Here is a 144,179-nt window from a genome sequence, read left to right as displayed (position 1 = left end):
ATAAATGAAAGAAAACCGAAAAACAGAAGAACGGTTAAACTCTGGGCTTGTTCCAGCAGCTGTTAAGGTTGGCATGAGGTGATTACAGCTGCAGGTCAAAGGTCATTCAGACTGGATGGCACCAGATATTTACATTCCTCTGGATACATAACTTTTGTTTCTGTGTCTCCATTGACCATGAAATTGCAGAATTTGACATTTTGAAAATAAATTTGCTTAATGGAAACAAGGCAACTTGGAAACGTTTTGTCCTCCAGGATGAGTTTTTTTTTTTTTTTTTGGCTGTATCAAAACTGGTTTATTTTTGCAAAACTGTAATGTAAATCTTTTTTTTCCGCATCACACAAGTCAACCGGAAGTTTCCACTGGCGTAAACCAGGAAGTAGTTGGAGGCTGATGCCTCAGCGTGTTTTTTAATCACTTATCACGTTAACAAACTCATTGATGAGTGATTTTAATTTAATTTCTTACTTAATATAAATGCAGCAATTGCAACATTTTGTTTCTTTTTAGTTGGAAAGTTTTGAACATATTTGTAATGGAAACGCAGCTGCTGTCTAAACCTTTCCATTTTTGTGTTGTTCAGCAATAAACTTGCATTATTTGTTAAAAGCCAGAATAAAAATATTTTATTTTTTGTATAATTTGGGTGAAACAATAATTTGCTTCCAGACACCCACAAACATCTGAGTTCAGTGTTGTGGTGCGAATGTACATGTGAACACTAGCCAGTCTACTCTGAAAGCAGGAAGTGGACTACAGAGCAGGGCATTCTGGGTAAATACAACCAAAACAAACGTGTTAGCCTAGCGCTAGCAGGAGAAATGACTTGTGATCATTAGGCAAAGACAAAAGAGAAATCTAGCGTCACTCCATTTTTGTTTACATTTTATGAAGAAGAAAGTTGCGCTCAGTGTCTTCAGAGGTTTTTGAGTTGTTTACGTCAGTGGTTCTCAGTGCAGCGCCCCCACAGGCGAGGAGGGGAACAGGTTGCTCAAAGGTTTGTGAAAGATGTAACAAATTTTGCAGGTTTGGTCCCAAATCAAATCGAGTCTACCGGACTTTCAGGAAAACGGCCTCAGACAGAAAACTTTTAAACCAGTTTAAATGATATGATTGGATTGAATTTTCTTTTTTATTTGAAGTGCCTTGAGACAAAATATGTTGTAAATTGGCGATATTTAAATAAACTGAATTGAATCAAAGGGATTTAAAATCAAATGGCTCTAAAACTGCAGAACCTCCCAGATGTTTACTGAAGTGCAGCTGACAGCTCTTTTTTATTTTACTCCTTTAATAAATGCTTTCTTTTCCATATAGTCCCATAATTACCAATAAGAGCCGTTGTGTTTAAATGAATGTCCCCAGTATGGAGAGGAGCAGAGCCGGGGCAGCGCTGGTCAATACGGACAGACGGATCAATGTGTGAATGTTCCTGTTATTATTCAAGTAATGCATGTTTGTTTAACGCGCCTGCCTCAAAGCAAAGCAGGAAAACCATGTCCATTTCATTAGCTGCGTATGTTTGCTTATTTATTAGCGCGGCTCTCATTATGCATGTGTTAAACATTAACCACAAACTCCAGACATCCAGTAAGAAGAACCTGCATGTGATGCCGTTCCCCAATGTAGATCCTATAATGATTTAAATCCTGCTGTATGTTTTTCCAGCTACATCAGAAAGCGTTAGCGCTCCCCTACACAGCTGGTGGAAAACGTGTTTACTTTCCCTGACCTTTGGCAATAAAACCATACTGTGCTTTAAGCTTGTTGATGTGTGAAAACTTTCAACAAAAAGCTTCATGAGACCTCTTTAGTTTGCATCGCATCTACCTTTGATGGGAACTATATAAATTATGCATGGGCTGAGCATTAGGGCTGAATTTAAACCCCAGTGTTGCACGCCAGCGCCTCCAGATATCTGAACACACAATCGATAATTCTCCATCAGGTTTCCAAGAGGCCCACACAGCCGTCTTTGAAGCTGCCTGACAAGCTAAAGCCGGCATAGTTTCTCCTCTGCTAATGGCCGGCCTCATAGGACAATATGGCGGATATTCCTGTATTATTTAAGGGATTTTAAAGGATCAGTTTTAAACTTCGTTTTAGTGGCAGAAAGTAACGGCCGGTGAGTGAGAGTCCTCGAAAAGCAGCGGCAGCCGAAGCGAGGACGTGAAATCCATTTCGGTTCTGGGCTTTAAACTGATTGCTGAAAGCGTAGGTAAAATTCACTTTAAATCCTTTAATGTTTCAATCATTTCTTCTTCTTTGCTGCTTTTCGCTGTTTCTCAGTTGGAGCTGTGCCCTTCAGTGATGTTCTCACAACACAGCCAAAGTTGGGAGATTTAGACAACGTGCTAATGAGGCAGGACTTCTGTTTTTAATTCCTACAACAAGCCATTGATCATCCTGCAACACGGCTGTGTTTGCATCCCTTTGTGTCTCATTTAGGCCCCGCTTTGATGGAAACACTGATTCTACCTCCAACAAAAGGCTCTTCCCACGAGAAGACGCTCCAACACTCGCATGAAAAGAACTTTGCTTCACTTTTTACAGCCTTTCTGTGTCAGGCTGTCTGTGTTTGTCTGATTTTCAGATGTAAAGTCGCCGTCACGTCTGCAGAGGGTTGCTTACATGCTGCAACTTGGAGGCAATCTACTGCACTGCAAAAACAAAACATTTTACCAAGTAATTTCTGTCTGGTTTTAATGCAAAGATCTCAGTGCACTGAAAATAAGACAAAAGTAACTCACAAGTAACTTTTCACCAGGAAATAGGAGCTTATTCTAAGTCAATAATTTATTAAAATTGATGAAAAAGCTCTAGTTCTGATGGCAGATTATTTCATTTATAACAAGGCATTTTTCCATGTTGTTAGTGAAATAACCTGAAGGTGGAACTAGAAAACAAACTCATATATACTGGTGAAAAGTTAATGTTAAACGTTTTAGGACTGATAAGATTAAAGTCACAACTTTCATGCAAATGTAAAAAAAAAACAAATCAGTTTTTGCAGAAATTCAAAGAAAGAAAAGTCTAAAAACTATTTTTGATAAGTGTCAATTTAAACTATTTATGTTTATCTTGTTTAAAGTCATAATTATCCAGTTTGTTAAATTTTTGATCTTGCGTCCAAATATTTGGCACCACTATAATATCTCGACTTTCATTCATAAACGTTGTTTGGAAACAAACTAATCCCTCGTTTATGGCTGTTTATGTACTTAAACTGTAAATAATCCATCCTGTTATCCAGACACAAAACATTTTCAGGCTACTTCAAGTTCATAAAGCAGATTTACTGTATGCAGTTCTGACTCAATCAGTGCCCATAAATGGAGCTTTGACAAGCAATGTGATAACATAAAGTTGTCTTGAAAACCAAGTCCTGATTTATTTCTCAACTAGAAAAGAAATTACTATATTAGACAGAGAAAGGATTTGATTTGAAACGTTTAGTTTCCTGACATTAGAAGCAGTTTAAACCAGATTAAAGTTTTAAGATCTCACCGGACCTGGATAATAAAACAGTCTTTACTCCCTCAGACTTGAAACATTTTTTTTGTTTATTTCAGTCTGATAACTCTGACACTGGATTTATGACTCATGCAAAGTGAAATCAGCCTTTAACTTCAAATTTTTTGGAATCAAAATCACTGATTTCGAGGTGTTAATTTAATCCATATATTGAAAACATTAATATTTCCATTAATGGATGATGGTAAATGTGACTTTTTGTTACTCGCCTCATCAATCATGGACAATAACCTGAATTCTGGTTAGTTGTGCTCTTATTAACCCCAAGAAAGGCTGAGGCAGAAGTGCATTATACTGCCACCTACAGGTGGGAGTTAGCATAACTTAAACCTGATGCTTTTGACATTTTTTGTTGAAAACTTGCAATAAACTCACGTCATTCATTTGATTTATACAATATTATTTAAGCTCACACTTGTTATCTTGAAGATTTAATTTATGTGTGTGAAGGGCCACGATACAAGCAGCGGCGGCCGGATTTGGCCCCTGGGCCTCAAGTTTGATGTTACATGAGTTTGATTTGAAATCTCAGTGCAGTCTGTAAGTTTGAGCTGTCGACTCTTTCTTTGTTTGTGTTTGTTTGGTGGGAGTTTAGCTGAATTTCGCTCTCTCTCCTCTGGATTCACATTTCATAGGAGAATTCCCCGCTGACAAGCATTTACAACCAGCAGCGGTCAGAAGGGAAGAGCTTGCAGTTGGATTTCCTCCCTAACCAAACATGGCCGCGGTGAGCATGAAGTGAAACAGCGAAGCGACTGTCAGGCGAGACAGCGGAGCGAGAAGAGAGGCAGCAGGAGGAGAAAGCAGAGATATAAACAGACTCCCTGTAACAAGTTTGTTTTTTCAAGGTGTCAGCTTCCACGGCCAAGTTTACACTTATCTGTGAGGTCTATCCTGTGTGCTTTGGCGAGCGGCCGCGCTGCTGCAATAAATTTCACTGAATGCAATGAACCGTTAATTAGGCTGGCAAATGGAGCTTGTAATTTGGCAGAAGCGAAAGCCGCAACACTTTGAATTGCAGATAGAGGCGCTGAGAAACTCTGCAACTGCTTTCACGAGAATCCTCCCTGAATTTCTGCGCTTGAGGTTTTTTTTTGTTTTGTGAAGTCCAGAATTTGTTGGAGTTTGTGCGTTTCTCTGTAGAAATACCAAATGTCTGGCATGGAGGCGACGTTCAGGCAGCTGTTTCTTTTTGCCGGTTTCTCTTGGCAGTTGTTTCTTTTGGGTTTTTGTCTCAGACTGGATGAAACTCTTTCCAATCGCTCAAATGGTAACAAAATGAATCGAGCCAAAGCAGTGAATCAGCGAAGAAGAGCTGGCTGGGCATTCATTTCCAAAAACTCAGGAGCTGTGTGATCAGCAGGAGGCCGATACAACAAGAGAGGATTTATTGGGATATTAAATACTCTTTGTAAAAGAATAAAATCAATACATGTAAGAGTTTAATAAATTAGAATACTATTGGCACGTCAACTCATTTCAGTAACTCCATCACCAAGTTAATCACATTATATAGACATGATGTTTTAACGCACTTATTTCTCTTAATTATGGTGGTTTTCTGCATTTAAGTTTAGAATATTACATCAAAAGTTGAAAATCTTCAACTTGAACTTCAGAAAATTAAAAAAGAAATCTTAAAAGGAAAAACGACTAGATTTTTGCCAAAAAAAACCAGGACATTTCTGAGCTGCAAAAGACAAGAAATTTTTTAGGAAAAATTGCTGATATTTTGAGATTAATATTAGAAATATGAACATTTCTGAATTTCAAAACTTAAAAATGTTCAATTTGAAATTCTGAAAATTTTCAAAGGTTTAAAATAAAATCTGAGTAAATTTCCGTAAAAAAAAAGAAAACAAAAAAATGTTAGATTAGTCCCAGAAACTTAACAGAAAATCATAGAAATTTATGAGATTAATCTCAAATTTTGAGTTTTGTGGGTGTCTGTCCATTTTTGTGTTAAGAAATATTTTAATTGGTCTGATTTAACATACAAATGTTCAAAGAAACTGAATTTTAGACTTTTCATTAACTAAATAAATCAAAAGTCTTGAAATATTTCTCTCTTTTTTTGCTGGAATTACTGAGATAAATCAACTTTTTAACAAATTTCCCATTTATTGAGATGCACCTAGTTTGTAATCTTCTTCCCTGAGTGTAATGCGTGTTCAGACTGCTATAGAAAGGTCAGTAAAATGAGGTCCTGCTGGCTGGATTCCAGGTAAAACATAGAAACCAGACACATGCAGAGACTCTGTGCCCTGGGAATCCACAGCAGTGCTGCAGGATCAATTACTGCTTTGGTTGCTGCTGGGGTCAACCTGCATCAGGTGTCAGGGGAGGGAGGCAGATCAATGCTGGGGGTGCAGAGAACCACTCCGAGGCTGGACTGGGTGGGAGTGAACTCCAGCACCCAGGGTTTCTGCAGATCATCACAGTGGGATGCTGCTTCAGTCGGACCGTTCTGAACAGAACCAGGCAGCAAACCTCAACCACCAGTTCAGAAAACGTTGGTCCAAATCCGCCATCTTTGAAGCTACTATCAAAATGTTTCGGTTCAAATCTGAGGTGCAAGTAAAATGTATTGATGTTTCAGATCATTAATGTTTTAAAATGACAACAGTGACAATTCTGAAATGAAACTAATATTGAGAAACAGAAGAACTACAACTTTTTTATACTTTAAAATTCCTTAAGCTCCTACTTTTCACTTGCAAAGAGTTTTTGCACAGATGTGATTTGCAGTGGATGCTGTAAGCAGCAACTGAAGGGGATTTGGTTAGCTGGCTAGTTGGTTGTTTGGGTTTATGGTCCATAAAGAATTCACATCAAGCTTAATATTTAACATTCTTTGTACATAATATTCTATTAAAATATGCATTTAATCCCACACTTGTTTACACCCCTTGGAGATTTAGATTAAACTAATCTTTTTTATTTAATTTTAATCTTTTTGAGCAATATGTTTCACCTGGAGGCAGAATTAGCATCCAGCCAGATATAAAGATTAGGGTGATGGTAAAGAGGTTCAGCTCATCACCAAACATGAATCATTAAGACAAAAAGGGAACAAAAAACTGCTAAATAAGGAGGAACCTCCAACTTATTTATTGCTGAATTTCTCATTTATTTGGCTCACACACTGAAAAAGAAAACCAGGTCACAAAAATTTTAAATTACTTCAGTCAACATGTTGAGGTAATTTTTTTAATTCCTCACATTTGGGCACAAAACAAAATGGCATTTGTGAAGAATAACGGGAAGAACAGCATGTAAGATCAATTTATTGTGTACAAAACTGTGTGTGACGTCCTGAGATGGAGTCGTTACAACAGCAACCCAATAAGTTAATCTGTCAAACTTGTAAATATTTTAAACATGAAGCCAAACCCCAACCTTAATCTTTTCCCAATCAACAACCCCTGCAGTTCAAGCGAAAACACTTTGAGGCTCTTTTTGACAGTTCAGACTCTGTTGTTTCAGAAGCACTAATGATGTTCTTTACATTAAACGAACATCAAGAAGCGGCGGCGGCGGCGGCGCTCCTCCCTGCTGTGTCTTCACATCACAGGGCAAAGAAAGCCTCCATAAGCCAGAACTTTACAAACCCAAACAGAATTAATCTATATATTATTAGTATGTTATTTATCACAACTTCTTCTTAACTTTATTGCGTAAAACAACATCCAGCTGAATCCAGAGTGAAAGTGGCCAGAAGATTTCACTCACGGCCTCCAGCAGATTAAAGTTTCTGAAATCTAATATTTGGAAGGTAAAAATCTGGAATATTCTTCATATTTGCTGGAGTGTTGATTCCCAAACCGTTCAGCTTCAGTGAAACAAGCTGAAGCTGTTTCACTGAATTAAAGTGTTTTTGTAGTCCTCAAATACACTGCAAAAACTAACCAAGGATTTGGTCTAGTTTCTTATTTAAATATCTTCGTCCACCTGAAATAAGACAATACTAACTTGAAAGTAACTTTTTATCTCAATAGGAGCTTAATTAAGTCAATGATCTACCAGTGGAACAAGAGATTTGTCCCATATTATAAATTAAACTTATTTTACTTAAAAACCAGCTTTAACTTTTTCATCAATATTAAGGAATTATTGACCTAAATTGTGCTGAAAAGTTCCCTGTAAGTTAGTTTTGTCTTATTTCAACTGTAATAAGATATTTGCATTACAAACTAGATAAAAAATGCTTGGTAAGATTTTGTGTTTTTGCAGTGCATTTGTACTGAGTCAGTTAAACAGGTATGGTGACATCTCAGCCGGTTTATTACTTTTATTTATCTGTGATGTTTTTTGTCTCTTCTGACACTGATAGCATAAATATGCTTTACCAGTTTATTCTTACTTTCAATGAAGATCATCTGGAAGTAAAAACATGGAAAAAATGTTTTGTAAAACACTCACAAATATAAATTCTCCATTAAATTATTTTTACTGCAACTCTATCACAAGATTAATTGAACTATTATGCTAAATGTTATTATTTGTGCTATAATTCTTCAAAATAAATAGTTTTGTTGCAGCCATTATGTCTGACTTACTACAGGTAAATGTTGCTGGGTGTCTTTGCCACCGGTTCTCAACATTCATAGAAAATAAAACACACATCTTTGTAATTCTTCATTTAAAACTTATTTTACTCTCAACAAAGACTTAAAAATGGCAATAAACTTTATGTTAATATATTTTTAAGTTTGGAAATATTGCTGTTTTCCCATTAAAAACAACAGAAACTACATTTTATTGAGGCATACACAACGTGTTTATTTGCAGAACATCTGTGCAAAACAATCTGCTTCTTTAAATGACTTTAATTACCATAATGCATCAGTCTGTGCATTTATCTAAAGTTCATCTGAAAGCTTCTGCTTCTCTATTAAGGTAACAATCACCATTAATTAACCAAAATGCTAGAAAATTTCAATATTTTCTCAGGATTATTAAAGAGAATTAGAAGAGAAACAAATCAGATGAAACTAACACATCATCTAAAGGTTATTAGGGAAAAAACAGTTACTATGAATCAATGATCAAAATCAAATCTGCTATGAATCAGCTGACATCTTCTCCCCATTGATTAGCTACGATAAGAGAAGCAGAATATAAATAAGGTTCAGACTATTTATCAACCCAAAGCTAATAAATCATTAAAATAACATTCAAGCTGCAGTAATTAAAGTGGATTAAGTTTAAAAGAAAACTGAAGAAGCTTGGATTCTAAACTTTACAAAGAAAACTGAGTTTCTTTAAATCAAGGCTTAAAATTCACCTGCTAAGAGCTGCTTTTGATTCATAATAACTGGAATATTGATCAATATATTTGATGTATATTTTCTGGCAATTTTACAAAATATGTTTATTTGTTTTATAATTGTTCATATAATTGTTTTGTTTTTGCGTCAGATTGGTTACCAAACTGACTGCTTTTAAACTCAAACATCAGATTTGACTTCAGTTTTTCAAATGTTAGTTTAAAATGGAATATTTGAATAAAAAGCAACACAGTTTGGAGAACAATGCAGTGCAATCAATAAGCTTTAATAACAGTGTTGTAACTATAAATGATCTTCAATAAGTAGTGGTGGGACTCGATTAAAAATCAATAATTAATCACGGTTAATCAATTGTTAATGGACAAAAAACTCTTTTTGCTGCTAAATTATTGAATAAATAGACATATGAGCTCAGCATCAAAGATGCTGATTGTAAAATGTTTTTTATAAAGTTTTGCTTTCAAGTGTTTCAGGGATTCCTGTAAATTATTAGAAAAGTTGCTAGAAATCTGCTAGAAATAGCTGGAGTTGCTATTTTAGCTTTGAATAGTTTTGCTACTAGGCTAACTCCTTTTAGCACAACTTGAACACAACAATAGTCTTTCCCAGGGTGCAGTCAGACGGGTTTTTGAAGCATAAATGAACCAAAGTGGGCCAAGAGAATCAACTTTGTTGTCCAAACGACTAGAGGATGACGTGCAAAAACAACGGTTCCAGTTTGGGACTTTCGTATGTTTAAAATGAGAAAAAAACAAGTAATTGTGCTAAAATCTTTAGAGAGTTAATCAAAATTAACCCTTTAAATATCTCTATTATATCTAGTAAAACTACTTCTGTATTACTGGCTCTGTAGCTTTTGAATTTCTGTAGATGGTGTTCAGTAATTTGTTACAAACTCTGCTGCTCCCTCCTTTTTACATGATTACCCAGCATCACCTTCTCTTCAGGATTTCCTTTTCGTTTCTCATCCTTCCCACTCCCCCTGTTTTAAATGGCCTTTCTCCATTCAGTTTAATTGGAGAGTGTGAAGTTTGTCACCATCTCATTAATGTCTAAGTCTCTGCACGCTCCAGCAGTTCTGCTCCAGTGGGCACATCTGCCCAGGCTCATCCAAGCAGCCGCAGAGGTGTCAGACGCAGAAAGAGCCACACGCATTTGCCCATATGCACCAGCTAGGTATTGTCACTTGGGCTATTAAAAGTAAAGCTGGACCGATTATGATCCCATTCAGAGAGAGAATAGCTCTTCTGACGTGAATGATGGCACATCATATGGCGCCGGGTGGAGAGGGAGTTTCACTGGTGATGGAGGGGAAAGAGAAATGACAAGAGAAGATGGAGGGAGATGTGCAGGTACAGAAAGTCGTGAATAGAAAAACTGAAAAGAGCGGGTAATGAATGATGATGGCTCCTATATGGCTGGACACTCTAATCATGCACCTGGAAATTAGGAAAAAATGCTTGAAAGGCAATGAATGCATGCACAGAATCACTATTAAAATGATAATTATAGAAGTAAAGTGAATGATTTAGGCGCCATCTTTCATGTGGAAATGGACTTTCTCTTTAGTTTTCTCTGTTCCTCGTCTCCAGTGTAAGTTTGTCCAAAGTGCCTGGAATTTGTATTTGTTAAAACTGAAGACATTTGCACGTTTCTGCTGGGTAAATTTTATATTTAGCATTTAGCATTTTTGCTAACTTTAAACCGTTAAAGTTAAATTTTCTGGATAAATTCTAAAACGCTAATTTACTTTGCTTTTTTCCAGTTGACTAAAGTTTGACATCTGTGTTGAAGTTTTGATTATAATTTGTCAGTTAGTCAGTCGTTTGTATTGATGCTCTTATTTTGAAATCTGTTTACGCATCAGTTCCATTTCCTCTCCTCAGGTTAATTCCGTACCCAGAATGCATTGCTCTAGCTCTAGGTAGGAAGGTGTTGAATAACAAATTTGAGGCCTGTTGACTTTAGCGTTAGCTTCTGCTAAATACCACATTAGCATAGCGCTTTAGCGTTAGCAGAACTAATGGTTATATTGAATGTTTTAGGATTAGAGCATCTAACGGTGCTCACAGCTGCTTTTTGGTATTCGCAGCCTGAGTTATTTTCATCTTACACTAATCTTTAAATTTAGCTTAACAAACATTAATAAATGATAAAATGAACATTTTGCGACCTTATTATTCAACAGATTAAACTCAAACTATAGAAAAAACCTTGTGTGAAAGGATATCCAGTCATTTTGATTTCCTATCGGATTTCATCCAGTTTAGTAGACTAACAGAATATTTCCCCCTCATGTCCGGTTGGAAACATCTGTCTCTTGCTTTCTGGACCTTGGTTTCTCTGCCAGCAGGCCAGATAAATGTCCAGCTCCTTATCTTTCTGCTTTAAAGAGGGAGAGGGACGAGGCAACAGGTGCTTGCTCAACAAACTTGGTTGTCTGGAGGGACAAGTCGTTGGATCCCATCCAGGAACAAGCAGAAGTACATAACGGATAAAAGAAAGGGGCTTAGCTCCAGGGTTTATCTATGGGAGATTAAAGAGTGGATGATAAGGGAACACAATCTCTGAGGAGACAATCCTGAGTCGTTCTCTCAGCCGACAGAAGAGGAACCTGGTGTTGTCTTCTGTGTCTGTTCTTCCTCAGTCTGACGGCCATTTTAAACTTCAGCAAGTCATAATCATGTCTCAATAAGCTTCTACTCAATTATCTCTGAAAAGGCAACTGAACAGGAAGAATGTTTTCCTATTTGATAGTTCTTTAGACTCGGTTCGATTGGTGACTAAAGTTGTGACATTTCTTCCATTTTCAGCTGCTGTGGTCAAACCAACCAAACCCTTTGAGCAACCTGTTCCCCTCCTCGCCCTAGACCTCCAGTATTTGGCCACAGCCGTCCACGAATTGCTAAAAGCCACGAAATAAATCTCAATATGCATTAACTCACTCACAGTGAAAGCCATCTTAGCATTAAGCAACAACAAATGAGAACCATTTGTTCTCATATTAATAAATCTTAATATGCATTAATAGATAATAAAACCCATCTCAGCATTAAGCAACAACAAATGAGAACCACTGGTCAAAACAATAAAACTAAACCAATATAAATTACACTTTAAGAAACAAACCATTTTCAAACTGAACAAAAAAACAAGTGAAAATAAGGTAAAGATCATATGTAAGTACAGTATGTATATTAGGTTGGGTATATATGGTGAGAAGCAGACTTTAACCAATAAAGAAGACCAAGAGAATCATTGTTTTATTGACACACTCTGTTCTCCTCCATAACTGTGGAGCTAAAACTGTAAAATAAGCTTTCCTCGTCTCAGCAGCAGTTACTTACCCCACAGTAACGCCAACCTGTATTGACGACTCCACAACAAGTGGCCCAGTGAAATGCATTTGTGCTCATTAATGTCAACATATTTCACTGTGCCTCATACTTGTTTCACAGTCTGCAGAGCAGAGGATTCACATATTAAAACCGCCCTTCAAGACTTTGGGACAGCTCTTGTAATAAAGGATTCAAATAAAGCATTCCTGGTGGAAATCACAAGCATACGGAGGAGGGCGGCCGCGATGTAGAAAGCCACAGTAAAACTATGAATATGTCAGCTGTTTTATTTTTTTGTCCTCGGTGGAAAGGTTTATTTAAGTGGTTTATTGGGTTCCTGCTTCTTTGGGGTGGGAGGGGTGAGGGACAAAGGAGAGGAGACAGAGGGCATTTATGAGATTAATACAAAGTAAACTTGTGGTTTAAATGGCCGCCTCTACAGAGGACCTCAGCCGTCAGCAAGACGCAGACAATGGGAGAAACAGGGCGGGGCGTTGGCTTCACAATCAGCTCAGCGATCAGATAGAAAAATGCTGTCAAGTAATCCAAGCAGGACATATTAAGTGGTTTTAGGAAAAATGAGGAGCAGGAGCGAGAGAGGGACAGAAAGTCTCATGTCTCCATTATCTTAAGTGCAGAGCGACTCTGGAGGCCGAGCGTCTGACATCCATGTCACATGTATGACTCCACGCATGACGCTGCCGCTTGATAATTTACTTTATGGTACAAGCGTAAGGTCATGGTCTTTCAAGGGTAGATGTGAAACAAAGCTAAAGGCACTGAGCTCCTGATCAGCCAGTAGCTGCGTTTCTGTTACACAAAACCTTGTTGATATTCTGCTCATGTCAAAAATCACAATTTTACAATTGCTGTTTCCATTCAATAAGAAATGCAATTAAAATCACATGTGAATAAGATTGTTCACGCAAAACACATGAAAAAAAAAACATGCAGTGCCATGATCCTCCAACTACTTCCTGTCATCTTCTTCTTCATGGTTTCCAAATCTTTGTGTCACAAAAAATGTGTTTCCGTTTATTTGTGAAATAAACCAATTTTGACGCAGCCAAAAAACAACTTTATCCTAGAGGCAAAACTTTTTTATCAAAAAAGGAGTCATTTTTCAAAATTGGCATTTTTACATTAAGCTCATTTATTTTCAAAATATCAAATTGTGCAGTTATATGTCAGTGGAAATACAGCTAATGTCCTTAATACTGTTGTCTTATTTTCTGTCTCTGTAGTAGTAGTTTATTTTTTTTAAAGAGAAAAATGTTATTTCTTAGTATTATTTTTGGCTTATATTTATTTTCTTTGATACTTTTTAATACGTGACAAATGTAAATGCAGAAAAACACCATAATTAATTTCTCTGTTGGAGTAAATTAATGGGAAGCAGATGTGCTGTGCTGATCCAGTGATCTGTGATCGCTTATTCTGGTCTTGGGAGTTAAAATCCACAGAATAATTCATTACATTGATAACACACATTTTCTTTAATGTTACCTCTCTATATAGTATTTATAGAGTGGTAGTTTTTATGTTTTGAGAGTTTATTTACCTATCGTGTCTCGATTGGTTTGGTCTGAACTGATGTAAGGGAAGTGACAGAAGAGGCCAAGCAGGTGTTACTTCTGTCCATCTGTAATCTGTTAAACTCTCAGAGAAATGTTCCCAGAGGTAAAATCCTGTCCTCTGGATTGTTCTTGGGAGGCAGGAGAAGACTCTATCTGAGAATCAAACATCCGACACGGTGATAAAGAATCAGGTGGGAAATGGCACTTCATCACTCAGAGGGAGGCAAACTTAATCTGCCACTTTAGATCAGGCGCTTTGTGAGAGAAGGGCTGCAGTAAACCCAGAGGGAGAGTTTCAGCCTCTTCATGTTAGCCATGCATAGAAACAGCTGGATATTAGGATCCATTTGTCCAGAGACAAAGATTTATTGAGCTATGAAGGATCTACCTGATATGAAGTATAAGGCAACATGCTTTTCCACTGGGATTTACTGGATATTCCTCAAGGTTTAATGTTTTAAATATAGTTTTCTGTAGTAGTTATGAAAAATTCACTTTTTGAACATTTTTGAAATTCCATTTGATTCTCAGCTGCATCTAAAAACAACCAAAGCTCTTAAATTCAGTCACATTGCCATCACTATCTACAATAAGTCTTTGAAGAATGTGAATTAATATGAGTTACAACAACATTCAGGCTGCGTTCACTCTGCAGCCTGAAGTGACCCAATTCGGACTTTTTGTCAAATCGGATTTTTTTGGCGGGTTCTGTTCATACTTCCAAATAAATGCGATCTGAATGTGTTCTGCAGTGTGAACGGGCAATCGACCTGAAAGTGTCCTGCATGCACAGTAGAGGGCGCAATAACGTCAGCGTTCTTTATGTTCTGCCAACCGCCATAAAACGAATAAGTGCTCAGTGTTTGCGGAAGTAAGCATGGATGCTAACGATGAAGCATATAGCTTACACATAGCAGCACATTAACAACTTAATCCTCATCATTGTCCGTCATGGTTGTTGTTTTTCTTCCCGCTTGTGCGTATCAGGACCAGAATAGTGACATTTGTCGAGTATCAGTGACGTTCAGGTCGGATGAATGCGACCTGGACGGTAGGTCGCATTTGAATTGGAAACGTATCGGATATGCTAGTGGCCCTGGTGGCGTTCGAAAAGAATCCGACCTGTGCTGTTCAGATCGTCATGAAAGGATTGGATTCAGGTTGCATCACGTCAAAAAAATGGGAAATGGGTCACTTTGGGCTGCAGTGTGAACGCAGCAGCCTTAGTTTCCCTTTGGGATCTATAAAGTATTTTTGAATTTTAATTCCACGGGGCGCTGCGCTGTTACCTAGCAACCCCACCGAGCCCAGCCCTGTTACCTAGCAACACAAGCAGAACTCCAGCACTTTGGTCAGCTGGATTTACCACTTTGTGGCCAAACAATGGCATTTTGGTATTTTAAAGGTCATTGTGGAAATAATTCATATAAATAGCATAACTACAAAACAAGGATAAACAAACATTTTGAAATAAATATCAATTTATTTCACTGTAAAACTCATGAAACTTTAACAAAAACTGCCTTTTTTTCTGATGAATTTTTGGTTAAAACAAACTTGTTTTTCATTCAGTGAAGTTATTTGATACTTTCTGACAAAATGACTCAAGTAAAAGTACAGCTTATTGAAAATTTTTTCCAGAAAGTAAATGTAACTAGTTGCAACCCAACTCTGCCTCCTGCTAAATACCAACAGATGCTATTAGCTTCACCAGCCAGCCAGTGGTCATAATGTTATGCCTGGTCTGTGTGGTACGCTGCTGTTTAAGCGTTTCTAACCTTCTGTCTGTAATTTTTCTGTCCGCTCTGCTCTGATTGGTCGACTTCTTGACCCAGATCAGCCATTATGCAGATGTGATTTGTAATGATGTCATCAGCTGAGAGGAGAAAAGCCTGAACTGCTTCAGGTCATCTCTGTTTTCTGGGAGGAAAGAGACAAATCTTTTTGCTTTGGACTCACTGAAGGTTACAGAAAAACAATGAATGACTTTAATGTGAATAAACTCTGGAAGAAGAGATGTTAACATTTGGCTTAGCTTCCATTCCTGCAGCGCCACCTATAGATAAAAACTGACTCAGACATGCAAACTGCTGACGTTCTGGTTTCACTCACAGCATTTCTAATCTGTTTTATCTCAGGTTCTGTCAATAGCAGCTCTAACTAATGAGACGATTATGGAGTGACGCATGGCTCTGCAGAGGACAGGCCCAACCTGGGCCAGGAAATGAGAATATCACCTCAGTTTCAGTTATGTATATTAGCATAACTGGTTTAATTTTATGTTTTTGTTAGTCAGCAACTTTACTTTCAGGGGGTTTATGTACACCGGGGCTCCCCATGCTAATTAAACACAAACCAATTACAAAAGCTAATCATCTAAATGATTTACAAAGTGTCCCTTCTGATGTTCACCGGAGACCAAGCAGCAACAGGCAGGAAGGTGTGAAACAATTATCTGCTCAAAATGCTGCAGAGAAACGACAATCTGCAAAATCCTCCTGAAAGGAGCCGAGGATCTTTATGTCCAGCTGGTTGATTGTATTTTCTGTTTTGCAATTTTTGAATTTTTTGTGTTAACTTTGGTTTTAAAAGATGTAGCATTTATGCTAAAGGATGTCAATGCTGGTCAGAGTTATATGCATCAGCAGGACAAGGTTTCTGGTTTGTGCAGCAACAGCTGTGACCAGTGAGTGACCATCAGTGATGGCTCAGTGTGCTTTGCTGCAGGCGAAGTCAGTGACCTTTAAAAAGCCGTGCTAGTTGTGCTAGCCGTGCTAAGACACCATGGATGTCACTCCGTCTCGTTTGATGCTGTTCCTCCAGGAAGCAGTTTGATATTTTCCAACCGTGTCATGCAGCAGGACAATAACCCCAAGCGCACCTATAGACTGAAAACTGCAGAGTGAAGAAGGAGAGAAATGTGACACAGCTGTTGTCATGGCAATCAGTCACCTGGTGATGCATCTTATTTTATGAGGGTACTATACTTTTTTATAAAATAAAAATCTTATTCTGGTGAGAAATTTCCAAATATGTATTCAAGAAAATAAATGTCTAAATGTGATATCACACACTTTGTTTTCCAGTAATAGACTGAGTGAACCAATCACAGCTTCACTCAGTCACTGGGTCAGCAGAACCTTCTATAGAAATACACACAAGGAGTTGATGGCAGCAATGATTCTATCCACAAGACACTCTTAGGCATTTCTTTCCAGTTTGTAGACCAATCTGTTTTCTCAGTCATGATTGCTTTAAAATTAACAATATTTTGAGTTTGTGTTTTAATTTTTGCATGTTTCACCAATGAAAACTTGTCTTTCTTTTAGTAATATTTGTCACTGGTTGGTTCTGATTGGGTGTTTTAAACTACACAGAACAAAGAACTGACTGCAAACAAAGCACTAAAAATACCCAACATAATTTATAGGCCAAACGAACGTATCAATTTTACAAGGTTTCAGTGTTTCATTGTGAAACTAATAGGTTTTGCAGCATTTCTGCATTTTGATGTGCGGCTGAGTTGCACTTGGCAGTTTGGTGTGGTTGCTGTGAAAAATCTCTTGATTATTTTTCCAGATGACTTGTAATAGCTGCGCCACATTCATTTCAGGCCACTTAAACATTAAAGGCTGTAAAATGCCGCACACATTTGGAACATCAATTGAAGAATTTGGAGCAGCAGAGAATTTAGTAATTGGCAAGATTAATAATATTTACAGCGGCGAGATGCAAATCTGCCTTCGCTGAGGCTCCATGAATAATTGAGTGCGAACAATCATTTTGAATTATTCATCCCTAAATATTCGTCAGTGTGTTTTTTATGACCGCGGGGCAAACGGAGTTTTGTGACAGCAGCAACGCGCGGCGGCGGCAGTAATTACGCCGGCCCTTCTTAATTGCGTTAAAAAAAAGTTCCTTTGTGCCAGCGGTCATCTTCAAAAACACGATAAGATTGGAGACGGAGAGTAAACAATGCTCCTCTCACTCTTCCCACTCATATTCCCATCACTGAGACTTCCTGTACCGCTTCTCCCCGTGTTCGCCACTCACGACTAGAATATTGATGCTAATGGTATTAATTACTTATACTGTTTTCATTTTCTTTTACTGTGTGCCTCCTAACGGCGCGGTCTGCAAAGGGAAGAGGGCAAACCGAGCAGACTTTGACTGAGGTGGGAAATTAAAAAAGGGAGCGATAAGTTGATGTGTGCAGCGAGGCCTCCAGACCTCCAGGACCTACGAGGAAAACGGCGCTCCTGATTAAAATCACAGCTATCATTAAAGCAGCGCCCGACTTGCTGCTTTTAATTGAGGGGTTTTAAACTGACTCTGTGACTCAACTGCAAAACAGAGCAAAGAACGAAGCTGAAGGCTTTTAATCTGAGCCTTTTCCAGCACAGGCCACTGCTGCTAATGATGGGCCGTCCTGCTGCTACAGATAACCCAATTCCTTTATTCACAAGAAATGCATCACAATTAGACCATGTATTAGAGGCAAAACAAGAAAAAAGGACGAGGGAATTTCTGCCAAGAAACTCAGACGTTTTTAGATTAATTTCTAGAAGAAAACTTGGAAATTTCTGAGTATGAAAAGTTGAAAATTTGCTAGAAAATTTTTTGAAATTTTTAGATTAATCTCAGAAATTTTCTTTGAAAGGAAAGAGGAAAATTTTGAAAGTTAGGAATTTGCTAGAGATACCTCAGAAAAATTCCAAATATCCTCAAAAATTTTCTAGAATTTTCTTAGTTTGAAAAGTTGAAAAACTGCAAGAAAAAAAACTCTAACATTTTCTTTAAAAACTGGAAATTTTGAAAACAAAACAGTGAAATTTTTAGATTAGACTGAAATCTTTTAGAAAAAAACTTGTTACAAGATAAATTGAAAATTTGCTGGAAAAAATCTGAAATTTAGAGATTAATTCCAGAAAATTTCTAGAAAAAAACAACACAAAAACCTCTTCTTCAAAGGTTCTCGTGTTGCTTTCTTTAGCGGTTCTTGCTGCAGCGCCTCCACAGGCGAGGAGGCGAACAGGTTTTGTAAAGGGTTTGGTTGGTTTGACTCAGAGCAGAGAAAAGAAGCACAGCAGCTGGAAATGTTGCAACATTGATCCCCAACTGAACCAAGTCTACCGGAGCTTTTCGGGATTTTTTGTTTTTTTTATTATTGCTTCATTGGTCTTGAACTGAATCAAAACGTCAAAACCGAAGATAAGAAAGTACTTAATAAAAAGTTATTGCTCCTCAGTAAAAGACATGCACCTGTTCTGGATCTGATCGTAAATCAGACATCCTGCTTCTTCATTTGTCTCTTGAGGCAGGAAATCCTGAAGTCCAAACTGTGAGATAATAAAGCCACAAAAGATTTTGCAGCAGTGGACACGATTCAGGTCCGTTTCCTCCATCGTCTCTTGTTAATTACATTCACCAGCAGCACATGAAGCTGTCCTGGCCTCTCTCATCTTTCTTCTCCTTTAAACGCCTCCTCCTCACTTCTGCAGAGTAACCAGAAACTGAACCGGAGGCCTTAGCTGCCCGCTATCGATCTGGGTGTCGTAATGACGCTTGAGAGATTGCCTGCACCGGGAGTGATCTGGGAGCTGGAGCAGGATTAAGGAAGCCATGGATTCTCATCGATTTCTATCTGATACAATCATTTCATTTGGGCTCTGCGATCTTTAAGACTTAATGCTACAGCACGCCGCTGCGCTAACAGGGTTAACACCTCCTGTTGTTCTTGAAATTCCTACAAAACTTTTTAATTGAGGCCAAACCAACGACTGAGGACCCGAGCGATCAGAAATAGATTGAGGTTTCAGCGAGGATCGCATCCTGACCAGCAGAGAGGTCTGACAGATAATGTAGCAACTAGCCGTTTATTTTATACATTTATTAATATGCTCCATTTCTCCCTTTAACCTGAATCTACTGACTTTTACTTCAAGCAGACTTTGGAACAACCATTCATAGAACTTGACTAAGCATTTTGTAAACGTTACTCACATCCAGATTAGCACATTTTTGCTAATAGCTAATTTATCACTTTAGAGTGTTTGCTAACTTTAGAATTGTTTAGCACACTTAGCTTCCCCTAAATTAGTTTTTCTGGATAAAATCCAAAGTGCTAATTTCAGTTCAGATTAATGCTATAGGGTTAGCGATGCTAACTCTTTAGCTGGTCAAATCCAATTCCTGAATGAACGAAAACATCTTTCTAGACACAGATAACAGAAAACATTATTCTAATCAGAGTAAAACATGACAGTTATGTTTTTATTTGGATTTACCCTTTAATTTGTTTCAATAATATAGTGCATTTTACACTGTAAAACCTTTGCGTCACATTGAGTTGTATCTACTAACTTCGTTGCAAGTTTTAGATTTTGAACTTAACTATGACTTTGTGTTAACTTTTTGCACGTTTTATCACATCTCCAAGGGTTGAGTAAACAGGATTTTTAAGTTAGCGCTTAAAAAAACTAAAAGAAGAAAAAGGCCAGAGTTGGGATTGTTTCCCAGAATGCTTTGCTGGCAGATTTTTGCACCTTGTCTTGCAGTGTGAGTAAAATGAAGTGAACTGTATCTTGTGTGTTTTTAAGGCAAATATTAATGTTAGTTTTTAATAGTTGAGGACAATGTCTACTCACAATGGTTGAGCTAATCAAAGTAAATATTTCTGTGCAGAATTCAGTATGATTTTAATAAAATGTTTTGTCATAGTTTGTTCTTTCAAGCCATATCAAGACTATAAATTCTTCTAACTTTAAATTATTTTAACCAAATTATGGGTGGAAATAATATAGAAATGTGTGTTTGTTCAACTAGATGATGATGTTTTTGTTTAGCTTAATGTGAAATAATTACAGGATTAAGTTAAATCAACTCACACTTTAATGAGCTGTCAAAACTTAAAAAATAATAACTTGTCTCCTGTTGTTAAATCAACTTGAGGAACTTTAATTTCTAAACTAAAACCAAAACAATTTTCTATTTGACTTTACTTGTATCTTCAAGTTGGCAGGTGAAACTTTATTTTCAAGTTAAAACATCTTTAAACGTTTTAAAGTGTAGTTTATAATTTTAAAAAAACATTTACAGGATATAATTATTTACATTTTAGGTTTTTTAAATCTGATTCTCTGGTTCACAAAAACAAAACTCTCAGTGAGACAATTTCAGCTTTCAAGAAAGATACGGCCAAATTTATGTGTTAGAATGGCCTAGTTAAAGTCACAGACGCTATCCTATTCGATCTGACTGAGCTTGAGTTTTTTTGTAAAGAAAATTTAACTTAAATTTCCGTCTTTAGATGAGCAGAAAACACTCTTTGATTTCTCTCACATAAAATCTCAATAAAACGCATAAAATTTTTATTGAGGATTGAATCACTGTCAGTAAATTTCAGCTGTCAGGGATTCTTCCACACCTTGAAAATAAAATATGATCTCATATTAAATGATCTAACATGTTTCTGATCTCCTGTTGCCTGATTTAATGTCCGCGTGTTTCTGAGGCGATGAATTTAGCATTTGAGCAGCGCGCTGACTCAGACATGCTTGTTTTCTAGCTTGCTCTTCAATTAGTCCAATTTATGTAGCGAGGCCTGGCTTCACCTTCAGCTCAGCCGAGCAAGCATTGATCCGCTCCTGCTTTTCCTCTCCTCCATTGATTAAATCTCTGTTTGCGATGCGGGCCAGGAGGGCGAGAGAAACCGACGCTACCTGTCAGTTTTCCGGCGTGAGGAGAAATCAGCCTCTGAAACGAGGAAACAAACATGGAGAACCCTCTCACTTCGTCCCCCTTTCCCCTGTTTTCAGCTTCAGGATGAGATTTGTTCCTTAATGAAAGTCTCACTGACGTACAGAGAGCGGTCACGGGGTTCAAAGTCACTAGATTACAGTGTCCTAATCAAAGTATTTGACCCCTCAGATTGATTTACTCTAGAGGAGGTCTGTGTTGTGGGGAAAGGCACCTTGGGACGGTGCAGATAATCAGGAGACTCAGTCAATCTAAAGGAAATGTGTCAAACTCGGGGTCTGTGGGCCAAATCTGGCCCGCCCTCTAGACCTCAGAGGACCACAGAAATAAATCTTCAAGAAAGCATTTCTGTATTTAAATACGCCTAAAATCTTTTCTGCTAGATTATTCTCTAAAACTGAAGCTTGAACCAAGATAAATATGAAGTAACATAAACTTACCTGAAGCAAATTATGGTGGGAAAATCTGATATATATATTTTTTAATTGTTTGTAGTACATGTTTAAAAACAATCACAGTCCAGGTTAAAGCTGAACTTTTATATATATATATATATATGCAAAATTGTTGAAACTGCCACCATGTTGACTCTTTGCTATGAGAAAAAAAATCAAGCTCTTCTGCCTTCTCCCAGTGCTCCCAATGCTGGCTGGAAACAACCAATCAGAGCCAGGAGGCGGGTCTTGACGCTGTCAATCACCCTCTGTGTGGTGTTGTGAATGCTAAGGCTAGTTAGCCTAGCCACCGATAACTGTGGATAAACAGTTTTTCTGTAACAGTAAGTTGTTTCTCCACCATTAGCACATGTAGCAGCGCATTCACAAGGTTGATTGACAGCAATAAAATCCGCCTCTTGTCTCTGAGTGGTTGATTTTGATCGGGAGCGTCACATTTCTTCAGAATGTTTTATGTCAAAAGCATATTTCTTTTATGATAGGTAAATAAATATTATCGGTCAGATTAAATCAGGTTTTTGTGTATTAATCTGAAAAGACGTTAAATATTTAATATTAAGAAGTACAAATCGAAAGCAAGGGAAGTTTAATAGACAGGTAGAGCGAGTCGCTATGTTAGGTCTCTTATTAGCTTTATGAGAAAACAATCTGCACAAACAAACTTTAGAAACACTTCCTGTTTCTAAACGTCTGCAGAACGAGTAGCTTGGAAAACCTCGGATTATTTTGTGTTTTATTAGAGAAACCTTTTGTGAAACCTCATCTGAAAAACCCTCCACTTTCTCCCTGCTTCTCACGTTCTCCAGGCATGACCGCACTGCTAGCTCTGTGTCAGGGTGCGTGGGGTGAGGTGGTGATAAAAAGGAGCTGAGCTCATAAAGCTGCATCTGCCTACACACCGAGTGGCCGGTGTGTGACGGCCTGCAGGAAGAAAACACACTCCCTCCACCGAAACGCCCCGCCAGCTTCACCAGTAACTTACAGAAACGCTAAATGGTCGACTCAAACCTTCACACGGATTAGTTTGATGCTCCACTGATTGTCCTGAATTAAAACAGATTGAACTTTGAACTTTGGGTTTTGTCTGACAGAACAACACAAAGTGTTGCCTGATTGTGAGGCGAAAGGAAAGTGTTTTGCAAGCAGAAGAAAAAAATCTCTGTTTTATCAATACTTCTTATTTATATTTGTCTGGTCCACTGTAATCCAACTCCAGTCCGTTTTCCCAGAAAGTCCGGTTCGGCTGGGGAGGTGAGAACGCTAACTGAACTCTGGTCCACCTACAAATTTCTAGTTTGGTTCAATTGAAGTGAACTCTGGTTTGGTTTGACTGCATGTGCGAACGACGCCGGACCGGAGACCGCTCCAAAAACAGGAAGTGGACTACAGTACAGGGAATTCTGGGTAAATAAGACCCAAACAAACACGTTAGCCTAGCGCTATCAGGAGAAATGGCTCGTACTTTTTAGCCAAAGGTAGAACTGCTAAAATCTGACGTCACTCCATTTCTGTTTCCATTTGGTGAAGAAGGAAGTTGCGCTCAGTGTCTTCAGAGGTTTTTGTGTTTCTTTCAGTGGTTCTCAGCGCAGCGCCCCCCCCAGGCCAGGAGGGGAACAGGTTGCTCAAAGGGTTTGGTTGTGAAAGAGAACTGCAGCAGCTGGAAATATAACAAATGTTGTAACTTTAGTGCTAATCTGACCGAGTCTACAAGAGAAAAGCTTTTTATCACTTTTATTCACCACTTAGTAATTATTACATTTATTCAGCATAAATTTATTACATTTATTCAGCATACTTTGTGCCTCATTTCCTCTTATTAGTTGGCCAGTTTTTCCAGCCACAGGAGAGCTTCTGAATTGTTGCTTCTGCCTTTTTCTCGTCAGACATTTTTCTGCAAAGTAGCAAAAAACATTTCAATAAGTTATTTTATAGGTTACATTTTTTATAATAGTTTTTAAAAACAGATTAGATTTGGAATCTTAAAAGATGGAAGGATTTTATTTGGGTATATTAGAGTATCAGAAAAAATCTTACCAAGTATTTTTGTCTAGTTTCTCATGCAAATATTTGAATACATTTGAAATATGACAAAATTTTCTCACAAGTAACTTTTCAGTAAGATATAGGAGCTTGTTTTAAGTCAATAATTCCTTAATATTTAATTTTAAAAACTCTTTACACTGGCAGATTATTTAACTTAAAACATAGGAAAGTATCTTCTTACAAATACTTTTTTATCAATAATAAGAAATTAATTACTTAAAACAAACTCTTATTGTGCTGAAAAGTTACTCATGAGTTAGTTTTATCTAATTTCATATAATAAGATTTCGTGTTTTTGCAGTGATTGAGACATTTTTCAGAATATTTTCCATCATTTAAAAAAACAGTTTATTCTTTTATTCTATTCTACAACACCTCTTTAAATCCACTGAAGTTTGTGCACAGTGCATGTCATATCTGAGCTTTACCTGTTTTATCGAAGTCAAACAAAACTTTGCTGCACAGATTCAGCCGTAGACTCGGTGAAGTTCACCTCCCCTGTGGAAGAGTTCAGTTCTTCTCTAAAGAGCACGGCGGCCGGTCCGACTGGCATATGGGCGCATGAGACGACGTGTCACTGCGAACATAAAGGGGCCAGGTTATGGAGCCGGAGCAGATGCAGTCCTCCAGGGGAGTAGCTGGCACCAGGCTGCTTTCCTTGGCCCCTGTCCATGTTCTCCAACTACGGCAGGACTATAGGAGATGCCTTTAATATGGCTTTAAGTCCCAGCGAACAGCAGGGAACCCAGGGATCCAATTTAATTCCAGCCAGCTGCCCAACTCGCCTGCTTGCAGTCTGCCATATGCAGTTCTTACTGTGAGCGAGCGAGTGGCGTGGCGGTGAGTTTCCATGTATTAATGATGCTTGCATGAGCAAAGAGCACAGAGTGTCTTTTCTGTTAGCTGGCTCTCTAAAAGTGAAGCTCAAAACGAAGCGGTGTGGAACTTTATCACAATAATTTATCTTACTATTGTGATAAAAATGGTGATAAATTAGTTAACAACACAAATATTGCTCTTAAAATTGGTTTCTTCAGGATGACAGTTTCTTAAAGGGCCAGTGTCGTGTAAAATCAACTTTTCATGTCATCAAAAACAACATGGAGTGTTGCCTTGATTCTTTCATGCATGTTTGAGAAATCCTTTAGTCTCCATGGAAACCATCCGGCCTCAAAATGCCTGGTTGGACCCAGCTCCGCCTTCTAGACGTAGCTCCTCCCCCCACTCAGCTCCTTCAGACTAGCCAGCAGAAATTAGCAAAAACCTGGTGGAACTGCGCATTATATAAGATACTTTTCAGTGTAACGCTGGTAAAAACAAGGACTGTATAAGTTTAAATAATTCCTAAATATTGATGAATTTACTTATTGGAAAAATGTCTTGCTATAAGTGAAATCAGTTTAACTTTTAAATGAATATTAGAGAATTAGTTAGTTTTTTATTTTCTTGCTGAAAAGTTATTTGTAATTTAGCTTATCGTATTTCAACTGCTTTAAGATATTTGCAGTAGAACGAGACCAAAAATACTTGGTAAGATTTGGTGTTTTTGCAGCGTAAATGGCTTCTCATCGTGTATCACTCTCTCCCTTCAATTTTATTCTGAGTTAGCAGTTAGAAGTAGTTTGGTTAGTCAGTATTTTTCATTAAACCTTTGCTTTTATTTTTATTTCCAAACACTACTATTCAAAATGTTGATAACTGAATTAATCTTTATCATGGTTTTCTACTCCTACTGTCCACTGAAGGCACGTTAGGCTGCAGGAGGAACATTTAGAAATATATAAACACTGAGAAGAAGACACTTTGCCCAAACTTGGACCTGATTTTCTCCCTGTGGTGGGTTAAAAACGTGGCATTAAAAGCGGAACAGCCTCCACAGTCCTCTCACCTCTCTGGGAAGCCAAACTTCCTCTCCAGCAGGCTGAGGTTTGATACGGGGCCCCTGGAGAGCCGCCACCCTAACCTCAGCAGTGACCCCCAAACCGCCGCAGGCCTCCTGAGATCAGCCAGAACAACTGGACCACATTTACTGAGCACAGGAGCTCACGGCTCCGTCCGCGCTCTCGTAAACTCTAAATGTGTGCAGACGAGTGTGAGAGTATCAGCTCACTGTCTTTTGCAAGTTTTAAACCAAACCAAACTGGTCTTGGAAAGTCAAAGTACGGATACAAATAATTAACCGTTAATTAATGGTTTATTAGGTAAAAATTTGTTCCAATAGGCTTAGCCCTTCTTTTCTGTTGTAGTTTGGCCTCCATCCAGCAGAGGGTGCCGCTGGTCATCCTTAAACTGAGCCAGTTGATACAGAAACAAAGATGGCTGCCATATACCAGAACAGGAAAAAGAAATGGTCCTAACAGAGTCCGGTTTGGGATGTAAAATGAACTTTACTGTTTAGAAATATAAACAGTTTCACCTTTAAAAAGCGGCGTCAAATTCTCATTCAAAAATTACCAAATCGCTATGAAAGTGAAGATGTGATGATGACCGAGAGGCAGATGGGATAACTCAGAAAAACTGCAGCATGATGGGAGAAAAACATGAAGCCTAAGAAGGAAGGTTGATTTTTGAGGGCTGGTTGTGTTTAATAATGTGAGAAAAACACAATTTCTTGCTTATTCTGTCAGTAATTTTACACACAATGTTAAAATTTTATGTTTGTTTTATTTTTTAATTCAGCATTTGAAAAATTTAGCCCTTCATGTCATGGAACGAGTCAGCCATTTTGGTACAAGTCAAAATGGCGGCTCATCAATTAATCGTATTTGGTGTTTGAACTTTTGAAATAAGAGTTTTATAAAAGGCGTCTCGGGTATTTAGACTTCCTGACACATCGGCCTGCCACCAAAACAAACTTCAATTGTCCCAGAATTTATTGCGATAAACTGATACTGTTGTTGTTTTGTGGCCATTTTCAAGTAATATAATGATAATAGTAAACAAAATAATGTCAGAGATGATTAAACTTTAAATTCTAATCAACATTTAACACTGGAACTCAAAAATAAATAAAACAAGAAATAAATTTAATTATGAAGTCTTTGTAAATTAATTATCATTCAGTTTTTGGTAGAAAGAAAAAAACGATAAAACATTCAAATGGAAATTATTGAGTTTGTTTTAATTTAACAAGCAATTAATTGATTTATTGCTTATTGCAACACACCTGCTAACACCCCTGTAAACATAAATGGAATGCGGCCAACATGCATGTCGCTCTCAGAGCCCATTAACTCTTCAGACTGGGCCAAGAGTCGCCGTATCAGGTGTCAAAATGGTTTCACTCCACTGTCTCTGTGGACGCATGTCTGCAGAGGATCAGTGAGGAACCAGAGTTTTTCTGTCATATTCAGTCTGATCCTCCTGTTAGTGAAAAATTCTTCTAAAAGAAGATTTTAGAAGAAAAATTGACTTTATGGGATTATTTTATTGAGTTGGTGCATGTATCATGCAAATATTGCAGCAAATATTGGTGATGCTGCGACTCAGGGCTATTGCTGAAATAGTAATAAGGAACCTGTGGGTGTGTGTGTGGGTGTGGTGTGTGTGTGGGTGTGTGTGTGCGTGTGTGTGTGCGTGTGCCGTTGCCAACAGGCATTTCCTAATTTACTGCCTGGCAGTCCCCTCCACAGAAGAAGCGCTCCATCCAGGGATGCATAAATCTCTGCAGCATACAGGTTATTGCTGTTTTTATGCTGAAATTCTGCTTGCCTTTCAATGTTACAAACAATGTTTCCTTTAACAGCACAAGCTGTTGTACACAACTGCTGCTTGTTTTATGGACTATATGCATTGCAGGGCTACACTCAACAGCTGACAAACACAGAGAGAGCTGGGCGTAATGAGCGATTTCCCCTCTGCAATCATCTAAAAACATCATATTAAAGAGGAGAAATGTGAATTATGAACAATGTGAGGTGGTGTTTCGCGTCCTGCTGGTAAATCACAGGAAAGAATCGTTACGCTTTCCTTCAACGTGTCGTCATTTCAACATCTGTGTTCCCGCAGAGCCTTGCAGAAGTGGTGAAGAATCGTAAAGTTTCCAAGACTTAGCAAAAGTAAAATCTGAAAAGTGTGGCTTGCATTTGCATTTTATTACCATAAAGTTCAAAAATAAAACCCAGTGGAAGCAAAATGGCACATTTGTTTTCGTTGTCTGGTGAATAAAAATCTGAAAAGTGTGGCGTACAACATATTTAGCACACCTGAGTCGATACTCTATGAAACTGCACCAGATTTGACATTTTGTGTCTCAGTCTGAAGCTATTCCTCTATTCAACCAAAAGAGGGCAGCACTGAGATGGATTTAGGCCAAATATGACAGAATTAAAACAAATTTACATGAAAATGTCACAATTTTCATGAAACATAAAATTTTTTCTGCCAGGATATTTTCTGGGATTTTTTTTTTGTTTGTTTGTTTTTTGGTTAATTTCATGAATATTTCCATCAAATTACTGGATCTTTGCTGTAATTCAGCAGTTTTTTATGTTAAATTTACTCACATTTCTGTTAATCAGAAGCTGAAATTTCCTGTATTTCTACAGCATACAGTATATCTCATACATTCACAAAGATTATTTAAAAACAAACATTTTGAGTATTTTTCCAAATATTTTTGTCATCCAAATCATTCAAGTCTGTATTATATATTAAATATATAGTAATCAGGGCGTGCCGTGGTGGCGTAGGGGTTAGCTCAACCCATGTTTGGAGGCCTTGAGTCCTCGACGCAGCCGTCACGGGTTCGACTCCCGGACCCGGCGATATTTGCCACATGTCTTGACCTCTCACCTTCCCCCTTTTCTATCAGCCTTCTTTCATTTAAGGGACAGTAGAGCCCACAAAAGATCCCTGGAGGGGCAAAAAAATATATTTATATATATATACTGTATATAGTAATTACACTGTAAAATATACTTTGGGATGCTTAAGGACTAATTTATGCAGCTTGTCTGCAAAAATAAAAGTTGATGAGGGGTTTATTTCCTCTGTAAGATTTTGGTGTATGATTCAAGACAAAAAAGTGAAAAAGAGAAGAAATCCTGAAGAAGGCAGGTGTTTTGTTAAAGCAACTTAGCCAAAAATTCAGTGTAAATTGTGTTTTTGGTCAGTTTGGTTCATCTCAAAGGTACAGTTTGTTCACATGTGTTGAAGTGAACCTCTGGATGCTTGGGTGTGTGTTTGGGTTGTAAAGCAGCAGAACAGGGGGATGAGGGGCTTTAAGGACAGAGGAAGGAGGGAGAGGTGGCGGCCGGTAATGGGGTCAGCCTCAAAGGCGAGGACTATAATCCATCAGCAACCTTTCCTCCCAGCCTGCCGCCGTGGGGGGGGTCCACCGCCGCACCGAGGGGCTCGCCTCAGCCCCATCCAGGCAAACGTCTGCTGTCTGATGAAAGCCAGAGCGCCCCACCAGATCGCACAAATCCCCCTTTAACTTTCCAACAACTTTAGCATTACAGGCCGATCTGTGTCTGTGTTGACAATATTTAATGCTTCGGGATTATCCGACAAAGATTTCAGACGGCCGCTGTCTCGCTGCGGGTTTGCACAAGCTTTTGATGGATATCCCTGATTCTGTGAAGCAGCTGTGTGCTGTAGGTGCAGCTCGACCCTTTGCGGCGCTGAATCGCCTTTTATTGCGCCGCAGTTTCATGTTAATTGTAGGCTCCGACTCGGTGCCAGCTGGAAAACAGAGGAATATCCCAAGCTGTCATCAGCAGCTTGTGCCCAAGCCACAAAAACCCAGAGTTTTCTCAGTCATCTGGCCTTTTCCTGCAAAGCTGAACATGATAAACTGTTTGCTGCTCTTTAAATTAGGGCTGCATCTAACAAGTATTTCAGTAATCGATTATTATATCGATTATTTGACGAGCCATCGCGTCACTGTGACAGATTTTTTATTTAACCACTTGAGCTTTTTTTACATAACATCTGAAATGCATTAATGCATGTAGAAATAAGCAAATAATTAACTTTTTTTAATAAGACAACAAAAAATATTCCCTAAAAGGCAGTAATATCATTCTCAAGTGGCGTATTAGTGACATTGTAGACAGAAAAAAAGAGTAAATTTCAGCCAAAACATATTCAGATTAATTTCACATATTTTCTAGAAAACAATTCAATGCAATGCAAAAAAAATTCAACTTTTGAAACTCTGAAATTTCAATGTTTTTTTTCTTGAACATTTCTGACATTAACCCCAAAAATTACAGATTACTTTTCTCACAAATTTAAAATTTCTTAATTCTCACAAAATTTCACATTTTTTTCTAGAAGATTTCTGAGATTAATTTTACAAATTCTGAATTTTTTCTCACAAAGTTTAAACTTTTCAAGCTCAAAAATGTTCAAGATTGACTAAAACATTTCTGAGATGAATCTCAACATTTATGAGGTTTTTTTTCATAAATTTGACTTTTTGTGCTGAGGAAATTTCCTTGATTTTCTTTAAAATTTCTGAAATTAATTGTCAAAATTTCAGAGATTTTTTTCTTGCAAATTTTCAATGGTTTATGCTCAGATAATTTCCTTGTTTCTTTCTACTACATTTTTTTAGATTAACCCTAAAATTTCAGAAATGTACTCTTTTTTTTTTCTTTTCTGGCCACAATAAGTCGTCAGAGCCTTCCTTTAATGAACCTTGGATCATTTGGAGCAAAGGTTGCATCTGCAGCTAAACAAATACCTAATACCTATTAATCTGTTGATAGAGTATGTGTACTCCAGTTAACGATTAATCAATTACCAAATTAGTTGACTATTACTTCAATAATCGATTTATCACGATTAATTTGATTAATCATAATTTTTTTGATTAATCGTTGCAGCTGAAATGTTCAGCAGCCACTGAGGAAACCAGAGACTAGAAAACCACAAGCTCACAGTTCAAATTAATTTTTTAGTGCAGAACTGAGCCGATCCGTTTTCCTTTTAGCTGTGAATTAAGGGGATTGCAGGATGATGTTGGAATAATTCATCTTTTTGTGTTTGCCACATTGCTTAAAGGGTGTACAGGCACTGAAAACTTGGCTGGCCTAACAAGTGAGAGGAATGAGAGCTTTAAACCTCCGGCCAGGTTTTTCTTGGAACAAGGCAATCTCCTTCGCTCACAGAGCCTGCATTTTTAATGAGAACATCTGCTCCGGTGGCCCTCTGGTGGAACCCAGGCTTGCTTAATCACACAGTCGAGCCCCCATCTCCCTCACAGTGGGATCTGCTCAGTCCAATGATCAGACAGGGCTCGCCACTTTGCACTGAACCAAAGTACTAGCTGCTAGAAAGAGCTCAGAGGAGATGGAAACTTTCCCATATCGAGAAGAACTTACTGTAAATGAGGTTCAAAATTCAGGATCCCAGTTAATGTTGCTGCCAGGCTTCACTTTCAAACACACTTTATCTCATTTGTCTCTTTATAATTCTTTTTACTTTTTATCTGGCTTTGAAAATAGTTCCTAAAATGCATTTTTAAGAGTTTGATGATTCGAAAATCTCAAAATGTTGCTTTGGATTGTAAACAAATATGGCACCTTAGTTTTTTCCATAAAATCACATAAAAATAAAATCTATAACTGGACATTTAATGGCAGATACTACACAAATTTGACTTTCTGGACGTTTTTATACTTCCATTTGGGTCTCTGCTGCTTCTAGAAGAAGCCCAAGCACTTAACAAACCCCAGCCCAATCAGTTCATGTTTTTTGGTGTCTGGAAAACGAGTCGCTAGAAAAACCTCCAGAGTGTTGAGTCACATTCCATGGGCACAAGTGCCGTTACCTACCAACTCCAGCCACATATATTTTTCCAACAAATATTACATTGTGAGGACCGACTGCTCCTTATGGGACCCAAATAGAAGAAGTGGCGCATTAGGGCCATAGTATGTAGCGAAAAAGGAGTCCATCTGCGAGAAGAAAACAAAAAGTTGGGAAATTGCAAGGAAGAAAAAAATCTGAAAAATTGGAGAGTTCATTTTAAACATTTTCCAGAAAAAATAAAGTAATTCTCTGAGCACAAAGTCGTGAAATTGCCCCCAAAAAAGTTTCAAATATTTGGAAATTTTCTGAGCTCGAAAAGTTGTGAATTTGTGAAAAATACATGTTTTGATTAATTTGAGACTAATTTCACACATTATTTTCCAGAAAGAACTTTAACATTTTCTGAGTTGAAATTTTTCAGAAAGTTTCTGAAAGTCAAAAATTTCCATCCTTTCAAGCTCAAAAGATTTCCATCTTTTTTCCTTAAAACATGTGAAATTAATCTCAAAATTTTATTTTTTTCTAAATTTTGTCGACTTTTCAAGCTCAGAAAATGTTCATGTTTTTCTCTCAAATGGACTATTTTTGTCTACTTACAATGGCTGTAACACTTTAAACAGCTCTGCTGATCTGAGCCTCATCAGGATCAGTAGATCCAAACAATTTTGCAGTTTTTTAATGCAAATTTACAACTTTAGCAGCTCTCAGAATTTCCTTGTTTTCTTGAATTTAATCTCAGAATTTTTGGTGGAAATTTACTCCTTCTTTTCTGCAATAACCCTGATGTGGCATCCTAGTTTTCGGGCTAGGTGTTATAAATGAATGATTGATTATGAATGTATTTGTGTGTCTTGTGTGTGTGTGGCCTGTTCATCATGCTGAATGCAGTGAAACACGAGCAGCTGGGACGCAGAGAGACTCCCATCCTCAGGTTGAACCTCCACCAAGTCCCGCCTCCTCATCCTCCTCCTCCAATTAGGAGCAGCCGTGATGCGACCTGAACGCTCGGTGAACATCCTCCCTGCCTGCGACGGCTTTGTGTTTTCAGCGTGTGGGAGTGAGCGTGTGATGAGGCGAGGCTCGGAGTGATGGATCCTCCCTGGAAGGCTCGGCGTTGTAGTTATTGCTCCTTCTTTCTGTCTCACTGCCTCTTTCTCTGCTGACTACATTATCTTATCTGATTACTCTCTCGGCCCAGATGCGCAGACATGCTGGAGACTGCAGTGTAATATAACATGCCTGTGTATGACTTGTGGTTGCTACATGAGATCTGGCAGCGCCCGAAGCGTCAGAGCTGTCTGCCTGGCTCTCATCGTTACGAACCAAAGCAGAAGAGCAGCATATCAATGCTGCAGCAAATCTCTGCAATTACACCAAGAACCAAAGCAATTTCCAGATAATCTGTGTGCGAACCAAAGGTTGTCTTGCTGCTTAACCTGAAATATTTAGTAGATCTTTGTACACAAAGTCTCGCAATGAAAATCTTCACATTGTGTCACATTAAAACTATATTCTTCAAATATATTCTATAAAGATTTTAATGGATAAACCAACATAAATTGTCTCATGACTATGATTTGGAAAAGGTAATATCATTTTTAAGAGTTTGACTTTGGGTCAAGACTCTTTATGCAGCAGTTGGGTTTCATTTGCTCTTTATTTATGTAATAAATGGTACAAAATAAAGTATAAAACAAACAAATTATGAGGCTAATCAAACGTGGGTGAATTTAGCGGTTTAGCTCTAACTTGTGCTAAATACAATGTTTGTATAGCACTTTAGCATCAGTGTCCACTAACTATCATGTTGGCGTAGTGCTTTAGCATTAGCTTTGGCTAAATATCATGTTGGCGTAGTGCTTTAGCATTAGCATTGGCTAAATATCATGTTGGTGTAGTGCTTTAGCATTAGCTTTGGCTAACTATCATGTTGGTGTAGCGCTTTAGCATTAGCTTTGGCTAACTATCATGTTGGTGTAGCGTTTTAGCATTAGCTTTGGCTAACTATCATGTTGGCGTAGTGCTTTAGCGTTAGCTTTGGCTAAATATCATGTTGGCGTAGTGCTTTAGCGTTAGCTTTGGCTAAATATCATGTTGGTGTAGCGCTTTAGCATTAGCTTTGGCTAACTATCATGTTGGCGTAGTGCTTTAGCATTAGCTTTGGCTAAATATCATGTTGGCGTAGTGCTTTAGCATTAGCTTTGGCTAAATATCATGTTGGCGTAGTGCTTTAGAGTTAGCTTTGGCTAAATATCATGTTGGTGTAGCGCTTTAGCATTAGCTTTGGCTAACTATCATGTTGGCGTAGCGCTTTAGCATTAGCTTTGGCTAAATATCATGTTGGTGTAGCGCTTTAACATTAGCTTTGGCTAAATATCATGTTGGCGTAGTGCTTTAGCGTTAGCTTTGGCTAAATATCATGTTGGCGTAGTGCTTTAGCATTAGCTTTGGCTAAATATCATGTTGGTGTAGCACTTTAGCATTAGCTTTGGCTAACTATCATGTTGATGTAGCTAACGTTTTAGTTAGCGTTGCCCAACATTGCAGCGTTCTTTTATTTTCTTGATTCTAGATATTTTCTAATGTTCTCAAACAAACCTTTGAAGTTTTCCCAGTGGAGTCTGAATACTAATAATGGGACCATTACTAGTTGGATTCTGATTTATTTAGAGGATAATAGTAAAACTTTTCACATTTTCCTCCTGAAAAACATTAGAAACCATAACTTTCTGTCGGTTTGTAACATAAAACCACAGCTTTCTGTAAGATTAGGAGCCATCTTCTCGTATTTTCTGGATTTTTCAGATGTAAAAAAACTTTGACAGCTTTAAACCGTAAAGTGGTAGTGAAACTGTAGCCTGCCACCTCTGTACAGCCCTGTGAAACATCACCTTTATGGTCTGGCTTTAAAGGTGGACTGGTATAAACACTGAAACCAGAACAAACCCTCCAGTTACCGTGACAACAGGTGCGACCACTGCCGTTCTGCGTTTCAACAACAAAACAGACAACAAGCTTAAAATTCAGCTACAGGCTGCAGCAACACGTTGCTCTGAATAAACCGACTCCTCTCTGCACCCTGTGGCTGCTAACATCAAGGCGTAGCATTTCATTGCATCAGGCGCGGCGTAAAGTGGAGGAGTTAACTTTAAATGGGCCATCGTGTTTCACCGATCCATCACTCTGAGAGCAGCCTGACGCGCTTGAGGTCGGAGGAAAGAGAAGATCAGGCGCTTAGAAGGGGGCAGAAAATTGAGGTCAGGGAGAGAGAGAGAGGATTGACAGGAGTAAAAGTGATGGAGACGCAGAGTCTGAATCTGACACGTTTTTCAAGAAATTCGTGAAATTCTCAACCCAAAGTGTTTAAAGAGGATCCGACTGTTGCTTCTAGGATGACACCAGATGTATTCAGCTCAGGGAAATCTAAACAAAAACACTCAAACATCCTGCTGAAGAGAAAAATGTTCAACTCTTTACTGAAATCATAACTAAATCAATCAGTTGATGATAAATATGAACTTCACCTCAATTCAACTCATATTTTAATATAAAGTTAGATCACAACACAGACAAAAGTAGCTACAATTCACATCCAATTATAGACTCTATAAATGTACATAAAACATGTATTTATGACTTAAAATATTAGACAGGGCTGCACAGTGGCGCAGTTGGTAGCACTGTTGCCTTGCAGCAAGAAGGTCAAGAAGGTCCTGGGTTCGATTCCCGGCAGGGGTCTTTCTGCACGGAGTTTGCATGTTCTCCCTGTGCATGGTGGGTTCTCTCCGGGTACTCCGGCTTCCTCCCACAGTCCAAAAACATGACTGTCAGGTTAATTGGTCTCTCTAAATTCTTCCTAGGTGTGTGTGTGGGTGGGTGTGTGTGTGTGTGGTTGTTTGTCTTGTCTGTCTCTGTGTTGCCCTGCGACAGACTGGCGACCTGTCCAGGTGACCCCGCCTCTCACCCGAGAGGCAGCAGCTCCTCCCGACCCCATTAGGGACAAGGGTGAACAGAAAATGGATGGATGGAAATATTAGACAAAAATACATAATTTCAAATTCCTCTACGTATTGGGAGATTTATCTGATACAAGTAACTCTTCAGCAGCATATAAACTCTATTTCTAAGTAAATAATTCCTTAATATTGATTTAAAATATTCCTTCCAGTTTTCTCTCTACCAATCAGCTGCAGGTGTGGGAGTGCTGATTTAAAAATAGGCGGGGCTTATTTCTGCGCCCTCCAGGAGGTTTAACTCGTTTCCTTCCTCAGGTTAAAGTTCACACACTCCGCTTCCCTCCTTGTTAATGGGCGGCCATGTTGGTTTTGGTGTGTTACTACAGATGCACCACACTACTAGTTACTACCCAGCTCTTCCCAGATAAACCAGTTCCTAACTTGCTTCCAGTCAGCAGGATTAATCATCTCCATGTTGGATCTGCAGTGAGCCGCTCCATCTGGGCCCGGAGGAGACATCAGACGTGCTCTCCGCGCCCGCCTGCCTACTGTTTCCCCCTGGAGAGACGGAGACGGGTTGGAGAGCGGAGGCTGGCCTCTGGTAGTGCAGCTCTCTGCGAACTCCATATTGATTACAGCCGCCACCAGCGGCGAGCTGCAGCGGCGCTCCGACAGCTGGCAGCGCCGCCTCAGATGGATAACTGCTCCCCCTCCAGCCAGACACATCATCACCTGGCTCTGTGTTAGCGCTAAAACGCTGCTTTTATCAGCATCAGGCAGAGTTTGGTCATCATTACTACATTTTACTTCAGTAAAATATTTTTTAAAATGCACTGTTAGGAGTATTTTTACTACGCCACTTAAGTAGTTTTATTATGAAGAACCACTACTTTTACTTGAGTAAAATTTCTGGATTCTCATTGAATGAAGTAATTTTGGTCTAATTTCTAGTGCAAATATCTTAGTACAATAGAAATAAGACAAAACTAACTTAGAAGTAATTTTTCAGCTTTAAGTTAAAAAAATCCTTAATATTGATAGAAACATACAAGCTTCACAGGCAGATTATTTCACTTATAACATGGGAAAAGTGTCAAGTTTTAAGTTAAATAATCTGAAAATGAAACTAGAACTTGTTTTCATCGATGTTAAGGATTTTTGATCAAACAACAGCAGCAGTTTAAAGTCTCTTCTCTCAGCGTAGAACTGGGTGATGTAGAACTGGGTGATGTAGAACTGGGCGATGTAGAACTGGGTGATGTAGAACTGGGCGATGTAGAACTGGATGATGCTCTATCTGCCTGGTTTTTGTCAGAACTCCAGCAGCAGCCTTCTGGATCTGTTGATTTTTTAGGCAGACCTGTGAAGACACTGTTGCAGTAATCAATGCAACTAGTGAATGAGTTTCTCTGGATCTTGCTTAGACATTCGTCCTTTAATCCTGGAAATGTTCTTCAACTGATAGAAGGCCGACTTTGTAACCGTCTTTATGTGGCTCTGAAGGTTCAGGTCAGAGGTCAGCCTGATCTCTGGTTTCCAGCTGTAAAAACTGAAGCTGACTAGATTGTTCCTCTTTAGGTCTAAAGATAATAACTTCAGTTTGTTTCTGTTCAGCTGGAGAAAGTTTTGGCATCCCTAAGCATTGATTTGTTGTTGGATGGGTTCAAAGGTCACCTGGTGGCATCGTAATGCAGAGTTGCGTATCATCTGTGTAGTTATGGTAGCTAATCTTATTTCCTGTGATAACCTGAACTAATGGAAGCATAATTAAAAAAGAGAGGTCCTAGGACTGAGCCGTGGGTTACCCCACATCCACTTAAAGGAGAAGTTTCCTTAATCTTTGGTACCAACAAAAAAGCTGCAGTCGTATTTCTAAAGCAGTTTGGACTTTCCTGCTTGAAAAGGTAGATTTTCATGTATTTATTGATGATACTTTAACTACTTATAGAGTTTTATGGTTGGAAACAGAAGGCTTGCTCTTTTAAATATGAAATCTACTTTCCCTTTAAGGAAATTTTCCACATCATATTTTACATTTTCTTTCACCCCAGATGGACGTCTTTGAAAATACTTGAAAGTAATCATATGATTTCATATATTTTTCTTTATTTCTTCAGAGATGCTGTTTACAAAGTGACTGACTCTCCTCTGAATCCTTTTCCCACAGTCCCTTCTGCAGGTCTGCTAAGTACATATAGCAGGGTTGATTATGGAGATGAACGGCTAAAAACTCGATATTTTCCAAGGTGCAGTGAGAAGCAGGCGAACCCTCGGAGAGGCGCAGTGAACAAACTAAAGGCTGTAAGGGGGATTCAGGTGGCTTAGATGTGGATGAGGCTCCGGCTTCTGCTGGGATCTGCTCCTGATTTCTGTCTCTGCTTCCTTCTCCTCTTCTCTTTCTAGACTGGCAGCAAACGCTTCATTTACTATCCTTTCCTTGAACCGTTCAGTTGGTGGCGACAGACAGACAGAATCTAATCTAATCTAATCTAATCCTGAAAATGTTCCTCAGGTGATAGGAGGCCGACTTTGTAACCGTCTTTATGTGTCTCTGAAGGTTCAGGTCAGAGGTCACCCTGCTCTCTAGTCTCCAGCTGTAAAAACTGAAGCTGTGTGTTGACTCTAGATCTATAACTCTAGATCTATAACTCCTTTAGGTCTAAAGATAATAACTTCAGTTTGTTTCTGTTCAGTTGGAAAGTATTGGCACCCCTATGCATTGATTTGTTGTTTGATGGGTTCAAAGGTCACCTGGTGACATCATAATGTAGCGCTGTGTGTCATCTACTAAACATATGTCTAGTTATATAGATGTGAAACAGAAGGAGTCCCAGGACGGAGCCTTGTGGTTCTCCACAGAGACTCTGACTCTAATAAAGTTGAATTTTGACCAGAGGTGAGCAGATCAACAAGTACTGAGTCACTTATCAGATGATCAATCGTTTAATAGAAGGGTGTCCAAACTGAGGCCCGGGGGCCATTTCTGGCCCGATTTTGATTGGCCCCATGACCACCAAGTCAAAAACAGTAAGAATTTGACCAACAAAGTAGAAAACAACTGATGACCCCCAAAATGTGAAAACTGTCTTTCTTATGTTTTGGATTTTAAAGGATTTATAGACTTTATAAAAACTGTTATATTTGAAGAAATATAAAAAATGTTAAAATCACAATGAACTCAATTTTACTTTTTTAATTTAGTGAATTTTGGGCCTACAAGTATTTTTTCTAGTTTTGTACATCAATGATTTAATATTTAAAAATTACATCATCAGATGGACCAAAGCATAAAGTTAAGTGGAAATTTTGGTATTTTAAGGATGGAAATGACAAAAATTTGCATAAGTAACAAAAAATAGCAATAACATTTTTCCAAATCAGTTTCTTTTAATAAAAAACTTCAGAAACTTTAACAAAAAGAGCAGATGTGTGTCTGTGTCTGGTGAACTTCTGGTTGAAACGTGTTTTTCATTCAGTGGGTAGAAAATCCAGAAATTAGTAGAAATACTTCATAATAAAATTACACAACTTACAGTGTAGTAAAAAGACTCCTAAAAGTGCATTTTATTTTTCAATAAAGTTGCTCAAGTAAACATAACTGGTCACTGGTTTGGGCCCTGCCGTTGCTTCAGGAGCCGACCTCCGAGTCCCTGAGGAGTCGGAACCAGAGACCGTGAGACGGAAGAAGAGTCGGTCGGTTTCGGTATTTTCAGAGTCACTCATCCACTTAGCTGCCAGGCACGCAGCCTCTCAACTGTCTGCTGATGCCTGATGAAGTGCCAGACATGCCTGAGCATTAATGGAAGTGAAACCAAAATAAACCTATTTTCAAGTTTAGACAGAAAGCGACGCACAGCTATGTGGGGCTTGCTTGTGTTGCCTTTGATTTATTCCTCTGGGGAGGAGAAGGACCGCATTTGTGCATTTTGAAGAGGGAGGAGAGAAAAACAACAAAAACAGAAGGAAGATTCCAAGTTTGCCACCGGAAATCAATTTATTAGAGAGGGCAGCCCTAAAAATAGGGAAGCCCCGAACAACAGCGCAGGAATTAATTGTTGTGAATCGGAGGGAAGGCGCGGAGACTCCAGAGATCCAGAGTTTCCTCTGTTGTCTTGTTTTCGTGGAGGAGATACGGCAGCATTAGTCTGGTCTAGCTGTCAGCCTCTTTTGTTTTCGGTACACTTCTGCTTGTCTGCTGCTGTCAAACAGAACTGAATCTCAATCACACGTCAACACCACCGCCAGCTGTCTCCTCTGACAGTATATGATGATTTATCACCACTTCTGCTCAGTAAATACACAATAAATGTTTTGTCACACTCCACTAAGTTATTTCTGGGTTTTTTGGGGTACTGAAGGGCCCCTTTTTTTCTGTTTTTAATGAGATCTCTCAGCAGTGTTTAAATATTTAACCGTTCTCGGTGAAGCCTCCCTAACAGCCGCCAGGCAAACCCGGTGAGGTTTCAACGCAATCATGGCAGACAATACAGGATCCAACCCCTGAAAACATCGCAAAAAATGCCAAACCTGAATGCATAATGGCGCTGCGAACACACAGCATGCTGAGCGTAATTCCTTCACCTATCGACAGGAATCCTGTCTCTGCACCCCGACACCGTGACAGAGGCTGAGCAGGAAGTTTAAAAAGCTCCTGAATTATACATCTGCGTTTTAATGGGATATTTTCTAAACTTTTCTCTCCCCCCATCGTTGCCTTTCTTCTGCTTTTTCTTCCTCATTTGGAGCTTTTGCTGTTCACTTTTGAGCAGCGTTTCACCAACGATCTGTTCGACTCCTGCAGCCTTCATGTTTTTCCATCCCACCACCCATCATTCACAGAGAGCGGAGCCGGGGTGTCTGCCACCACCTGCTGTGTTCACAGGGATGCTGCTGTGTGTGTGTGTGTGTGTGGGTGTGTGTGGGTGTGTGTGTGTGTGTGTGTGTGTGGGTGTGCGTGTGTGTGTGTGTGTGTGCTGCTTTTATGTGCTGAAGAGTGAAGCAAGACGAGAGCCCTTAACTCTGCTCTCTCTTCTTCATGGACTGACTGGATGGACAACCTGTGATGTGTAATTTTAGCCTCAGAGATCACAGTATGTTCAGTTTTTACACATTGATTTTAAGCAAAAAACAGTTTATTACACTGTAAAAACAAAAAAAGTCCCTAATTTATGGTAAAATACCTGCAGCTGTATTTGCCAGAAATTTTACAGAAACAATCCTGCCCTCTATCTGTGCCAAGAAACTTCAACCTTTCACCAGGCAGAAGCAATTAGACCATTTTGCTAGCGTATTGTTGCAAAACATTAGTTATAAACATTTTTCAAAACCTTTCCAAAGAGCACTGATGGCATCGTAACTTAAAAGTAAGAATAAAATAATTTCACGACTTTGTAGGATTTCTGACAGAAGAGAAACTTTTTCCCACTAAAACAATAACTTAAAGAAGAACATGAAAATTGTTTTTAAGTTAAGATCAGATGAAAGAAAATCATATTGGAATGTTTTTTATTAAAAGATTTTCATGCAATATAATATTTGTTGATATTTTTGAAATTCACTGCACAAGACTCCACTGGTGAAGAAAGAAAACAAATCAAAATCGGACAAACCACTAAAATACTGGGAGAATAAATTTCATTTGAATTTGATTACACTTACAATGCAAGGACATTACTGGATGATATTGCCACCAGAACAAGTGTAAACTAAGTGTTTACTGCTTTTATGTGGTACTGGACTGAAAAAAGAAAAACCTTTGAGGAAGAATATGAAGAATAAAAAATTGGGAAATGATCCCAAACATTTGGACCCCCTGCTGTTAGTTGGGAGTCCAAACACCTGCTAACTGCATGTTATTGTTTACATCCGGAAATTTCACGCATGTGCAAAACGCCTGAGAGCAAAAACACGATTCTTTTACATGCCATTCGTAGCGGAGCTGCCGACGTAGAACTGTGAACTGACTGAAACCTGGAGGTGTGGATGATATTAATTCAGTGCAGTGCGCCACAGCAAAGGGAAAAATAACAGAAAAACTATTAAAGAACAACTCAATACCACGTTTTTCTCTCTTTGTAGCGGCTACGCTACACGCAGACTCGTTGCCATAGCAACTGAAAATTTCCCACACCAAGAACAGAACATTAAGTCTATTACAGTTTAATGTTTTTAGGCTTGATGTTTATTTTGTAATCATTAATAAGTAATCAGTTGCTATTAGCTAAGCTAACTGCAGCAGCGGTGGATTAGCTCATTTAAACAGCTGCTCTACTGATGAGCTGTCAGAGTTGGTATTTAGGTCGAAACACAGAGTTCCACGTCACATCTACACGCTACAATTGTCATAGTCAAGCTAGCATAGCTGAACTACTTCCCTCTCCCTCACTATTATTTTTCTTAATTCAAACTTTTTCCTGACCTTGTTTCCTAGTTATCATAATATCAGTTAATTAGTAGCAAAGCACTGCTTCCCTTTTTATACATATATATTTCTATGAGGTGTACATTTAAGATTTAGCGAGCTATATTAACAGCTAAACTAATGCTAGCCATTGTCAGCTAGCAGGTTTTTGGGAAATGGGGGTGGGATCCTGCGAATGTGACGCCAAGCTGCAACACGTCCATAGAAACTGTCCAAACATTAGTTATAAATTTACCAATAAAAACTGCTTTTTTATGAAATTCTGGTTGAATTTCAATAAAAGCTGTTTATGCTATTACACCTACCTTATAATGTGGCTTACTTGTGTTGCTTTCTTTGTGTGAAACTTGGGTTGTCTTAGACATCTGGTGTGAATTTCTTGTCAGGGACCCCGTTAGAAACATATTTACAGAGGAAAGAAACCATTGATGGGTCCAATGTATATTTCCCCAGCTGTGCTTTTAATCCAGTTTTATTTATATCCGTCCCTTTCTGCGGCTGATGCTGATATTTGTGAATGTGAACAGACCAACTTGTGACGGCGGTTACAGGAGGCGGCAGATGGAGGACAGTCTGAGGAAACCTGACAGCCAGAGGAATCTAGAGGGACCCGGGTTTCCAGATGACAACATTTCCACACTTTCACCACCCCCACTCTCCCTTCCACTACTTCCCTCCTCTTCCCGTCCTCTGCTTCTCCTTCGTTAGCTCGTCTCTGGCTCTCCAAAGCCAGCTCTGATTGAAGGCAGCGTTATTAGCCCCTGCTAACCTGCCCTGTCACCAGTTTATTTGACGAGGGCTGTATACAGACGTAGCTGAAGGGTTTCAGACTCTCTGTGCCAAATCATATGCATGACTCCTCTCTGCTCCATGTGGCAGCCAAGTGAGGCTTTTACCAAGGGAATCGGACTACAATACGAACCCCCCACCATTAAAAAGACTGTGTTCTTCCAAACCTGAACCCGTCCTCTGCTCTCCCGCCCCCCACGCCTTGAGTCTCCATACCACAGTCATTATTAATGATCTGAGGGACAGCTTTCATTTGATCTATTAGTTAGGATGGGACAGCGGCTGCATCCCCGCTGGATCTTTAATTATTTCATGGAGGGCTTGCCTCCTCACCGCGGCTCCGTCTCTGTTGTGCAGATGAAATATTGAAGTAGAGGAGTGTAGTGCAAAGTGGCGTCATGCAGGGCGAGCTTTCTTTCGCCTGATTCACTACTGTATGCTGGATTTACAGCCTATGCAGCTGTAACTAGGATGTATTCCTCTTTTGTTATAATTACACTAAATTTATTTTTCTTTTGGTTATTTGGCTTGTTCCTTGCCTGAATGTAACACCTTTGAAAACTCAGTCATGTGACTTTAAGACCAGGAGCTCCTCCTCTTTATTTCTTCTTCTGTGGTATTGTTGCTAAATTGTTAGACCTCCCCTTGGTGTCATTACTTTTAAAATCTAAATACATCCATTTTATTTCTAGATTTATTAAGTTAGTTTTTGTTATCATCACCATTGTAATATTTTAATCTATTCCATAACTTTTGCTATACTTTTGTTTTGGAGTTTGTTGCTCTCGTCAGAATAAATCGAGAAACCACCATTTCCAAGACGAATCGAGTCACGGACTAATTATTTACTAAATTTACTACAGCCAGTACCTCGGCTCTCTAAATGCTGTTCAAATGCAAAGATACTGCAGCGTATCAAAAAGTCACCATTTTAGATCAATTCCAAAATGTTTACACTTTTTATGTAACTTATCCTGGAAAAATACAACCGAAAAACAATTTGCAGAAAAAGAAAACCTTCATTATCTTCTGGAGTTCACACTTCTAATTGGTATGTGAATCTGAGTGATTGGTAATTTAGTTAGCATATAGGGCTCACAGGGTAACAGGTAAAAAGTAACAGCCATAATTTCTATTTAGCTAGCTAACTAAATATTTAGTTTGAAGCCAAATATTGTAGTTTGTTAACTAAATATTTAGTTAGTATTTAATAAAAACTCAAAAGTTTTTATTTGCAGTTTTTATTTCTAAATCTGACTGAAGATCTATTTAGGTTCAAACTAAATTTTAAGTTAAATACTTTAGTTTGCTAATGAAGTGTTTAGCTAGTAAGCTAAATATTTAGTTTGTAGCTAAACATGTAGCTTGCTAACAAATATTGAGTTTGAAGCCAACTATTTTTGTTCACTAACAACATTTAAGTAGTAAGCTAAATACTTAGTTTGGAGCTATATAGTTGCTTACTAACTAAATACTTTGTAGGACAAGCTAAATGTTTAGTTTGGGGCTAAGTATTTAGCTTCAAGCTACATATTTAGTTTGAAAGCTTGTTAACTAAGTATTTAGTATGGAGCTAAATACTGAGCGTTGCTGAAATGTTTAATTTGAAACTAAATATATTTACATGCTAACTAAGTATTTAGCTATCTAAATATATAGTTAGCAAGCTAAATATTTAGTTTGTTGCTATATATTTTTACGTGCTAACTAAATATTTAATTATATGTGATGGGATAACTGCTCTTCAGCTGTAAATGTTGCTTTTTTGTCAAAAAATTGACTCTTTTGACCCAAAGCCTTTAGGTGTCAGCTGGGAAACTGAAATTAAACTTCAGTAATAATTTCTAAATGTGACTGAAGATCTGAGGAGGGAGATTCCCTCTCAGTCTGAAACGGTTTTGATAACTTTTGGAAGGTTGCGGTTGAGTACCAAATCAAGTTGCTGACATTAAATCTAAAGTAACTTCGATGAAGTATTAGTTTATGAACAGCAGATCAGCAGATTAGTTTGTTTTCCTGTTGAATTGTAAGCTACAAATATGGGTCAGTTCAGAATTACAGACTGGAAACAGATTAGTTATTTATTGACCTTTTCCCTTAAACCACATTAAAACATGCGACCTCTGTGTTTATGTTGACCTGAAAGACTACTAATAAACAAAACGATTATGAGAAATGTAAATAATTGTTTATGTGTGTGATTATGGGCCATCAGTGTTACATTTCTTGTTTTGAAGGGCAGGAATGGTGCGCTATCACCACTCATTGTTGCCAAGAAAATCAGCGTGAAACTCGCAAAGCAAACACAACTTTGCGGTAATGTCTGATCTCTGGCTCGAGGACTGGTGGCTTCGCTCACTCTTTGTGCTTGTGACGCATCTGCTGAGTCACCAGGCGACTAAAGCATTATGAATACAGTAAACTGTAAGCAGAGCGATCCTTATGAACTTACTTTACGTGGTGGTTCGATGTACGAGAAGCCGCGCTCATGTGCGAGACCGTAGCAGTGACAGTGATATACAGCGCTCCATTAATTGCCATATGAATGGGGTCTGCATTTGTTGGCGCGGCGCTGATGCATCACAGTAAAAGAGATGGGTCACTCTGTCTTCTGCAGCCCACAGCTTTGCCAAGCTCATAATTACTAAAACCCCCAATTAATCTTCCCATCACAAAGGCCAAATATACGCTTCCTGCTCATAGAAATGACTTACAGCATATACTCTTAGCAAATACGCATACTAGTGCGTGTATTTAGTATTTAGTGCCTCTGTTCATGGAGACATCAAGTATAAAAAGTATGAATTATCCTGTACTATATACCACAGATCAGGGTACCGGGTGCTACTTGGGCTGCCATTAGCGGCTCTCAGGGGAAAGAAATTAAAGTTTAAACTAAACTGATGTTGGAAACATTTTTCCTCTGAAGTCAAAATGTAAGTATGGGAATTACATTAAAACCAATTTTAACCATATTTCAGAAAACCACTGGGATATGCTAACCAGCTAAGCTAGTAGCAAGAAGTGCTACTAGCTAGTTTTGCTAAAAGTTTTCATCCAACCATTTTCTAACATTGTTGTCCCTGGTGGGGTCAGGAGGTGCTGCTGCCTCTCCAGCGAACGTTTCGGGCGAGAGGCGGGGTCACCTGGACAGGTCGCCAGTCTGTCACAGGTTGCTGATAGTTTGTTTCTAGCTAGCAAGACTAGCAAGTAGAAAGTAGCAATACATGTCTTTGCATTTTACAAATTAAAACATTAAAGTTTGAATTTAATGTTCAAACTTAAACATTAAGTTTAATACTCCTAATGGAGTATTAGGGCCACGCTAAGAAAATAAAAATATTTTTAAAACAGGAATGAAGTCATAAAGTTACAAAAATAAAGGCTTATATTTCAATAACAAAGTCGAAATAATATGAGAATAAAGTCCAAATATTACGAGAAGTCAAACCATATATCAACGTTTTTCTCGTAATATGATGTTATTCTCGTATTCGTTCTCGTTTTTAATACTGCAACTTTATTCTCATACAACTATTCTTGTAATATTATAAGTTTACTTGCATCAGTTTGTTTTCTTACTATTAAGCTATTACACCATCGTATTTAGTGCTACAATATATGAACATATATAACAAATACAGATTTAAAGAGAAGGAAGCTCTCTAAGCTGCAGTTTTAGTGCAGCAGCTGCTACCTTTAAAACATGTGGCAGCCATTAAAAATCCATTTTTAAATTTAAAGTTACGGCTTCAGAAAACATTCCTGTTTATTTTTCCAACTGGGAGCAAAGCTGGAAATATTTCAGTGACTCTGTGAATTTTGCAGTGAAAGTATTTAGTATCATGTAAAACTGGATATTAAATGAGGTTGAACTGCTTGTCACTTACAGTATTCACATGTTTTTCTAGCAACAAAACAAAAAGTTAATTCATATTCACAGTTTGTTCAAACTGTTGCTCTGAAGAAAATCATAAAGTTGAATTTTACAGATATGTTTGACCTTTTAAAATTTAATCCACTTTATTTCAAATTCCTCGAACAAAATGAATTAAATTAAATAATATTTTTTCTAAATACATGTCATTTCTCCATTGCAGCTCAGACCCTTTTGTTGTATTTCCTTTAAAAACAAATTATATTTTAACTTTATGTATTTCACTGACTGTGCACATTTACAATATACAAAATCATTTTATTTACACTTGTTGCATATTTAAATTTACAGCAGACCTCTGCTTTACATAAAGTAATTTTAGGTGCCTAAGTTAGCCAGAGTTAGCAACAGAAACTGTGAGTATTTTTTACTTTAATAAGATGTGTTCAAATTTAGAGTTTCTTTTTGAAAAATTAAAACAATTTAACCTATTAAGTTAGATAGCTGCAAGCATCATTTACAGTTTAGGTGTGATTCTCATCGCTGCACAACAACTTGTTAGAAGTGAAAAGACTTTTCATTTTTTTAGACGATCCTCCTGTGAGAGAATGTTTGTGTTCTCTATTAATATGTATTTTTTCTGCAGCATGCCGTTCTGGCTCCTGGCCACTCAACCTTTACTCATTGTGAGCAGAATCTCTTTTCCACACTCCAATCTGGCAACCTGCCCTCCCGCCGCCTCATTGGCGACACCTCACTGCCACCCAGTGGCGGCAGCCGGTACTGCAGCCGCCAGCTGCAGGGGGAGGCAGGGAGAACTGTTTACAAGTGGCATTTGGCCCTAATTAAAAGCAGCGCTTGTTGGAGCACCAGGTCTGCAGAGGGGCTCGCATCCAGGGCGATGCAGGCTGGGCCGACGATCCGTCGATAAGCTTCCTCTACTCTGCAGCAAAACACAAACACATCGACCAACAAGTGAGCAGTGTGAGGATATAAACAGGATGGTTTTGCTGCTTTTTATTTCAAGGAAAAGAAACAACCCAGGTGGCTGAGAGTGCAGCTTTTCTCTTCAGTCCAATAAAAAGCGTCTTCCTAACTCCGTCTGTTTTCTAATTCTGCTGGCCCAACATCTGGCCGTCCCATGTGGACACGCCATTACGTCAGCGCAGAAGATGAATGAAAGCAGCTATCGACCTGTCTGAGGAGCGACTAACTGGGCCGGCAGCGGCTGCGAGTTTGGACCGGCTTAATGGAGCACAGCAGCTCGGCAACTAATCACCTGCTTTTTCTCATCAGCCGCTTCCCCCGCGGGACGGTAACTGATTGTTAAGTGTTTGATGGATAAGACGAAGACTGAGGTGGCCTGACTGGGAAAGAGCTGCGCAGTTTGCAGCCATCTGTGACTTCAAACACAGACATCTACCTAAAATACAAAACGTTTGTTCACATGTGACAATCTGGCATCAAAAACTATTAATGGACTTAATATCACTGCAAAAACACAAAATCGTACCAAGTATTTTTTCCTCTATTCTCTTTGTACATTTAAAATAAGATAAAACTAACTGAAAAGTAACTTTTCAGCAAGATAATGAGCTACTTTTAAGTCAATAATTCTTTAATATTAATTTTAAAAAGTAGTAGTTCCACTGGCAGATTGTTTCATTTATATCATGTGCAAAATGTCTTTCTATAAGTGAAGTAAACTGCTATTAAGAACTAATTAAGAATGTGTGAGGCAGCATTTATGCTAAACAAATCTAATAATCTTTGAATTATTAGATTCAAAGATTCTAATAATCTGTGAAAATAAAATGACTCTAAGGGTATTTCCACATCTGATGGTCTGGTAGACTATCAGTTGCATCATCTGCTCCACCTCCAGCTGCTGTGGTTCTCTCTCTCTCTGCTGAGTCAAACCAACCTGTTCCCCTCCTGACCTGTGGGGGCGCTGCACCAAGAACCACTGATGGAAATGACACAAAAACCTCTGAAGAAGACACCGGACTTTCTAGGTAAACGAACTGGAGTTGGACCTTTGATCCGATTCTCAAACATATCTGTATCAAACATTCTTGTCTAACCTGATTCTGAAAAGTTTGTTGTGATCCAGCTCCTCCTCCTCGTCGGTCTTCATCAGACCTCTGCTCCTCAACCTCCTCTTCCTCTCCTCCGGGTCCAGGGTGAGTAAGATCACCAGGCTGGGCTGCAGGAGGTCACCGGGCCAACGGTACACCTCGGCGCCCTCGTGTGGAAGGTTACTCACTGGGCCGGTTACCGCGGTGGCGATGGCGTACGCTGCTGTGCTGTGCCAGAACCTGAGGACAGATCAAACATGGCTGACTGAAGGTGAGTGAAGACTTCCTGACAATAAGGCTGAAATATTAAAGGTGCTTCCTTGAACATGGCCTGCACAAAACGTTCATTATATTTTTTGCACAAAATCATTATTAGATAATGAAATATTACTCCGGTCATTTCTGCTTATTTTCAGCTGGTTTAGGGCGTCTTGTCACTTTAAATTCCAAATAATCTGCTGCTGGCCACACCCCCAGATCTACCTTTACATCCACACAGGAAAATGGCTGCAAACAGACGCACAATTATACAACCGTAGATCTTTGAAAAGCATAAGTGAAGCCTTCTGCACAGCCAATAAGAATGTATCAAGTAGTTTCTGGATGGTAAGTCAACAACAAAACACTTGTCTTTTCCATTAATAGAAAAGAACTTATATTAATAATTGCAATCGCAACTATTAATGCAAGTTCACTTATTATTCACAATTTTTGCGTGGACTTTTCATCAGTTAGCGCAACTTTTCCACAAATCTGACCAACATCCTCTTACATGTTCACGTTAAACGGGTTTTCCTGTTCGTCCGGCAAATTTCATTGATTGATGAAAATGTCAGGGTTTTGAATTGACTAGAGCAATGAAAATAACTGATATAAATTAAATTAAATTTTGTTTAATTGTTACAAGTAACCAAATTAAATTTTATCCAAGTAAATATTTTACGTTTATTAAGTTAAACAACCGTAAATAAAGCTCAACAAACACTTATTTTTTCCAGCAGCCATTGTACAGTGCATGCGGAGGCCTGTTGAAGTAAGCAATAAATCAGTTAATCAAATGATTAATTAAAATGAGTTCAATAATTTCCATTTGCATAATTTAGCGTTTTTCTCTTTTCTCTCTTTCTACCAAAAACTGGGTGCTAACAGTCTTCAGTCTGCTGCTTTGGTCTCAACTAGAACATTTTTTGAAGGACAAATTATTTAAAGAGACTTTATGATTCGTTTTATTTGTTGTTTCTGTTTTGTTTATTTTGGATATTGAAAATGTCTTCCAGTTCCAATGTTAAATGTTTATTGGCTTTTTGAGAATATGTTGTTGCATTATTATGCCATTACCATTATATCATTTTCAAGTAATATAGAAAAACAACATTATTGTTTATCTGAATAACTTCTGAGACAATTTATCATCCAAAGCATGCTGCGTTGAAACCAGCTGGGCAAATGTTCTGGAACTCCACTTGGGTTGCTAGGTAACGGGCCGAGTTCTGCTGGGGTTGCTAGGTAACGAGCTGGGGTAACTAGGTGAAAGGTCAGTGCCTGCTGATTTGCGATGTTACATTCGGTTTGTTTTTGAAACAAACACCAAAAAACATGGACTTATAGCCAATAAACAACTGGGTGGTTAAAGTGTTTTTGGAAGCAGTAGAAACCCAAATGGAAGAACAAAAACCATACAAAATGAGTAAATTTTGTGGCCTTTAAGAGTTCATCGCTGCTCTAACATGACAAACATCCAACATCTTGCCTGTCAACAATAACAGGAGACTTGCTGGCCTCTTGGTTTATCTGCTCAGCAGTGATGTAGTTGCCCACTGCATAGAAAGCCCTCCGGATGAGGGGCGGTTCTCGATCGAAGCGCCCTCTCCAGGCGGACAAGCACTGGGGAGGCGACCGCAGAAGCGTGGCCCCCAGAGAGTCCCGCAGAGACTCTGTCAACGTCGTCTTTCCTAAAAAATGAAAGTGAAAACATTTGTTACTCTCTCTTCATTAAAGAGAGTCTACCTGACACGGTGGAGTCTCTAAGAGCAACAGACGATTCAATAAACCATTTCCAGAGTGATGTAACTTTTCTGAGGTCATGATACGTGATATTCCATTAGGCAGAGCGCTCTGACAGGTAATGTTTTTAGCAGAGAACAGCCACCCATCAGGCTGATCCTGTGTTTATTTATGAGGTAATGGCATTAACCTGTGGCGTCCAGGCCCTCTATGACAATAACTGGGAAGTCTGGTTTTCTTCTGGCATCCAGGCTGCTGGGAAGCATCCCCAGTACAGATCGGGTCTCTGGGATGATGTCACCACACTGCAGAAAATGGGGGAAAAAATCAGTTCACTGCGGATCAGGAGGGAGTCAAAACGACTGCTGCATCTGCTCCTCTTTGAATGCTTGAAAAATCAAGTTTTTTATTGGTAATAATCTGAGACTTTAGTGAGTATTTGAACATGAAAAGACAAAATACCTCAACGCCAGTGAGACTGGATGGAGAACAGCTGTCAAATTTAAAGTCTTGCTACAGATTCTCAATTGGACTCTATCCTGGACTTTGACTAGGACATGTGTCAGCAACCTTTACAACCCTAAAACTCATTTTTGCCTTTGCACGATCTGAGCAAAGTTGCTATGACCCTTCAAAATAAAATGAATAAATCAATAAAAATAAACTTTCTTCTGAACCAGGGGTGCCCAAACCTTTTGAGACCAAGATCTACTTTTTCTCTCACCAGCCGGCTGAGATCATTTTAACAGAAAGTGACCCAAATGTTCTTCTTATAACTGAGAATAAATGTGCAAAATCCTTTTTACAATAAATTACATCCCTTTCCTACATTGTTTTCATAAAAGACTGTCAGGTAGACTCTCTTTAAAAGATTTTTTTTTACTTGACAAAAAATAAGGACTAAACGCTGAACTTAAATCTTCAGGATCTGGAGACCCTGCAGTACCATTCTCCGCCACATGAGTGCGCCAGTATGCAAAATGTTGCAACTAAACTTGATATTTTTGAGCTGTACCTGTTTCAGCACGTCGCAGGCCTCCTCCAGGCTGTAGAAAACATCAGAGTTGATCATGTTGAGAACTGATGGATGATGTTTTGGTGTTTCTGAAGGCACCACGCAGAACCTGACCGGGTTATCCTCCGACTGGTACCAGAGACGCTGAGTCCACTGCTGGCCGTCTTCACTTTGGGAGTATGAACACACCAACACGGGGTTTCTCTGCTCCAAATCCGTTAAAATGTCCTCAATCAGGGATGAATTCCCTGCCCGGCTTTGGAGGAAGTATCCTTTGAGCAGCGAGCCCTTCTGGTCCGGGATGAAGGAGGACATGGACCGGAGCCCGGAGCCCGGAGGCAGCTGCCTCTGCAGCCGGTCTCTCAGGTCCCAGTGAAACCTGTCTCCTGTGACCCGGTCCCCGCTGCAGACCAGCAGGGAGTAACACCTGTCCTGCTTCTGGACCTCACTGAACACATCAGGCGGGACCGGTTCCCCACGGAGCTGCTCTCTGATCCCAAAGTACCGCGGCGCTCCGTCCACTTCCACGGAGAAAACACGGGACGACCACCTCTGGACGAGAAGCTTCAGATGCCGGGCCATGATCCAGTTCTGGTATCGGCGGGTTTCAGTGCAGCTTCAGTCGGCTGTGGTCAGGAAAACGAAAGTTACCGAGATGGGGAAGGAAAAACGAAACTTACAGGCGACGCCTCTAGGGTGCAGCAAAGAAATGTTTCCCTTGAATCCAAAAGTTAAACTCAAGTTTGAAAAAAATGTTTTTAGACCTTTGGCTCTGCACGTGGACACTGATTAGTTAAAGTCAGCATAAAAGTTTGCATATCAGCCTGAAATAAATCATTTAGCCAAGTTTATTTGTATAGCGCATTTCAGCAATAAGGCAGTTCAAAGTGCTTTACATAAAAGATACAAAAATACAAAGTCATGAAAGAATTATATGCGTGACTAAATATGCATTAGATCATTTCAGTAAAAAAAAACATTGCAAATAGTTTAACATTTTCCTGTCTGTTCATATATTTAGGGTGTATATATCCTAGATTTTACCACTTTCTTCAACCAGATTCAAAATTTTACTTATTTCATGTTGGAAACTTTGAAAACTCTAAAGAAATATAAAAAAAATCAAAGCAACCAAAACCATGTCTGTAAGCTGCTGAAGAGTGATGATGTTCCCTCTAGAAAAGCAAACTCAAGATATAATAAAACAAAATTAGCTTTAGAGAAGAAAATCAGGCGAATATGTTTTCTGTTCAGGAGTTTGGATACGTAGCAAACTGGCACCCAACCCAGAGTTTTAAAAGCCCTCTTCACCACAATGATGAATTATTGTTTGTTACAAAGTTCAAGTTCAGGTTTATTTGTGTTCAGCAAAAGGCATGATGTAAAGATTTTAAAAAGTTGATTTTACATAATACTAACTCTTTAAAACTCACGTAAAAAGGTTTTTACAAACAAGAACTAGTGTGAGAGTCTTTCTGTTCATGAAACATGTTTTTAAGTGAAGCAAAATTAACTGACAATAATTTTAAAGTACCATAACTCGCCTAATTTTTCACTCTAGTATGTGATTATGGTGATTTGAGGGCGAGGTGAGTAACAGGGACAGGCATTAAAAAAGAAAACATATTAATATTAATACATATTTTCATACTTTTCTCTAAAATGCATTCATAAACATACTATAGCAGGTTGGGTCCGGGTGCCCGTATGCCCCCCCTACTGGCGCCACTGGTTATTATTAATAGAGCGACATTTGCCAACATTTCAGTTACATTTCTTGTTATCTAATTGTTATCAATTACCGTCTGAAGGCACTTTATGAAAAACCTCTTAATCATTTCTTTGCAGAAACCCAAACTAAACCTGCAGAGTCACATTTTTCCGTCATCAGCTCTTGGTCTGGTTTCGTTTTCGATGTTTGTAAACAGAAACTTATCGGCGCTCAGCTGACCGCCTCCAGGGCCAAGCCTCTATTTAAACAGCCGCCCTGCCGGATCACGCAGTCTGCAGCTTCGACAACCGGAGGTCAACTTCTGATTTCACGATGCCTGGAGTTTCTGTCGGCGCCCTGCTGGAGCTCTGCATCAGCACCATCCTCAGCATTTTTTCGGGCATCTTTTCCAAAGTTTTTCTCCTGGTCCAAAGGAGCCTGCGGGGCCACAAACTCCCTGCTTTCGGACGCGAACAGCCAGTCGGAGCAACGCAAAGACTTGGATGTGACGACCCCAACCAGCGTCAACTACCACTTTACCCGCAAATGCAACTATAAATGCGGGTTTTGTTTCACACCGCAAAAACTTCCTTCGTCCTTCCTTTGGAGGAGGCCAAGAAGGGGCTCAGACTTCTAAAAGAATCCGGTAAAACTTAAGGATTGAAAGCATAAAATTCCGTTTTATTGATCAAAACTAAATGAAAGTAACATTTGTGGTTTAAAGGGATGGAAAAGATCAATTTCTCCGGAGGGGAGCCGTTTCTGCATGAGAGGGGAGACTTCCTGGGGAAAATGGTTCAGTACTGCAAGACGGAGCTGCAGCTGCCCAGCGTCAGCATCGTCAGCAACGGCAGCATGATTAAAGAAAAATGGTTCCAGAAATATGGTGAGGTCCAGCTCAGGAAATCAGGACATGAATGAGAAGTTTCATTATTTAAGTAGTTTAAAAAGTGAAACTTTTATAAATATAAATTAAAAGCATTTAAGTATTTTCAGTGATGAAAACTCAGTGATACCGTTTCCATTGACCATATAATTGCGCAAATTGGTATTACGAAAATAAGTTTGCTTAAAAAGACCAATTTCTTAAAATCCTTTTGCTATAATAAGTTTTGATTAGGTCATTTTTTTGGACCTATCGGAAATGGATTTATCCCGCAAAATTCCAATTGAAACTTTATTTTAATCACACGATTAACAACAGATGTTACCACTGACGGAAAATACGAAGAAAAGGACAGGAAGTGGTTGGAGGATGATGGAGCTACATGTTTTTAATGACATTGTTTGAACAAACTTATTCACATTTAATTTTAATTGCATTTCTTATTTAATCGACACACCGCAATTATGAAATTGTTTGGGTTTTTTTGCATTAGCAGAATATTGGCAAAGTTTTGCGCACATTTGTAATGGAAACACAGCTGTTGATGGGAAGTTTAGTGGAAGGTAAAAATATGTTGGTCGACTGTGTTTTACACGTCCAAAATAAGCAAAGAAAGAACAGACACGACAAAGTTATGCTAGAAGTAGTTATACTAGCACAACTGCTAGTGTAACGTCTGTTGTGTGTTAGCATAACGTGCATTTTAGATTTTGTTGTTTTCTTGCATTTTGTTGATCCCTTCTGGGCCACCGTAAATGAACTCTCATCATTTGCTTCGTGCAGGAGACTTTTTGGACATCCTGGCAATCTCCTGTGACAGTTTTGATGAAGAAACCAACCAGATGATCGGCAGATCTCAAGGCAAGAAGAGTCACACCGAGAACCTCTTCAAGATCCGCAGCTGGTGTCAGCAATACAAAGTGGCGTTCAAGATCAACTCGGTTATCAACACCTTCAACGTTCACGAAGACATGACCGAACAGATCAACCAGCTCAATCCGGTCCGCTGGAAGGTAAAAACAGTTGATATGTTTTAAAATGTGTCACAGCTAGAAGAAACACTGATTGGTTTGCTGTTTTTTCCTGGTTTTTGCTCAGGTGTTCCAGTGTCTGCTGATCGATGGAGAGAACGCTGGAGAGGCGGCGCTGAGGGAGGCGGAGAGGTTCGTGATCACCGACCAGCAGTTCCAGGACTACCTGGACCGCCACAGCGCCGTTTCCTGTCTCGTTCCAGAGTCCAACGAGAAGGTAAGAGACTGAACCTCGTTACGCATCTGATCACTGACACGCTTTAGCTTTAGCTTTAGCTTTAGCTCACAAACCTCACTTAACAAGCAAACTCTGACTGCAACAGTTGTTTTTCACTCTCATAGGTAGTTCATAGAGCACGATATTTTACCGTACTGTTGTGATAACAATAAAAGTGATGATAAGAACTATTTATTTCTTCTTTTTTAGGTGTTTAACTCTGACATTAGCTGCATCTCCATTGCCCAGATAATTGTGCTGTTAAACATTTTGAAAATAAATTTGCTTAATGAGTCTGTAAACCTCTCATGGCTAAGCTATGCTAGGTTGGTGGAATCAACTAACTCACTCACTCTTTGGTTACCTAGCAACAACTTGTCGTTGCTAGGTAACAACAAGTTGTTACAAGTTGTTACCTAGGAACTTGTTGCACTTTTTTTCCCACCATGCCTCATAACTGCTTAGAAATAGAAAACATTTTATTCACATTACAATCAGTTTTTAAAACATACGTAACTTTCTGTTGTAGTTTTGATTCTTTTCACACCAGAATGTGAGATTAAAATCTGTTTGTTGCTTTAACAGATGAGGAACTCGTACCTGATCCTGGATGAATATGTAAGTAGTTTCTGTTGCTAACACTGTTAGCTCTGCAGCATTGCATGTGTTCAGGTTAAAATATTAAGAGTGTTGTTTAGTCTTACCATGGGTTCTTCTGTTCTTCTTTTGTTTGTTGATTTTGTCTTAAATGTGTTTTCTTTCGCTCCATGAAGTCAGACTCAAAGTTTCCCCTCCGTTGTGTTTTTGTTTTCTCCAGATGCGTTTCCTGGACTGTCGGGAGGGAAGGAAGGACCCGTCCAGATCCATCCTGGACGTCGGCGTGAAGGATGCCATCAGCTTCAGCGGCTTCGATGAGAAAATGTTTCTGAAGAGAGGCGGGAAATACGTTTGGAGCAAAGCTGACATGAAGCTGGACTGGTGAAACGCTGCATTTACAAACCGGAAACGTCTTGAGTTTTTGCACTTATTTCACTTTGCAGCTTGTTGTTTTAGAAGTGTTACAATGTTCAGGTGGGATTTTTGTAAATGTCTTTACATTAAGATAATCTTTGAGTGTGTTTAAATTTTTTTTGTATTGTTGATGTAAAGTTTAAATTAAAATAAGTTTTATTTTTGCTGACTGGATTTGTTTCAACTTTAACAATTTCATAAACTTCTTTATTTTATCTTTCTCTGTGTAAATTTTCCCCCTTCTGAACTCAATTTAATGCATGTTAGTTCCTGCATTTTCTTATTATCAATAATTACTTCATTTAATCTTTCCTTGTTTGTCTCTTGTGGTTTAATGTCTGTATTTCTGTTTTTAACCTCTGTAAATAACTTTGTGTTATACCTCATATTGATGGTTCATTTTTCAGTCATATTTTCACCATGATATTCATTCATTTATAAATGTCACAGTTTCAAACTAAATATTTAGTTTGCAAGCTAAAGTTTAGTTCCAAACTAAATATGTAGTTAGCAGGTTGAATATCTAGTTCCAAACTCCATTATGTTATAAAATCATGTGAGTTATTTTCACTTTTTTGGCTTATCAAGTAGAAGTAAAAAAATAATTTGGGTTCACCAAACATCAGCACCAAATGTGATGTATGTTTAATATTTTTTTAGAACTGCTAACTAAATATGCTATTACAAATATGCTAAATGTTGAAAATTGTGACAGTATATATACATGAAGATATTTTTAATAAATCTCAAGTAATTAAATGACAAATTGTTTACACCTCAAATTATTCAGGTGTTCATACGATACAGTTCAAATATAATTCTCTCCATGTTTAAATAATAAGAGATAATAATAATAATAACAGAAATAATTATAAGAGAGAGTTAGTTTCTTTTAGCTCACGAGGAGAACAGACAGATGTGCTTCAGTTACAATCTCTGCTTATTGTGAAAACATATTCTGCTGCAATTCTTTTTATTGAAAATCATCCCTAGTTACAGCTCACGTTTCAAGCTCTTATCAAAACATAAGATAAGAGCTGATATGTTGCAGCTGCAACGTGATTCACAGTTCCACAAGATAAACTAGACCATTTACTATGAACAGTATGACTATAAAGCTAATCAGCACCATTACGCTATAAACTATCTTATTATAAGCATGAAGAATAGAAGGACGTCCTTCTGCTGAGCAGCCGTGTGATTAGAACAAGCTGGCGCCGGCTGTCTCTGCATCCTTCAATATACTCAGAAACCTATATGTTATTTTAATTCTATCATTTTTTCTGTTTTATTTTATATATGTACCAATATAAATATAATTTGTTATCTATTATTATGTATACATATTTATATATATTTTTTGTATTTATATTGTCAGTTAGCTTGCATTGTGTTTTTTCTTCCTGTTGTTTTTATTTCTGTTGCTCTTTTGTTGGAAAATCAACTTAATTTTTTTTTAATGTCGGAATAATAAAGGATGATCTTATTTCATCTTCCAAAATATTATTTTTTTGTTCTTTTTTCTACAGTAAATACATCAATATGAAAACAAAAAATCTGATTTTACAGACATGACAGAAATATTCAGTGATTTATATGTGTTTACAGCTTTGTTGTTTGTAGTCTTGGAAATGGTGAATAAAAACAATTAAATTTCCAAAACTAAACTAAAAAAAAAAGAAAGGGTACCAAAATTAGTCTGAGCCTTAAACTGGTTTAAAAGTAATGGAGCCGTTCAGCCAGCAGAGGGAGCTGTCGGTAATGTAACGAGCTGCAGCTCCTGACTTCGCCTGTAGGCGGCAGTGTTGCGCAAGCCCACTGGAAGCCTTTCCTTGTAGACAAATGGCGTCTCTTCAGCGAGCAGCAGCTGATTCCCCACCGAGAACGGCAGCAGGAATTGAGGGGAGGTAAACACGCCGCCCCCGGATTTCCTTGCTGTAGGATTGTCCGTTGTTTTCTGACGGCTGGACGTCGCTTTCTTCCTCCCCGGAAATCGAGAGTTTGGAGCCTCCGCGGTGTGAAAACAACCCCCTTCCCCGCCGGAGAGGAGAGGGTCAGCTGCAGCCCGGACTCCCCTCCCCGCTGCTTCTGCTTGTTTTCGGAGGTTGTTGCTCCTCGTCAGGGCCCGGACTCAGATACGTGAAGATGGGCATCACCCCTCCGCGGCTGCTCTCCCCCTCCGCCTGACTGACTGACTGACGGCTCGGCGGCGTTAATCCAATTCAGGAGATCATCTTTTCAACCCTCCTGAGGTCAAACTATTGAGACCAGGTAAGGCTTTCCGCTCTCATCCACCGTAGCGCAGCAGGAGCTCTCCGAGCTGCTAATTTGGTTTTATTTATAGACCTCTGCGTTTTCTCCAGTCCTCCACTTTCCCTCCCTGAAATCTGCTGTTCTTCATAACGACCCCAGAAAGAATCATTCCGGAGGTTTTAGGAGCATCATGGGACACGGAATGGCTCTGAAAGGTCGTTCAGTTCCCTGACATTTCCATTCCAAAGAGCAGGCGACATCTACACGCTGTCATTACCAGCTGAACTGGTTCTCATTTGGTCGGTTTAGAGCTGCAGTCTTTAGCAAAATATGTGATTAAAAACCAACTAGGGGCGAAACGATTAATGGATTAATTTCCATACTAGCTTTTTTGGTGTATGATGATATGATCGTTTATCGCAACAACTTTTGCCACAATTTATTGTCCAGCCAATGTTTTTTTTTTTGTCTTGGCAGCCATAGTCACCAGCCTTTGCACAATCAAAAACATTTTTATTCCATTTAACATTTTCATGCAACCTTTCATTTTGATCTATGATATTAAAGTGAAGGAGCTTCTATGTTTACGTTTGTGTTGGTAGGACAGGAAAAAAAGGCTCTTTCCTGCTGACCTTTAGCTACATTTAGCAACTCTTCACACAAAAATATTGGGCATAATCAGTGTCGGCAGGTTGTAAGGGGTTGTATCAAGTAAAATAGATTTTTGTTTTTCTTTCCATCATAGTGCTTTTCCCTCATCAAACACAGACCTGCAGTTGTTGCTTTGATTCTTTAATGCCTGGCAACCATTCAGTTGTGCCTGGTTGGACCCAGCCTCGCCTTCGAGGCGCAGCTCCTCCCCCTCTCAGCTCCTTCAGACTAGCCAACAGCAACTAGCAAACACCTGGTAGGATCTACTGTCATCATAGGATCTACTTCTCAGAGCAACGCTGGAGAAAACGTTGTTAAGGGGTTAATAGAGGAGCCATGTTGTGATGACTTCCTGAAGGCAGAGATCCAGAAAGAGCAGGAGTTTCTTAAAGAGACAGAGGCCCAATTTCAAACTACAAAGTAAAATTTCTTTTGACTCATATTTGTAGCATATTTATAACAACTGAAGCTAAGATAATTGGTTGATTGTGCTATAAAATGGCACTATTTACCTGTAAAACACATAATACCGCCTCTATAAAGATCACTGATCGCCCTCAAAACTGCAATTGGTTCACCGCTAGAAATAAAATGCGTAGCGGCCACCTTCGCAGGTATTGATAATAAGTTTTGGCCTGGAGAGCGATCTCAGCGTTAAGCAGATTAGAAACCTGTTTGACCCACTGGGACCTAATTACTCCCAGTTCACGGCCAGTTGGGTGCAGAGGAGGGCAGAGTGCCCAACAATTACACCATCAGTAAGAGTAAAACTACTACAACATATTTTTACTCAAGTAAAAAGTATTTTGTTAAAAATCTACTCAATTACTGAGTAACTGATCAAATTATCAATCATTTACTATTTAACAATTACATCATCAGATGGACCAAAATGTAAAGTTAAGTGGAAATTTTGCTATTTTAAGGAGAAAATGACAGTAATTCACACAAGTAACAAAAAATAATAAAACTTTTCTAAATTCGTTTCTTTCAATAAAAACTTTTTAAACTTTAACAGGAACTGCTGGTGTGTGTCTGAGTTTCTGGTTAAAACATTTCTGTTTTCCATTCAGTGGGTAGAAAACACAGAAATTTTACTTAAATAAGATTAGAGATACTCCATAATAAAATTACTCAAATTACAGCGAAGTAAAAATATTCCTAAAAGTACATTTGTTCAAAAAAGTAACTCAGTAGATGTGGTTGAGTAAGTACCCAGCTCTGCATGTCTGATGTTACCTGGTTAGGTAACGAGGCTAACACCTCCTCTCTCACTCAATCATTCCTTTATTCTGCTGTGGATTCCACCCAAAAGGTTTGGATCGGACCGTTTGGGTGTAGTCTGTCTTCAGGGTCTGTCTGTCTGTCTGTCTGCTTGTGCAACGGCTTAAATGAGGTTCCGGTGTGTTGCTGTTGTTGGGGAGGTGGGGGTGATGCAGGGTGGCGCCGGGTTCCAGGTGAAGCACCATGGGTTGCATGCGTGCTTTTTGTCCGGCAGCGGCTCTCGCAGGTAAAACGAGACGGCCGTTATGCAACGCTCCTTGGAATCTGCTGACCGGCTGACACTTTCCAAGATTTAGCATTTCAGTAATGCTGCGTGGCTGGGAGCCTGCAGAGTTCAGTGAGTCACACAAACACAAGAAGAAGACACCTAATGGCTTCCTGAGAGCTCTGCAGGGCTAGCAGCATTAATCACGATTAATCGAATTAATCGTGATTAATCTATTGTTGAAGTAATGGTCAACTAATTTGGAAGTTGATCAAACAGAGAAGGCAGACTCAAGAAATGCAGCATCGAGCCAAAACTGCTTAAAATTTAGTTTTTTCAACTTAGAACCAAAAATAATTTTTTTCTGAATAATTTTTTATCTGCTCAGTAATAAATTAAACATGCAATAATTTAATGAAGCAACAAAGTGTTTTTTTTGTCTTAATAAAGACAGTTTACTAACTTTTTTGATGTTTTTTTTTTTTTAAAAACCCAAGAAAAACATTTAGTATATACATTAATCCCTTTAACTGCCCCATTTTATTTGTTTTGTGTTTAATTTATTTATTTTTTTATTCATTTTCTGTTACATTTGTTTGTTCTTTTCTATTTATTATTATTATTATTATTATTATTATTATTATTATTATTTTGACCGTTTATCCACCTACTCCAGTGAGGAAATATTTGATGTGTTTTTTGGGTGTTTTGTTTTATTTTTGAGTTTCGTTTTGACTTTTACTGGTTCATGTTTATTATTCAAGTTATTTAAAAAAAAAATTAATAAATCATAAATAAAAACACAACTGTTACCCAACTTTGATAGAAAAAATAATGTACTCTAATCATTTATTTAGTAATTCTTTTTAAAATAGGAATCATTTACTTTAAATTTAAAATTAAACAAAAAAGTACTCTGTGCTTAACAGTTTCAGTTGAAGAATTAAATTTGTCATTGAAATTCTTGTGCTAATACAATGACTAACTACCCACCATTGGGCCAAATCTGTGTCATTTTTGAAATGCAGACAAGCGGCCACAAAAAATTGGTTGCAAGGGCCACTTGGGGCCCCTTGACCACACTTTGGACACCCCTAATTTAAAGTATAATGGAAGAACAGAGGAGAAGGAGGAAAAAAGTTAAATATTGCAGCTAGATATGCATTGATATGAAAATTTGGGCCGATATCCGATAATTAATATCATAAATGTTTTTTGCGTCCCTACATACAAACATGGCAACCTGCTGGTCCAGGACTGGATTTCTCATCTGGGACAGATCACATGTTGGCCCAAAACATGAATAAATCATCGTGTTAATGGCCTCCAAAGATGCTACATTAGTCATGTGAACTGAAGCATCTTCACATTTAAATCATTCCCTCCCTAACAGTGTTCAGTTTTTATGAGACCATCCCATAATTTCAGCTTTGAAAATTAATTTTCTTAAAACATAAACTCAGATTATTCATTCAGGTTTTCAATCAGTGTTTTAAATTTACATGAATTAAAGTAGTTTTTTCAGTATTTTGGCATTTTGAAACTACTACAAATTTGTCACAATCACAAATTTCACTGGATGATAAATAGTCCTGGTAGTTATTGCGATAAATGATAATATTATTTTGAGAGGATATTCAAGTAATATATTGATAATTGCTAGATAACGCAGGTTTGCCCTCTCAACAGATCAATAAACTTTAATTTCTAAAGAACTATTAACTCTGGAACTGGAAGATGTTTTAAATATCCAAAATAAAACATCACGATACATGATAAATGATACCATGTATCGTGATTATGAATTAACATTTTGATTCAAAATCATAGCTACAAAAATCAGAACTAAGTGAATCGTGAGACAGTAAAATATTCTCATCCTGAATTATCATATAACAAATTTATCTGGACGATAAAATTGTCCCAGAAGTTATTGTGATACACGATAACATTGTTGTTTTGAGACAATTTTCAAGTAATTTAACGGTAATGTCATAATAACAACGCAAGAATACATTAAAATTCAAATGAACATTTAACACTGGAACTGGAATATATTTTAAATATCCAAAATAAACAAAACAACACAAACAAAATAAAATAAAATGAATTTTGAAGTTTCTGTAAACAAAATTGTTTTGATAGAGAGAAAATAATTGCAAATGAAAACTATTGAGCTAGTTTTAATTTATCGTTCGATTAGTTGATTTATTGCTTGTTATGACAATTATCCCCTGGTATCTTACTAAACTTTAAACAATATTCCAAATCTTTGGACATTTGAGTTCTTGGTTTTCCTGGAAACTGGATCAAACCTGGACGTTCCTGTTGTTTGTGTTCAGCTAAATGCTGCTGCGATTTGGAACAAAAAGGCCCCAAAAGGCGGCGCGACATCAATAAACTTTAATTTCTAAAGAACTATTAACTCTGAAACTGGAAGATGTTTTAAATATCCAAAATAAAACATCACATGGTATGTTTTATTTTATCATGATACATGGTATCATGTATCATGATAAATGATACATGTTACCATGTATCATGTATCATGGTATCATGTATACCATGATACATGATACATGTATCATGGTATACCGCACCGCAGCTCACACCGCAGCTCCCTGCTCTGATTCAAGGTTCTGGTGCCGTTTTCGGCTCTCCGTCGACCTTTGAAGGGGTTTCCTTCCGTCTCGTTTGATGGGGTCACTTCCTTTTTGTGTCTGCGGCGAACCCAACAGGAAGTCAAACCCTTTCCTACGTCAGGTCGAAGCTTCCTCCTCCCACGGTTTCCCTGAGACTCCTAAAACATGTCCTGATTTCTTCATTTTGATTTGTCATTGTCATACAAAATTTCAGTTATGGGTGTTAAATTTTAAAAAATAACAGCATGATTGGAAGTGTTTGATATTTTCTCCCATTTTGTTCAATGAGAACATCAATAAATATTTGTAAATCAGAAAATAAGATTTAAATGCTGTATGCAGCTTAGTTATATTAATCATCAGTAAATGTTAATATACTACCTTTTGTTTTTTTAAGCAGTGTCCTGAAGAAGCTTATTTCTATGATGGTGAGAGAGAAATACAAAAGAGTAAATAAACAAAAATATCTGAAATTTTAGATTAATCTGATAAACTTTCTAGAAGAAAATTTGGAAAAATTAAAAAATTTCTGAGTTTCAAAAGTCAAGAATTTTTGACTGTTGAAATCAGAAATTTCCAAATTTTTTCTAGAAAATGTCTGAGCTTTAGATAAAATTTTGAGTTTTTTCTAGCAATTTTTCAACTTTTCGAACTTAGTAATTTTAAAGATTTGTCTACAAATTTTTTGCAAATAAAGTCAAAACTTCAGATTTTTTTGAGCAAATTTTTAACTTTTTAAACTCCAACATTTCTTCATTTCCTCTAGAAATTTTCTCTAGAGATTAATTTCAAAAGTTTATTTTTTACAGCTTTATAACTTTAATGTTTTGAAGCATAAATTCAAAATTTATGCTTCAAAATCTCTGAGATTAATCAAAAAATTTCTCACTTTTTTCTAGCAAATTTTGACGTTTTCAAACTTTTCTAGATTTTCTAGAAAATTTCTGAGTTCTTTTCAGGTACACGTCCTTTGGAGGAAAAGATTCATTATTTTCTTTCTAGAAAATTTCAGAAATGTTTGATGGAAATTTACTCCTCCTTTTTTCTTTTCTGTTTATAACGTATTTGAAACATACATTTCAAATACTATATATTATTTCAATAACAATATTTGTGTGTATGGTGGTATAAATGCTGCCACTGTCCTGCAAAACTATTTATTACCTAAAAATAAGTAACAGATATCATTTTTTATCAAAATCTTTATCGTTATCACAATCGTTCCAGACGGTATCTCGTCCATCCGTAGTGAACACGTCGCCATGCTCTCTCTGAATGAGAATCTGGGCTGAAACTGACTGCAGACTCTTGTTTTGTCTGAAAATCCTGGATGCTGATTCCTGGGACAGTTCAGGCCGTGTGTGTGAGCGCCGGACGCTGCGCCAGAGATTAGCCTGTGAGTGGCTCTCTGTTGGAGTGGCGCTCTCCCCTCTGCTTACCATGAAGACTCTATTGTCCAGCAGAATGACGGCGCTCCGCGCTCTGCAGCACACGCTCTTATTTCAGTTTTTTATTAAAGTAAACACATTAATGACCTCTGGGTTTCCCTCTGAAAACTTGATGAGCCCGGTTGTTGAGGCAATAAGGGAGCCCACCAGCAGCTATCTGTGTTTGTGTGTTAAAAAATGTAAAACTTTGACAGAAAATTTGAAAATATGACTAAATAATTGGAAGACATTATTTTCAGTTCTTTACTTTTCAACCAATCTTTGACGTTCACCCTTTTTGCTCTTACTGGAAATGTTTCCAGACCTCTGGCTTTGCTCTCTGCTGGCTTAGTTTTGTAAATGTTTCTGTTTTTCGTTCCATTTTGTCGCTTGTTGTAACCGCAGGATGAGTCAAGAGGAAATCTGGGATTTGTGACTGATTGGAGCGGAGCCACATGCGTTTGTTATAGTCTGATTAACTTCTGCACCTGAGGGTAAATATCTCGTCTTCTGTTTAGACTAAATAAACTAACCCAACTTTATATTGCATTCATTTTCGGTTAGTTTTTTCTGTGCTGTATTCAGGCTTAATAAATGAAATTTTGGCCTGACCCAGTTTGAATTTTAGTTCTTTGGCTCTCAATATAAACACAAGCATGAATATGGCAAATTGTTTATTACACCAAAATCTAAAAAGAGATGGACCAAGAACTGTGCCTTGGGGTACACCTGTTTTTATTTTATACATGTCTGAATCTTATGTCATGTTTTAGTTTAAACTCTTAAACCCTGCACATAGTTTTTTTTTTACGTTTTGGTAGTTCTGGACTTATTTTTCCAGAAGGTTTAATACAGTTTCAGTATCAAACCTTTTGTACTTGAACGAGCTTCTTGTTGCATCTTTCTTCTGTTTCCTGGAGCAAGACGACCCGGCTCACTCCACTGATTAAAATCAGCCTTTACTGGATATTTCTGAGCAGATCTCATTTCCTTGTGCTCTGTGCAAATGATCCCATATTATGTCTCACAACAGGAACCAAATGTCAGAGTCTGGGAGAAATTCACAGTGTCACCGATACAGATTACAGTCACGCTTTTATGAAGATAAATTGATTAGTTTTTATTCCTTCATGAAACCAAACTGCTTATTTTTGTCTCCGGAGCTTCCTATGACATTGTGATTTCTATACTTATTGTATTGTTCATCATTTATCGTATAAATCTCTTATAATAAGAATTTTTTTTCTTTCTTTTGTCGATTAATCCTAATTGATGATGTCCTTATTGTCAGGATTTATAGTTTTACTACTTTCTTAACTGTTTGTTCAAAGAAAACATAAATAAATACCAATAAATTTGAACATAAATGTGCAGTTTAGTGATAGAAATCTCACGTCTTTATGTGACTGGTGTCTTAAGGAAACATTTTAAATATAGTATTTGTCTTTGTGGTGATACACAAACTGCGTTTCCATTACAAATATATGTCAAACCTTTTATCGAAATAAAAATGTTCCAATTGCTGTTTCCACAAAATAAGAAACGCGATTAAAATTGTGCATAAATAAGTTTGTTCGTGTGAGACGTAAATAATAAGGTCAATGAAAACGAATGCCAAAAAATTAGACATAAATTCACTGTTATCAGAATAGCACGATGAAATACAGTGATCAACGTTGGGTTCGCATCTCCCAGCTCTAATAGTCTGCAGAAGGTTTTGGTTTTGTTTGTGCCGATAGCTGAAGCTGCAGAGTGACACCAGGCTGGCAGCAGAGTCGACCCTTTGCCCAGGCTCTCTGCCTCCGTCAGTAGGAGCAAACCAAGCGTGGACTTCCCGTCGTCTTCACTTAGCCGAGGAGAACTACATGAGCAGAGACGCCTCTCCGAAGGAAGTGCGCTCGTTCTGGACTTCCTGCGTGGAGTTACTTAACACAAACGAGAGATGTGACGCACGTTTAGCAATGTTTAAGCTCTACCAATTCACGTTGTCTTAGTCATTCACTTTCAAAATTCAAGCTCCTTAGAGTCCTTCGAAACAGAGTGATGTTTTTCAAATAGTCCTGAAACGATTAATCGTGATTAATCGATTAGTGGAATAATCGTCAGCTAATTTAGTGATTGATTAATAGCTAACTGGAGAATGCAGACTCTAATATATGATGTTTTGATGTGAGAACAACGTCTTCAGAGCTTTAATTAGGCCAAAACTGTACAACAATATAAACATTTATGAGGGAAAAACCTTTTTTTTTGTCTGTAAATGTGTCCTACCCAGAAGCATAAAGGCAGTGTTACTTTCACCTGGTTCAAACTTTGTAAAAAAATAAAAATAATAAAATCTTCTGCTTTATTTCATTATAAGTTGGTTAATCTGAAAAATAATTGATGTAAAGTCTCCACTTTTTGTTCAACGAGAACATCAATAAATGTCGGCACCGACTATTAATTACCTAAAAAATAAATAATATATAGTTTTTTTTTATCAGAATCTTTATCACAAAATAAAGTGAAGGATGTCAAGTTTATTTTGCATAACATCAAGAACAACAGTTTGAGAAACTTTTTATTTTTTTAATTTGTTACATCATTTATCATGATAAATTTCTAATTATGATAAGAATTTTGATTTATTCTTGTCACAATAAATTCCAATTAATTATGGCCATATTGTCAGGATTCTTAGTTTTACTATTTTCTCCACTGTTCAATAAAAATATCATTAAATATCGACACATCTCAAAATATAACTAATGTAAAGTTAGTGTGTGCAGCTTAGTGATAAAAATAACATTTTTTAGGTGACCAGTAATTTTTAAAACGGATGTGAGGCATACATTCATTTATTCACTTTTATCATTGTTACAATTATACCACAAAAATTTGTCATAAAATCTTAAATCCATGTAAGTTTTTAGGAGAGGAAAGTCCATTTCTCGGCTTTCTGCAGAAAGCTGCTCCGCCGCTGTTGAGTCGTGTGAATCCTGTAATCCTGCTGCCTGCGTGGCCAAACTGGGCAAACAGCCATTAACATGATAATTAAACTGTTTGGTTGTTTTCTCTGTGGCAAACATAACTACAGCCCAGCTGATTTCACCGCTGGCTCTTCACATTTAATTGTTCACTTTCTTCCTGTAAAGTAAATTTTCTGAGTCAAACTGGTGGAAATATATTTATCTGCTTTGTCTCATTTCGACATTCTCTTCGTGTCATTTTATTAGGTTTTTAACAGGCTGTATCCAGTTATAATAAAGTTTCTGTAATACAAAATGTGCCACAACACAGTATATCGCCCTCTAAGGGTTATAATTTGGCTGATAAATTGTCGCAGAAGTTATTGCGATACACGATAGTATTGTTGTTTTGAGACCATTTTCAAGTAATATAATGCTAATGGCAAAATAATGCAATAAACTTTCATTTATTATGAACATTTAACCCTAGTAAATAACTGGAAGATATTTTAAATGTAGAACATAAATAAACAAAAAAACAATCAGAATGAATTTTGAAGTCTCTGTAAGCAAAATTGTTCTTCAAAAAAACGACAAAAACACCAGACAGAAGATTTTTATCATCCAATTTTGTAGAAAGAAAACAACGATAAATCATTCAAATGGAAATTATTGAGCTCATTTTAATTTGTCATGTAAACAATTGATTTATTGCGACAGGACTAATTAGACCTGAATCACTTCCTGTTTGCTTCAGGAAGTGATTCTTTGGAACAGAGATTTAACTCAGAGTGTCAGTTTCATAGTTTTGCTAACTGACGGCTGATTTTGCCAGAATAGATTTTAAACAGTTTACTGTTGAACGAAACTCAGCACATTCTGGATACATAATAAGTATCATTTGCTTTACAGGTTGAGATCTTGAAGGGAGGAAACAGAGCTGCTATGTAAAGAGACTTCAAAATAAGAGCATGAATAATAAACATCTAAACTGCTTAGAGTTTTTAACTGTCGATAAGCATAACTTCAAAACAGACGTCGAACTTTATTAAGCTTTTTTCTGTTGACCTTAGTAAAAAAGCACTAGTCATTTCTCTCTCTAGCTCTAAGCTAGCAAGCTTGTTTCGTTGCACTTACCCAGAATGCTGTGCGTTGTAGTCCATTTCCTGCTTTGATCTGCTTGGCGTTCACATATGAATTCAAACCAGAGTTCAGTTTAACTGAACTTGGACCGAGGTTTTATTTTTTTCTGGTTGGTTACGCGTTCACACCGCCCCGACCGAACCGGACTTTATTGAAAACGGACTGAACAGGACTGGTGCGAACACATCCTAACGCAGGGGTGTCCAAACTTTTGGCCAAAATCCCCAAGGTGAAAGTATTCAGGGGCAAACATCAAGAAAAAATCTTTGTGTTGTAATTAATATTTTCAGCTTTAGAAGTTAAAAATTTGCTATTATAAAAAAATTACAAAAAGTGTTTTAAAGGCCATGTTTGTGCCATTCTTGAATTGCAGTCAGCGGCCACACAAAATTCATCAAAGGGTCACAAATGGCCCCTGCGCCACACTTTGGACACCCCTGCATAAAAACATTGAATTTTTAAATTGAGCTTATAATAAATGGCCTCCTGGTGAGAAACAGTCTTAGAAATCTCGTCAGCAGGAGGAAACGACGCGGATGAAACGTAGCCTTCCACTTATTTGTTCCAAAGGGACAGAAAAGCAGGAAGGAAGTGATGAGGGAGGAGCTGCTTATTACAGAATAATGGCCTTCCTCACCGAGCGACCGGCCGATCTGGGTCTCATTTACGTTGAATGTGTCCTTTAGATAATTTAATCAACTTAAATAAATCAACTTTATTTCTCATTTTCATTCTGGTTAGAAATAAAGAAAGCTTGTTGTTTAACTTCTTATAGATTATTGTCAGGAATGTTTCCTCATTGTCTCGCGCTCCATGCCCTGTCCAACATGGCGGCAGCTGAGTTTGTGCAGGAGGGAAATGAACTGATCTCTTTTGCCCTCTCTCTGCAGTTTGCTTCCACATTCACTGGAGCTGAGGAACGTAAACAAAGTCTTACACAATACTGTGATGTCATGTTATATAATTTCACACTGGAAACCGTCAACTCAGCTGAAAATGTTCAATATTCTTATAATTTTTAAAGCAATGTTATTTTTAAAACGCAGTAAATTAGGAAAGTTTCTGGTTTGCAGGATGTAGAAATGAAATCTTTATGCACAATTAACATTCTGTCAACCTTTTGTTCCACCACAGCTTAATTAATATGAAACAGTAATTAGTCTGTTTACAAACTTTTGTTTGTTAAAAGTTATCAGGAAAGATGAGGAGATGAAAATCAGGAATACTTTTAGCTAAATCTGCAGTGAACTTGTGGTATTTTTAATCCTTTAGTTTCCTGTGAAACACTCTGAACAGTGTCTTCAGTCAGAGGCTTCTTCAAATTCACTGTAATACAGACTGCTACAAGAGATTTGTCCTGATAATAACCATCACTATCTACAATAACTCTTTGAAGAATTTGAATTAATATGAGTTACAGCAGCATTATTTTTTGTCCGTCTTGGTGCCCTCCAGGCCTCCATAACCCGACCCGCCGCATGTTTTAATGCATGTTTGTGGGTTTCTCTCTGGGCCATTAAGTCGTTAGGTCATAAATTATGCTGCAGCTTGTTAATATAAGAGCAGCCTTTCAGAGTGATGACCGACACATGGGGACAACCACTTAGGATTGCATTTGACTCCCAGCTCTTACCTTATTGATTATTTTTTATTACTTTTTACCCGACCTGCCCATTCATCCGACACAGAGACCCACAGGCTGCTCCCTGTTGAGGGAAACTACCTGTTTTCTAATGTATTCCAAACTTGTGGCATTGAACTTTCCTGTTTTATCGACAGTTTTCACTCAACGCCGTTGTTTTTTAACATTTTTTAAGCAGTTATAAGGCACCGTGGCTGCGCAAGTTACTACTCTACAAGTTGTTGCTAGGCAACCAAAGAATGAATGAGTTGCTAGGTAACCATAAAGTGAGCGAGTTAGATGTTGCCACCGACTTTGCTAAGCTAGCTGTGAGAGGTTGAGCAGCTAAAGTCTTTATTATATTATTATATTATAGTCTTTATTGTTATAGTTAATTAAAACTAACAAAATAGTAAAAACTGAAATCAAGAGAACATTTCTGTAAACTGAAATAAATAAAATCGGTAATTAACTGGAACTATATTGTGCGTTTATAAAACTAAAATATACTGAAATTATAGATATAATTCTTATGTTTTTGTGTTTATGATTCTATTTATTAGCCTTTCGAACTAGTGATATTTTTTTTTCACACAAGCAAGTTTACGTCAGCTGTCGGCCAGTTGCGTCACTCCATAATCGTCCTAGTAACCTTATGCTAGTCCCCAAAATGGCGACAGCAAAACTTGGGAGAAAAAAACCAGAGTCAGTTGGTTGTTCAACAATAATTAAATGTTATCTTCTGTTGAATATTCATTACCCAATCGATGTTTTTGAATTCTGCACCTAAAGATTAAGTATGAATAAACAACAACATTACTATAACTAATAAAAGCTAAATTAAAACTAAACAATATCTTATTAATAATAATTAATAAAAACTAGTAGATGCACTCTTAAAAACTAATTAAAACTAACTGAATTAGACAAACAAAAAATCATAAGGAAATAAAACTAACCTATAATGAAAAACTAATGAAAGGCCCAGATGAGACTTTTCCTCTGCCTACATCTCCCAGAATGCTGTGCAGTTCTGGATCAGAGTTCAGTGAATATTCTGTCAGATGTATTATTTATTGATATTGATCATGTGTTACCTTATAACATAAGTCAAACGGCATCTGACTTATGCTGTTTTTAAGCTTAGCTAAGTAAAATTTGACTCCGTTTCCCAGAATCCATCTGGATTGAAACGTTTTCAGTGTTGGTCTGAACAGGAAGTTGGGCCCCAAGTCACAAAGTCTAGTTCAGCCCTGTTGCTGTGTAAATAAAATGACTTGCTTACTTATTGTTTTGTTGCTAACCTCTGTTTTAAATAAATGATGTAATCTGATGTCATTTCCTTTCTAAACGACATTCTTCCCTCTTCGGTTCACTTCTGCGCCCTGATTGGTCGTTAAGTTTTTATGAACTCATAATGGAGCAACCCTGCTGCTGGTTGCTTCATGTTGATCAACACGAAGTCCTGGAAACGAACGAACGGATGAGGATCTGAATGAGTCAGAGCCGAGGTGTAGAGTTTTCTCCACAGTCCTCCCACAGACGACATGATGAAGAAATGTGAAGGAGGAAGAGTTCATTATTAAATGAGATATGTTGCAGAGTCAACCAGGAACTGACTCACTGCTTAGAGTGACAGGTGGAAAGTTAAGTTGCCCAACAGAGAAAAGTTGCTGCATCTCTACTGGGTTATACTGCACACCCAAGTAATCCACCAAAACATGGAGGTTTTGTTTAAAAACACAGAAATGGGTATTAGTCAGATTTGATCATGTCATCAAATTGCTTTAGAGAATTGAAAACAACAGGAAAAAAGTAGAACTGTGTTAGCATTGCCTATCAGTGCGAGTTCATAGTTGATTTAGTCCTAATAGACGGCCTATTAAAGGCCTCTTATGCTGCAAAACCTAGATTTACCTTTATAAACTGATCAGATTTCAGTAACTTCACAATACTCCACTGCTGAAGAAAAATGTACTGTAATTCATTAAGTTTCCTGCAGAGCATCTGAATAATCCAGATGAGGCCAAAATGACATCTTTTTAGACGTCAGTACGCAGAGAGCCAGATTTAGAGTACTTCTGTGTGTGCTTATTGCACAACACGCCACGAAGAAAAACGCATTGCAACTCATTAAAAGTTTTTAGTTTTATCCTGATAATCTTAAATCATCATAAGAAATATAAACTTAATTTATGAAGGTCTGAATAATCTCAAACTGAATTTAGGCTTGTACACTTAGCTTTTCTTTTTCTTCCATTTTTAATTGATAGAGATTAAAATTTGAACCTTTTGTGGTGACTGAAGTAGAGGATCGGTTCTGGACGACATCCGGCCCGTTTCCTCGTTTTCCTCCCGCCTTACCGGGTCGCACATGGACGCAGCACGAGTCCACAGATCGGTGCTGTGAACTCTTGAACCTCATTCTCTTCTCGTTCTTTGTCCTCTGCTGCCAACCAACAAACTGACGCAGACTGATCGGTGGTTTTTCCTCTTTCTTCGTTGCCTCCTCCATCTCTGAAATCGTCCTCTGGCTGGTTGCTAGGCAGCAAGGGGAGAGGTTGATAGTGCTGACGCTGAGCGCAGGACCACTTCCTGTAAACAGCAGAGTGGGAGCTGTTTGCGCTCAGCTGCAGGCTGAGACGAGACGGCCCAAAATAACCCGTTCCGGCTCTCAGAAAGAGGGGCAGCCATGTCACTTAACGCAAAGTGAATTTTCATTGTGGGCTTAGATGACTGTTGTAGATGACCACAGGATTTTCCAAAGCCTTTGAGCTGTTTTCTTCTTTAATGCCACAAAGTGTGTTATTTGACATGAAGCAGAACATGGCTGACGTTGGGTGTTTATGCAGGAAAACTTGTGTCACTCTACATATAAAAGGCCGGTTTGTGTGCGCGCTCACTCACTCCACAGAGTGCATTTATTAGTCCATGCGGCTTAATCTGACAAAGCACATCTTTAACTCACGGATTAAGTGGAGACAAACATAAATGAGCTGCCTCTATGCTCTCCTTTTCCCTCGTGTCCTTAAAGCGATCCATGACCACTGGAACATGTTGGCCTGAAAGTGTCGTAGTTTTCATATTAACCTAAAATATGAATTACGTATTTGGGATACGTAAAAACTCATAAGTTACTTCAAAAATGTTATATAAAAAATACCACAACGTCAAGGTCATGCAGGTCGATGTTTTCATGCTGCAAACATCCTTTCATCTGCAGTTAGACTTGTGATATCTGTTGAACCAAACTAACATGATGGGCTTGTAATCTATGGTTTGTTATATAAACTGGAGCTAATACGATTAGCTAGAGGTAACAAAACTAGCAGGAGCTAACACCATTTGCTGCAGATAACACCATCAGCTAAAGCACTGACATTAGCAGGGTTGTACGCCATTAGCTAGTGCAAAGCCACCAGCACGTGCTTACGCCACTATAACTAAAGCTAACAAAACTACCAGGAACTAGGGCTACCAGGTAGAGCTAGCACAATTAGCTAGAGCTACTGCCTTTAGCTATATCTAATGGTATTAACTGGATTTAAAGCCAGCTAGAGCTTACATTGTCCGTTACATTAGCTTGAGCATTATCCATTAGCAGGATCTTACACCATTAGCAGGAGCTTACGCCATTAGCTAGAGCTAACGACATTAGCAGAGGCTAACACCATCAGCTATAGAAATAAAATAAATTGGAAGATAATAATTAAACGTATAAATTGACAATGAAGCATCTTTTAATTTTGCAACACGATTCTTGAGAAAAAAGTTTTGGTCCTGATGCTAACTGTAAACATCTAGAGTTAGAAATTGGAGCTCTATTTCTAGGTTAGCAGCAGCAGCAACATATACACCAGCTTTTTTCTGCCTTCTCTCCGTTTTATCCTTCTGTTTTCTCTTATTTCTACATTTTGCCTTCCCTTTCAACACGCTTTGGTTCACATTTAAACGGATGATCAATACTCAATGCTCAAAAATTACTTTACTGGCTGGACATCAGCGACCCTGACTGTATTGCAGCATAAACAACTTGTCAACGTCTGTGTTTGAATTAACGGCAGCTCTCCTCTGTTTCGTCTCAGCTTTGTGGAGGTGAAGATGACCACAGCACGGTACCGGCCCACCTGGGAGTTGGCCGTTGACCCCCTGGTTTCCTGTAAACTGTGCCTTGGAGAGTTTCCACTGGAGCAGATGACCACCATCACGCAGTGCCAATGTGTCTTCTGCACACTGGTGAGTTTTACAGATTCTGTCACATTTAAGCTAAGTGTGCTAATTGTTTACAAAGTTAGCTAAAGCATTAAATGCTAACCCTAAGCTAAATTTAGCTTGGTTACATTCACTTTAGAATCTATCCAAAACATTGATTTAGGTGAAGCTACTAAAAGTGAAAAATGAATTGTGCTATTAGCGCATTCAAATCTAACTGGAAAAAATGACGTAAGGGAAACTGAGTGTGCTAATAGTTTACCAAAATGCTAAAACTCTAAACCAAAAATTAGCTCTGCTATTAGCACATTTGTGGTTTATCACATAACGTCCTAATAAAATACATTAATGATAAAATGTGAAAAAGATCTTGGTTTATGATCACTTCTGGCTTATCCAGACATATTTCTGTATTTTTAATGAACCAATGTGACATTTTAACACAGTGAAAACCACAAAAATAGTTTCACTAAACTATTGGTTTGTCATCCGATGTTACAGAAAGAAAGTGACATCCGTCAGCTTTTACAGCCAAACCAAGAATAAGCTCTAAATTTAGCCGCCATTTCCTCAAACTGGCTGGCGGCAGCAGTTACCAGATTATTACAGAGGGCAGAGACACTGTAAACACGTCTGAGCTGAGCTTTGCTATCTGATATTTGATACCTACTATTTACTTTGCAATTTTTTCTAATCTAAAAGAAATTAAATACAGGCTGAAGTTAAATTAGTCCAAAGTTTTCCTGGCTGTGGACGCTCTAGTTTCACAGCCAGAGGATTTTGGAGGATTTCCACTGGAAACATGAGGTGAAAAGGTTTTGTGAGGTGTGAATACTTCTTACGCAGCCCTGACATGTGGTTCTGTATTTTATTTTCAGTGCCTGAAGCAGTATGTGGAGCTCCTGATTAAAGAAGGCCTTGAAACTGCAATTAGCTGTCCTGACTCTGCCTGCCCTAAAAGAGGACATTTGCAGGAAAATGAGGTAAAAATCAAAACTGTCATCACCAATAATGTTTTTATTTTAGTCAGGGCCGGCCCAAGGCAAAGCAAACTAAGCAGCCGCTTAGTGTCTCATAAAAGGACTTATCCTTCAGGGAGGGAGAAAATACAGAATAGAAAAAAGCCAAGATAAAGGTTTGTTTTAATGTGTCTTGGTAATGTAATGTAAAAGATTAGTAAAGTTGCTAGAAAATTAGCTTGATAGCTACCTGGAAGGGTCCAGTTCAACAGTCAAACATTTATGTTAGGGTCTTTGTGTTTGTGTGAAACTGAGTTTAAACTTTAAATGAGTTGATTCTCTGTACATTTCTGAGGTATTTTTGGCTTCAAACCGCTGTTTGATAACTTTTGATAACAATAATTAAAACTTCTCAATGTTTGACATTGTCTAGCAAAATGTTTTTCCGTCAGGCTACAAGCTGCTACATCGATGAGCTGCTCTGTGCCGTAGTTGGGGTTTGTTGTTTGCTGCTGGGCATAATCATTTTGTAGCTAAAACAAACATTATTTTTACATCAACTTCTAAGTTATGAGAAACTTAAAGTCATTTGAAGGCTCAGAATCAGTCCGGTACCGGTACCGGTACCGGTCCACATTCCAGGTGAGAAAGACTCACCTGGTATAAATTATATTTTTAGCTATTGGAGTAATGCTTAAGATAAATTTATTTAATCAAAGAATGTCATGAATATGTGTAGAGCTGCACCGATTGCAGTTTTCTGGCCGATCTTTAAAAAGCCTGACCTGCCGATTTTGATTTTGGCTGATATGAATTTCTTTAGTCTGAAATGTCGCTAAATATAACAAGAAAGTCGCTGAGTTGGCAACAGTGGGGTGAATATTGTTAACTGTAAACGTTCAGACCTGGTGGGTCAGTCTGTCAGTGAAACCTGACGAGGACAGAGAGGATTTTGAAACCTTTGCTGATGAAGATAAGATTAGGGGATAAGATGGGCTTCACATGTAAGTATCGGCCAATCACAATCCCCCAAAATTAAGGAAATCGGCGCCCAGAAATTGACTGGTTGATAAATCAGTTGGCCAATAAATTTATCCTATATTAATAATGTAAACAGCACTGCCAGAGATGCAATAAGTTTATAGCAGGTATGTGAATGATGTAATGATCGGGCTGCTGATTGCAGCCAGTCCACAATGTTAGCAGAACTAGAGGGCCCCAAAACCACATTTCGCTTAGGGCCCCATGAAGGCTTGGGCCGGCCCTGATTTTCATCCATATATAACATAAAAGTGGTAAATTGTGTTTATGTTGGGTCCAATTTATATGAATAAATCAGTAAAGGTGGATTGTTAGTGAGTTGTGTGATTGCTTAATTCAGTTTGATTGAGTTGGAAAACATCTGGTGTACCTCAAGGCTGTGTTCTCAGTCCCTTGCTTCTCACTTAATGGGGAAACCTGATGGTAACACACTCATTCATATAAATTATTAGTTATTGGTTGGATTTGAAAATGAGCCTCAACAATTTCATCTCTCTAAGTGTTTTTTGTTGTGGTCACGTTTAAATTATTTAAGATCATTAAACTAATTTTAGTACCAAATAAAGATATCCTGCGTTAATGCAAACTATTGTATTAATATCTGATATTATTGTTGCTGTTATGGCCAAAAGCTGATATTCACCTTATTATATGACTTAAAATATATATTTCCTGATATTTTTGAGACGTAGATATTACTTATTATTTAGTGCTGGGCAGTAAAGGGAAAATAATGCAAAAAAACCAGTGAATAATAACTGAAAACCACCTGTATTCTTCTCTTTTCTCACTCTGTGTGGCAAACCCATTGTCATAGCAACCGACTTACAACAGCTTTACTAGTATATCAGGATTCAAACAGTTCCCCATGCAAAGAACAGATCATTCAGTCTGTTACAGTTTCACGTTTTCAGGCTTGGTGTTTATTTAATGATTGTTAATAAATTATCAGATTCTGCAGCACATCTCCATGTTAAGGTTGTCAAAGTCAAGCTAGCATAACTTACCTATTTCCCTCACCATTGTTTTATTTTTTATTAAAACTTTTTCCTGACCTGGTTGATCTGGTTGTCTAATCAGCTGCAAAGCACTTCATCCTTTTTTTTCTTTATCTCATGCGTATATTTAAGATTTAGTGCGCTGTGTTGACAACCTGATGGCTAGTCATCATCAGCTAGCTGCTTTTTGCACTCCAGCAGGCGGCTGGGTGCATGTCGTCACATTGCAACGTGTTTATAAGTCAAACGTGTTTATAAGTGCAACCTGTTACGTCCTTCTAAAGCTGCTGCTCAGCTCCGTCCGTTCTGTGTGGGTTGGATCCGCTCGGTTCTTTACTGCGCCTCAGAGGCTCATCGTGGTTCTGCCCACCGCAGCATTATGTTTCTGATCAATTAGCGTCTGATGAAACCCCAGCTACTCCTGCCAGTCTTTCTCTTCTCTCAGCAGGTCCTTCTCTGTAAAATTGATTCTTCTTTACAAAGCCTGAATGTTCGATGCATCGACCACTAAATGAGGCTAACCCTGTTTGCTCCACCGGGACGCTCCTCTCTCTATTTCCTCCCACAAAATAAGAATCAGATCCAGGGATGGACTTAGAATTTGATTTGGTGGTACTGCTGTGATAAAAAAATAAATAAAATTTAGGTAATAAGTAAAAATTAAATGTATTGTTAAATGTATTGTTGAAAAACATTCTCATCTGAAATATACAGCATCATACTAGGGATATTCTAGATAGAAAAGAAAAAAGGAGGAGTAAATTTTGGTCAAAAATCTCAGAAATTTTGAGGTTTATCTAAAAAAAATTCTAGAAAAAGCATTAAAATTTTTGAGCTCCAAAAGTTAAGTATTTGCATTAAAAAATCTGAAATTTCTAACATTTCTGAGTTTGAAAAGTTGAAAATTTGCTACTTTCAGAAATTTTCAAGAGAAAACTTGGAAATTGATGAGGAAATTTGAGTTTTCCCATTTATGAAGCTCAGAAAATTTTCAAAAGTCTAAAATTTTCAACTTTTTAAGCTAAGAAATTTGTGGAAATAATCTTCTTCAGGATGCCACTGATAAAACAGTGAATAATATCACTAAGCTGCACACTGTCACGTCACTTAATCATATTTTGTAATTTGCTGTTTTTTATTGAAGCTCTCATTGAACAAAAGGGAAGAAAAACTGCAAAAATTTAATTTCCAGTCATACCATCAGGTTTTTTTTATTATCTAGCGTCAGTAACTAAAATTTCTCTTGATTTCAGAAGCAAGAAAATAACAAAACTGGAGCTTAATAAGATGATATTATTCCTGAAATGATGGATGTATTTCTGTGTGAATATTCAGAGCAGCTGAATAATTTCCTCCTCTTCTCTCCGTCTGTCTGCAGATCGAGTGCATGGTGGCGACGGAGATGATGCAGAGGTACAAGAAGCTTCAGTTCGAGCGCGGTGAGTCGCAGCAGGTTTTATTTATTCCTGGACTGTCACACCTGGATTCAGACAGGTGCTTGAAAACCTTGAAAATGCTTGAATTTCAATCACGTGTTTGGAAAGTGCTTCATAATCAAACTGCATAGTTTTGTAATAAAGTGTAATCTGATGTTGGAGTAAAGGCTTGAATTTCAAAATTATTATTTAGAGCTGAACCCAGATATTTTCATACACTGTATAAAAGGATGGATAATTTTTTCTCACTGTCTGAAGTTAAATCAGACTAAACTTTCCTTATTTTTGGCCAATAAAAATGTGGTTATCTTGTATTTAATACATTAAATGTAATTAAAAATAAATTGACACTTTTAAAAACATACAATTTTGTTATACGTTAGTTTAGAATAGATTACAACACATTATTAATAACTATGCCTGTCATAATAAGCATTAAATCAATTAATCGTGTAATAAATTAAAATACATTTTCAGTTGTTGCTTTGGTCTCACTAACTCTTTTTTGAAGGACAGTTTGTTTTACGGAGACTCCAGTACGCATTTTATTTGTTGACTTGGTTGTTTTGTTTGTTTATTTTTTAATATTTAAAATGTTTTCTTTTTGTTTAAAACTAAAATGTATTTATCTGTGAGAGAACTTGCATTATTTTTTCATTATTATCATTTATCGCAATAACTTAGATTGAGATTCGGGACAGTATTAAATGTCTTTTATATTGTTTTTATCTCCAAGCTGTGATGATGGAAAAGTTTGAAAACTTACCTTTTGAAAAGCTGGATTTTTTGTGGGTCTGTGTGTGTGTGTGTGTGTGTGTGGGTCTGTCTGTAAACCAAAAAGCCTCAGAGAGATGAACGTTTTTGTTTAATTTGGTTTGGATCAGAACAGTCAGAACATTTTTCTGTCTCAGACCGAGCCCGACGTGCTTCTGGGTTTCTCGGGGTTCTTGGCAGAGAAAATAGGGAAAGAAGCAACAAAATGGAAGAACAACAATCCGTGCACTTTGACCCAGTAGGAAAAGAAAAATTGTCTTTGGAGACGGATGCAAATATTTGAAATAGTTTGTAGAAGGAGTGGAAGAAAGTTTATTTATCGACCAACAGAATAACTATTTCTGTGTTATACTAACATATTTGGATATTTAATATTAATTTAAACTATAATGAAAAATAAACTGTAGTGACGGAAACATTCTTTAAATGCAGTTTAAAAAGCATTTTCAGCTGAATATTTATTCAGCTTTAAAATATCTAAAATCACAAATGAGTTCATCACATTTCGCTCACATTATAAATAATTATTCGGCAGTTTGAAGGTTTTCCGTACGATGGAGGATTAGGGTAAAGCTGAGAAAATAATATCTATAAGAAAAGAAATCATACAATTAAGTAATATTAGGTGAAAAAATGTTACGATACAACAATAAAGTCGTAACATTGCGAGAATGAATTCATATTACGTAAAGTCAAAACAATACAAACTAAAGTCGTAATAATATGAGAAGTTGTAACAAAGTGAAGATAACGTAATAATACAAAAAAGTCATAATAATGCGAAAAAAGTTACATTACTGTTACCATTAATACGACTTCTCTTGTAGCACTACGAGAGAAAGTCGTAATAATGAAAAGTAATAATGCATGGATAATCTCATAATAATGCAAGAATAGTCACAATAATATGAAAAAAGTCTTATTACTGTTTTAATAATTACGTTTTTTCTCGTTTTACTTTGAGAAAAGTTGTAATAATACGAGAAAAGTCACAATATACGAGAGTAAAGTTGTTTTGAGAATGAAACCTGATGACGGCCCAATGAAATCCTGTAAAGATGGACTGAAAATAAAGAAACTGAAAGTTGAAGCATTTTCCTCAGCTGGTTGGTGAGCAGGTTGCACTAACCTTCTGACTTTCTCCTTCATTAGGAAACATTTTAGTTTTTCTTTTTTGCAGTGATTAAAACAATATTAATTTCTGCGTAGGTTCATTTAATCCAAAGAGACGTAATTTAGTTTTTAAACAGTGATGTATTTTACTGCTGTGCCTCCAGAGGTTCTGTTGGACCCGTGCAGGACGTGGTGCCCGTCCTCCAGCTGCCAGGCCGTCTGCCAGCTGAAGGAAACCGACTCCCCGGCTCTGCCTCAGCTGGTCCAGTGCGCCGTCTGCGCCCTGGAGTTCTGCTCTGCCTGCAAGGCCGCCTGGCACCCGGGGCAGGCCTGCCAGGAGAGCAACCCGCCCATCGCCTCCTTCCTTCCCGGGGAAAACAGGTACCAGCTTCAGGAAAACAACAATTAACAGTCTAAAGCTCCCTGCTAATAAATATCTGTTCAAATTTACAGTAACATTCAATTTGTAGATGTGGAACTTTTACAAAAAAAAGTTCATGAAACTTTTTTTGTAATATTATGACTTTAAAATAATTATTTTTATTTTATAATTATAATCTGCAAATAATAATTGACATTATTTTAAAGCACATTTTAAAATAATGTGCTTTTATTTTAAAAGCGAGTTAGACGTAATGTAACTGGGTTCCTGCTGGTTCCCAGCTCTTTCTACAAGAACGAAGAGGACGACGCCCCCATCAAGCGCTGCCCCAAGTGTAAAGTCTACATCGAGAGAGACGAGGGCTGCGCCCAGATGATGTGCAAGAACTGCAAACACGCCTTCTGCTGGTACTGCCTGGAGTCCTTGGATGTGAGTTGCCTCGTTTTGCCTTAAAGGGGAACTATTAGGAAAAATTCACATTTTTCATGTTTTTGTTCTTCCATTTGGATCTCAAAAAATACAAAGCGCTTAAAAAGAAAAGATTAAAAAATACCCAGCTGTTTTTGACAACAAGTTTATGCTTTTCAAAAATCTACTAATTATTGACCGACTCTCTGCCACGGGTGGAGTTCTGCTAGCAACCCCAGCAGAACTCCACCCGTTACCTAGCAACCCCAGGAGAATTCCGCCCGTTACCTAGCAACCCCAGCTGAGCTCCACCCGTTACCTAGCAACCCCAGGAGAATTCCGCCCGTTACCTAGCAACCCCAACAGAACTCCACCCGTTACCTAGCAACCCCAGGAGAATTCCGCCCGTTACCTAGCAACCCCAGCTGAGCTCCACCCGTTACCTAGCAACCCCAGGAGAATTCCGCCCGTTACCTAGCAACCCCAGCTGAGCTCCACCCGTTACCTAGCAACCCCAGGAGAATTCCGCCCGTTACCTAGCAACCCCAACAGAACTCCACCCGTTACCTAGCAACCCCAGGAGAATTCCGCCCGTTACCTAGCAACCCCAGCTGAGCTCCACCCGTTACCTAGCAACCCCAGGAGAATTCCGCCCGTTACCTAGCAACCCCAACAGAACTCCACCCGTTACCTAGCAACCCCAGGAGAATTCCGCCCGTTACCTAGCAACCCCAGCTGAGCTCCGCCCGTTACCTAGCAACCCCAGGAGAATTCCGCCCGTTACCTAGCAACCCCAGCTGAGCTCCACCCGTTACCTAGCAACCCCAGGAGAATTCCGCCTGTTACCTAGCAACCCCAGCAGAACTCCACCCGTTACCTAGCAACCCCAGGAGAATTCCGCCTGTTACCTAGCAACCCCAGCAGAACTCCACCCGTTACCTAGCAACCCAAGGAGAATTCCGCCCGTTTATTTAGACAAAACTAACTTATAAGTAACTTTTCATCTACATATATGAGCTTGTTTTTAAGTTTTGAAAAATCCCTAATATTGATGAAAAGTTCTAGTTCTACTAGTAGATTATTTCACTTATAATATCCTATAATGTATGTAAATCAAATAACATGGAAATGGAACTAGAACTTTTTCATTAATATTAAGGAATTCTTTTTACTTAAAAAAAATTTAAGCTCATATATGTAGATGAAAACTTATTTATAAGTTAGTTTTGTCTTATGCATTTGAAAGTAGACAAAAGTAATGTTAGGTTTTGTGTTTTTGAATTATGGCTCACCTTTAAAAAAATACAATTGGAGACAATAAATGATCTGGTCAGGGAAGATTTAAATTTTCATTAAGGTTCATTGGAAAAAATAAATTTGAGTTTGGATTCTTCAGCTGGTTGCATGAGGAGACATCTAGACGTCTTTAAGGCTGCCAATGATCGCTATTTAACTCTGTGTGTGTGTGTATGTGTGTGTGTGTACCAGGACGACTTCCTGCTGATCCACTATGACAAAGGGCCGTGCCGGAACAAACTGGGCCACTCCAGGGCGTCGGTGATCTGGCACAGAACACAGGTGAGAACGTTTTCCTGCTCCTACACTTGATGTTCCTTTCTTATGTGTTTCTCTGATGTTGTGAAGTTTATCTGATTTAGATATGTTTTAGTAACTTGTGGTGAATGAACAGACAAAACAATAATCTTCATTTAAATTGCAAAACTGTACTTAAGAACTGTAAAATTGTAAGCTGTAAAAATTTTAGTTGTAAAATTAACAACCCTGAACAAAAAGATCCAAACAACCTGATTCCAAATTAAATCTGGTGCCTCCAGATCAAGTTTTTACAGTTTTAGGATAAGATAGGTGGCGTCACTCCAGCGCCCCTGGTGGCTGGATGACTGAACTGCTATATACTTGGTGAAGTTGGCTAAATATCTGCAGTTAATTTGTTTATTTATTTCCATGTGGCGCTTCTGCTGAAGATTGGAACTAGTACTTTTTATAAATAGTAAAGAATTATTGACTTAAAACAAACTCATATCTTGCTGAAAAGTTAGTTTTGTTTGATTTTGTGCTTCCTAAGATATTTGCACTAGAACTAGACCAAAATACTTGGTAAGATTTTGTATTTTTGCAGTGTTCAATTCACCAGACTGAATCTAAATTAGATCAAGATGGGCTTTGACTAGACCCAGGACTTTTTCTCCTGTATCACTGGTTTTGTTTTGAGTCGTCGTCATGGCGAAGCATCCCGCAGACAGTTTCCTTTGACTCCTCAATCTGGCTTTAATTATCAAACATCTGTGGATCCTGCTAACTTCTTCCAATTTTAAAGTTTTATTGACTTTCAGAGAGTAGCGTAAAGTAAACTCAGGAGAAAGAATGTGCTTCGATCTTCCACAGATGGTTTTATTTCTGAAGTTTCACCCAGGAGTTCGGCGTTGTCTATTCAGAGTGCGGTGCGTCACTGTGTCCGACGTACTTGCTATTTTCCGGCATTAGCATACACATTGGCATCTGTTCTGAGCGGGCCAGGCTGAGTCATGTGATTGCACTTCATCTGGCTGAATCCTGCTGAAGCTTTCTCCCTCCGTCAGCTGCTTCTCATCTCCCCCAGAAACGAGAAATGTTCCAGGATGAACGTGTTTGCAGGACAGCAGAGTCTGAATAATCTAAACCAGAGAACAGCGTCTAGACTGGCTAACAGGTCCAATCTGTGCTTCACTGGAAGAAAGAGTTTGTTTACCAGAAACACAAATAAAACGCTGAAAAATGATTAACAATCCTAAATATGTCCTCCTCTCTCCAAACGAGCAGGAAAAACATGTTTCAGGTCTTTTCTTATTCCCTAAGTTGTTCCTTTTGTTGTGCTTTGGTTCCCCCTTGTGGTGAATTAAATAAGTTACACTAAAGCACTAAAAAAATTGACTGCTTGAGAAATTTAAAGAAGCTCAATAATTTCCATTGCATGAATTTTCTGTTTTCTACCTGAGAAACGTCTTCAGTCTGGTGTTTTGGTCTTTTTTGAAGAACAGTTTTGACTTCATAATTCATTTTTACATGTTGTTTCTGTTTTGTTTTTTTTCATTTATTTATTTTGGATATTTGAATTGTCTTCCAGTTCCAGACTTAAATGCTCATTAGAATTTAAAGTTTATTGATCTTTGAGAATATGTTTGTGGATTATTACTTCAGTGAAAATGGTCTCAAAACAACAATATTATCATTTATCACATTAACATTTGCTGTAAAATTGCCATATATAGTCTGAAAAAATCTGGAAATTTTAATTTCTTTCTAAATTTATCCTTTATTCTTCTATCTACATCGGCATTCTGCAATTGTTAAAATCCTAAAAATATAATGTTTTCCTCAGTTCAGCAGAATTAAACTGACTTAGAGCCACAGCTGTTACATGATCTTGTAATTTTTTATGAAGATCTACAGTATAAAATTTATTATTTCTTCAAAACTGCCATTTTATTTCTATATTTTGATTTTGAAATAGACAAAATATATTTAGAAAACATAAAGTTTCCATTCAAATAAAGAAAAAAGTTTTTAAAACAATACTGGATGTTATTTTTTGTCTTATTCTGTGGTGGACATGCAACAAAAAATGGAAAAATGCTAAACTCTGCCTTAGTTTATTACATTTATATTTATAAACTTTTGTTAATTTATAATTTTAGCCAAAGATTATTAAGAGACATTGTGAATATTAATTTCCCTCCTTTTTCCATTTTATTTGTTATTCCTTTCTTTCCTTCTTAATTTTCTTTTCCTTTCTTTCTTTTGTGTCCATATTTATTTTCTGTTATTCTACTGCTGTAGGGACGAGATTTGGTTTTAACTTCCCTCTGCTGCCCCCTGCTGCCCAATGCTAGCAACTGAACATCTCAAAAGAATATCTTTGAAAAGTTAATTTATTTCCATGATAAAATTCAAAAAGTGAATCTCATAAACTCTACAGACTCCTTCCACACAGTAATATAATTCAGGTGGCTATTGACGGTAATGAAAACCTAGAACTCAGTGAATTTAAATATTTCATCAGACCAAAAAAAGTTATTTAAGCATAAAAATGTTAGCAGACTTACAGTATGTCATTAAATCCACTCAGCACTTGGTTGGGGCTCCTTTTGCATTAATTCCTGCATCAGTTTGTAGTTCTGCTGAGATGTTTGTCAGTTCACTCCAACAATCTTTGCATTGAATTTTCACACAGAGTGACACCAAGATTCCAGCAACAAGCTTTTAGATTTGTTTTTCTTATTCTTAGGTTGGATCTGTTTTTGTTTTTGTTTTTTTGTTTTTTACATAATTTTCTGTCCCAGAAAAAAAAGCATATTTTTCTTTGTGAAATTTTGTCTGTATTTATTTTAAAAATAAAAAAAAAAAGTTAGATCTTTAAAAATGGCAACAAATTTCCTAAAGCAGGTATTTACCTATTATTATAATTTGTCTTTTTTGTAACATTTGCAGCTCTAAACAAGTTTTATTTGGTTTCTCTGAGAATAAAAATGACTCTTAAGTTGTAAAGGTTGCAAACTACGGATCTAAGATAATTTTTTGAAAAACAGAATTAAACAGATTAAGGAATCTAAATCCTGTTAGGAATGTTTAGGGCCAGGATAAGAAAGAAAACATTAATTTATGATGATGAAGTCAGAATATTACGAGAATTAATTAAATAACACGCAACAATATGAGAAAAGTCATTATATTAGGAGAATGAAGTAGTAATTTTTTGCCTTTCCAAAAATGTTAAAAATTGTTGAGCGTTTGGTGAAGTTATACTTCAGAAAAACTTCACTTTTTAACACATCAGGATCAGATTATTATCAGCAGCAGAACTTTGAAACTATTGAACACGTTTATTTAGAAGAAAAATCACAAACTAGATGAGCAAATCACAACAGATCTGAATAACGAAGCTTTGCTCTCATTAAAACAGTTTTATCTGGTAATATTGCATCTTTATTTTACTAACAGACTTTATTCTTCTATCTAAAAAAATCACTTTTTGAATCTAATTCTTGACAAAAAGACACTTCCTAAAGATATTTTAAATGCTACTCCTGTTTTGAAATGTCGTTTGTTTTCCTGTCAGGTTGTGGGGATCTTCGCCGGGTTCGGCCTGCTCCTGCTGGTCGCCTCGCCCTTCCTCCTGCTGGCCACGCCCATCGTCCTCTGCTGCAAGTGCAAATGCAGCAAAGGCGACGACGACCCGCTGCCGACCTAAACGCCCCGCAGCGACACGTCGCATCTTCTTCCCGTCGAGTTTCACCACTTTTCCATTCTGTTTTCCTCCCACCAGCTTTGAGAGAGCTTCATTTTTCCGAGCTGGGCCTGAAGCAGCCGCCGCTCTGCATGAGGAGGACAGAAAAGACGACGTTCCTCCGCTGAGACGTTGGGAAAACTTTGGACGGTTTGGGAATGCAAAGAACGTCTGCTCTTCTTTTCTTTTTTTTTTTTGGTGTTGTAATTATTTTGGGTGGATGTGAACATTTCCTGGTCTGCTGAACGGACGCCTTCGCCGCCCGTAGAAGGACTTCTACCTTTTTGCTCTGTAAACACTAAAGCTCTCCCTCACTGCAGCGGTGTCCAAACGGTTCGGCAGGGGGCCAGAAACGGCACGTTGGAAATACTTCTTAGTATTTTTGTATTTCATTATTATTGCAAAAAATATCTTACGTGTTTTTTTCTGATAGGCAGTAAAGTCAACATGATAGCAGTCAGATTTTTAAATTACTGTATATTAAAAATATAAAATGGTTTTGCAGGTTTGAAAGATAAAAAAAAACATTATTCTACATTTTTCAAGTTGATATTTTTCTACATTTTTTTGTTGTTTTCAAGGTAACAAATTTTCCCAGAAGTTATTACAATAAACGACAATTATGATATTAATGATGAATTGTTTACCTATCTAAGGAAGCCATTTTTATTTTAAAATAAAAGAAACTTCAGTTAAAATTATCACCTGTAATCAAGGATTAAATTTATTAAAATTCTAAAATACTTTATGAAATATTATTAGATTTTGCTGGACGATAAATTGTCCCAGAAGTTATTGTGATAAATGATAATATCGTTGCTTTGAGACCATTTTCAAGTAACAAAAAAAAGCTGGCACTTTCTCTAATATGAATAAACTTTAAATTCTAATTAATGTTTATCACTGGAATATTTTAAAAATCCAAAATAAATATAAATAAAATGAAAAATTGTCCTTCAGAAAAAGGGCCAGTTGAGACTAATTACCTTATTCATCCAGTTTTTAGTAGAAAAAAAAGAAAATATAAAAATGATAAATAGTACAAATGGAAATTATTGAGTTTGTTTTAATTTTTCATGCAATAAATTGAGTTATTGCAAGAGGCCCAGTCTTTTTCGCAATAAGAAGATTTTATGGCTCTTACTTCATTTTATTGAACAGTAATAAAGACATTTATAACCCCAGTTACTAATAAATAAATTAAAAGCAAAAATCTTTTAATACATTTACATTTTAAGATTTCACCCTAAAATTGTTTTTAAATCTGTATCCACCGCCTGAACCAGCAAACCAAATTCAGGTTATTTCTGAATTGTGATAAAGGGCCCCTGAAAATCATTTCAAGGGCTGTGAATGGCCCCCGGGCCGCACTTTGGACACCCCTGCCTTACTGCCTCACTCGATGTAGCTCCACAGATTCAGCCGGTAGCAGAGGAGAGCTGCGCCACGCATGTCAGCTCTCTGTACAGCACGTCCTCTCGATGATGTCAATGTTTTATAATCTTGCGCTTTTAATAGAACCGTGCTGAGAGTCGTGTGTCTTGTATATTACAGTCTTTTTTCCAGCTGTTAGGCAGACGTATTAAAGAGGATTGCCACTCAAATCTAATAAAAATATTGGGGGTTTTTTTTTCTTGTGGTTAAAATAAAATTTGCCCCCAGCTGTCTTGCAGGGGCGTGTCTAGATTTTTTTTTTCTTGGGGGGGCAGGCAGGAGCACAAACTGTAAAATTGCAATTTCATGAACATTGGGGCAAACCTTGAAAATTCAAACCATTTATTTACCCAAACAAAACACATAGATCTGCTTAGCATAGATTTGTTTGTTACAGTGGCTAACCTCATGATTAGCCTGTTTCAGCTTAGCATAGCTTAACTGTATAAAACTCTGTTTTTAGCGCCGTTAAGCTAACTCTGTTCAACCAATCAACTTAAGTTGATAAGTTGATTTAAAGTCAAAATTACTGACTACAAATTGCAAATAACTATTTCATTTCCCTTTTTGCTCCTTTATGGAGAGATGTTTTGTGTAGTTGTCTGAAGCTGATTTTTCACATTATTATTATTATTAATAATAAACATCATATAAATCAAACTGCCAAAGGGACTAGAAATGAAAATTAGACACTTTTCTATAATCTCTTGTTAATTAACGGGAATGATCCATTTTTGCAAAATAACATTTTTAAAAAATATCAATTGCAGCAAGTGCATTTGTCATCTGCTGACAATTATTTTAGTAATTGATTATTGTATGGATTATTTTGACCAATAGATAAAAAATTGGCACATTTGGCAAATTTTTCATTTAACCACATAAGCCTCTTTTACACAATATTTGAAGTAATTATGTTACTTTTTTAAATAAAGCAATAATGTTATTGCCTAAAATGCAATAACATAAATTTCTTTCATTTGTAGTTAAGCTAAAGCTAAAGAAATTTTGATTATCTTCTGGATTAATAAATGGATAGCAAAAGTTGCTTTAATTTTTAAAGCATTTTAATTTTTACAGTTGAAGGTAAAACTGCAACTTGAGGATTTACAAAAGAGGTTTTTTCATCTTAAATGCTAAATGTTTATAAACTTTGTATAGTTTTGGTTCAATCACTGTTCTGTGTTGTTCTTTCAGCAAATGGCGTTTTTTATGCTCCAGCTAACAATTAAACGTTTACCAAATTAGTTGATGTTTACTTCAATAATAATGAATTATGATTGATTTGGTTAATATGATTCACCCCTTCTACTGACATGGAGTCTATGTAGAATATGAGGGTAGCCGGTCCCCCCCCAGCCACCCTGTGGCTACGCCCCTGCTCGTTTATCACCTGAAACTGAGTGGCGCTCCCCTTTAAGTTTAGCAGCAACTTATCGCCTCAGAGGACTTTGTATCCACATTATTGTGGAAAGATTTTAGGCCTATGTTGAAAGTTTAGCCAAATAGAAAGTGAAAGCCTTAAAAGGCCTAAATCAGGCAGCCCTCCCGGCGCATTAAAGGTAAAAATCCTCTGATGCTAATCAGCCCAGGGAGCATGTGTTGCTAAGGCATTGTTGACAAGCCCTTTACTGTAAGTTGATTCTATGATGTCATCAGTGTGTTGTCATTGTGTAAAAAAAGGAAAAAGGTTCCTAAATAAAACGTTTTCTGACCCCATAAAAGCATCTTTGAGCAGGAGAGACTGCCAACATGCATTCAGCCATCTTTGTTTATGAAATCCTGCACTTACAAGAGTTAGCGATATTACCATAAAGAGTTGAAGAAATCTGATGTGTAAATATTAAAGAATGCTGCATTATTTCATCATTATGGTCACAGTTAACTATGTACCACTACAGATTTCTTGAATAACACTAAGGCGAAGCATTTTAAGAGGTGGACAAAGTTCTGCGCTAAGATTTAGCAGAAGCTAACTGGAATTACTAACTTTAATTCATTATGTCCTTGAAAGACTACATCTTAAATTTGACATCATTTTCATGTTCCATAACGCCCTCAGACATTGTATTCATATGTTTATATCTTGTTCACTACTGTCTGTTTTATTATGTTCCTATTCTTGTCTTAAATAAAGTTATTGAGGCGAAATAGAGAACGTGAGGACAGGCACGCAACGGAACTGCTACGTAAGCAGTCTCCAGCCACTTCAAAATAAGAGCATGAACACAGAGGTGTCCAAAGTACTCACATTCTCTACTTAAGTAAAGGTACAGATATTTGTATGAAAAAATATTATATTAAAAGTACAGGTTGAACTGTTTTACTCAAAAGTTTAAAAAAAAAAGTACAAATCTTGAAATGTATTCAAGTACAAAAAGTAAAATAACATTTTAAATGATTTTCATCTTCAAGAATACAAAATGGCTTTTGATAAATGTAAAAGACTTAAAACGTTCTAGTCATACAAAATACTTTCTTTTTTTTTTTTGCTGATTCTGTGTTGGTAAATATTTGACACACAAATACCTGAAAAATCTACATCCATATTGGAGGACACAGATTGGCTGTAAATGTCCCGGGATGCAGAGCTGCTGGACTGAATAATGGACCTGACTGCTGGTTTCACTGAAGGCTGAGGGTCTCTGTTCCTCACAGCGCTGGATCCTGACCAGGAAGTAAAGTTCAGTTAGCTCAGAAACATCACAACGACAAGAACGTCACGTTTTGCATTGACTTAAATCCAAGCTAAACTTTTAATTAAGTTTTTTTTACTTATATTTGCATAAATGAATCAAAAATAAAGAAAAATGTGTTTCAGAAAGCTTTATTGTACATTTTTAAATAAGCATGAATAAAATTTTATTACTTAAGGATGGATCAAAAGAGATGAAGAGTCAAGAGTTTTAATAAACTGACACATTTAAATAATTATTTGGTATTTATTGTCATTTTGCACTCTTCATTCTCCATACATCAGGACTGGAGCAACAGTTCAGCATTAAGCTTTGAAAATGTAAATTTTCCAGAAACAAGCCAGTTTATCCCTAATGTAGTAGGGACTATATCTATCTATCTATCTATCTATCTATCTATCTATCTATTTGCACTATTTCTCCAATTTATTCTAAAAGCTGTATTAGAGATGAACTGGTTTGTTCTTAGAAAAATGTTCATTTTCAAAACTTAAATATGTTCTTCAGTCCTACATTATAAAATATAAAGAAACACACAAAATTTAACTGTTTCTCTAAATTATTCTAAAACTATATTAGGGATAAATTATGGATAAAACATATAGTGCTATTAAGATTAGTTTCAGTAGAGGTTGAGACTTGGACTGTTTTTTGCAGTTGCGCAGGTTTTACGGGTTCTGTCAAATCTGGCAACCTTGCCGAATGGCGCCATGTTTTGTTTTTTTATGAGTGTGAGGCGCATGCGCCATGCCGGATAGAAATGTGGCGCAGTTTCGACGTAAGCGTTTGAAATAGGACGCGGCTCGCGCTGAGATATGAAACCAGCTTTATAATATTCATCCATTCTGGGTTTAAAAACGGGTTTTTCTGACCTGATAGGACGAAAAGCCGAGTCCGGCTGGACGGCCAGCCTGAATGACTCAAAACTGTTTTTTCGGGGCCTACTAATTAGGCTCCTTAACTCACCTGCTGAGGTGAAGCTAAACTGGGCGACCAGGCCGCTGGAGCGCCATATTGAAATCGCTGCATTTGTTATTCGGTAAGTTAGTTTTTTGGAAACCTTATTCGAAGTTGTTTGTTTTGTCTCTGATGAAATTATTGAAGCCATTTTTTGTTTTTAGCAGAGCAGCAAACGAGGAGCGACCGGACCATGGCCGGCCGGCGTCCCTGAAATATCAAGAACGACCTCGCTGCATCAAACGGTAAGGGCGGGAACAGACCCCAGACCAAGACCATATTTGGAAATGGAACCATTGCACTCCGGAAATGAAGGGGGTGCTGTTTGCTATATTATCAGCGATCTCTCGTTTTTATTTTCCTTTGAAATCTGTGATATCGTTCACCTTTAGGAAAGCATACATTTGACCTTCCCTCTTTTATTTATTTCAGCTCACAGTTCTTAACAAATTCTGTAGCTCTCTGTTTACTTCTAAATCTTCTCCTTAGTTGCGTCTTTACTGCCTCTAGTGGCGTGGGGATGGTAACTCAACTAACATACCATATCGTTAATTGGAATTCCACAAAGTCTTTATTATTTATCATTAATTTTGGCATTACTCGCAGCAGCACCCTACACTTACCCTACTAGGGATAAGTGTGTTGTATAATGGATGGATGGGTTTTATTTTTCCCCTCCATGGGCTGCCATCTAAGAGCACTTTAAGTAGCGACTACATGAGATAGATTGACAGCGGTAAGACCCGCCTCCTGGCTCTGATCGGTTGTTTTTGGTGTTTTCTTCAGATGGCAATAGCAGTTGGAGATCAATCTTTCCACAGATTATTTGTCTCATAAACTGTCACAACATGGAGACAATAAAAAACATATTTTTATAGAAGTTATGTGCTACAGCTTTAAATTTTCAGCAACAGAACGGATTGAACATTTGTAATTTTTCCCGTTTCTGGTTATTGACCTTTAAGCAGGCGGTGTTCACATCTTTAGCTTGCATCAGGCGTCTTCTCTTCATCCTGGGCAGCTCTGTCTGTTCTTGTGCCGCTCTTTGTGCTCATCAGACATGTGTCAGCCTTTTGTTAAGGTCTGCCAGAGAACAGGTTGTTCTCTCCCTCTCCTCTCTGCCTTTGTGTCGACTTCCTGCCAGATGCTGGATCGGGAGCATTAACAAGACAACCCTGAAAATGAAAGTGCAAACGCTCGGCGATACATCATCCCCTCGCCAGCTGCTCTCCGCTTGGAAGTCTCTCCGCCAATCGCCGGGCGAGACCACAGGAAGTTGCCATCTGCGGGCGCCATAGCGACAGAGTTTGTGGATGTGCAGCGGAGCCGATGCGTTATCTGAAGGGAGAGCGTGCCAGGAGGCGCGGGGATTGATCTGAATCACCTGGTGGAGGAGCAGATAAAAGCTCCGAGTCTGCAGAAACAGGAAGGGATGGAGGCCGCTGCACCTGCTCCGTGTGGAGAATGAGAGCGTCACATGTGTGCTGGCTGGGGGCCCGCGTTCCTGCTCCCTGCTGCCAGATCGTCCTGCTGCTCAAACTTCAGGCCTTTCAGGCTTTATATCGGAGTACGCTATAAACTCATCATTTATACCGCTGACTGCAAAGACACAAAACATTACCAAGTAGTTTTCTCTAGTTTCTAATCCAAATATCTAGTACAGTTGAAATAAGACAAAACTGACTTGCAGTAACTTTTCAGGAAGAAACAGGAATGTTGTAAGTCAGTAATTGTTTAAGATTGATGGGAAAAAAAGTTCAATTTGCATTTTTTTCACTTAGGAGCAAAAATGTCTGTTTTTCTATTGTACTTTCCTTTTTTCTTTTTCTCTTTTCAACTTCTGTAATTTTTCTTTTTCTTTTTCTTTTTGTTGTTTCTTTTTTCCTTCTGTTTTACTTTTGCCTTTCTTTCTGTCTTTATTTTTGTTTTTCCTGTTTTTCTTCTTTTTTATTGGTTTTCTTTCTGTCTTTATTTGTTTTTGGGTTTTTTTGTCTTTCTCAAAAGACCACAGATAAAAAATAAACTAATTATACTATTATGAAGAACATTTTACCAAAGGACTTCAATATGTTAAACGCATACAGAAACATTGAAAAAAGTACACAGTTATAACAATATAGAATAAGATTAAAAAGAGTCATTGAGTACAGTTGTTTTTCTTGTAAATACTTTCTTAAAACTGTTTAAACTTGAATTATTAAATATGAGTTTAATATGACTTAAGCTCCTATATCTTCCTGAACAGGTACTTTAAGTTGTTTTATTTTAAGATATTTGCATTAGAAACTAGACCAAAAATACTTGGTAAGATTTTGTGTTTTTGCAGTGTATGAACATGCTGGTAACATGGCAGTGTTTTATAACCTGTAAAACTAGAATTCATGCAAAATCATAGCTAATTTTCATAGTAAATGTGATAAAATCTCCCTCTAGCAAGCAGTAAAGTGATGAAAGCGATGTACCATTAGGTTGGAGAACCATGTTGCAACACTACACCGATTAATCTGCTTTTTCCACTGATTTATAACTTCATCTCAGGGGGGAAATGTAACGTTTTGCAGCTACTTGGAACAGCAAAGTGATAACTTGTGTTTTAATAATCATTCACCGTTTAGAAGTAATATTTAATTGTTATTCACTGATCTTCCTGCCAGAAGAGGGAACCAGAGAGCTGTTAGAGCGCCTGCTTCCTGTCAACAACAACAACATTCACTCACTGCTGCAAGTTGAGCAGAAACATTAAGATTGACATGGGAAAAATGTCAAATAATCCACCCCTAGAACTGGTACTATTTTCATCAATATTAAGAAATTAGTGACTTAAAACAAGATGTTGCTGAAAGTTACTTCTAAATTAGTTTTGTCTTATTTCAAATGACTTAAGACATTTGCACTAGAAACTTGATAAAAAATAGTTGGTAAGATTTTGTTTTTGAAGTGTGAACTTCTCCAGCTCCTGTTTTTAAGAGTTTTTTTTTTTTTTTAAGTTTTAAATCTTCTTTTGCTTTCATAGATCAGTCCAACTGGATGTTAATTAGCAAAGCTCGTCCTCATCAAATTCAGTTTATTTTGCTTTTCTGGAAACCTTCCCCTCCCCCCTCAAAGTGTGTTTATTCTGGAAACTTTCATAATCTTTTCTGGTAATTGTGCCAAGCAGACTAACTGGTGATGGAAACTGCAGTTGTTTTTCTCTGTGATTTCTGTTTGTGGAGTTGACATCATTTTTATTTGTTTTTGCTTTGGTTCAATCCATCCCATAATATCTCCGGTTGTCCTGCTGGAAGGTGAACCTTCTTCAGCTTTTTTTATTTACTTTCTTGCTGGTTTCATCTACCTAGTTGTGTTTCTTTTCCCTGACTCTCCCTCCTTTCTCCCAGTTTTTCTGCCTGCAGTCGTTCACCTGAGCCTCGTCTGAAAGGCCTGCTGGGAAATCACGCCGACCTTGTGGGAGTAACGCTCGCCGAGGGCTGCGGAGAAACTCAGGAAAACTCGTTTCTGTCATCAGGTGAGCGTCAGGATGAGCTTTGCAAAGAATACATTGTTTATTTTTGTTTTTTACACATTATTTTGAAAGAGCTCTTTGCATGACATCAGGTTTGCGTCTGTTTAGTTGCTGGCAGCTGATGTGTGTTTGATTAGTGGGACTGAAATTGTCAGAGATGATGTTGTGCACCCTGCCGCTCCCTGCACCAGTACAGCTCCCAGCAACGCACCTGTTCCCTCAACCTGCTCCCCACACACACACACACACCCACACACACACACACACACACACACCGTCACGTCAGCGCCTCTGGTTTCAGCTCGGCTCTTTCCCTCATTAAGGACTCAGGGAAATCTGACAGGTTTTGACAGTGAGGGTTTCCACACAGATCCTGCCAAGGTGACAGATATCTGACAGCTTGTTGAAAACCGCTTCTTTACCACACACACCCCCGCACGCACACACACACACACACACACACAGGGGTCCCCCATGGCTGATGACAATAGGCAGCTGTGAGTGATGGACAGGTTTTATGAAACGTTGCAGATCAGGAAAAAGGAGGGAAAGAGTTCATGCTGGGATAAAAATAAGGGAGGTTGTGAACTTTTGCTTCAATCTGAGGTCAAACATAAAGTTCAGTGTGTATATTTTCCTTTTATTATCCTAACTCGTTAATAAGATTCTTTTGAAGTAACCATTTGTAGAAACAAGCTATCACCACTAAAATTAGAACTGATGGAGATATTATGTTTTTGATTTGTGATTAGAACTTTTTTTAGCATTTATTTGTTATTTTTTGCGTATTACATAGAAAATAAAGAATAAGTATCTGCTAAACATTTCAGTAGTTTTTCAGTTCATCTTTCTGCTGTTCTGCTTTGTATAATATAAGCAGCTAATAGCTAGCTGGCTAATAGCTGAAGCTAAACCTGCAGTGTTTAGCTTCATTGTGAAGCTAAACACTGTAGTATATAACGTGTAAACACTTAATACACTGTGTATAAAGTGGGGCGTGCCGTGGTGGCGTAGCGGTTAGCGCGACCCATATTTGGAGGCCTTCAGTCCTCGACGCCGTCGTCGCAGGTTCGACTCCTGGACCCGACGACATTTGCCGCATGTCTTCCCCCCTCTTCTTCCCCATTTCCTGTCAGCCTACTATCATATAAGGAACACTAGAGCCACAAAAGACCCCCTGGAGGGGTTAAAAAAAAGTGTATAAAGTGTGGACCAGGGCCTATTTGTGGCCCATGAAATGATTTTGTTTGGCATCTGATCAATTTGACATTGATAAATTGGAAATTAAGACTCGAGTCCAAAACCTTTTTTAGTTCTGGATCTTTAATAATCTGCAGATTTCTTAAAATTTTGTTGGTTAAGCAGATAAAAAAAAAAAATCACAAATTGTGCTTTTTTATGTATTTTTATTTTATTTAATGAAGTTTAAAGTGGTAGTTTAAATGTCACTTATTATGCTTCTTAAACAGGTTAGGATAGGTCTATGGGCTAAACAAAACACATTTATTAAAGTTTTTTTTGCACACAATAATTCTTGTATGAGATTTTAATCTGGTCAGTTCTGCCTATAAATGTCCTGGAGCTCACCTTGGACGTTTGGTTGCTAGGTAACGGGTGGAGTTCCATTGAAGTTGCTAGGTAACAGGGTAGTACCTTAATATTCCAGAGGTTTTTGAAACGGCTTACTTTCTAGACACCAAAAAACAAGAACTTATTGCCAAAAAATGGCTGGGTGTGATTTTCAGTTTTTTTTGTTTTTTGTTCTTTTTTTAAAAAATTCTTGGACTGCTTTTAGAAGCAGTAGAAACCCAAGTGGAAGAACAAAAATGTCCAAAATGTGAATTTTGCGTAGTAAACGTTTGGACACCACTGCTCTATGCTGCCAGGTTTTTCCTACTGCATCTCATTAAGTCGACTTTAAACAGCTGGAATGTTCTCACTGAAGACCTTCGTGGCTTTGAAATCACTGTTACCTCCATGGCTGTAACAGTCCTCCGCCCATTAATGAGCGCACACGACCTCGTTTCCCACTCAACACCCACTCCGTTTCCTCCTGTCTGTAAATCACCTGCTTACCGCTGCCTTTAAGACCGCCTGAGCGTTTGCTCCTCTCCAGCGTTCGCTCCTCTCGCGTTGCCCTCTGTCAACAGTAAACTTTCTGAAAAGCGAGCTTAACAGGCCGTGAAAGGGCGGCACAGATGGCTACATCCTAGGTGGTAATTATCAACCAGTTCCTCCCAGTGAAAAAAACAGAAAAGGAACAAGTGGAGGTGTTGCAGACAGGTCAACTGATGCGGCTGACACGCTGGCGCGCGGTTAGCTCAAACCGAAGTGTGGCGAAGGGCCTTCTGGAGCGCAGACAGTCCTTTGACAGAGTCATAGGTCAGCACCGCCATAACAGGATGATTTCTGGCTCCACTGCACATCAGCCTGAGAAAGAGATCTATATTATTACACACTGCAAAAACACTAAATACTACCAAGTATTTTTGATCTAGTTTCTAGTGCAAATATAGTACAGTTGGACTCTAACTTTTTAGCTAAATCTGAGCTTGATTACAGCTGCAGTATGAAGATTTTATGGAATATATATTTACATGTTGGTTAAAACTCACTATGTTATGACAATATGTTATGAGACAGAGCATCTGTGAAAATGAGCACCTCTGCCGTCTTCAATCACCTCCTTCAGGAATGCTACAGCTAGTTAGCATGGCCACAGATGACTGCGGTTTTTCTGTAACTATAAGTTGTTTCTTTATCATTAGCACATTTAGAAGTGAATAGATCAGGTTGATTGACAGCCTTAAGACCCGCCTCCTGACTCTGACTGGTTGTTTTTGGTGCATTTCTTCAGATGGCAACAGTTTCAACTAATATGTGAATCTATTATAAATCTATTTATTATCCTTTCAGACTGATATTTACATCAGCAAATTATGGCACTTCATACTCCTCCTGGCTGCATTACGCTAGACCACAAAAGTTGGAACACCAGTCAGTTGGTTGTTGAACAATAATTAAAACAATTTTTTTGAAAATGGTTTCATCTGTTGAGTAGTCGTTACCCAATCGATGTAAACATAATCACAATACAATGCTTTTTGAATTCTGCACCTAAGGATTTACAGTAAATTCATAAAACATTTACTGTAAACTATATTTAACTAATAAAAACTAGCAAACACACTCTACAAAACTGAGCTAGACAAAAGTCAACAAAATAAAACTATTAAGAAAAACCCAAAACTATTGTAACTGGTTTAAAGTCAGTTATCCATTTAAAAACAAAAGTTTTTCATTGGCTGATTTTTATTTATTTATTTTTTTACTAATAAAAATAAAATTTTCCCTCATCAATATTTAATAATTATTCATTTACAACATTCTCTCTTATTGTACTGAAAAGTTATTTTTTGCAGCAATGCAAGTGGACTAAGATATTTGCCCTAAAAACTCGTCAAAAAGACTTGGTAAAATGTTGATCCACCTGATTTTTATTAAAATAAACACTTCTGTTCATGGTGAATTCATTCTTCAGTTGGAGTCGTGAGCAGATTAGCTCTGCCGTACAGTGAAGAGGTGAGCCAGTGATTCTGAAAACGTTCCAGTCGTCACTAATCACTGTGTTTATGCCCACTTTACACAATCAAAAGTCATTTTTTTCAGAGATTAATTATAGTTTTTCTTTTTGCTTTCCATCCATTAAAACTGAAGGTGACGGCTAATTTGAATCCTCTTTAATTTGGTCAATTTTAATGCCGTACAAGGTGATGGGCGAGCCTCGGCCTGCGTCGCAACATTTCATGCAGAAATATGCTAATGCGGCTCGTATCTGAATCTTTGTCTGGTTGTCATTCTCACATGGGGCACATCAAAGCCATATGACCTGATTTTGCACCTGCTGTTTAATTAAATTTACAAGACAGACACAGTCTCCACTCCCGGTGATATACAAATCTGGCTTTATTACCTGGCCACTGTGATTTACAAGGCAATTTTGTGCTGGGCGGTAATGGCGTCTGCCAAAGTGTTCCCTCTGAAAAGATGTGACAGCAAGTTGTCTCGTTTACTGAAGACGGGACCAAGAATGTGAGAACCGTGTTTGAGATGTACAGGAAGAAAACATTTCATATTCTTTAGCATTATTTGGAGTTATATCACCATCAAACTATATATGCCTATAAAGCAAGAAGTGGAGCGACAAATGGCTGAATCAAATCAATGTATGTGCTCCACAACTTCACACCAAAACTGATTCCCATAAATGCCTGATCAAAATCTTAAGCTGCTCTTACAGACTACAGTTAACCCCTGCAATGGTGATTAATTGGAAATTCATGTCTTTTTGTCCCAAACGGCTCTTAAAGGGGCAGTTTTGTGTGTTTTCCAGGCTCATAATGCCATTTTATAGCACAACCATGTAACTAACCTCAGGTGTTCTAAAAATGCTATATCTATCAAATATAACTTAAGTAATTTGACTTCCTCATTTAACGATGTGAAATTGGGTCTGTCTCTTTAAGAAGCTCCTGCTCTTTCTGAAACTCCGCCTCCAGGAACATGGCTCCTCTATTAACCCTTGAACAACGTTTTTACGTTTGCTCTGAGAAATGGCTCCTATAATGAGCTGAGCTGATGTGCAATTCCACCAGGTGTTTGCTAATTGCTGCTGGCTAGTCTGAAGGAGCTGCCCTGTGAGAAAGAGAACCACAGCTGGAGATGGAACAGATGTTGCAATTTTTGATCCCAAATTGAACCTGATTATCAGGGTGTCCTGTAGCTTCACATCTTAGCTTAACTTAGTACATATGAATGTTTTGTCTGTCAAACTTTTGCATTTACTATTTATATGTAAATACCGAAGCTTTATACCAAATTTTCTATATTTTTTCTTTTACTAAATTCTTTATTTTGTCAGTCGTATTTTGGGGATTTTGTGACACTGTATCATTCTGTTTTCACAGAATGATACGATCCCGTATCCTCACGTGATTGGCCACAAGGCCGCCAATCAAAACAAAGTCCTGCCGTCGTAATAACCTGCTGCAGAATTGATTTTAATAACTCATTTCTCTCCATCCGGCTCTTTGTAATAACTCTGTCACTGTTCCTCTGCATAAAATCCATCCACTGATGTGACCTGCTGCATATTTCAACACCAACAAAGACAGGACTCCCAGTAGCTTTTCAGCTCTCTGTTCTGCACCTAGCAGCACTTTCTTCATGTCTGAGCCTGTGGTGTGTATAATTCAGTTCATGCCACACCCTGCTTGACAATCATTGCATAAGATTATGAACTTGAACCCATTGATTGACCTCAGAAACATGTTTCTATTTTAATAAATAGAAAGAAAAAGCAAGATTTCAACCTCTTTTGTAGACAAAAGAAATGGTGAGGAAAAAAATACCAGGAGGTTGATGTCAATATCAGAAAAAAAAAGTTTTTCCTGCATTAATTTGATATCTTTAGGGATTATTAGTAGCTGTGTTTCGATTACAAATGTCTGCAAACTTGTTAAAAAGACACAATTTCAGAATTGTGGAGTTTCCTTTAAAATAGAAAATGCAATTAAGATTACACGTGAATAAGTTTGTTCACGCAATTAATCTTTTTAAAAATATGCAGCCCCATCATCCTCCTACCACTTCATATCTACAGTACTTTGTCGTTTCTGCCAGTAGTAACATCCTGTTGTAGATTACATGACTCCTGTGATGCAAAATAAGTGTTTCTATTGCTGTTTTGCAAAATACAACAATTTCTACATAAATATAAAACCCCCTCAGCCTAGTAGAAATGTGAATTTTTTTTTAAAATTGGCATGTTTCCCTTAAGTAAATTTGTTTTTTAAATGTCAGATTGCATAATTATATGGTCAATGGAAACGCTGATTCAGTGACATGAAGCTAACAGTAAGTGGGAGTTGAAGTGTAGGTATGTGACAGTGGATGATTGTTCTTTTATTTTCTAGAGTGGCGATAAAGCCTAATTTAGTTTAAAAACATCCTGAGCCATCACTCTGTTGGCTTCCCATGTATTCAGCTCAGCAGTTTCTTTATATCTTTACTCTTTTGGAGCCTGAAATGAAGCATACCACCGCTCCGGTTCTTCTGAAGCTTACATTTCACCTTTCAGGTTGTGCTTTTTTATAAAACGTCGGACTTTGAAGCAAAGCACCATTTGTATATGCAAATTTATGCATGTGAAATGCATGTGAGTGCACTCAAATTTGTGATTTCATGTGAATCTGAGAGATGGCTCTGGTTGCAGTAGTGTGTGCATTGCAGGCAATCCATAATAGATGATGAAATTTGGCAAGCCGTCCAGCCTTATGGTCTTTTCCTCCTCCTGCAGCTGCTTGTTTTCCCAGAACTCATCTGTGCTGCTGACCAAGAGTTGTGTGCGCATGTGTATCAGAGAGAGAGCGAAGCCGAGTCCGTATGTCACTGTCTTTGCCCACAAGCACTCCACGAGCATCTTTCCATTCCTCAATATGTCAGACTTGAATATGAAAACGGGCAACTTTTTCATCACTCTTCCTCCATGTGCGCATATGGCCACAGAGCCCATGGTGAATGTCAGAACGGAGTGGAAAACCCAGGGGCGGTTCTGCAAATTTACTAAATCTGAGACACACAGTGGCAACAATCTGTACTACATCCTTAGAACGGATCAGACTCGTGTTATTTTACATTTACTGAGGTTTAATGTGCTGAAATAGTGATAAAATACTGTTAAAATATAAAGCTGGAGCCAGAATGAAGCAGGTCTGATCAGCATACTCTCTTAAAATCAGAAAAAAATGTTATTTACCAATCCAATGAAGCAAAGAGATTCAGTTACAGTATTACCTGCATTCAAGGATTATATTTAGATTTAAAAATACTTTATTGATCCCAAAAGAACTTAACTGTTATTGTAACTAGGCCTGCCACAATAACAAATTTTGCTGGACGATAAATTTTCAAAAGCTCGTTAACTAATTTTCAGATTTTTCCAAACAACATACAGCAATTCTGAAATGAAACGTTGAGATTAAAGCAAATTGGGACTGTCATCATAACAAATTTAGCTGGATAATAAGTTGTCCCAGAAATAATGGAGACTTTTTGATTATTTTTAATATTTTGTCTCTCTCAAAACATAAGACCACAAATGTCACAAATTTGACATTTGTGACAGCTCAAATTGCTCTGAGCTTTATTCAGAGCAATAAAACTCTGAATGAGTTTTATTTTGCTCAACTGAAAGCAACATTGGCTTTTTAGGATTTTTGTCATTGAAAATCACGGCAGCAACGGATGTAAAAACATGAAATATATTCATAATTCAGTGATGGTGCTAGCGCTGACCTATCAGCCAATCAGAGGAGACGTCGCGTTGAATGTAAAGGACTTTTGTAATCAGCAATTTTACAGAAGAATTATGGGTCAACATGTTGGACACAAAACTCTTTATGGACTGTGAGAACTCTGATGGAAAAAAGAAAAACAAACATCCTCTTCCAACCACTTCCTGTCTTTGTCATTTTTGCCAGCAGTAGCATCCTGTTGATCATGTGACTCGTGATTAAAGAGTTCCTGTTGCAGTTTTACAAAAATACCTCATACTTTTTATCAAAAAAGTATGTTGTTGTTTTTTTAATCGTCTTATTTTTGTACTTTTTGCAATTTTATGGTTCGTGGAAACGCAGCTATCGTGCTGCGTGAAGGAGAAACGCAGCAGCTGCAAATTTAACAAACGTTTAAATTTTTCAAACCGAGTCAACGGGACAATTAGACTTTCCAGTAACACTTTATTTGAAGGGGTGTGCATAAAACTGACCTAACACTGTCATAAACATGAAGGAGTCTCCATGAATGTTTGTTAGGAAGTGTCATTCAGTAAATAATGACACTTTTAATGCAACTTTGCATTTAAAACATTATTTGCCGAAAAGGCAAAGTTGACACTTTTAATGAACGTTTTAATGCAACTTTGTGTTTAAAGTGTCATTATTTACTGAGTGACAATCATGAAAACTCCTTCAGTCTTAAGCACACGCCTCAAAGTCTTATTGACTTTTCAAATCGACAGTTTTCTGCATTTTTGTTATTGAAATAAATGACAGAATTGCCCTTTAAGTGATACAACTTTTGGCTGTATTGGAGTGAAACTGTTCTGAAGCGATCGACTTCCAAAGTTCAGCTTCCATCCATGAGATCAGCAGTCAGTGAGCTCTGATGGATGATCTGGGCCGGGCTGGAAACCCGGGCCGCCTCTGCAGAAAGCTGTACAGCAGCTGTTTTCTCTAAGATGGAGGAGCATCAGTGAGAGAGGGAGAAAGGTCAAACTGAAAGTGAGAGGAGGAGAAAGCGTCTACCTTCTTCTTCTTCTTGCCCTTCAGGCAAACCAGGTGTCTGTAACTCCAGCGGAGAAGCTGGCTCGTCTGTTCTCAGTTCCTTCATCGTTCTGCCTTCCCTTTCTCAGAGGATGGACGCAATTAGCGCACACACAGAGTGCAGAGTGAGGAGAAAAGCTGCAGAAAATGACAACGCCCCGAGCCACAGCACATGGAAAGGCAGGAGAAACAAAGAGAGCCAGAGAGGCTCGCTGGAGAGCTTGTTTTATCAAAGTGCAGGTGCAGGATTTGAGTGACTGCCAGGCTGCGCTCGTCTTCTGGTTCCATATTAACGTTGTCAGCTTTTTACCTCTCTTCACCTGCAACCCTCCTTTTCTTACCGTCTTCGTTTTGAAGCCCTCGCCTCGCCTAATGCAAGAAAGTTTGGCAGAAACTTTCCAAATTTTATAGATTCCTGGAAAAAAACGGAGTAATCGCTCTACAAGAACTGAATGTTGCTCATTTCTGGTCAGTTTGGATAATAATAGTTACATTTACTCAATTACATTTAGCACAGTAAATGTTCTGTTAGGAGTAATTTTTACTGCGCTGTAGTTTGAGTAATTTTATTCTTGAGGATTTTAAAAGTTTCAGAATCCTGATTTTTAGATAACAGGATTGGGGATAAATTAAGTGAGAAATTAAATTTTTTTGACTTTTTCAGACTTTATGTAGCAAGTCTTAACTAAAACATCAAAACTAAAATAAATTTATGAGTGAAATTAGGCCTGTTTTGACAAATTTTGCTGGACAATAAATCATTCCAGAAGTTATTACGATAAACGAAAAAGTTTGCGTCGCACTCAGACCTCTTTGTTGTTTTACGCTGGCTTGTTACTATTTTAATTTCCATTCATTTCATCATTTAATTATCCAATAAGCTGAATTTTGAGTTTTTAATTGACTGTTATTAGCTAAAATAATCTGAAATAATTTCTTAAAATAAGTCATTCTTTGGGAGATTAACCTATATAATATTTGACTGAACTTTTCAAAGAGATTCTAATTAACTGAGACGCATCTGTATTAATATTAGCACCACTTTGTGTCTGCTGCTTTATATTACTGTAAATAAATGTTTTACTTCCTGTTTTGTTCTTAAACTAAAAGAATCTCCTCTTTAATCACACGATCCAGAGTTTACTTCCTCTGCTGAAGACAGTTTTTCTTTTACAAGCAGCAATATTAATTTATGAACCAACTAAAATGAAAGTACAGCTCCTGTATTTAAAAAAAACATACAGTTTTTAATACAGTTAGTTTGTATTTTATCTCCATCCCTGCTCAGTTCACGTCTATATTTCATATTATTAGTCTTTACCTAATCTTGTCACATAATTTGTTTATTTTTGACCCACAGATGTTTAGTGAGAACTACTTTTATTCGTCTTTATGATGAAAGGCGTCCCCAGTGACAACAGCTAACCTTTACATTTGCTAACAGCAGATGTTCACAGACGCAAAACTTGTGAAAGGCAATTTTATTAAGCTATATTCACACTGCATTATGCAGATAATAAAGTCTTATATTTATTTTTATGCATAAATTATAACCTCACTTAGATCTTTTTTCTTGTTTTCAGTCTCATTCATGTCTAAAAGGTTCATTCTAAAAATCTGTATTTAACAACTGTTTTCAGAGTCTTTAGACTTTGAAACTTACCACTGACTTATTTAAATTTTTACTGAGTAAAATCTCTAAATCAATGTAAAAATATTGGAAGCATTTTGCTGGTATCCAACAGTCACACTTGGGTCCAGTTATGCTAAATTTCACCAAGTTACAGGGTAAATGTCCAAATTTATATAATTTGTTTGTGCAACAGTAAATTCAAACCTAAAGCTCTTTAAGGGAGGAGAATATTCTTCCATTCATACAGCGACATGCAGATCTACATATGTAGCGTGTTACACTTCACGTTCACGCATGTTTACAACGCTGGAACAATTCTGCTAGTAAAATGAAACCTTGAGATGTAGGTATTAATTCAGTGCAGTTCGCCAAAGCAAAGAGTAAAATAACGCAGAAAAAGCTTTAATTCAAAACCACTCGCATTCTTTTATTTCGCTTTGTGTTGGCTTCACTACACACTAACGTTGCCATAGCAATTGACTGACAACAGCTCCACTAATGTATTAAGACTAAGAAAACATGCAAACATTTTCCAGTCAAAGCAGAGAACATTCAGTCCTGTTAAAAGTATTATAAATTCAGGCTTGGTGTTTATTTGCAATTATTAAAAAGTGATCACTGTGGTATATTAGCTACCGCTGCTATTAGCTAAGCTAACAGCAATGGTTGTTCAGCTAATTTAAAAACCTGCTCTACTGATGATCTGTCAGAGTTGTGGGTCGCCATTTTTATTTTCAAATTGAACCGAAACACACCAAATTCTGCAACACAGCTACATGTTAAGATAGTCAAAGTCAAGCTAGCATAACTGACATAACTTCCTCTCTGTAGCTATTTTTCCTGACCTTTTTATGTAGTTGTCATATTGTTGGCGATTATTAGCAAAACGTTTTTTCTTTTATAAATCACATATACATTTAAGATTTTAACAACTTTGGTTGACAACTTGAAAGCTAAAGCCAATGCTAGTCATTGTCGGCTAGCCAGTAAGCACCTGGAGGTAACATTTTGCACGTTACCTCGTCACGCTGCAATGCATCCATAAACAATTACTTTCATTAAATGTGAAGATGAAATTAACCCAAAACCTTGTGATTGCTTCCTTCCTGTTAAATCTATCTGAGAGCAAAACCAACAAATACATTTTTTTGCATAATGGCAGCAAAAGTAGGCAGTAAGGTGTTAATATTGTTTTTGTGAACTTGCATTGGATTTCCAGTTGGTGGCAGCGTACGGAGCCAAACACTAAACACCATCATATAAGAAATGGCTTGTTTTGCTCCCTGTAGTGACAGCTACAATCCAGACTTTCAGAAGAAGAATAAATCTCTTTTCGTCTCAGCTAGCTTGTGAAGCATTACCCTGATGAAAATGGCTGCATGACTTTGTGAGCTGTAAGGCCATGCTTGACAGAGCTGAGTTTGGAGAGGAAAAAGTTTCACAAATGGCCAAATGTCACTAATTAGTTTGAACTGAGCATTTTGGATGGAGCCAGTTGGTGTGGTGTTGGCAGGGGGCAGCAGGAAGAGGGGGAATTGATGGGCTGTGCCTCCAAAATGTAAATTAAACAAAAGGCGGGAGTTCACATGACAGCTTTGGAGGGGCAGGGCTGGAGCCTTCTGATTTTTCTGTGTGAGAAGGAGAACAAGTGGAGCACAGTGCACCAAACATTGGCACATGGCGAACAGCTCGGAGGCAGCGGAAGCAAAATAACTTCTGTTCTAGGGAACAACAAAGGAGGAACAAACAGCGTGGCCCACAACTTTTTGGTCCTTATTATTCTGTGATTTCGTAATCAAGAGGATGGGATCTGATCTACAAACCATGGACAGCTGGTTCATTTCCACCGCCGGGCCTTGTGGGAGATGTAGTTTCTTCTCTCAACGACATATGCAAATCCCAACTGTCCCTCCCCTCTCTCTCCATAATTGCAGACTTTTTTTCCGTAACAGAAGGAGGCCCATTTGTGCGTGTGTATGTGTGTTTGTGTGCAGCCTATGCTCTTGTCAGAGTCCAGCCTTATTTCGAGGGATAAATAAAAGATGCAGAGTTCTTCTAAAGGAGCCCGGCAGAAGGTAGGCACAGACAAGCAGAGATGGAGGCATTCTTCAGAGAATCTGCTCTGTGCATGTCGCCGCATCGATTCTCTGTTTGGATTTCGCAGGGTTCAAACACGCTGCATTGTGGGCCGCAGATTGTGTTGCCTGGGCGTCCCTCAAGTGACATGTAAAAAGCCAGCCCCCCATCTGCCTGACAGATTTGTGCGGGAAGCTCCTGAAAGCTTTGGCAGAGAAAGACAGGTGGGGATGGACAGACAGACGCAGAGAAGAACGAGTGCCACTCAGCACCGCTCAGCTGTCAGCGGAGAGCAGAAAACCATACTAAGTTTAGTGCTGACAAGCTGTGGCAGGCAACAAACAAAACTTTGTCAAACTAAAACAACAACCTGAACCTCCGCCGAGCGTCTCGGTGCGACTGTGGATTGCTACACCTGTCTGTAAGCCGCTTGAAGCTCCGCAGGGCAGGAAGCAGACCTGCTAATCACACACCCTGACAGCCTGCATCAGGGTAAATTATGGTAATGGCATGCAGTCATCTGCCTGGTGCCATTTGACTCGACAAAAACACTTAAACACTCCATCTATTTCTCTAAGTGGGAAGAAGAGAGGCCATCTTGGATGGGTGGGCCTGTGGGTTTTTTGACAGGAACAGAGGAGAAGAAGCCCAGCGACGCTCCAGTGACATCCCACAGTCTGTTCAACACAGAGGCAGGCGAACTTGTCTCCTCCAAACCTGCCAATGTTTAAATATTTCATTTCTTTCTGCGTCGCAGGTTACATTTCATTTCACATAGTTATTGTTACTGAGCACAGATATTTAATAAACTGTATCACAGAAACAGAAGTGGGCTTTTCTTATTCAAATATTTGACTAGTTCAAGTTTATTTATATAGCACATTTCAGAAACATTAAGTAATTGACTTTAAAAAGCTCCTATGTCTTGCTGAAAAGTTACTTAGAAGTTTGTTTTATTTTAAGTGTAGGAAGACGTTTGCACTAGTCTAAAAATATTTGGTAAGACTTTGTGTTTTTACAGTGAAACCAGCAGAAACGCATAAAGAAAAATACAAAATCAAAACAAATCACTATAAAGTCGCTGAAGTCGGAAAATGAGTCGTTTCAAAACCCTTCTGAATCTAACGTCACAAATCACCAGGCACTGCGCCGTTACCTAGCAACCGTAGCGGAATTCCACCCGTTACCTAGCAACCATGGCGGAATTCCACCCGCTACCTAGCAAGTAGGGGTGGGCACTTATATTGTTAATCATTGTGATCGATTTCTTATGAGACAAATGGGAATGTTTTTCAAGAGCAGTATTTGTGTAAAGTCTGTGACACACAAGCTGTTTCCATTAGAAATGTGCGCAAAACTTTGGTGCCTTTCTATCGATGTCGAAAAACAGAATTTCGCAATTGCGGTTTTTCCACTGAATAAGAAATACAGGAATAAGTTTGTTCACATGATAAATCATTAAAAAGCATTCCACGCCATCATCCTCCGACCACTTCCTGTCATCTTCTTTGACTTTTCCACCAGTAGTCATATCCTGCTGTTGGTCACATGACTCGTGTGGGGCGAAGAAGTGTTTTTATTGACTGTATAATTGCACAATTTGATATTTCAAAAATAAATTTGCTTAATAAAAATGCATAAATTTAGAAAAAAAAATTTTTTGATAAAAGGTTTTGTTGGTTGTATTAAATTGGTTTGTTTCTCAAAATTGCAATGGAAGCACTTTTTTCACACCACGAGTCACATCATGAACAACAAGATGTAAAAAACAAAAACATGGCACAATCTTGGCAGCATCCGGCTGTTGACCGTGTGACTTATCTGATGTGAAAAAAGTGTTTCCATTAGAGTTTTGTAAGATAAACTAATTTCGATACAGCTATGACCACTAATGTGCAGTCAGTAACTATTTCTCTCTTCATTCCACTTATTACCAGACACTACATGCTATGTAATAAGTGAATATTTTGTACAAAAACTTGATATTAAAAGCATAAAAATGGACATTGTTCAATTGTTGTCCATTTCAGGTTTAAGTGACTGGTTCGGTTTGAATGCGAATTACGCATTCATATTCATATGCATTCCATTGATGGAATAACCTGGTCATTCAGTATATTCAGGTAGTCAGCTGACCTCATTCTTTGGGCACCCAATGTTGCTGAACCTAGACCTGACCAACTGCAGCAACCCCAGATCATAGCACTGCCCCCACAGGCTTGTACAGTAGGCACTAGGCATGATGGGTGCATCACTTCACCTGCCTCTCTTCTTACCCTGATGCGCCCATCACTCTGGAACAGGGTAAATCTGGACTCATCAGACCACATGACCCTCTTCCATTCCTCCAGAGTCCAATCTTTATGCTCCCTAGCAAACTGAAGCCTTTTTTTCTGGTTAGCCTTACTGATTAGAGGTTTTCTTACGGCTACACAGCTGTTCAATCCCAACCCCTTGAGTTCCCTTCGCATTGTGTGTGTGGAAATGCTTTTGCGTTCACAATTAAACATACTCCTGAGTTCTGCTGTTGTTTTTCTTCGATTTGATTTGACCAAACGTTAAGTAATCGCCGATCACGATCATTCAGGATTTTTTTCCGACCACATTTCTTCCTGGAAGACGATGGTTCCCCACCATCCTTCCAGTTTTTAATGATGCGTTGGACAGTTCTTAACCCAATTCTAGTAGTTTCTGCAATCTCCTTAGATGTTTTCTCTGCTTGATGCATGCCAATGATTTGACCCTTCTTAAACAGACTAACATCTTTTCCACGACCACAGGATGTGTCTTTTGCCATGGTTGTTTAAGAAATGAGGAGTTACTCATTGCATCAGCTGGGGTTAAATAACTTGTTGCCAGCTGAAAGATAATCGCCTATGCAGTACTTATCCAATAGGAGGCTTGTACCGATTTGCTTAGTTAAATCCAGGTGGCGACTTTTTTTTTGGCCAGGCAGTGTACGACTCTACTCCATTTTTGTTGCACTCTTCTTCAGAGGTTTTCATGTGTTCCTTCAGTGGTTCTTGGTCCAGCACCCCCACAGGCAAGGAGAGGAACGGTTGGTTGGTTTCACTCAGTGTACATAGAGAGAAAGAACCACAGCAGCTGAAATGTAACAAATGTTGCAGTTTTGGTCACCAATCGAACTGATTATGTACAAATAATTTTTTAAGTAATTATGCAAAAAGATTCTATTATTTACACATACTTGTTAATAATTTCAATCTGTAATGGCTAAAATAAAACTAAAAGAAGTTTCTTGTCCTCGATTTGTTTTATACAAACGACAGTCAGATTTCTATCAAAGCAAAATCTGAAGCTCAATAACATTAGCCATGCTTTTAGTCTGATCATATTAAAGATGCTGAGAGCAACAGCGTAATGACTGTTCAATCAAATCAATGCCTCCCATTTGAATCTGGAATCAATAGCAGTATGTGGTTATTATGAAATGTATCTTCTTGCACTCCTGAGCTCTGCTCTCTGTATTTGTCCCTCCATCTTAACCTGCAGACGGGGCTGGGTTACTGCCAGACAGAATCGATACAAAGCCCGTCAGTGACAGGTTTCTGTTCTCTGAGCATGTTCTCAGTCTGCATAAAAAAAGAGGATTGTCAGAGTTAAGCGACTACATGTCAGCTCTGTTGGTGTCAGATGAACTCTTGTTATGAACCGGAGTGAAGCTTGCAAGAGAAAACAGGAATAGAACATCGGCTGCTTGCGATTGAAACATTCATCAAACGCTTGTCACTGTCAGTCCAAACGCAAACTAAACACCAACCTTGTGTTTTTAATGTAGATCAAACAAAACTAGTCTTCCCAAAATACCAGCCCCAAACTTTAAGCATTGACAATGAAAGTTTGCATAATTGATTGGTGTTGGTGTTTTTTTTTTTTGTTTGTTTTGTTTTTTAGTGCAGCGCTGACCCTACTGCACCAATCATAAACCAAAACCGTACACTATTCTAGTTGCCTTTGGTTTTCAAAGAGCTTTATAAATAATTAAATTAACAAATATTGGTACTCTACCGTATTTAGCAGAAGCTAATGCTAAAGCGCTAAATGCAACCATGTTGATATCCACCATGTGTCAAAAGGAGAACATGAGCAGGCTCTCAAGTCAATTCACATGTGAATTATTGCTTGTATTTGTTTAACACCCGTAATGGTTCATAAGCCTTTTATTTTTCTTTTTGGTGCTTTCATTGCTTGCAATTTGCTGAACAAAAAAGACAGAAGGTGAGGAGAGGAAACCATCTTTACAACTTCAAAATAAGAGCATGAACATATAACTACTTGAAGAATGACACAGATGTCAAACTTTATTCAGCTGAAAGTTTACAAAACACCAAAGTAAATTAGCTTAGCACTCTTAGCTTAGATGAAGCTAAGAGTGCTAAAAATGTTTGCTCTTTATTCTGATCCTTTCTCCACATTAAGAGCAAAAAATATCCCAAAATGAAATGAACTGGATTACCATCGCTCAAATACTTTGTATATGCAACAATTTTCTCAATGCAATTCTATTAAAACCATTGGTGAGAAGAGGTTTTTTATGCATATATCTATATCTATCTATATATATACAGAAGCAGACGCAAAGTGACAGATTTATTACTTTTAGTGTTGAAAATAATTTTAAACACACTTTTATCTCAATTTTTAGTATTTTTAATATTTTAGCTTTTCTAAACTTTTATACATGCTGTTTGCTACTATAGAAATATGTCTGCAAATTCATGTGAATGTGATCAGGACTGCTTTTTGTCAAATTCTAACAGGTATTTTTAGGATTGTACAAACGGTGCCTCACAGTTTGTAACCTACTTGGGTAACAAAGAAAAGGTAATTTTTCACTTTGTCCATTTAGAAGTATGAACAGGAAAATGTTTTGGAGACTAGAATAATTCGCATTAAGACAGCTTTGACAACACCATTGAAAACAACAAACCCACCAGTCATGAACTAGCAGATAGAGTTAAGTCTAATGTCCTTTGTTCAAGCAGAAGATCGATTAACACACACAGATACACAGAAGACTGGATCTTTAGTCTGGCTTAAAGAAGATTAAACACCAGTACAGACCAAAAGTTTGGACACACAGTTGTGTCCAAACTTTTGGTCTGTACTGCATATATATATATACTGTATATATACATGTGTGTGTAATATGGCTTAATCAAAGCAAAGCTTTGTTTTAAAGGCTAATATCTATCCTCTTATCTCTACTAGTTATTTAAACTGAAAATAGAGACGCCGGTCTTTGTTTTTTCGCTGCTGTGATTTGTGCTGTGATGTTCGTTAAAGCAGCAGTTCCTTATTTGGTGGGTGACATTTGCTTGAACAAATGGACGCAGCCATATATTCATTTTTAAAATGACAGATGGACGGGGCAAACGGCACTGAGCAACCAGAAACAACACTTTGGATTACATCACCACAAACCACCTGCCTTTCCTCTCCATATACAGATATTTATGCCTTCTCTCCTTGTTCAATCATGGTGATAAAAGATCCACTGACTTGATGAAGGCCCAGAGATATCCAGAGCAAGTCGACCATTTGACTTAAAGGTTAGGATAGATCTATGGTTTATACAAAACATGTTTATTACATTGTTTTGTTGCACAAATCATTCTTAAATAGATTTCAGTCTGCTCAGTCCTGTCACATTAAATCCAAATAAGATGCTTCTGGCCACGCCCCCAACTCAACATTTACATTCCCAAGTAAAAATGGCTGCAAACAGGTGCGCAATTATACAACCGTACATCTTTAAAAGTAGAAGTGGAGCCTCCTGTGCAACCAACAACAATGCAGCAAGTAGTTTCGGAATGGCAAGTCATCAACAAAACATTGTCTTTTCCAGCAGCCATTATACAGCTCATACCATGGTAAAACCAGCTGACCAAATGTGCTGGAACTCAGTTTGGGGTGCTAGATAATGGGCAGGTTTTTGAAATGACTCATTTTCCAGACACCAAAAACATTAAAAGGGACAGCATATGTATTTTCCTGCACAATAAAGTAGCCATGTTACCTTCAGTTGTTATAAAAATGTTATCACATCAAGTCAGTTTATTTATATAGCACAATTACAAAAGTCTCAGCTGACCAAAGAGCTTCACAACAAACACAACAGATAACCGTATATATCCGTCCATTATAGGTTATATATAACCTATAATGAGCTCAGCAGTTCCACCAGGTGTTTGCTAATTACTGCAGGCTAGTCTGAAGGAGCTGAGTAGGGGAGTAGCTGCATCTCAAAGAATCTCAAAGTAGCTGCATCTTGAAAGAATCAAGGCAACACTGCAAATATGTTTTTGATGAGAGAATGACATTTAACAAAAAACATGCAAAATATGAATTTTCCATAATAGGTTCCCTTTAACCCAGGGGGGGCCCAAAGTGGGTCCTGGAGGGCGGGCATCCTGCATGTTTTAGTTCTCTCCCTGGTTTAATGCACCTGGATCAAATGATGGCTCGTTAGAAGGCCTAAGAAGAACATTGACCTGCTGAAAAGGTTGTTACTTCCAGCAGGGGGAGAACTAAAACATGCAGGAAGCCGGGCCTCCAGGACCCACTTTGGGCACCCCTGCTTTAACCAGTTCAACAGTTAGCAAAAAGTTGGAAAACTACATTTTTACAAGAGCTAATAGGAGAAGAGATTAAAGGAAAGACAGAAAACCTGAAGCCTACGCTAGGCCACGGCTGGGTCTGAGGCTTAGTGAGATAAATGTCACTTCTAACCCTGCCTTGGCCTAAGCAGCATAAATGGAGCGACCGTTCTCTCCTTATCATCAGCTGCACATGCACACTCCGCTCTCCGCTTCTCGCTCTAGAACAATTAGCCTTATGGCGGCTCAGAGCCTGTGAAATGTCATCCTGCCAGGTAAACTAGCTATTATATCACAAAGGCTGCAACTGAGTCAATTATGCGGCGTAGGAAAGAGAGGTAAAGAGCAGTGGAGGACGAGAACGGAACCGGGGCGATGCATTCAGTTCATCAGAAGAGAAGCCAGAGGGTCGGCGCTAACGGAGGCTGGGAGGAAGGAGAAACAGCGACGGAGGGTGTCGGTTCACAAGGTCTGTCAATGGTATGTTAATACGACATTTACTTCACAGCAGACCTCATGATCTAATCGCAAAACACGTAAAGTTACCCAACAGTCTCATATGGGAGGTTATTCCTCCCTGCTAAGTTTATTAAATTGAGTTTCATCCCTATTTAAGGTAGCAAATACAAAAACAAGCCGTATTTTGTGTTTCACTGCTCTTTGATGATTCACAATAAACAGGCTCAACAATGTGTGCAAATATTTTAAACCAGCAGAAACGCATAAAAAGACAAAATAAAAGCAAATGATTGGAAAGTTTCAAAACGAGAGCTTTCAAAAAAAACCTCCCAAATATAACGTCACAAATCAGCAGGCTCATCCCCTAGCAACACCATAGAAACCCAGCCCGTTACCTAGCAACCCCAGCAGAGTTCCGCCTGTTACCTAGCAACCAAAGTAACATGACCAAACATGACATGTTTGGTCATGTTACCATTCAGAAACCACTTGCTGCATTCTTGTTGGTTATGCTGGAGGCTCCACTTCTGCTTTTCAAAGACGTACAGTTGTGTTATTGTGAATCTGTTTGCAGCCATTTTCATGTGCGAGTATAAACGTTGAGTTGGGGGGCGTGGCCAGCATCAGATTATTTGGATTTAAAGTGACAAGACGCCCTAAAACAGCCGATTGTGAACTGAGCAGACTAACATCTCATTATCTAAGAATAATTTTATGCACAAAATGTTATGAACATGTTTTGTATAAACCTGTTAAAGGAAGCAGGGTGGGTCACATTTAAATGTAGTGTTTCTGAGGGGTTTAAGTTGTTGGTGTATCCACTCCTCCAAAAAGCCGGTGCCAACATCTGTTCCACGTTTGACATTTTGCAAAGCATCACAACACATTAAAGTTCAGAAATGATTCAGAGGTGAGCGCAGTGAACTCCAAACTGTGAGGCGACTTCTAAAAGCAAACTTGTCACAGCTGCTGTCCTCTCAGACCAGATGGAGGCGGATGCGCAGGGCTCTTGAAGGTGGCCCCTGAGGGACCCCAGCCTATCCCCTTCTCACCCCTGAACCGGGGCTGAGGCAGGGCAAACGGACCTGCTCTCTGCCTCTCGCCTGCTGCGTAGGCCACTTCCCCCCGACTCTGCCTCCTATTTACCCGTTCCCTCCCGCGGCGGACGGCGCCTAAATGCCAGCACGGTCCACCTGGACTTAGCCAAGCCTGTCCCTCCTGCGAGGGGGGCAAACGTGACACGCAGTGCCCAGAGCGCTCACCCCTGACAGGAACACAATGGCCCAGGGCTTAGCTGGCTGCATGTCTGGGTACAGATAATGTTGTTAATCGTGCAAAGTGGAAAACAGCTTCCCAGAACAATGAGGAACTGACAGAGCGGTCATTGGAAAATATCTGCTAACTCCTCAGGACACACCAACATGAAAACACACATTACTGCGAATGCAAACAAGTAGCATGCACATTTCTTTGTCACATAGTTACAAAATGAGGAACGTTTTCCAATGTCGTCACATTAAGAATGTAAACTTCACTGTAATTTTGAAAGGCAAGGTAGTGGCTACCAGAGGTGTGTAGAGTATCCAAAGCATATTTTTACTCAAGTAAAAGCTGGGGTGGTCAATACGACTGAAAAATGTATGATGTAAGGGTTTCATATCAGTTGAAATCAATAATTATTGATTAGGTTTTATTTTTAAATATCTGAAATGCTACCAAACTGGTGATGTGACCTTTCCTGTTATATCCACAACCAACAAGAACGCAGCAAATGGTTTCTGGATGGTAACTCAACAACAAAACAATAATCTTTTCCAGCAGCCATTGTACAGCGCACAAAGCTCCACTTTGGTTGCTAGGTAGCGAGTGGAGTTTCACTGTGGTTGCTAGGTAACGGGGCAGTGCCTGTGGATTCGTGGCGTTACATTCCGGAGGTTTTTGAAGTGTCTCGTTTTCCAGACCCCAAAAACTCGACCTTATTGCCAAGAAACGGCTGGGTGATCTATTTTTATTTATTTATTTATTAACGCTTGGGCTGTTTTGAAGTACAAAAACTTGCCGTAATAAGTAAAGTAAATAAGTAATAAAGTATATTTGATTTGAATTGAGTTATTCATTCATAAGGAAATCTAGCATGTCCTTTACAGAAAAATACAAAAGAAAAAATGCACTATTTTCAGATCAACATCCACCTATATATTTGGATAAAAACACCTAATTTCCACCTAATATACAAAATAACAAAAACACTTTCTGTGTTTGCTGTATGCATCTTTCTATATTTATTTTACTGTGCAGCTCGTTCCTCCATACAGGCTGTTGTAGCCAATTACTGCTGCTATCTGCTCAGATGCTGTCGGGCTGAGTGGCAGCCTCCCCAGCTCGCCTACATCTGGGGTGTGAGGGGTACGTGTCGCAAACACTCACACGTCCTAGAAATCCACTCTGTTTATCACCTGCTGACATTCATATTCATGTCACTATGCCTCTCTGGCCTGAGCGAGGATTCAGCGCCTCGCTGACCAGCACACTGTTTAAAACCAACCCTTCTCTAATGTATCGATACTCTGATTTGCAAAGGTAACAAAGCAATTCATACATTACTGTTCTGTATCTTTACTGGGCTACAGATTTATGTGAAATAATCCATTCTAAAGCTTGAGAGAATTTTTAATATCGCAAAATAACATAAATTAAGCACAGAACAATGTATTTGTGTTTTACTTTCTTCATTTTGTGAGATTAAATTTACATCCATCAAGATAAAAAACTGCAGAATTTAGTTTTTAACATGCTGAATCTTAGGAAGAGACTAAATATTTAACATTAGGAAATATGTAGCCTTTCTGTTTGTTTTTAAACAACTGGATGCTTAATTACGGCGATCCTTAAAGTGTAGACTTTGGAAATAGATCAAAGTCAAACTGCAGATCTATGCAGAATCTGCCCATATGTTAGTTTTTTGGTTTTGTTTTTATGATGAGGAAGATGAGGGCTAGAATTGCAAAACTGAACATTTGATTCAACAAATATGAGTTTTCCAGAAGCTGCGAAGAATTAACTTGTGACATTTAAACAACTTCTTTTGTTTTTGACAGTGACCAACATTTTGAAGATAAGCTTCTCACTGTAGACAGGATCTTTGGGAGAGGAAGCTAATGCTAATGCTAGCACCTTCTCTCTGTTTTATATTACTTGTTGATAGTTTGGATATTTAAATTAATCGTACGTCTACAAAACTTTGCCTTCTCCTGCTCCTGCAGGCCTCTACCAATCGGCTATTGTTGTAGATTATACTGACGTGTAGCTTGATAGAAAAGCTTTGCATTATCAGATTTGTAATTTTCACTTTCTATAATATTTTCCATTTTATAGGTTCGGTTCTGTGGTCTGGATTCACTTTCATTCCATCTGAATCCGTATTGAATTTTGCTTTACTGTGATGAAAACGTTTACATTCATCAGAACTCAGGAAAGGTCGCAGATTTTTTGGTCAAAATTATTTGCATATCGCTTTCCCGATTTGCAGATAACTTCATAGCACATACCTAAAATGTGATAAAGAAAATCTGGCATGTTGGGGAGTATATTAAAATAGGTAGTTAGAAGCATTTTTAAAGGACGCATTAACAACTACACATGAAATATGGTTAGTTGGAGGTGTTTATTTTTAAAAATTTTTAATAAATCACTTCTAAAATATCTGCAATTGAAGCATTTTCTCTTTAAGAATTATGAAATAAGCAGCTATAAAACATGCCTTCTTAAAGTTACAGATGATGTCGCTCACTATTTTGAAATTTTTCCATCCGCTCTTTGATATTACTGAAACGGTCAACTCCGGGTGCGTTCCCTGGACAATGCAGACATTTGCCAACGTTTCCCAAATCCAGAATATTTAAGGACAGAGAGGTTGCAACTCAAACAAAAGAAGTAAAATTCTTCATTTTTCTTGTTTTTAGATGATTATGAAACTGTGCTGAGCTTCTCTTTGCGGCGCACGTTAACCTTCGTGACGGGACTTGGCCCGTGTTGGTGTGTGTTTACTCATGTGTCTGTTGGCTGGTGTGTGTGAATCACAGGGGGCTTCTCTTCCCTGTTTGGCTCGGAGTTTGGCAGCCAGGCGAACGCTGCCATGCATACGAAAACATGCAGGAATGGGCCTGGAATCAAGGTCAGGCCTGGAAAACGATGTAGGAACACTCGTAGGACCTGACTTTCTGCTGAGTTTGGCATTGTGTTTGCCGTCTCTCGAGGCCGCGGCCTGGAGTTTCCCTTCACAGTCAGCAGCACCAACCTGAAACGGTCTGCTGGAAGACGAGTCAGGGAAAATGTTTGGAGACTCCTGGTGTTCTGGGAAACTACAACCTCTTTTGGCACAAATGCGTCCAACCTCTGTAAAAGATTAAAGCTGACCTGTTATGCTTCCTTGAATGGGTTTATGAGCTAAACAAAACATGTTCATTACATTTTTGGATGATCAGATTTTAGTCTTTAAAATGAGCTGTTTGAGTGTCTGTCACTTGAAATCCAAATAAGCTGCTCCTGGCCACGCCCCCAAACTCAACATGCAAAAATGGCTGAAAACAGATGCACAATTATACAATCTGAAGTCTTTGAAAAGTAGAAGTGGAGCCTCCTGCACCACCAACAAGAATATTTTTAGGAGTAAATTACCTGAAAATATAAGAAATTTTAAAAAGTATGTTTTCTTTTAAACTGAAATCTTTTTTTTTAAAAAAAAAAAAAATCTAGTTTCATGTGTGTAATTTTTAAAATGTGATGTCTGACTAATTATAAGTCAACAACAAAACACTTGTCTCTTCCAGCAGCCATTTTACAGCACATCCAGTAATAAAACCAGCTGACCAAACGTGCTGGAGCTCAGCTGCGGTTGCTAGGTAACGGACGGAGTTCTGCTGTGGTTGCTAGGTAACGTTACATTCCAGAGGGTTTTGAAATGGCTCGTTTTCCAGACACCAAAAAAACATTAAATTATTACTAAGAAACAGTTGAGACATAAATGGAAGTACAAAGAAATCAGAATTTTGCATCATCTCTAACGCCTGCTAGACAAAGAGCTTTCTTTCTTCCCTAAGAAAATTTCTCTGCATGTTAGTGAAATACAGTTGTGTTGAAATGAATCACATAATAGCAACATTATCCAATCAAAATGTTGAAAAACATCCATTTTACTCTCAAAATGTCAGGAGGACACCGATGGAAAGTACAAAGACACAGAGATCAGAGAGGCCCCATACCACTTTTGTGCTGACCTTAAAAAGAGAGGCGCACTGTGCAAACATCTGGTCCATCAGCTGGATCCTATGCATCAGCGGGCACAGGGACACACTGGGACAGGTTGGCGGCTGCCTTTGACAGCAACAGTTAATTTCCAACATAATCAATTTATGTGCAGCTCCATAATAACCATCTGTGTTCAGCATGAGGAGGACAGTCCTGAGGAAGAAAACGGCGCTGGTTGATCCTCTTCTCCATCAGCAACGCCAGGAGCAAAAAAGAGGAGAAGAAGGTGGAGGAGGCAGGAAACTAAGAGAAGAGGAGTAAAAACGCAAGTAAATCTCGAAAGAAAGAGTTACTGTTTTCAGGCTGGTTGCTGATTATTAATTTTGTATTTGACAAAAGCATGAAAGAAAAAGATGAATACAAGGCACACAACAAGAATGAGCATTTCTGAGCTTTCCGTTACATTTGGAAAGCTGAACTCAGGAATCAATGAATAATAAAATATTTAGCTCCATTAGCACTAAATGTACTTTTCCTGATAAATTGTAAAGCACCAATTTACTTTACTGTTTAGTAAACTTTTGTGTCTCTGACACATGGTTGAATTTAGTGCTTTAGCATTAGCTTAATACTCTGTTGGAATAGGGCGTTATTTGTTCACATTAGCAATGCTAGCTGCTGTGTTAGCACAGTTAGACCAGCATTGTTTCTAATCAATAAAACATACTGTGTCCAATTTACAAATATATTCCAGTCATCATCCATATTTGCATCGGTGGACACTGCTAACTAGAAGTTAGAGGACTAATCGTAAACATTAGTTCTGCTAATGCTAGCGCGCTATAGTAACATATTATTCAGCAGAAGCTAATGATAAAGCGCTAAATTCAACCATCTGTCAAAGACTCAAAAGTTTACAAAACAAAAAGTAAATAAGTGCTTTAGGGTTTATCAGGAAAAGTTAACTTAATTGTGACAAACATTTTCAAAGTTAGCAAAATGCTTAAGCATTAAGTGAAAAATTAGCTCCTGTGTTAGCGCATTAGCGGGTTAGCAGAAGTGTTTTAAAGAGTAGCTTGGCTACAGTATATTTTATTGTCACAAAATGCTTTTAAAAGTAAATAACTGCTTTGAAAACAGTGGAAATGTTCCAGTATTTGTAGGTGTAATGGCGAGTAATACATTTTCCGTTTAATTTTCTGGGTCAAAGGGGTTAAACGCACCAGATGCAAACACTTCAGATAAAGTTGGTCGTCTCCACATTTCCCTGTTTTTCATTTGGTTTTCCTGCAAGGTTAGCGCCGCTGGCACTGGAACGCGGCTGTATCCTCATCCACCTCCGATGTCAGGATTTTCTGGGGAGGTGTCACTCAGGCGGTTCCTGAAACACCTTGGTGAGCCAATTACACCGCGGCTGTCAGAGCCAATAGCAAGCGGCGCCTCACACTCCGACACCCACAGCTTGGCTGGAGTGAAACAAAACATGAAAACGGAATCCGGCTCTGGCGACCTTTCACCCCGCAACATGCAATTTTCATAAGAGCAATTAGCATAATGTCCCGGCTCCTGCAGATCGCCTCTGACTTGTTTTGACCTTAAAGATTTTTGCATTTTGAGATTAATTTAGTAAACAGAAGTGATTTAATGGCTTTGTAAGTTGGATTAATAACATATGTTTAATGATTCTGGTATGATTTATTTCATTTTGAGCAAAAATTTAGAAATTTAGAGGCTCAAAAGTTAGCAATAGCATAGCATCTGTTTATTTGTATTTCATATTTTTCCAAACATGTATAAATCAGATAAAAAGTTTTCTTTCTTAGACTTTTGTGTAAAGTAACAACAAAGATATTTTTAAATTACAAGAATGAATTCATAATATTAGAACAATAAAGATGCAATATTACCAGAAAAAAGTCATTTAAAAAAAGTTATTTTAATGAGAAGAGCTTCGATAGAGCGGTTCTTTCTTTCAATAATTTGACTCTATTTCCTTATTTTTGAAAAACTGATAAAGTGTAACTACAAGATGCTGAATATTCCTCATTTTAAAAGTTCCTAATAAAATTACTACTTCATTCACCTAATAATAAGACGTTATTATAACATCATTATTTTCGTATTTTGTCGACCTTATTGTTGCACTACTGTGTTTTTTTCAAGTGTTTGACTATTTTCTGTACAACCTAATTCCTGTAATATTTTTACTTTATTCACATATTTTGACTTTTTTCATAATGTATTGACTTTATTCTCGACATTGCATTTTATTTCTTACCCCAGCCCTAATAAGAGGTAATAATAGATAGGTTTAAAAATTCTCTGTAACCAACTTGACTTCCTCCGTTACGCTTTATGCCTCCTTTTGTTGTTGCTTTATGTCCAGCAGCTGCATTTCCAATACAAATGAGAGCAAAAATTTGTCAATTTTCAGCTAATTTAAAAAAAAATCACAATTTTACAATTGCTTTGTTTTTATTAAACAAAAAACATGATTCAAATCAGACATTGTTCACATTATAAGTCCTTAAAACCCTGCCACCCTCCTACCACTTCCTGTTGTCTTCTTCATGGATGATAAGAAATTGGCTTACTTTGCAAAATAAACTAATTTCAATGTCTTTTTCTTTTTTTTCAAAATGTATTTCCAAAACGTTAAACTGTCATTGAACAAGTTAGTTTACTTTGACACTGTTACTATAGTAACCATACCTAAACACTGATTTTCTAATATTCGTCTCTTTCAACCCAAACAAACGGTAATTGAAACCATCAAAGCAAAGCTCAGGTGTTTGAACGGGTTCTTAAAAATATAAATATATATATTTAATCTGCTGCGCCGTCCATCCAACCTGTGATGCATTATACATGTGCTGCATGAATGTCCATGTGTCCCTGTACATCCTCCGCCGTCCTAATTGACATGCATCAGGCCTTAGCAGCTGTGAAGCTTTCTGAGGCTGTGTGTGTGTGTGTGTGTGTGGGTGTATGTGTGTGTGTGTGTGTGGAGTGTATAGCTCTCAGCAAAGCCCTTGCATCCTCTAGGCCACCTGGACATAATGGCCTTCAGCTGCCACCATCACCACCAATACAAGCAGCAGCAGGAGCCGAGAGAGAGAGCCATTTCCAACACATGCATTCATTTCTTTCTATCAAACATGGACGTCTGCTATTGTGTATTTGGCCGTGTGCTAAAAAAATGAACAAGAACGAAAAAACACAGGTTCCACGTTTAGCATACAAAGGCTGCTTTCGTTCAGGTCTTTAAAAATATCCTCAAGTCAAAAACCTGCAGTCTGTCCTGGGATTCTAACAATGTGAATTTTCTTTATGATTTTAATTAATTTTGGGTCAGTTAGATGTAAGAGACCATCCAGATGAACCATCCAGATGAACCAGTAAGAGACCATCCAGATGAACCAGTAAGAGACCAGTACCTTTTCCCTTTAGAGCGACATAAAGCAAGCAGAACGCTATTGGAACATAAATTACTTGAAGTGAAGATAAACAATCAGACCAAGGTAAGTCGCTGTTTTCCGTTCTATCTGTGGCGTTCTGGTTCTGGAAGGTTTTGGATCAACAGTTTTGCTTTTTCTCTAATCTGACTTTTGGTAAATTAGTTTAAGGTTTGTATAATTTAGTATTTATTCGCTGGCCTCTGAGCGGTGTTTGAAATCCGTATTCCACCTACAACCTTCGATCTGGTTTGGTTGAAGTGAACTTTGATCGGAGACCGCTCCAAAAGCAGGAAGTGGACTACAGCGCAGGGCATTCTGGGTAAATGCAACCAAAACAAACCCAGGAGAAATGAGTCGTGGCTTTTTAGGCAAAGACGAGAAATCCTCCAACTGCTAAAATTTGACGCCACTCCATTTTTGTTTATATTTCATGAAGAAGGAAGTTGCGCTCAGTGAAGTTTTTGTGTTGTTTCCTTCAGTGGTTCTTGGTGCAGCGCCCCCACAGGCCAGGAGGGGAACAGGTTGCTCAAAGGGTTTGGTTGGTTTGAACCACAGCAGCTGAAAATGTAACAAATGTTGCGTTTTTTCCCCCGAATCAAACTGAGTCCATCAGGTATGAAAACACCCTAAACTTAGGTTCAATAATTCATAAGAATATTTGTGTTTTATAGCTTAAGTTAAAGCTACCAGCTGGAAATATAAATATATGCTGCTGAGGTGTGTGTTTCCTTAAGGTTTCCATTTCCCTTACAGAAGTTTGATTTCCCTATCGGTGTCTCTTTGTTCATATTGAATATGTGATCTGTGTGTGTACATTTTGAATCCTCTTTTTTTCTGCCCTGCCTTCACGTCTTGATTCGTTTTTTTTCCTCCTATATCAGAAGCCTTTGATTCTGTCCTGCTTCTCAATTCTTCATGGAACCTCAGCATTTCAAAGAGTTTCCCTCTCCCCCTCCTCCGCCTTCCCAGGCGGAGCGCCGGCCAAGTCTGAGAGGGACTGCCCATCAGAGGTTGGCTGCTATCACGGGGGGCCGCGTGTCTCCAATTCAGGTCAGCCTTGGCTACAGACGGGGACTTAAAAGCGAGCCACAACGCGTCCTGTGATCCCAGTAAGCACGCTTGTTAGTGGAATTGATAACGCACCCATACACCTGGGTCCTCTGAAGTTGGCATGGCATTTTAGAGGGGTAAGACGGGGAGCCGGGGCAGCCAGCTACCGCGTGCGAACGTGTCAAACCAGAGAGAAGGAGGGATGAGTCGGGGGATGGAGAAAGGTCTTTTTGGCATGTGACGAAACAGAATATGTTTGCGAGAGCGACCTAGAACATTGTGGAATTGTGTACAAATGCAGGGCATATGGCAGGGAACCATTCTGAGAATCCTAAATACACTTTGGCTCCATCGTGTTACACCCTGTAATTTCTTCTTGTGAAAAGTTTGAACGTGTAAATCACATCCAGACCGCCGCAGCTCCTTATTCGGCGTTCCAGACTCCACAGTAGATCCTTGAACATGACAGTTGTGTGATTAAATGTTATCAAATCCAAGCAGATTTTATCTGCTGAAGTTCTTATTTTCACCATCACAGCAGAAATGTTTTGTGCTAATGTGTCATTTTGAGTCTATTGCAAGTTTTCTGCAAAGATTGTGAAAAACCTTAAGTGATGCTAACTCCCACCTGCAGGTGGCAGTGTTTCTTATTTCTACTCCACTGCTTCCTCTGCTTCACTTTCAAGTGAAGAAGTCTCATTTACTGTCGTACAAAACGCAAATATTACAACATTCCATGCAAACATTTGTTTTAAGTCAATAATTTCTTAATTTTGATGAAACGTTATAAGTGAAACTACAACTGCAAGTAACAAAAAGTCACACTTACCGTCTCACATAAGCGCAAATATTGCAAAATTTGTTGCAAATATTTCTATATTAGCACCACGAAATCTTTGGTTTTGATTACAAAAAAAACCCTGAAAAAATTGTGAAATCCTGGAGAGACTAAATGTTAAAAATGTTCTATATGATGGAAGAGACAGATATTTACTGAAACCTTAACGGTTTGTTAATGGATTTCCATTCACAGTGTTGATCACCTCTGCTCATGACGGCCTCGTACATCCGGCCTGACGTCACGCTCGTTGTTTTCCTCTGCATGCGTTTGAAAAGCCGGCGCCGCCGCAGCTGCGCCGACGCGCCTCGCCGTTCCCAACCCCAGCGACGGAAACGCTCTCAGATGCCACATTTATGATAATCAGAGTATAATTCATTTATTGGGCCTACCTTTGCCATGTGTTGACCCCACGGCCATGTTGCCAGCTCACATCTGGCTGCGTGGTGCGCCGCGCGGTCCTGGATGGGATTTGCCCCCGGTGATGGGGCATCTGGGAGGCCAGATGAAGCCGAGGCTTGATGAGGGCTTTGTCTATTATGGATATGGGGCTTTATGGAGACATTGACAGCTGTGCATTGACAGTCTCCTGAGCAGGAGGCCTACTTCAGCAGTTGTGCTCTTTCTGTTGTCTAGAATGCAAAAAATAAACACAGAGCTCTGGATATTGGACGGGTTCGGTTGGTGCCGCACATTTTAGGGGAAAAGGTGCGAAAACTAGACTGCAAGGTCGGCAACTTCTTGGTTTTTATTTAACCTCGAAGAAATTTGTTCAAAATGTCAGAATCTCTTCAAAACATCACCAAAAACAACATTCATACTGCAAAACCACAAAATCATACCAACTATTATTGCCTAGTTTCTAGTGAAAATATTTTAAAACATTGAAATAAGACAAAAATAATTTAAAAGGAAGTTCTCAGCAACATGCAGGAGCTTGTTTTATGTAAATAATTCCTTAATATTAAAATCTTCTAGTTGAACTTACAGATTTTTTTTAACTTATGTCGTTATAAGTAAAAAAAAAAATTAGAATTTTAACTTTTTTTACATCAGTTTTAAAGAATTATTGACTTCAAGCTTCTTTGACCTTTGGAAACTACGTCACCGAATCACAGTGGAGGCGCCATGATGGACGGGAACATTGTACTCATGGTTTCCACAAGTTGTTTTTGCCACCATATTCATCTAACAGGGGCTCATTATTATTAGTAATCAATTATTATGAATTTTCCTTTGGGACTAATAAAGTATTTTTGAATTGAATTTGAATATTTACAAAAGTTTGACCTGGCTGGCTTTAAAATCCGACCCAAAGCTTCTCCATCTTGATGTTTGATCTGATCAAATCACTGACTTGATTTATATCACGGATACATGATTACTTTCTTTTTTTTAAAACCTGATACCAATAACCGAGAGTTTTCTCAACCCAAAGGCCGATAATCGATAACATACCTGGAAATAATTACGACTGGTGAGAGAAACATGTAAGGCCGTGACATCAGCACTCTGAACAAAAACAAAAGATAAAACATTTTGAAATGGAAAAACTATTACTAAGCTAACGTGTGAAAATATATCAACAGAAACCATTTATCGAATGAACGTCTATGAAAAAAGGTGCATTAATTATTAATATAAAAGAAAAACGAGATCCGTCGAAACGAGCCAGGATTCAGAAAAATGCACAACACGACTTCAATCAGGGATATTTGTCTTTCTTCATCAAAAGATTTACAATAAACGACAAGTTTGGTTTGCATCTTCATCCCTGTGATTGTTTCTGGAATGAAATCCACAGAATCAGGCGACCAACAGGAGTTTAACGCGCTCATCGCGGCAGAGTGAACCGCTTTCTGAAGAGCGTAAACCTCCTGCAAAGAGTCGAGATCCTGCTGAAAAGTTACTCTAGTCTAGAAACTACACACTAAAATACTTTAGCTGCTCAAACTCATGAGGCGCGTCTTGTTGTGCGACCCAACAGCGCTAAGTGACAAGTTCGGCGAAAATAGAGGCATCTACAGACCAAGCCGAGCCGTCGCGCTCCAACCTCCCTCCTGCCCGCCATTTGTGAAGGATTTGGGGATTTCATAATTTCCTGTTCTTTCTGAAAAAGGGGGATGGCAGCACCTGGTCCGCACAGCTGTACTTCATTTAGAGAGCAATTTGAAAAGAGCGAGGGGGAGAGGAGAGGAGCGAAGCAGCCTTGTCATTAAGGGCTCCAGAATGGCCTCCGTTTGTTAGACACATGGCACAGAGTTAATGCTGCTGAATGGGGAATAGGCGCTGTTGATGCTGTCACAAATTTCTCATAAGTGCTATGACATCTGAAAAAGCCACTCCAAGAGCAGGGTGGTGGGGATCAGGGGGGCTTCACATTTTCCTTATCAAAGACGTTTTTTTGTAGGTAATTGACAGCTGCGGCGAGGATGTAAGCATGTTTCTGACGGCTAAGATGTAGGTTCTATTTGTGTACCATTTCATCCTGGAGTTTGTTGTGTACGCAGGTGAAGGCGTACACAACGAGTTGACAGTGAGAATAATAACCAGGGCGTTGGTAAACGAAGGTGATGCAAAGGTTTGCTGCGCCGTTGCTCCTAATTGATTGCGACGCGCGCATGTGAGGCGGGATCAAAGGCAAACGCTTTATTGCCACATCACAGGCCCCGGCTGCATTTTCAATTCTACCAATCTGTCCAAACAGTCACATAAAATCCTGCGATGAAGAGATGCAGCGCTCCACCCCTCCTCCTCCTCATCCTCCACTTCTCTCTCACTCTTAGCCATTTTTCAAGTGGTGATAAGTGATGCAAGAGCCACCGGGGCAGTATGAAAACACGGATCCACGGGGTAAAATCAGCTTCCACAACAACTTGTCAGAGACGTGACGGATGTTAAAGAACTCAAAAAGGAGGTGGTAAAATTCAAGTTTGTGTGGCAGGAAATATGTCTGTTAAAGTGAAAACTTGGAGTTTTTAATCGGTGGGTGATTGTTGGGTTGAGTTCACTGCCGGCGTCAGCGAGGAAACGAGTTTTTAAATGAGAACGGCAGCTAACGACTTTTTGTAACCGGAAGGTGTTTTCGTCCCTGATATTCCGGTAGACTCGGTTCTACTGGAACCAGAACTCCATCATCTGCTCCACCTCCAGCTGCTGTGGTTCTCTCTCTCTCTGCTCTGAGTCAAACCAACCAGTTCCCCTCCTGGCCTGTGGGGGCGCTGCACCAAGAACCACTGAAGGAAACGACACAAAAACCTCTGAAGACACTGAGTTCGAAATGGAAACGAAATGGAGTATGGTCAGTTTTTAGTAGTTGTAGGATTTCTCTTGGGTCATTTACTCTGCTAATGCTAATGCTAATCCGTTTGTTTTGGTTGAAGAAGACGCTGAGCGCAGCTTCCTTCTTCACCAAATGGAAACAAAAATGGCGTAGCGTCAGGTTTTAGCGGTTGATGGATTGTGCTAAAGACCATGAGATATTTCTCTTGCTAGCGCCAGGCTAGCGTGTTTGTTTAGAGGTATTTACCCAGAATGCCCTGCGCTGTAGTCCACTTCCTGCTTTCGTAGCGGTCTCCGGTCCGCTTGGTGTTCAGATATGCATTTGAACTGAACCAGAGTTCACTTCAGCTAAACTGAGACAGAGGTTTGTTTTTTGTTGGTTTGCTTCAGAGTTCATGCCTCTCCAAAAGAACCGGATATAAGTTCAGTCCGCTTTGATTGAATCAAACTCTGATGAATAAAGTCAAAATAATATGAGAATTGTCATATTGCCAGAATACAGTCATAATATAATTACTTTATTCTTGTTATTGCATTTTTTTAAATTTTCTTGCGTTGATTTTTAGCCCCAATTCTCCGTTGTAGCTAAATAAGCCAAACGGACAGTTTTCAGCCGGCGGCTTCCAGGGTGTGACTAGATGAAATCTATTTTATTTAGAGGGAATTTATTGAAAACACACATGGCTGTAAAGTGGAGTCTTGCTCACAGCTGTGTTTTTCTGCATCCTGCAGCTCCGTACCGTTACTGTGGGATGTTGGTGTGCGGATCTGAGAGCGAGTCTGTGGGCTGAATGTAATATCAGCAGCACCCAGTTGGACTCGCCATACTGGGCTCAAACAGAAAGAACAAGGACACACACACATAAACACCCACACACTCGCCAGGTGTGTGATCCGCAGTCTTAGCGAGCCGAATGAGTCAGAAAACAAACCATAACACCGAGCCAGAACCGGATCTCTGCGGCGCCGTTTACAGAAAACCCCAACAACTCGATGAGATCTGTATGAAAACTTGTGAGTGGGCTGTGCTGTTTGTCAAGTGTTCCTTTGGCAGGGCAGCGGCGGCGAGGGGGCGGAGGGCGGCGCGGGTCAGGGGGGCTGTTGGCTGCTCTCCTCCCTCCTGTCAGCCCCCTCTCCCGGCCAGGCAGACAGGCTGTGTTGGGCGGCCCGGCTCCTCGGTAGCAGATGCGAGCCCTCATGTCAGAGGCAGGCAGTGGCCCGACGGAGAGCCGCTCGTGCTCATACCTCATTGAGCCATCTCCCCTAGCAGATGGCGCGCTGCTGCGGGCGCTCCTCTCCCCGATAATTACCAGGCCTCGCCACAGATGGAAATGTCAGTCAGCCTCACAGGTCCTGGTTCCTGCCACTGCCTCCGTCCACGGCCCCTCTACCTAGGCCGGGCGCTGCCAACACTCACCATGTGTTCGGTGACTGCTGACTAGGCAGGCAACAAAAGAGAAATCCGTCCGCATGAATATTCATGCGGGGATGTTAGGTGGCGCTGCGGACCAGCCGGGGCTCGGCCAGTTTGTGACACCGATTTTCAGCCCGGGTTTTTTTTCTGTCTTCCACTTTGAATCTCTGTTGCTGTTCAGGTTTCCTAACTTCACACCGACCGACGCGCCTTCATCATTCCTCTGCACGCTTTACAGCTGGTGTCAAACTCGAGGTCCGGGGGCCAAATCTGGCTCGCCGCGCTGTGGAAAGTGGAAAACAAATGTTTTGCTAAATTCACAGAAAGCTTTGTAAACTGTCAAAAAAAATTTTTTTTTCCCACAATAATATGTGAAAAAGGTCACATTTATTAGTTAAAACCACAAATGGTAAAAAATATACTGCAATAATCATAAAACAGTTCTGTTAATATAATATTCAAATACTGGAAATCTGCATTTCTGTTGTTTTTGAAAATACAAATCATAATTCACTTTACGTTGTACTAATTACATGATCTTTTTTATAGACTTTAATGTAATTCAGTTGTGACTTCAATCATTATAAATTAGTTTATATATTTTTTAGTAGAGTTAATTACATAGCAGCTGCTAGAGTTTTCTGGTAAATACAACACTTTTTACAGTGTATAACTTTATAAAGAACCTTACAGATAACAGTTGCGTGATTAAAGGCGACCCACTGTGCTTCCTTTGACAGGCCAGGATATTTCTGTGAGCGATAAAAACATGTTCATTACCGAGATTTAACTTCCTCAGTTCTGCGTATTTTGAGCTTTTTTTTTGTCTTGTCACTTTAAATCCAAATAAGTGAAAATGGCTACAAAAACAGATGCACAATTATACATCCATACATCTTTGAAAAGCAGAAGTGGAGCCTCCTGCACAATCAGCATGAATGCGGCAAGTGGTTTCTGGATGTTAAGTCACTAAGAAAATATGTGTCTTTTCCAGCAGCCATTGTACAGTGCATACAGCGGTAAAACCAGCTGACCAAACATGCTGGAGCTTAGCTTTGGTTGCTAGGTAATGGTTAGAACTCTGCTGGGGTTGCTAGGTAACAGTGCCTTCTGATTTGTGATGTTAAATTCTGGAAGTTTTTGAAACTGCTCATTTTTCAGACACCAAAAAACATTAATTTATTGGTAAAGCATGACTGACTTTTTTTAAGTGCTTGAAATGGTTTTGGAAGTTATAGACCCAAATGGAAGTACAAAAACAAGCAAAATGTTAATTTTGCAAAATAGATCTCATTTCAATATGATCTTTAGTCAAATCAAAGCCGTTTCTATCTGTAAACTTCCAGTTTTTGTTTCTGCCATAAGTGAAGTAGCACTTTTTCATCAATATTATGGGTAAGGAATACTTAGAAAAAGCTCCTTTATCGTCCTGAAAAGTTACCTGTAAGTTAGTTTTGTCTTATTCCAAGTGTACCAAGATGTTTCCACTAGAAATCAGACAAAAGACACTTGGTAAGACTCAGTGTTTTTGCAGTGTAGCGAGCGCTGATTATCTTGATTTGGCCCAAAATGGAAATGATTTCTGACAGCCCTCCTTTAGAAGGTGAAATTGTACCTACTGCTTTGTACAGTTGTGGAACGGCATATTTAGGAGATTAGGATAACTGTGTTTGCAAAATGGATTAATTCTAGCAGATGCCAGGACTAACCCCCACTTATCTGTGATAAGGTGACCAGATGTCTCAACTTGGCAAAGGAAACACACTCTGAGTTTTATTACTCGGCGCCAAAGCTTCCCCCGAGAAATTTTCTCTGTGCGCGCTCAGATAATCTACCTTCGCAGAGAACAAGGCGACAGGGTTTTGCCTCTGTGTGTTTGTCCGTGTTTCCTGGTCGCAGCGAACTGGAGGAGATTAAACCCAAGTAAATACCTGAGTGGTGCTGGGAAATATCTAAATAAGGAGAGGATTATTGGAAATATCGTTTTAGCGAATTTATCTTGCTGTGATTCTTCCCAGTGGAAAACAGACGGGAAATTATTTTCCCATCAACAAAGAGCTTTGCTTTGTTTTTGTTTTGTTCTTTTAAGGAATCTTTTACTACTTTTTCACAATTTCTCACTTCAGTTTATTTTTTGGAATAAAATAAATGAATGTCTCGACACAGACATATAGCGTAGCAATATTCTACAAATTAAACATCAATTTTCAGCTGTTGCCACAAATTCTCAGCTAAATATTGGTCTGAACTTTGACTAGGCCATTCTAACCACCTCATAACATCCCTGGGGTATTTATGTAGGCCATTAAATCTCAAAAACAATATTTAAACAACTTCTCTCTGTTGATAAATGATGAACTTTTGAGTTAAATATTTATGTTGAAGCAAAATACTTTTGCTAACTTGCTTTTTATTTAGCAAACTGACTATTTAGCTAATTCAGAGCTTTAGCTTGCTAGCTAAAGTAAATACTTGATAAAATATTTTGCTTCCTAACTAAATATTTAGTTCAAACCTAAATATTTAGCTTCAAACTAAATATTTAGCAAGCTCAGGGCTAAATATTTAATTTGAAGCTAAATAGTGAGCTTGCTCACTAATAAGCTAGTTCAGAGCTAAGTATTTACTTTAGCTTCACAGCTAAAGTAAAACCAGCTTGGAAAACTAAACTAAATATAAGGTAGAGTACATGAAATTGCCAAGTAGATATTTAGCTTCAAACAATACATTTAAAGCTTGCTAAATCTTTAAAGATTAAACTAAATGTTTAGTTTGATGCTACAAATGTAACATAAACCAAATATTTAGCATGCTCAGGGCTAAATATATAATTTGGAGTTATATAGCTTGTTCACTAAATAGCTGCTGCAGAGTTTAATACTGTATTTACTTTGAAGCTAAATATTTTAGTTACTTTGCTATTTATTTAAGAAGCTAAATATTTAGCTTGCAAGCTAAATAATTAGTTTGAAGTTACATATTTAGTTTGCTAACTTAATGTAATGTTTAATCTAAACTAAATATTTAGCTAACTCTGGGATAAATGTTAAATTTTTTGCTAACTTGCTATTTATCTAGCAAGCTAAATATTTAGCTATACAATATGTCTACATGACAGGGAAACAATAGTCTCTCATACTTAAAAAACTAAGATTTATCTTAATAAATGTTTTATTATTCCTAGTATGACAGAAATACAGCAGCAGTATCCTACATTTTGATTCTTAAGAGTCACAATTGCTGATTAAGCATCATGTTGCGCCCAGGTTGCATGTCTTTTCATCCAGTGAGAACTGTCTGACCACGCTGCAGTGTAGGGTGCAGCGACCCGCTGCAGCACCGTTTGCAGGTCAAAGAAGCCCACGTAAGAAGAGGAACCGTCAGCGGTGGTTAGCTGAGCAGGAGAAATGAGTCAGAGTGAAGGAAAGCTTTCAGCCGATGCGGGCAGCGACATCTTGCTGCTTGCAGAGCGTCGCTGCTGACAGTTTGAAGTTCCAGCCACAGAGCCGCTCTGCAGGCCCGGCTGCTGCTGCAAACCACTGCAGAGAACCTCAGACCAGAACCAGGAAACATAACCTGGTGATGGCATCAAGGTTTAAAATATTACAGCTATTCAGAAACAACCCAGATTGTTCAAGCTGTTATTCAAAATGTTATTTTCTTAATATATTTCTGGACAAAAATCGTAGTTTTGCCGTGTACGTTCGCTAGATTTCACACAGATGAAACAGTGAACTGAGTTTAATTTGGGTTATTTAACCTGTCAAAAGAGGAAAAATATATTCGCCTTGTTATTCAGTCACATGTAAATGTCAGTTTCAGACTAAATATTTATTTAACTAGCTAAATAGTTTGAAGCTAAATATGTATTTAGATATAGTTAGGCTGAGCTAAATATTTCACTAACAAGCTGAAGATTGAACTTCAAAATAAATATTTAGCTAGCATAGGGCTACATATTTATTTAGCAGTTATTTAGCTAGTTCAAAGCTATTTAGTTTAAAGATAAATATTTAGCTGGTAGGCTATTTGGTTATCTTAAAGCTAAATATTTTGTGTAAAGCTCTAAGGCAAAAGTATTTAGTTTGATGCTAAGCATTTAGCATCAAACTAAATATGTAGCAAGCACAGGGCTAAACATTCAATTTGGACCTAAATAGTTAGCTTGCACACAAGTTAAATATTTGATTTACTTGATATTTATTTAGCAAACTACATATTTAGCTAGCTCAGAGCTCAATGACTAGCTAGCTAGCAACATATTTAGCTTCTTAACTACATATTTAGCTTGCAAGCTAAATATCTAGCATCAAACTAGCATCTCATGGCAAAACACTTAATTTTAGCTAAACAGTTAGCTTGCACACTAAATAGTTAGCTTGGAGCTAAATATTTTTGCTAAATATTTAGCTGCCTAAATATTTAGTTTGCAAGCTAAAGTAAATACTTGTCTTGCTACCTTTGAATAGATAGAAAATGACTAAATCAGCTGCAACAGCTGGAAGAAATTCTCTAAATGTCTGTTCAGGTGCAGCAACAAAAGCAGGAAATGGCAAAGCGGTGAAACGAACCCTGAGGAAGGAGCTGCAAGATAAACAACCGTCAGAACGTGAGTGACACAATGTGGGTTGGTCATTGATTTCCTGAGAAGAAAAAGTCTTTTTATCTTCTGCTTGCTGAATGTTGATGTGGATTCATCCCTCAGTCGGCTCCTGGTGTCAGACTGCAGGATGAAAGTTGGAAACTAATGATGAAACAGAAGTGAAACTCAGCTAGCAGGAGAGAAGCGTCTAAAAACCTTCGCTTTGCCGTGAAATATATTACATTGTCTCTCTGTTCTCTGGTAATTCCCCAATTAATTGCCATCTAAAGGGCTTTTGTTTTGCTACAAGGGTGGCAGTGCTCAATCTAACCTCTGATCATAATTAAAAGTGGTCAGATAAGCCTCAAGATATCACACCTTTGTGCTGCACAGATGCAGTTCAGCAGAATGGCATCAGTCTGCCTCCGTTTTTCTTTCTTCTTTTTGTCTTGGTGTGACAAAGCTGGCCCCTCATTTCCATTCTGCCCATTATGCAAATGAGGCCGGTTCACATATTGGTTCAGACGAGTAAAGCAAGTGCAGAGGCCAGGTCTCCTTTAGGACCAAGTGGAAATTTGCACTTAAAAGCCATTTTGTGTGGTAAAACAATGGCCCAGGTGCTGTACCCTTGACCAAGGGCTTTATCGTCTCCTGTGAGGCAGAAAGTTGGTGTCACACCTGTTTCGGGCCGTTCTGCAGGCTGCTGGCCCGGTTCAGCCACGCTGGCTGACAATCAGCTACAGATGAGGCTGTCAACATGAATTAAAGGTTTCGCTGCTTCTAACCTCGTCTCTCAGCTGACGTGCAGTAAATCTGTTGAGTGTTTAGTGTTATTATCCCATGTCTTTGCTGAATTTTCTCAACAAACCATCAATTTTTTACTGAATCTTGTAGATTAGCAAAGAAAGAAAGGACAGATGTTATTTGTTGAAGGAATTATTCCTTCACAATCTAAAATCCTTTTATTAGTCCAACAGGAGGCACAAAAGCAAACTTAAAAAGTCATTTGAGATAACCATAAAGTGCAAATCATAAACATTTCTTCTGCTAGTGCATTATAGTGACTCGGTATTTAGCCTCAGCTAACGCTAAACCACTGTAACCAATGTGGTATTTAGGTTAAGCTAATGCTAAAGTGCTATACCAATGAGGTATTTAGCAGAAACTGAAGGTAAATCAAAATATCAAGATGGGAAATAAAGGCCACTAGAACCAATAAAACCTTTAAAAAGAACAAACACTAAACTAAAGCTAACACTAAATTGCTATACCAGCCTGGTATTTAGCTAAAGCTAAAGTGGTATTTACACTTTGGTATAACATCCAAGTAAATTAGGGCGTTAGAATATTTCTGGAAAAACCAATGTAGGCAAATTTGGCAAAATGCTAAAGTTTTAAACAAAAATTAGGTCTACTATTAGCTGATTAATCTGATTAATCCTCAAACAAAAACCAGAAAATAATCAACAGTCGTCTCCATCTTTTTAGGCTCCTCAGCAACAAAATCTACAGAATATCCAGTTATGTTGATTTCTACCATCTGAGCAATGATCTAAACTAAAAAATTACATTTTTGTCTGATATCATTTTTAAATATTAACTCAGATATTGTGATTAATTACTTAGTTCTCAAGAGGCATTTTTAAACTTTTATTAGAAAACCTGGTAGATTTTCTGATGGACACATCAGAGAAACTGGACTCTTTAGTTTTTATATATTTTCTTTTACATACAGTCCTTAAGACCAAATATTAAATGTGACTTTATGCTCCACTTGTCGAATCAAAAACAATAGCAGTGTGAGTATTTTCATGCCTAACGGGAAATAAAACTTAAAACGTTGTTTGAATTCTAAAGTCACAAACTGGGGAAGATACTGGCAGTCCAATAAAAGGAGAAAATGTCCCCTTTGGGTATTAACATAATTAAAATTGTGTACAAGTTTGATGAGATTAAAAATACAATTATTAAAAAAGGAAAGAAGTTCTCATACTGCAGGAGCCAATTAGTTTTTCTGTGATGAAAGTTTCCTTTTATCAACAATCATTATTTTATACAATTAACAGTCGTCACAGATAAGGAATAAGAGTCTCTACAGACGCTCTGCAGCGTTCTGCATAATAATGTTTTCACTCCTGATGGTCCGGTGGACGCGGTTCGATTGTAAAACTTCAACATCTGTTCTGGTTCTCTTTCTCTGCTGTGAGTCAAACCAACCTGTTCCCCTCCTGGCCTGTGGGGGCGCTGCACCAACCTGTTCCCCTCCTGGCCTGTGGGGGCGCTGCACCAACCTGTTCCCCTCCTGGCCTGTGGGGGCGCTGCACCAAGAACCACTGTTGGAAACGACACAAAAGCCTCTGAAGACACTGAGAGCAACTTCCTTCTTCACCAGATGGAAACAAGATGGAGGCGTCAGATTTTAGCGGTTTGAGGATTTCTGTTCAGTCTTTGGCTGAAGACCAGGAGCCATTTCTCCTGCTAGCGCTAGGCTAACACATTAGCTTTGGTTGTATTTACCCAGAATGCCTTGCGCTGTAGTCCACTTCTGTAGTTGGATCAAAGCGGACTGAACAGGGCTGGTGTGAACGACACGTTACATTTCACACACCTTTTTCTGCATGGCCGTTCTGCGAAGGAGCAAAACAGGAAGTGAAATGCAGAGTGGATGTGTGTGTGTGTGTGTGGGCGTGTGTGTGTGTGTGTAAGTGAGGGAAAGTAAGAGTTGGGTGACCTTGTTACCAGTTGGGTTGAGTTGGACAGGCTGGTAGGAGGCGGCTGTCTACGGGGAGGGACAGACAGATGCTCGCTCCTCTCCCTGGGCAGAACATCTCGCCTGGTGCAGGCAGCACACAATCTGGGCCGGGCAGCTGTAACCCTAATGATCACTGGTGGCGCCGCACCTGACCGGCCGACCGGCGCGGCGCGGCGCTCATCCGGCCCCCCGCCCCTTCCCTCCGTCTCCTCTATGACCTCGAGTGCCTTCAAACTCTGAGCACTAAACAGTTTCGCTCGTAAAGCAGCGAAGAAAGGAGGGAGAGAAGCTGCAGCTCAGAAACAGGTGGAGAAACTCAGCAGAGCGATAAAGATAGAAAACTAATTCAGATAAAAGAACAGATAAGGTTACAAATGAGGAAAATATAACAAACAAATTGTTACTGAAGTTATTGAGATAAACGATAATGTTGTCCTGAGACCATTTTCATGTAAAATACATCGAAGTTTTTTGTTTTTATGTAAAACTTTTGACAAAAAACACATTTGAAGGCTTTTTATGCAATAAAATACATGAAAATTGTTGGTTTTCGTGTAAACGTCCCATTGGAATACATTGAAGTTTATGGGCTTTATGTAAAATATGCAATAAAAACATTAAAGTTTTCGGTTTTAATATAAAAATACCAACAAAATACTTGTTTGTAGGTTTGTTTGCAATAAAATACAGTAAATTTTGTGTTTTTTATATAAAATTCCCAATAAAATGCATTAGTTTTTGGCTTTATATAAAATAAAATAAAAAACATTGTAATTTTTATGTAAAAATCTTAATGAAGTACATTAAAACTTTGTGGCCTTCAGGTAAAAATAACCAAATAATTCATTAAAGTTTTTGCTGCTTTTCTGTTGCGAAATGTGAAAAATTACAAATGCATTAATTCTATTGTAATTCTTCTTTTCAGGATTTTGAACCTCATTTAACTTCATTATCTCTGCAATAACTTTCAGTTCCTGAGAGGAACCGGGCTGAACCGGGCCTGTTTTACAGAACGTAATCCTGCTGTAAACATTTTAATCCCTGATTCATCCCATCACTCCGTCCTCCCAGTTTGGAGAATCGACCAGTCTGGGTTTGAACTGGTGAAGGAGAGTTGCTCCAGAGCAGCCCTGCTCTTTCAAAAGGGGGCGCTAGTGAGCTTAGTTTGGCTCTGCAGGAGCTGCTGAGGAGAAAAGTTACAAAAATGTAATTTATTATCACAACTAAAAACACAGAACGGATTTTTAAATTCAAATTGATCCCAAAGGGAAATAAAATGTTGCTGAAATTCATATTAGTTCAAAATTTGTCAGTTATTGTATGTGGTGAAAGCAGGAAGGCTCTCCTGTAGCAGTCTGTATTACAGCGAATTCGAAGCCTCTGACTGAAGACACTCTGTTTTTCTAAATCTCATGCAGAGAATGGCCATAAATTTACATAAAAGTTATAATCCAATGTACATATTATACTTCTCTATTTTTAATTTGTTAAAAAAAATCATTTAAAAAAAATTTTAATATAGATTTTTATCATATGTATGAAAAATCTTTGTCTTAATAAAAATACATAAGCATAAGCTATTTTTATTTAAAAAATCTTTTAATTAAAAAAATGACAAATTTTTCATATGTATGAAATATTTCATATATTATAAAATAAATAGATGTATTTTTACTTTATATTCTTGTTTTGTTTGTAATTTTACTTGATTCCTGTAAAATGTCTGAGTTCAGAAAAAGGTTATGTAAACAAATTACAGCAGTTCATTTATTTTATCTTTATTTCCTTACATTTCATGTAGATTTTTAAATTTTTCTGTAAAAATGTGCATCTATATGAAAGTTTGATGTTTTGTTGCTAAAATTGACTTCAGATTTTTCCTCCTTTCATTCATTTTGTTTGTCAACAAAAAGGAACTTGTTCATTTCTAGCGGTAAAATAATGACGGTGATAATTTGGATGTTTTGCAGCTGTAGGATCTGGAGCGGCGGTTCGGCCCGCTCGGCGTGTTTGCGGGTCGGACCGGGCCAGGAATGTGTCTGCTGCTGCTCTGCGTCTCTTCCTCGCTCCGTGACACAGACATTTTCCAGCCGCCGCGTTTCCGGGAGCCAATCAGAGCGCAGCGCCGGACACTGCAGCCGTCTGTCTGTTATCCCGACCAGAACCGGACTGTCAGGACCAGATGACCCAGTCAGGCTTCCGTACTGCTGCCCAGGCTCACAGCAGGAACCTGAGAGGGCGATCAGCGTCCTGATTTCACAACAAACGGTTAGAAAAACACAAATTTACAAACTGCCAGAAACTGGAATAAATTCAGGATCAGCAGAAAACTTCCTGATAAAACCAGGATTTATTTTGTAGGCCGTAAGAAGGAGAAAAGTTTTATATGTTACCATAAGAAGAAACGTTGTTTTTACGACAAACTTCCTTGTTTTAATGAAAGGTTTTGATAAAAAGGCTTTTTTATCACAAATTTTCTACCTAAAACAATGTTTTCTCATTTTAAAGAGATGCAAAACATGAAATTGAAAAAGTTTCTTGTTCTTGTTAAAACAAGAAACTTTCTAATTTTAAAGAGAAATAAAAAATATGCTCCTGATAAATTATTACTTTCTTGTTTTCTCCTCAAAACAGGACTGAAAACTCATTAAAATGACAAATTGTTCTTGTTATAACAACATTTTATACATCAGTAACAGCAAAAACTAGTTTCAGCAGCAAACTTTCTCCTTCTACCAAAATATGTTAGTATGAATAACTTCTCATTTTAATGCAAAACAAAAACTAGAATGCTTCTTGTTCTTTTTAGAACAAAAACTTCATTTTAATGATATGAAAATACGCTCTGGATTATGAATTATTAAAACGTTAAAGAATTTTGCATCTCATTACAACCAGAAAGTTTTAACAGGAAACTTTCTCATCAGATTTTCTCCAGAAAAAAAGATGGAAACTCGTTAAATTAGAAAGTTTCTTGTTATAAGAAACTTTTGTTTTAATAAGAAAATTTCCTCACTAACGAGAAAGTTTCCAGCTAAAACAACGTTTTCTCATTAAACGAGGTGCAACATTTTTAAAATGAGAAAGTTTTCTCATTGAGATGAGATTAATTTCCCGGCTCTGTGAGTTTAGCGTTTCTGGACAAACCTCCGTCACATCGACGTGTTTCTGCTTTTCATCTCATTAATAAACATTTAACAATGCAGCATACAGCTTTTAAAAAAGATCAAGTCAAAAAGGTTTTCACATATTCACTGAGGAAACAGAATTTATCTAAATCAATTTTACTTATTGATGCTTAAATCGCCTCAGCATGCTAACAGCTTGAAACCGGAAGCAGAACTGGCAACACGGCCAACTTTGTTCCTTCAGCTTTAAGAACTGGACTCATTTCCAGATACTACAATCTTTTTATTGTGTCGTTTTATATACATTGTTTTATATCTTTATATTGTTCTATTGTATTCAATGTTGATCTTATCTTTTTATTTAATAATAGTTTAGCAACTTAGCTGTTGCTACATAAACTAGTATCTTGTTTCTGTTCCTATCAATTAGTAATAATTTATGTCCAAATTAAAGTTTCAGTTAAAAGTCTTAAAGAAAAAATGGGATTGTGTGGATTAAAAATGTACCATAAAAGTTAAAAACATTTAATTAAAAGAATTTTCCACGCCCATGTTTGGACGTTGTGGTCTTCCTGTTCAGATATTACATCCAGCAACACTCCTGATGTGGAGAGCTCACATCCTGCAGCCATGTTTTCTTTATCAGCCGCTCGTCATCCGGCAGCCCTGCACATGACCAAATTAGTCCCGGTGTCGGCCCGTTATCTGGCCACGGACGGGCAGAACCAGAACCGGCCGACTGAGAGAACCCAGGACACGAAATCTGGGTTTGAGTCTCTGCAGAGATTCAGAGCACAGGAAGAGGCTCTGCTTCCTTCTGAGGCCTCATCCTGCTTTTCTACATAAATATAACAGTTAAAATTATGTATTTATATACAGAAGGACGGATTCCTGAGGAAAATGGAAAGTAGTGGAACGAGGGAAAAAAGGAGATTATTGGGGGTAAAAAAATGACCATGATAGATTATTTAAAAGCTTTTTTCCTCATATAATGTGACATTTACACCTTATAATGTAATAGACAAAGAAATTTCAGATTCTGAAAATTGAGTGGAAGGAAAAAATGTGGTCAAAAAGTTGCTATGGACTAGTGGAGATGCAAATATTTTTAAATAACTGAAACTTTTAGCTTAGCTTCCCCAAGATTAATACTACTTGATCAATTCTAAAGCACTAATTAATTTGGATGTTTTGTAAACTTTCAGCTGAATAACGTTGACATCTGAGTTCAAGTTTTGTTTTTCAACAGTTAAAAACTCTTCAAGTAGTTATTTATATTGATGCTCTTATTTTGAAGTCTGTTTGTTCTTTCTTTGTTGATTTTGTCATATCATTTTCTCAATTAAGTTTCTCAAAAGTCAGCAAGACTCAACAACGATGAAACTGAAGCCAAGACGTTAAATGTCGCCCTGTGGAGCAGCGCTGGTAAAAATGGTGTTAAACGGTTAATACTGGAGCCATGTTGTGATGACACATTTAAGATTTATAGCATTTTTATAACAACCAAAAGAAACACAGTTACTGGATTGTGTCGTAAAATGGCCGCCATGTGCCTGAAAGACAAATAAAACTGAAACTGTCCCTTTAATGTTTTTTGGTAACTGGAAAATGAGCTCCTGAATGTAACGTCACAAATCAGCGACCACTACCCCACCTAACAACCCCAGCCAACCTCAGCCAGTTACCTAGCAACCACAGCAGAACTCCAGAACGTTTGGTCAGCTGGTTTTACCGCTGAACAAAAAGACAAATGTTTTGTTGTTGTTTTAAGTCATACTTTGATATTTACAGCCTTCTCATAACAACTGAAGTTAACAAAGTTACTTAATTGTGCAATAAACTGGCTCAGTATGCCCAGAAAACACACAACACTGCCCCTTTAAGAGCCAACAATGTCAGTAATGTGAATGGAAATGCCTTCCTAAACAAGTTTCTGTCTTAATTTTTATATTTTTTAAATGACCTAAATCTTGTGTTTAAAAATAATTTACATGAGCTTCATTTTTCTCCCCAACTGACTCAATAAAATAAATAAATTTGTCAATAATATTGTAATTTCTTGACATGTACCTGTGTCTAACTGACATTTAATGAACCGTATTCATGCATATTAGTTTTTAGATGTATTAAGATGCTACGGAGGCCCGGTTGAGACGGGGAGAAGTGGATGTCAGGGGGACAGGATGGATGCGAAGAGGTGCCAAAGACCACAGCACGCAGTCTGAGCCAAGCAGAACTGAGCGCCCACTGCCATCCAAACATAAATAAAGTGCTTTTGGCTCCCTGCAGCCACCAGTGTGTACCATCCATCCGCCAACCATGTTTTTTCTCTCCTAACAAAGTTAAAAACAGGACAAATTTGATGCAATCACTTGCTGGAAATAAATATGTGCCACGTCTTGGACAGATAGGGTGTGAATCAGATGGTCGGTCAGTTATTAAGTTTCATAACAACTTGAGGATAGATTTCCTTCTCAGATTTTCAGAGCCTTGGAGGGGGAAGACACAAACTGACACAAGTTTCTTTCTTAACTACTTTTTTGTCACCATGAAGGATGCCAACAGGAGCAGCACGCGCTGAAGCATATGTGCAACTAAATGATGATTTTTACTCAGAAAATTCATCTCACATATTCATGCAAATAGATGTCAATATTAATGAGATCAAATTTTCAAATTCTCAGCAAAATAGCTAAGAATAAGGACAAAAATTACATACTGACATTTTGTTAGTTTTAATTAGTTTTTAGAGTGTTTCCTAGTTTTTATTAGTTAAATATTTAGTTTTAGTTTAGTTATAGTATGAGTTTTAGGTTTTTTCATATTTTGGTTCATTTTTAGGTGCAGGATCCAAAAAGGTTAAAGTATTGCAGGGTTTCCCCAGAAAACCTGTTAAACCCGGTGGTCAGTGGTCGCCATCGTGTTTCTGTTACAGCGCAGACACAGAGCCACGCTGGGCAGCGTGTTCAGATGGAAATGCTGCACATAATTCTTTGTTCACAAAGATAAATCATTCTCACTGCTCACTCAACGCTCCTCTTCAAGCACAACCACATGTTATACCTGCAGTTCACATAGAGCTGCACAGCAGAGCAACGCAGTGGGGTTTCATCTTGACTCCTACCTT

The 144,179-nt window shown here is 38.2% G+C and overlaps 3 protein-coding genes and 3 long non-coding RNA genes across 9 annotated transcripts; 4 read left to right on the top strand and 2 right to left on the bottom strand.

The window, feature by feature from the left end:
- Positions 1–46,919: 46,919 nt before the first annotated feature.
- cmpk2 (cytidine monophosphate (UMP-CMP) kinase 2, mitochondrial) lies at positions 46,920–52,750 on the bottom strand. Its single transcript, XM_032546628.1, has 5 exons — positions 51,901–52,750; positions 51,076–51,190; positions 50,632–50,833; positions 48,888–49,121; positions 46,920–47,746 (listed from the first exon to the last, which is right to left on the bottom strand). The coding sequence occupies exons 1-5, from the start codon at positions 52,480–52,482 to the stop codon at positions 47,626–47,628; spliced, it is 1,254 nt and encodes a 417-aa protein (XP_032402519.1). The 5' UTR covers positions 52,483–52,750; the 3' UTR covers positions 46,920–47,625.
- A 1,092-nt stretch (positions 52,751–53,842) lies between these two features.
- rsad2 (radical S-adenosyl methionine domain containing 2) lies at positions 53,843–56,920 on the top strand. Its single transcript, XM_032546629.1, is given in 8 exon segments — positions 53,843–54,028; positions 54,030–54,180; positions 54,183–54,257; positions 54,336–54,497; positions 55,281–55,510; positions 55,596–55,745; positions 56,331–56,363; positions 56,563–56,920. Coding segments are annotated over 8 exon segments (1,050 nt in total). The 5' UTR covers positions 53,843–53,944; the 3' UTR covers positions 56,728–56,920.
- A 1,655-nt stretch (positions 56,921–58,575) lies between these two features.
- On the top strand, positions 58,576–88,370 carry rnf144aa (ring finger protein 144aa). Its single transcript, XM_032546630.1, has 8 exons — positions 58,576–59,027; positions 75,019–75,169; positions 76,024–76,128; positions 79,522–79,582; positions 81,631–81,847; positions 82,130–82,277; positions 83,745–83,834; positions 87,373–88,370. Exons 2-8 carry the CDS (start codon positions 75,035–75,037, stop codon positions 87,502–87,504), a joined length of 888 nt encoding a protein of 295 aa, XP_032402521.1. The 5' UTR covers positions 58,576–59,027; positions 75,019–75,034; the 3' UTR covers positions 87,505–88,370.
- Positions 88,371–88,398: 28 nt separating this feature from the next.
- LOC116708684 (uncharacterized) lies at positions 88,399–123,225 on the top strand. Of its 3 annotated transcripts, none has more exons than XR_004336738.1 (4): positions 88,399–92,709; positions 92,795–92,872; positions 96,005–96,132; positions 120,512–123,225. It is a non-coding gene; the product is annotated as an uncharacterized LOC116708684 (long non-coding RNA). The 3 variants fall into 3 exon arrangements; XR_004336739.1 differs by having other exon boundaries at positions 88,399–92,872; positions 120,512–120,662; positions 120,746–123,225; XR_004336737.1 differs by having other exon boundaries at positions 88,399–92,872.
- A 6,572-nt stretch (positions 123,226–129,797) lies between these two features.
- Positions 129,798–138,566, bottom strand: LOC116708683 (uncharacterized). Of its 2 annotated transcripts, XR_004336736.1 has the most exons (5): positions 137,912–138,566; positions 137,690–137,799; positions 137,464–137,505; positions 131,282–131,342; positions 129,798–130,873 (listed from the first exon to the last, which is right to left on the bottom strand). It is a non-coding gene; the product is annotated as an uncharacterized LOC116708683 (long non-coding RNA). The 2 variants fall into 2 exon arrangements; XR_004336735.1 differs by having other exon boundaries at positions 137,690–138,566.
- On the top strand, positions 133,630–143,359 carry LOC116708685 (uncharacterized). The gene is made up of 2 exons (XR_004336740.1): positions 133,630–135,199; positions 139,895–143,359. It is a non-coding gene; the product is annotated as an uncharacterized LOC116708685 (long non-coding RNA).
- Positions 143,360–144,179: the final 820 nt, after the last annotated feature.

Source organism: Xiphophorus hellerii, chromosome 19, assembly GCF_003331165.1.
Source record: "Xiphophorus hellerii strain 12219 chromosome 19, Xiphophorus_hellerii-4.1, whole genome shotgun sequence".
In the NCBI taxonomy this organism is placed as follows: Eukaryota; Metazoa; Chordata; class Actinopteri; order Cyprinodontiformes; family Poeciliidae; genus Xiphophorus; species Xiphophorus hellerii.
The sequence above is the reverse complement of the archived record's forward strand: the minus strand, read 5'-3'. Positions and strand labels throughout refer to the sequence as shown.

Bases quoted from the DNA above. Each gene is read 5' to 3' on its own strand.
- cmpk2 (XM_032546628.1), bottom strand. From the start codon at position 52,482: ATGGCCCGGCATCTGAAGCTTCTCGTCCAGAGGTGGTCGTCCCGTGTT. The intron at 51,191-51,900 runs GTACAGCTCAAA...CATTTTCTGCAG, and splicing joins CCTGCGACGTGCTGAAACAG to TGTGGTGACATCATCCCAGA. The intron at 50,834-51,075 runs GTTAATGCCATT...TTCATTTTTTAG, and splicing joins AGAGGGCCTGGACGCCACAG to GAAAGACGACGTTGACAGAG.
- rnf144aa (XM_032546630.1), top strand. From the start codon at position 75,035: ATGACCACAGCACGGTACCGGCCCACCTGGGAGTTGGCCGTTGACCCC. The intron at 82,278-83,744 runs GTGAGTTGCCTC...TGTGTGTACCAG, and splicing joins ACTGCCTGGAGTCCTTGGAT to GACGACTTCCTGCTGATCCA. The intron at 83,835-87,372 runs GTGAGAACGTTT...TTTTCCTGTCAG, and splicing joins TGATCTGGCACAGAACACAG to GTTGTGGGGATCTTCGCCGG.